The sequence below is a fragment of the Pleurodeles waltl genome, chromosome 3_1 (genome assembly GCF_031143425.1).
Source record: "Pleurodeles waltl isolate 20211129_DDA chromosome 3_1, aPleWal1.hap1.20221129, whole genome shotgun sequence".
In the NCBI taxonomy this organism is placed as follows: Eukaryota; Metazoa; Chordata; class Amphibia; order Caudata; family Salamandridae; genus Pleurodeles; species Pleurodeles waltl.
Genome location: NC_090440.1, coordinates 413,424,121 through 413,567,355, shown reverse-complemented (window position 1 = coordinate 413,567,355; position 143,235 = coordinate 413,424,121).

The window sequence follows — 143,235 nt, the reverse complement described above, 5'->3', positions numbered from 1 at the left end:
CAGTCCAGAGAGGACCTGGCCTGGCAGTTCGGGCTGGACTGTTCCTATGAGGAACAGGGTCAAGACTGATTTGCATATAGATGGGTCCAACCTGGGGTGGCATGGTGAGCAGAAGAATGATGGATTAAACCCAGATCTGTGACTGGGGGTGAGTGTTTGCATTGTCAGCACTCCGTCCATCATGCTTTTGTGTTGCTAAAATTGCCCTAAGTGGGAAGGGTATGCCCAGACGTGGGTCCCTTGCTCACTGAGCCGCTGGAATCAAGCTAGTCTGGCTGATGAGGGGTGAAACCCCGAAACCGGTCCCAGGATGCTTGTTTCCGGTCCGGAGAGGACCTGGCCTGGCAGTTCGGGCTGGACTGTTCCTATGAGGAGCAGGGTCAAGACTGATTTGCATATGGCTGGGTCCAAACTGGGGTGGCATGGTGAGCAGAAGAACAATGGATTAAACCCAGATCTGTGACTAGGGGTGAGTGTTTGCATTGCCAGCACTCCGTCCATCATCGTTTGGTGTTGCTAAAATTGCCCTAAGTGGGAAGGGTATGCCCAGACGTGGGTCCCTTGCTCACTATGCCACTGGATTCAAGCTAGTCTGGCTGCTGAGGGGTGAAACCCCGAAACCGGTCCCAGGATGCTTGTTTCCGGTCCAGAGAGGACCTGGTCTGGCAGTTCGGCCTGGACTGTTCCTGTGAGGAACAGGGTCAAGACTGATTTGCATATGGCTGGGTCCAAACTGGGGTGGCATGGTGAGCAGAAGAACAATGGATTTAACCCAGATATGTGACTGTGGGTGAGTGTTTGCATTGTCAGCACTCCGTCCATCATGCTTTTCTGTTGCTAAAATTACCCTAAGTGGGAAGGGTATGCCCAGATGTTGGTCCCTTGCTCACTGTGCCACTGGAATCAAGCTAGTCTGGCTGAAGAGGGGTGAAACCCCGAAACCGGTCCCAGGATGCTTGTTTCTGGTCCAGAGAGGACCTAGCCTGGCAGATCGGGCTGGACTGTTCCTATGAGGAACAGGGTCAAGACTGATTTGCATATGGCTGGGTCCAAACTGGGGTGGCATAATGAGCACAAGAACGATGGATTAAACCCAGATCTGTGACTGGAGTTGAGTGTTTGCATTGTCAGCACTCCTTCCATCATCCTTTTGTGCTGCTAAAATTGCCCTAACGGAGAAGGGTATGCCCAGACGTGGGTCCCTTGCTCAATGTGCCACTGGAATCAAGCTAGTCTGGCTGATGAGGGGTGAAACCCCAAAACCGGTCCCAGGATGCTTGTTTCCGGCCCAGAGAGGACCTGGCCTGGCAGTTCGGGCTGGACTGTCCCTATGAGGAACAGGGTCAAGACTGATTTGCATATGGCTGGGTCCAAACTGGGGTGGCATGGTGAGCAGAAGAACGATGGATTGAACTCAGATCTGTGACTGGGGGTGAGTGTTTGCATTGTCAACACTCCGTCCATCATCCTTTTGTGTTGCTAAAATTGCCCTAAGTGGGAAGGGTATGCCCAGACGTGGGTTCCTTGCTCACTGTGCCACTGGAATCAAGCTAGTCTGGCTGATGAGGGGTGAAACCCCGAAACCGGTCCCAGGATGCTTGTTTCCGGTCCAGAGAGGACCTGGCCTGGCAGTTTGGGCTGGACTGTTCCTATGAGGAACAGGGCCAAGACTGATTTGCATATGGCTGGGTCCAAACTGAGGTGGCATGGTAAGCAGAGGAACGATGGATTAAACCCAGATATGTGACTGGGGTTGAGTGTATGCATTGTCAGCACTCCGTCCATCATCCTTTTGTGTTGCAAAAATTGCCCTAAGTGGGAAGGGTATGCCCAGACGTGGGTCCCTTGCTCACTGTCCCACTGGAATCAAGCTAGTCTGGCTGATGAGGGGGGAAACCCCAAAACCGGTCCCAGGATGCTTGTTTCCAGTCCAGAGAGGACCTGGCCTGGCAGTTCGGGCTGGACTGTTCCTATGAGGAACAGGGTCAAGACTGATTTGCATATGGCTGGGTCCAAACTAGGGTGGCATGGTGAGCAGAAGAATGATGGATTAAACCCAGATCTGTGACTGGGGGTGAGTGTTTGCATTGTCAGCACTCCGTCCATCATGCTTTTGTGTTGCTAAAATTTCCCTAAGTGGGAAGGGTATGACCAGACGTGGGTCCCTTGCTCACTGAGCCGCTGGAATCAAGCTAGTCTGGCTGATGAGGGGTGAAACCCCGAAACCGGTCCCAGGATGCTTGTTTCCGGTCCAGAGAGGACCTGGCCTGGCAGTTCGGGCTGCACTGTTCCTATGAGGAACAGGGTCAAGACTGATTTGCATATGGCTGGGTCCAAACTGGGGTGGCATGGTGAGCAGAAGAACAATGGATTAAACCCAGATCTGTGACTAGGGGTGAGTGTTTGCATTGCCAGCACTCCGTCCATCATCGTTTTGTGTTGCTAAAATTGCCCTAAGTGGGAAGGGTATGCCCAGACGTGGGTCCCTTCCTCACTATGCCACTGGAATCAAGCTAGTCTGGCTGATGAGGGGTGAAACCCCGAAACTGCTCCCAGGATGCTTGTTTCCGGTCCAGAGAGGACCTGGCCTGGCAGTTCGGGCTGGACTGTTCCTGTGAGGAATAGGGTCAAGCCTGATTTGCATATGGCTGGGTCCAAACTGGGGTGGCATGGTGAGCACAAGAACAATGGATTAAACCCAGATCTGTGACTGGTGGTGAGTGTTTGCATTGTCAGCACTCCGTCCATCATGCTTTTGTGTTGCTAAAATTGCCCTAAGTGGGAAGGGTATGCCCAGACGTGGGTCCCTTGCTCACTGTGCCACTGGAATCAAGCTAGTCTGGCTGATGAGGGGTGAAATCCCGAAACCAGTCCCAGGATGCTTGTTTCCGGCCCAGAGAGGACCTGGCCTGGCAGTTCGGGCTGGACTGTTCCTATGAGGAACAGGGTCAAGACTGATTTGCATATGGCTGGGTCAAAACTGTGGTGGCATGGTGAGCAGAAGAACGATGGATTAAACTCACATCTGTGACTGGGGGTGAGTGTTTGCATTGTCAGCACTCCGTCCATCATCCTTTTGTGTTGCTAAAATTACCCTAAGTATGAAGGGTATGCCCAGACGTGGGTCCCTTGCTCACTGTGCCACTGGAATCAAGCTAGTCTGGCTGATGAGGGGTGAAACCCCGAAACCGGTCCTTGTTTCCGGTCCAGAGAGGACCTGGCCTGGCAGTTCGGGCTGGACTGTTCCTATGAGGAACAGGGTGAAGACTGATTTGCATATGGCTGGGTCCAAACTGGGGTGGCATGGTGAGCAGAAGAACGATGGATTAAACCCAGATCTGTGACTGGGGGTGAGTGTTTGCATTGTCAGCACTCCGTCCATCATGCTTTTGTGTTGCTAAAATTGCCCTAAGTGGGAAGGGTATGCCCAGACGTGGGTCCCTTGCTCACTGAGCCGCTGGAATCAAGCTAGTCTGGCTGATGAGGGGTGAAACCCCGAAACCGGTCCCAGGATGCTTGTTTCCGGTCCAGAGAGGACCTGGCCTGGCAGTTCGGGCTGGACTGATCCTATGAGGAACAGGGTCAAGACTGATTTGCATATGGCTGGGTCCAAACTGGGGTGGCATGGTGAGCAGAAGAACAATGGATTAAACCCAGATCTGTGACTAGGGGTGAGTGTTTGCATTGCGAGCACTCCGTCCATCATCGTTTTGTGTTGCCAAAATTGCCCTAAGTGGGAAGGGTATGCCCAGACGTGGGTCCCTTCCTCACTATGCCACTGGAATCAAGCTAGTCTGGCTGATGAGGGGTGAAACCCCGAAACCGGTCCCAGGATGCTTGTTTCCGGTCCAGAGAGGACCTGGCCTGGCAGTTCGGGCTGGACTGTTCCTGTGAGGAATAGGGTCAAGCCTGATTTGCATATGGCTGGGTCCAAACTGGGGTGGCATGGTGAGCACAAGAACAATGGATTAAACCCAGATCTGTGACTGGTGGTGAGTGTTTGCATTGTCAGCACTCCGTCCATCATGCTTTTGTGTTGCTAAAATTGCCCTAAGTGGGAAGGGTATGCCCAGACGTGGGTCCCTTGCTCACTGTGCCACTGGAATCAAGCTAGTCTGGCTGATGAGGGGTGAAACCCCGAAACCAGTCCCAGGATGCTTGTTTCCGGCCCAGAGAGGACCTGGCCTGGCAGTTCGGGCTGGACTGTTCCTATGAGGAACAGGGTCAAGACTGATTTGCATATGGCTGGGTCAAAACTGGGGTGGCATGGTGAGCAGAAGAACGATGGATTAAACTCACATCTGTGACTGGGGGTGAGTGTTTGCATTGTCAGCACTCCATCCATCATCCTTTTGTGTTGCTAAAATTGCCCTAAGTGGGAAGGGTATGCCCAGACGTGGGTCCCTTGCTCACTGTGCCACTGGAATCAAGCTAGTCTGGCTGATGAGGGGTGAAACCCCGAAACCGGTCCTTGTTTCCGGTCCAGAGAGGACCTGGCCTGGCAGTTCGGGCTGGACTGTTCCTATGAGGAACAGGGTCAAGACTGATTTGCATATGGCTGGGTCCAAACTGGGGTGGCATGGTGAGCAGAAGAACGATGGATTAAACCCAGATCTGTGACTGGGGGTGAGTGTTTGCATTGTCAGCACTCCGTCCATCATGCTTTTGTGTTGCTAAAATTGCCCTAAGTGGGAAGTGTATGCCCAGACGTGGGTCCCTTGCTCACTGAGCCGCTGGAATCAAGCTAGTCTGGCTGATGAGGGGTGAAACCCCGAAACCGGTCCCAGGATGCTTGTTTCCGGTCCAGAGAGGACCTGGCCTGGCAGTTCGGGCTGGACTGATCCTATGAGGAACAGGGTCAAGACTGATTTGCATATGGCTGGGTCCAAACTGGGGTGGCATGGTGAGCAGAAGAACAATGGATTAAACCCAGATCTGTGACTAGGGGTGAGTGTTTGCATTGCCAGCACTCCGTCCATCATCGTTTTGTGTTGCTAAAATTGCCCTAAGGGGAAGGGTATGCCCAGACGTGGGTCCCTTCCTCACTATGCCACTGGAATCAAGCTAGTCTGGCTGATGAGGGGTGAAACCCCGAAACCGGTCCCAGGATGCTTGTTTCCGGTCCAGAGAGGACCTGGCCTGGCAGTTCGGGCTGGACTGTTCCTGTGAGGAATAGGGTCAAGCCTGATTTGCATATGGCTGGGTCCAAACTGGGGTGGCATGGTGAACACAAGAACAATGGATTAAACGCAGATCTGTGACTGGTGGTGAGTGTCTGCATTGTCAGCACTCCGTCCATCATGCTTTTGTGTTGCTAAAATTGCCCTAAGTGGGAAGGGTATGCCCAGATGTGGGTCCCTTGCTCACTGTGCCACTGGAATCAAGCTAGTCTGGCTGATGAGGGGTGAAACCCCGAAACCAGTCCCAGGATGCTTGTTTCCGGCCCAGAGAGGACCTGGCCTGGCAGTTCGGGCTGGACTGTTCCTTTGAGGAATAGGGTCAAGCCTGATTTGCATATGGCTGGGTCAAAACTGGGGTGGCATGGTGAGCAGAAGAACGATGGATTAAACTCAGATCTGTGACTGGGGGTGAGTGTTTGCATTGTCAGCACTCCATCCACGTGGGTCCCTTGCTCTCTGTGCCACTGGAGTCAAGCTAGTCCGGCTGATGAGGTGTGAAACCCCGAAACCGGTCCCAGGATGCTTGTTTCCGGACTAGAGAGGACCTGGCCTGGCAGTTCGGGCTGGACTGTTCCTATGAGGAACAGGGTCAAGACTGATTTGCATATGGCTGGGTCCAACCTGGGGTGGCATGGTGAGCACAAGAACGATGGATTAAACCCAGATCTGTGACTGGAGGTGAATGTTTGCATTGTCAGCACTCCGTCCATCATCCTTTTTTGCTGCTAAATTGCCCTAAGGGAGAAGGGTATGCCCAGACGTGGGTCCCTTGCTCACTGTGCCACTGGAATCAAGCTAGTCTGGCTGATGAGGGGTGAAACCCCGAAACCGGTCCCAGGATGCTTCTTTCCGGTCCAGAGAGGACCTGGCCTGGCAGTTCGGGCTGGACTGTTCCTATGAGGAACAGGGTCAAGACTGATTTGCATATGGCTGGGTCCAAACTGGGGTGGCATTGTGAGCACAAGAACGATGGATTAAACCCAGATCTGTGATTGGGGGTGAGTGTTTGCATTATCAGCACTCCGTCCATCATTCTTTTGTGTTGCTAAAATTGCCCTAAGTGGGAAGGGTATGCCCAGATGTGGGTCCCTTGCTCATTGTGCCACTGGAATCAAGCTAGTCCGGTTGATGAGGGGTGAAACCCCGAAACCGGTCCCAGGATGCTTGTTTCCGGTCCAGAGAGGACCTGGCCTGGCAGTTCGGGCTGGACTGCTCCTATGAGGAACAGGGCCAAGACTGATTTGCATATGGCTGGGTCCAAACTGAGGTGGCATGGTGAGCAGAAGAACGATGGATTTAACCCAGATATGTGACTGTGGGTGAGTGTTTGCATTGTCAGCACTCCGTCCATCATTCTTTTGTGTTGCTAAAATTGCCCTAAGTGGGAAGGGTATGCCCAGACGTGGGTCCCTTGCTCATTGTGCCACTGGAATCAAGCTAGTCCGGCTGATGAGGGGTGAAACCCCGAAATCGGTCCCAGGATGCTTGTTTCCGGTCCAGAGAGGACCTGGCCTGGCAGTTCGGGCTGGACTGTCCCTATGAGGAACAGGGCCAAGACTGATTTGCATATGGCTGGGTCCAAACTGAGGTGGCATGGTGAGCAGAAGAACGATGGATTTAACCCAGATATTTGACTGTGGGTGAGTGTTTGCATTGTCAGCACTCCGTCCATCATGCTTTTGTGTTGCTAAAATTGCCCTAAGTGGGAAGGGTATGCCCAGATGTGGGTCCCTTGCTCATTGTGCCACTGGAATCAAGCTAGTCTGGCTGATGAGGGGTGAAACCCCGAAACTGGTCCCAGGATGCTTGTTTCCGGTCCAGAGAGCACATGGCCTGGCAGTTCGGGCTAGACTGTTCCTGTGAGGAACAGGGTCAAGACTGATTTGCATATGGCTGGGTCCAAACTGGGGTGGTTTGGTGAGCACAAGAACAATGGATTAAACCCAGATCTGTGACTGGGGGTGAGTGTTTGCATTGTCAACACTCTGTCCATCATGCTTTTGTGTTGCTAAAATTGCCCTAAGTGGGAAGGGTATGCCCAGACGTGGGTCCCTTGCTCACTGTGCCACTGGAGTCAAGCTAGTCTGGCTGATGAGGGGTGAAACCCCGAAACCGGTCCCAGGATGCTTTTTTCCGACCCAGAGAGGACCTGGCCTGGCAGTTCGGGCTGGACTGTTCTTATGAGGAACAGGGTCAAGACTGATTTGCATATGGCTGGGTCAAAACTGGGGTGGCATGGTGAGCAGAAGAACGATGGATTAAACTCAGATCTGTAACTGGGGGTGAGTGTTTGCATTGTCAGCACTCCGTCCATCATCCTTTTGTGTTGCTAAAACTGCCCTAAGTGGGAAGGGTATACTCAGACGTGGGTCCCTTGCTCACTGTGCCACTGGAATCAAGCTAGTCTGGCTGATGAGGGGTGAAACCCCGAAACCGGTCCCAGGATGCTTGTTTCCGGTCCAGAGAGGACCTGGCCTGGCAGTTCGGGCTGGACTGTTCCTATGAGGAACAGGGTCAAGACTGATTTGCATATGGCTGGGTCCAAACTGGGGTGGCATGGTGAGCAGAAGAACGATGGATTAAACCCAGATCTGTGACTGGGGGTGAGTGTTTGCATTGTCAGCACTCCATCCACGTGGGTCCCTTGCTCTCTGTGCCACTGGAATCAAGCTAGTCCTGCTGATGAGGGGTGAAACCCCGAAACCGGTCCCAGGATGCTTGTTTCCGGTCCAGAGAGGACCTGGCCTGGCCGTTCGGGCTGGACTGTTCCTATGAGGAACAGGGCCAAGACTGATTTGCATATGGCTGGGTCCAAACTGGGGTGGCATGGTGAGCAGAAGAACGATGGATTTAACCCAGATATGTGACTGTGGGTGAGTGTTTGCATTGTCAGCACTCCGTCCATCATGCTTTTGTGTTGCTAAAATTACCCTAAGTGGGAAGGGTATGCCCAGACGTTGGTCCGTTGCTCACTGTGCCCCTGGAATCAAGCCAGTCTGGCTGAAGAGGGGTGAAACCCCGAAACCGGTACCAGGATGCTTGTTTCCGGTCCAGAGAGGACCTAGCCTGGCAGATCGGGCTGGACTGTTCCAATGAGGAACAGGGTCAAGACTGATTTGCATATGGCTGGGTCCAAACTGGGGTGGCATGATGAGCACAAGAACGATGGATTAAACCCAGATCTGTGACTGGAGGTGAGTGTTTGCATTGTCAGCACTCCGTCCATCATGCTTTTGTGTTGCTAAAATTGCCCTAAGTGGGACGGGTATGCCCAGACGTGGGTCCCTTGCTCACTGTGCCACTGGAATCAAGCTAGTCTGGCTGATGAGGGGTGAAACCCCGAAACCGGTCCCAGGATGCTTGTTTCCAGTCCAGAGAGGACCTGGCCTGGCAGTTCGGGCTGGACTGTTCCTATGAGGAACAGGGTCAAGACTGATTTGCATATGGCTGGGTCCAAACTGAGGTGGCATGGTGAGCAGAAGAACGATGGATTTAACCCAGATATGTGACTGTGGGTGAGTGTTTGCATTGTCAGCACTCCGTCCATCATGCTTTTGTGTTGCTAAAATTGCCCTAAGTGGGAAGGGTATGCCCAGACGTGGGTCCCTTGCTCACTATGCGACTGGAATCAAGCTAGTCTGGCTGATGAGGGGTGAAACCCCGAAACCGGTCCCAGGATGCTTGTTTCCGGTCCAGAGAGGACCTGGCCTGGCAGTTCGGGCTGGACTGTTCCTGTGAGGAACAGGGTCAAGACTGATTTGCATATGGCTGGGTCCAAACTGGGGTGGCATGGTGAGCAGAAGAACGATGGATTAAACCCAGATTTGTGAGTGGGGGTGAGTGTTTGCATTGTCAGCACACCATCCACGTGGGTTCCTTGCTCTCTGTGCCACTGGAATCAAGCTAGTCCTGCTGATGAGGGGTGAAACCCCGAAACCGGTCCCAGGATGCTTCTTTCCGGTCCAGAGAGGACCTGGCCTGGCAGTTTGGGCTGGACTGTTCCTATGAGGAACAGGGCCAAGACTGATTTGCATATGGCTGGGTCCAAACTGAGGTGGCATGGTAAGCAGAAGAATGATGGATTAAACCCAGATATGTGACTGGGGTTGAGTGTTTGCATTGTCAGCACTCCGTCTATCATGCTTTTGTGTTGCTAAAATTGCCCTAAGTGGGAAGGGTATGCCCAGACGTGGGTCCCTTGCTCACTGTGCCACTGGAATCAAGCTAGTCTGGCTGATGAGGGGTGAAACCCCAAAACCAGTCCCAGGATGCTTGTTTCCAGTCCAGAGAGGACCTGGCCTGGCAGTTCGGGCTGGACTGTTCCTATGAGGAACAGGGTCAAGACTGATTTGCATATAGATGGGTCCAACCTGGGGTGGCATGGTGAGCAGAAGAATGATGGATTAAACCCAGATCTGTGACTGGGGGTGAGTGTTTGCATTGTCAGCACTCCGTCCATCATGCTTTTGTGTTGCTAAAATTGCCCTAAGTGGGAAGGGTATGCCCAGACGTGGGTCCCTTGCTCACTGAGCCGCTGGAATCAAGCTAGTCTGGCTGATGAGGGGTGAAACCCCGAAACCGGTCCCAGGATGCTTGTTTCCGGTCCGGAGAGGACCTGGCCTGGCAGTTCGGGCTGGACTGTTCCTATGAGGAGCAGGGTCAAGACTGATTTGCATATGGCTGGGTCCAAACTGGGGTGGCATGGTGAGCAGAAGAACAATGGATTAAACCCAGATCTGTGACTAGGGGTGAGTGTTTGCATTGCCAGCACTCCGTCCATCATCGTTTGGTGTTGCTAAAATTGCCCTAAGTGGGAAGGGTATGCCCAGACGTGGGTCCCTTGCTCACTATGCCACTGGATTCAAGCTAGTCTGGCTGCTGAGGGGTGAAACCCCGAAACCGGTCCCAGGATGCTTTTTTCCGGTCCAGATAGGACCTGGTCTGGCAGTTCGGCCTGGACTGTTCCTGTGAGGAACAGGGTCAAGACTGATTTGCATATGGCTGGGTCCAAACTGGGGTGGCATGGTGAGCAGAAGAACAATGGATTTAACCCAGATATGTGACTGTGGGTGAGTGTTTGCATTGTCAGCACTCCGTCCATCATGCTTTTCTGTTGCTAAAATTACCCTAAGTGGGAAGGGTATGCCCAGATGTTGGTCCCTTGCTCACTGTGCCACTGGAATCAAGCTAGTCTGGCTGAAGAGGGGTGAAACCCCGAAACCGGTCCCAGGATGCTTGTTTCTGGTCCAGAGAGGACCTAGCCTGGCAGATCGGGCTGGACTGTTCCTATGAGGAACAGGGTCAAGACTGATTTGCATATGGCTGGGTCCAAACTGGGGTGGCATAATGAGCACAAGAACGATGGATTAAACCCAGATCTGTGACTGGAGTTGAGTGTTTGCATTGTCAGCACTCCTTCCATCATCCTTTTGTGCTGCTAAAATTGCCCTAACGGAGAAGGGTATGCCCAGACGTGGGTCCCTTGCTCAATGTGCCACTGGAATCAAGCTAGTCTGGCTGATGAGGGGTGAAACCCCAAAACCGGTCCCAGGATGCTTGTTTCCGGCCCAGAGAGGACCTGGCCTGGCAGTTCGGGCTGGACTGTCCCTATGAGGAACAGGGTCAAGACTGATTTGCATATGGCTGGGTCCAAACTGGGGTGGCATGGTGAGCAGAAGAACGATGGATTGAACTCAGATCTGTGACTGGGGGTGAGTGTTTGCATTGTCAACACTCCGTCCATCATCCTTTTGTGTTGCTAAAATTGCCCTAAGTGGGAAGGGTATGCCCAGACGTGGGTTCCTTGCTCACTGTGCCACTGGAATCAAGCTAGTCTGGCTGATGAGGGGTGAAACCCCGAAACCGGTCCCAGGATGCTTGTTTCCGGTCCAGAGAGGACCTGGCCTGGCAGTTTGGGCTGGACTGTTCCTATGAGGAACAGGGCCAAGACTGATTTGCATATGGCTGGGTCCAAACTGAGGTGGCATGGTAAGCAGAGGAACGATGGATTAAACCCAGATATGTGACTGGGGTTGAGTGTATGCATTGTCAGCACTCCGTCCATCATCCTTTTGTGTTGCAAAAATTGCCCTAAGTGGGAAGGGTATGCCCAGACGTGGGTCCCTTGCTCACTGTCCCACTGGAATCAAGCTAGTCTGGCTGATGAGGGGGGAAACCCCAAAACCGGTCCCAGGATGCTTGTTTCCAGTCCAGAGAGGACCTGGCCTGGCAGTTCGGGCTGGACTGTTCCTATGAGGAACAGGGTCAAGACTGATTTGCATATGGCTGGGTCCAAACTAGGGTGGCATGGTGAGCAGAAGAATGATGGATTAAACCCAGATCTGTGACTGGGGGTGAGTGTTTGCATTGTCAGCACTCCGTCCATCATGCTTTTGTGTTGCTAAAATTTCCCTAAGTGGGAAGGGTATGACCAGACGTGGGTCCCTTGCTCACTGAGCCGCTGGAATCAAGCTAGTCTGGCTGATGAGGGGTGAAACCCCGAAACCGGTCCCAGGATGCTTGTTTCCGGTCCAGAGAGGACCTGGCCTGGCAGTTCGGGCTGCACTGTTCCTATGAGGAACAGGGTCAAGACTGATTTGCATATGGCTGGGTCCAAACTGGGGTGGCATGGTGAGCAGAAGAACAATGGATTAAACCCAGATCTGTGACTAGGGGTGAGTGTTTGCATTGCCAGCACTCCGTCCATCATCGTTTTGTGTTGCTAAAATTGCCCTAAGTGGGAAGGGTATGCCCAGACGTGGGTCCCTTCCTCACTATGCCACTGGAATCAAGCTAGTCTGGCTGATGAGGGGTGAAACCCCGAAACTGCTCCCAGGATGCTTGTTTCCGGTCCAGAGAGGACCTGGCCTGGCAGTTCGGGCTGGACTGTTCCTGTGAGGAATAGGGTCAAGCCTGATTTGCATATGGCTGGGTCCAAACTGGGGTGGCATGGTGAGCACAAGAACAATGGATTAAACCCAGATCTGTGACTGGTGGTGAGTGTTTGCATTGTCAGCACTCCGTCCATCATGCTTTTGTGTTGCTAAAATTGCCCTAAGTGGGAAGGGTATGCCCAGACGTGGGTCCCTTGCTCACTGTGCCACTGGAATCAAGCTAGTCTGGCTGATGAGGGGTGAAATCCCGAAACCAGTCCCAGGATGCTTGTTTCCGGCCCAGAGAGGACCTGGCCTGGCAGTTCGGGCTGGACTGTTCCTATGAGGAACAGGGTCAAGACTGATTTGCATATGGCTGGGTCAAAACTGTGGTGGCATGGTGAGCAGAAGAACGATGGATTAAACTCACATCTGTGACTGGGGGTGAGTGTTTGCATTGTCAGCACTCCGTCCATCATCCTTTTGTGTTGCTAAAATTACCCTAAGTATGAAGGGTATGCCCAGACGTGGGTCCCTTGCTCACTGTGCCACTGGAATCAAGCTAGTCTGGCTGATGAGGGGTGAAACCCCGAAACCGGTCCTTGTTTCCGGTCCAGAGAGGACCTGGCCTGGCAGTTCGGGCTGGACTGTTCCTATGAGGAACAGGGTGAAGACTGATTTGCATATGGCTGGGTCCAAACTGGGGTGGCATGGTGAGCAGAAGAACGATGGATTAAACCCAGATCTGTGACTGGGGGTGAGTGTTTGCATTGTCAGCACTCCGTCCATCATGCTTTTGTGTTGCTAAAATTGCCCTAAGTGGGAAGGGTATGCCCAGACGTGGGTCCCTTGCTCACTGAGCCGCTGGAATCAAGCTAGTCTGGCTGATGAGGGGTGAAACCCCGAAACCGGTCCCAGGATGCTTGTTTCCGGTCCAGAGAGGACCTGGCCTGGCAGTTCGGGCTGGACTGATCCTATGAGGAACAGGGTCAAGACTGATTTGCATATGGCTGGGTCCAAACTGGGGTGGCATGGTGAGCAGAAGAACAATGGATTAAACCCAGATCTGTGACTAGGGGTGAGTGTTTGCATTGCGAGCACTCCGTCCATCATCGTTTTGTGTTGCCAAAATTGCCCTAAGTGGGAAGGGTATGCCCAGACGTGGGTCCCTTCCTCACTATGCCACTGGAATCAAGCTAGTCTGGCTGATGAGGGGTGAAACCCCGAAACCGGTCCCAGGATGCTTGTTTCCGGTCCAGAGAGGACCTGGCCTGGCAGTTCGGGCTGGACTGTTCCTGTGAGGAATAGGGTCAAGCCTGATTTGCATATGGCTGGGTCCAAACTGGGGTGGCATGGTGAGCACAAGAACAATGGATTAAACCCAGATCTGTGACTGGTGGTGAGTGTTTGCATTGTCAGCACTCCGTCCATCATGCTTTTGTGTTGCTAAAATTGCCCTAAGTGGGAAGGGTATGCCCAGACGTGGGTCCCTTGCTCACTGTGCCACTGGAATCAAGCTAGTCTGGCTGATGAGGGGTGAAACCCCGAAACCAGTCCCAGGATGCTTGTTTCCGGCCCAGAGAGGACCTGGCCTGGCAGTTCGGGCTGGACTGTTCCTATGAGGAACAGGGTCAAGACTGATTTGCATATGGCTGGGTCAAAACTGGGGTGGCATGGTGAGCAGAAGAACGATGGATTAAACTCACATCTGTGACTGGGGGTGAGTGTTTGCATTGTCAGCACTCCATCCATCATCCTTTTGTGTTGCTAAAATTGCCCTAAGTGGGAAGGGTATGCCCAGACGTGGGTCCCTTGCTCACTGTGCCACTGGAATCAAGCTAGTCTGGCTGATGAGGGGTGAAACCCCGAAACCGGTCCTTGTTTCCGGTCCAGAGAGGACCTGGCCTGGCAGTTCGGGCTGGACTGTTCCTATGAGGAACAGGGTCAAGACTGATTTGCATATGGCTGGGTCCAAACTGGGGTGGCATGGTGAGCAGAAGAACGATGGATTAAACCCAGATCTGTGACTGGGGGTGAGTGTTTGCATTGTCAGCACTCCGTCCATCATGCTTTTGTGTTGCTAAAATTGCCCTAAGTGGGAAGTGTATGCCCAGACGTGGGTCCCTTGCTCACTGAGCCGCTGGAATCAAGCTAGTCTGGCTGATGAGGGGTGAAACCCCGAAACCGGTCCCAGGATGCTTGTTTCCGGTCCAGAGAGGACCTGGCCTGGCAGTTCGGGCTGGACTGATCCTATGAGGAACAGGGTCAAGACTGATTTGCATATGGCTGGGTCCAAACTGGGGTGGCATGGTGAGCAGAAGAACAATGGATTAAACCCAGATCTGTGACTAGGGGTGAGTGTTTGCATTGCCAGCACTCCGTCCATCATCGTTTTGTGTTGCTAAAATTGCCCTAAGGGGAAGGGTATGCCCAGACGTGGGTCCCTTCCTCACTATGCCACTGGAATCAAGCTAGTCTGGCTGATGAGGGGTGAAACCCCGAAACCGGTCCCAGGATGCTTGTTTCCGGTCCAGAGAGGACCTGGCCTGGCAGTTCGGGCTGGACTGTTCCTGTGAGGAATAGGGTCAAGCCTGATTTGCATATGGCTGGGTCCAAACTGGGGTGGCATGGTGAACACAAGAACAATGGATTAAACGCAGATCTGTGACTGGTGGTGAGTGTCTGCATTGTCAGCACTCCGTCCATCATGCTTTTGTGTTGCTAAAATTGCCCTAAGTGGGAAGGGTATGCCCAGATGTGGGTCCCTTGCTCACTGTGCCACTGGAATCAAGCTAGTCTGGCTGATGAGGGGTGAAACCCCGAAACCAGTCCCAGGATGCTTGTTTCCGGCCCAGAGAGGACCTGGCCTGGCAGTTCGGGCTGGACTGTTCCTTTGAGGAATAGGGTCAAGCCTGATTTGCATATGGCTGGGTCAAAACTGGGGTGGCATGGTGAGCAGAAGAACGATGGATTAAACTCAGATCTGTGACTGGGGGTGAGTGTTTGCATTGTCAGCACTCCATCCACGTGGGTCCCTTGCTCTCTGTGCCACTGGAGTCAAGCTAGTCCGGCTGATGAGGTGTGAAACCCCGAAACCGGTCCCAGGATGCTTGTTTCCGGACTAGAGAGGACCTGGCCTGGCAGTTCGGGCTGGACTGTTCCTATGAGGAACAGGGTCAAGACTGATTTGCATATGGCTGGGTCCAACCTGGGGTGGCATGGTGAGCACAAGAACGATGGATTAAACCCAGATCTGTGACTGGAGGTGAATGTTTGCATTGTCAGCACTCCGTCCATCATCCTTTTTTGCTGCTAAATTGCCCTAAGGGAGAAGGGTATGCCCAGACGTGGGTCCCTTGCTCACTGTGCCACTGGAATCAAGCTAGTCTGGCTGATGAGGGGTGAAACCCCGAAACCGGTCCCAGGATGCTTCTTTCCGGTCCAGAGAGGACCTGGCCTGGCAGTTCGGGCTGGACTGTTCCTATGAGGAACAGGGTCAAGACTGATTTGCATATGGCTGGGTCCAAACTGGGGTGGCATTGTGAGCACAAGAACGATGGATTAAACCCAGATCTGTGATTGGGGGTGAGTGTTTGCATTATCAGCACTCCGTCCATCATTCTTTTGTGTTGCTAAAATTGCCCTAAGTGGGAAGGGTATGCCCAGATGTGGGTCCCTTGCTCATTGTGCCACTGGAATCAAGCTAGTCCGGTTGATGAGGGGTGAAACCCCGAAACCGGTCCCAGGATGCTTGTTTCCGGTCCAGAGAGGACCTGGCCTGGCAGTTCGGGCTGGACTGCTCCTATGAGGAACAGGGCCAAGACTGATTTGCATATGGCTGGGTCCAAACTGAGGTGGCATGGTGAGCAGAAGAACGATGGATTTAACCCAGATATGTGACTGTGGGTGAGTGTTTGCATTGTCAGCACTCCGTCCATCATTCTTTTGTGTTGCTAAAATTGCCCTAAGTGGGAAGGGTATGCCCAGACGTGGGTCCCTTGCTCATTGTGCCACTGGAATCAAGCTAGTCCGGCTGATGAGGGGTGAAACCCCGAAATCGGTCCCAGGATGCTTGTTTCCGGTCCAGAGAGGACCTGGCCTGGCAGTTCGGGCTGGACTGTCCCTATGAGGAACAGGGCCAAGACTGATTTGCATATGGCTGGGTCCAAACTGAGGTGGCATGGTGAGCAGAAGAACGATGGATTTAACCCAGATATTTGACTGTGGGTGAGTGTTTGCATTGTCAGCACTCCGTCCATCATGCTTTTGTGTTGCTAAAATTGCCCTAAGTGGGAAGGGTATGCCCAGATGTGGGTCCCTTGCTCATTGTGCCACTGGAATCAAGCTAGTCTGGCTGATGAGGGGTGAAACCCCGAAACTGGTCCCAGGATGCTTGTTTCCGGTCCAGAGAGCACATGGCCTGGCAGTTCGGGCTAGACTGTTCCTGTGAGGAACAGGGTCAAGACTGATTTGCATATGGCTGGGTCCAAACTGGGGTGGTTTGGTGAGCACAAGAACAATGGATTAAACCCAGATCTGTGACTGGGGGTGAGTGTTTGCATTGTCAACACTCTGTCCATCATGCTTTTGTGTTGCTAAAATTGCCCTAAGTGGGAAGGGTATGCCCAGACGTGGGTCCCTTGCTCACTGTGCCACTGGAGTCAAGCTAGTCTGGCTGATGAGGGGTGAAACCCCGAAACCGGTCCCAGGATGCTTTTTTCCGACCCAGAGAGGACCTGGCCTGGCAGTTCGGGCTGGACTGTTCTTATGAGGAACAGGGTCAAGACTGATTTGCATATGGCTGGGTCAAAACTGGGGTGGCATGGTGAGCAGAAGAACGATGGATTAAACTCAGATCTGTAACTGGGGGTGAGTGTTTGCATTGTCAGCACTCCGTCCATCATCCTTTTGTGTTGCTAAAACTGCCCTAAGTGGGAAGGGTATACTCAGACGTGGGTCCCTTGCTCACTGTGCCACTGGAATCAAGCTAGTCTGGCTGATGAGGGGTGAAACCCCGAAACCGGTCCCAGGATGCTTGTTTCCGGTCCAGAGAGGACCTGGCCTGGCAGTTCGGGCTGGACTGTTCCTATGAGGAACAGGGTCAAGACTGATTTGCATATGGCTGGGTCCAAACTGGGGTGGCATGGTGAGCAGAAGAACGATGGATTAAACCCAGATCTGTGACTGGGGGTGAGTGTTTGCATTGTCAGCACTCCATCCACGTGGGTCCCTTGCTCTCTGTGCCACTGGAATCAAGCTAGTCCTGCTGATGAGGGGTGAAACCCCGAAACCGGTCCCAGGATGCTTGTTTCCGGTCCAGAGAGGACCTGGCCTGGCCGTTCGGGCTGGACTGTTCCTATGAGGAACAGGGCCAAGACTGATTTGCATATGGCTGGGTCCAAACTGGGGTGGCATGGTGAGCAGAAGAACGATGGATTTAACCCAGATATGTGACTGTGGGTGAGTGTTTGCATTGTCAGCACTCCGTCCATCATGCTTTTGTGTTGCTAAAATTACCCTAAGTGGGAAGGGTATGCCCAGACGTTGGTCCGTTGCTCACTGTGCCCCTGGAATCAAGCCAGTCTGGCTGAAGAGGGGTGAAACCCCGAAACCGGTACCAGGATGCTTGTTTCCGGTCCAGAGAGGACCTAGCCTGGCAGATCGGGCTGGACTGTTCCAATGAGGAACAGGGTCAAGACTGATTTGCATATGGCTGGGTCCAAACTGGGGTGGCATGATGAGCACAAGAACGATGGATTAAACCCAGATCTGTGACTGGAGGTGAGTGTTTGCATTGTCAGCACTCCGTCCATCATGCTTTTGTGTTGCTAAAATTGCCCTAAGTGGGACGGGTATGCCCAGACGTGGGTCCCTTGCTCACTGTGCCACTGGAATCAAGCTAGTCTGGCTGATGAGGGGTGAAACCCCGAAACCGGTCCCAGGATGCTTGTTTCCAGTCCAGAGAGGACCTGGCCTGGCAGTTCGGGCTGGACTGTTCCTATGAGGAACAGGGTCAAGACTGATTTGCATATGGCTGGGTCCAAACTGAGGTGGCATGGTGAGCAGAAGAACGATGGATTTAACCCAGATATGTGACTGTGGGTGAGTGTTTGCATTGTCAGCACTCCGTCCATCATGCTTTTGTGTTGCTAAAATTGCCCTAAGTGGGAAGGGTATGCCCAGACGTGGGTCCCTTGCTCACTATGCGACTGGAATCAAGCTAGTCTGGCTGATGAGGGGTGAAACCCCGAAACCGGTCCCAGGATGCTTGTTTCCGGTCCAGAGAGGACCTGGCCTGGCAGTTCGGGCTGGACTGTTCCTGTGAGGAACAGGGTCAAGACTGATTTGCATATGGCTGGGTCCAAACTGGGGTGGCATGGTGAGCACAAGAACAATGGATTAAACCCAGACCTGTGACTGGGGGTGAGTGTTTGCAATGTCAAAACTCTGTCCATCATGCTTTTGTGTTGCTAAAATTGCCCTAAGTGGGAAGGGTATGCCCAGACGTGGGTCCCTTGCTCACTGTGCCACTGGAGTCAAGCTAGTCTGGCTGATGAGGGGTGAAACCCCGAAACCGGTCCCAGGATGCTTGTTTCCGACCCAGAGAGGACCTGGCCCGGCAGTTCGGGCTGGACTGTTCCTATGAGGAACAGGGTCAAGACTGATTTGCATATGGCTGGGTCAAAACTGGGGTGGCATGGTGAGCAGAAGAACGATGGATTAAACTCAGATCTGTGACTGGGGGTGAGTGTTTGCATTGTCAGCACTCCGTCCATCATCCTTTTGTGTTGCTAAAATTGCCCTAAGTGGGAAGGGTATGCCCAGACGTGGGTCCCTTGCTCACTGTGCCACTGGAATCAAGCTAGTCTGGCTGATGAGGGGTGAAACCCTGAAACCGGTCCTTGTTTCCGGTCCAGAGAGGACCTGGCCTGGCAGTTCGGGCTGGACTATTCCTATGAGGAACAGGGTCAAGACTGATTTGCATATGGCTGGGTCCAAACTGGGGTGGCATGGTGAGCAGAAGAACGATGGATTAAACCCAGATCTGTGACTGGGGGTGAGTGTTTGCATTGTCAGCACTCCATCCACGTGGGTCCCTTGCTCTCTGTGCCACTGGAATCAAGCTAGTCCGGCTGATGAGGTGTGAAACCCCGAAACCGGTCCCAGGATGCTTGTCTCCGGACTAGAGAGGACCTGGCCTGGCCGTTCGGGCTGGACTGTTCCTATGAGGAACAGGGCCAAGACTGATTTGCATATGGCTGGGTCCAAACTGGGGTGGCATGGTGAGCAGAAGAACGATGGATTTAACCAGGATATGTGACTGTGGGTGAGTGTTTGCATTGTCAGCACTCCGTCCATTATGCTTTTGTGTTGCTAAAATTACCCTAAGTGGGAAGGGTATGCCCAGACGTGGGTCCCTTGCTCACTATGCCACTGGAATCAAGCTAGTCTGGCTGATGAGGGGTGAAACCCCGAAACCGGTCCCAGGATGCTTGTTTCCGGTCCAGAGAGGACCTGGCCTGGCAGTTCGGGCTGGACTGTTCCTGTGACGAACAGGGTCAAGACTGATTTGCATATGGCTGGGTCCAAACTGGGGTGTCATGGTGAGCACAAGAACAATGGATTAAACCCAGATCTGTGACTGGGGGTGAGTGTTTGCATTGTCAACACTCTGTCCATCATGCTTTTGTGTTGCTAAAATTGCCCTAAGTGGGAAGGGTATGCCCAGACGTGGGTCCCTTGCTCACTGTGCCACTGGAGTCAAGCTAGTCTGGCTGATGAGGGGTGAAACCCCGAAACCGGTCCCAGGATGCTTGTTTCCGACCCAGAGAGGACCTGGCCCGGCAGTTCAGGCTGGACTGTTCCTATGAGGAACAGGGTCAAGACTGATTTGCATATGGCTGGGTCAAAACTGGGGTGGCATGGTGAGCAGAAGAACGATGGATTAAGCTCAGATCTGTGACTGGGGGTGAGTGTTTGCATTGTCAGCACTCCGTCCATCATCCTTTGGTGTTGCTAAAATTGCCCTAAGTGGGAAGGGTATGCCCAGACGTGGGTCCCTTGCTCACTGTGCCACTGGAATCAAGCTAGTCTGGCTGATGAGGGGTGAAACCCTGAAACCGGTCCCAGGATGCTTGTTTCCGGTCCAGAGAGGACCTGGCCTGGCAGTTCGGGCTGGACTGTTCCTATGAGGAACAGGGTCAAGACTGATTTGCATATGGCTGGGTCCAAACTGGGGTGGCATGGTGAGCAGAAGAACGATGGATTAAACCCAGATTTGTGAGTGGGGGTGAGTGTTTGCATTGTCAGCACACCATCCACGTGGGTTCCTTGCTCTCTGTGCCACTGGAATCAAGCTAGTCCTGCTGATGAGGGGTGAAACCCCGAAACCGGTCCCAGGATGCTTCTTTCCGGTCCAGAGAGGACCTGGCCTGGCCGTTCGGGCTGGACTGTTCCTATGAGGAACAGGGCCAAGACTGATTTGCATATGGCTGGGTCCAAACTGGGGTGGCATGGTGAGCAGAAGAACGATGGATTAAACCCAGATTTGTGAGTGGGGGTGAGTGTTTGCATTGTCAGCTCTCCATCCACGTGGGTTCCTTGCTCTCTGTGCCACTGGAATCAAGCTAGTCTGGCTGATGAGTGGTGAAACCCCGAAACCGGTCCCAGGATGCTTCTTTCCGGTCCAGAGAGGACCTGGACTGGCAGTTCGGGCTGGACTGTTCCTATGAGGAACAGGGCCAAGACTGATTTGCATATGGCTGGGTCCAAACTGAGGGGCATGGTGAGCAGAAGAACGATGGATTTAACCCATATATGTGACTGTGGGTGAGTGTTTGCATTGTCAGCACTCCGTCCATCATGCTTTTGTGTTGCTAAAATTGCCCTAAGTGGGACGGGTATGCCCAGACTTGGGTCCCTTGCTCACTGTGCCACTGGAATCAAGCTAGTCTGGCTAATGAGGGGTGAAACCCCGAAACCGGTCCGAGGATGCTTGTTTCCAGTCCAGAGAGGACCTGGCCTGGCAGTTCGGGCTGGACTGTTCCTATGAGGAACAGGGTCAAGACTGATTTGCATATGGCTGGGTCCAAACTAGGGTGGCATGGTGAGCACAAGAACGATGGATTAAACCCAGATCTGTGACTGGAGGTGAGTGTTTGCATTGTCAGCACTCCGTCCATCATCCTTTTGTGTTGCTAAAATTGCCCTAAGTGGGAAGGGTATGCCCAGACGTGGGTCCCTTGCTCACTGTGCCACTGGAATCAAGCTAGTCTGGCTGATGAGGGGTGAAACCCCCAAAACCGGTCCCAGGATGCTTGTTTCCAGCCCAGAGAGGACCTGGCCTGGCAGCTCGGGCTGGATTGTCCCTATGAGGAACAGGGTCAAGACTAATTTGCATATGGCTGGGTCCAAACTGGGGTGGCATGGTGAACAGAAGAGCGATGGATTAAACTCAGATCTGTGACTGGGGGTGAGTGTTTGCATTGTCAGCACTCCGTCCATCATCCTATTGTGTTGCTAAAATTGCCCTAAGTGGGAAGGGTATGCCCAGACGTGGGTTCCTTGCTCACTGTGCCACTGGAATCAAGCTAGTCTGGCTGATGAGGGGTGAAACCCCGAAACCGGTTCCAGGATGCTTGTTTCCGGTCCAGAGAGGACCTGGCCTGGCAGTTCGGGCTGGACTGTTCCTATGAGGAACAGGGTCAAGACTGATTTGGATATGGCTGGGTCCAAACTCGGGTGGCATGGTGAACAGAAGAACAATGGATTAAACCCAGATCTGTGACTAGGGGTGAGTGTTTGCATTGCCAGCACTCCGTCCATCATCGTTTTGTGTTGCTAAAATTGCCCTAAGTGGGAAGGGTATGCCCAGACGTAGGTCCCTTCCTCACTATGCCACTGGAATCAAGCTAGTCTGGCTGATGAGGGGTGAAACCCCGAAACCGGTCCCAGGATGCTTGTTTCGTGTCCAGAGAGGACCTGGCCTGGCAGTTCGGGCTGGACTGTTCCTGTGAGGAATAGGGTCAAGCCTGATTTGCATATGGCTGGGTCCAAACTGGGGTGGCATGGTGAGCACAAGAAAAATGGATTAAACCCAGATCTGTGACTGGTGGTGAGTGTTTGCATTGTCAGCACTCCGTCCATCATGCTTTTGTGTTGCTAAAATTGCCCTAAGTGGGAAGGGTAGGCCCAGACGTGGGTCCCTTGCTCACTGTGCCACTGGAATCAAGCTAGTCTGGCTGATGAGGGATGAAACCCCGAAACCAGTCCCAGGATGCTTGTTTCCGGCCCAGAGAGGACCTGGCCTGGCAGTTCGGGCTGGACTCTTCCTATGAGGAACAGGGTCAAGACTGATTTGCATATGGCTGGGTCAAAACTGGGGTGGCATAGTGAGCAGAAGAACAATGGATTATACTCAGATATGTGACTGGGGGTGAGTGTTTGCATTGTCAGCACTCCGTCCATCATCCTTTTGTGTTGCTAAAATTGCCCTAAGTGGGAAGGGTATGCCCAGACGTGGGTCCCTTGCTCACTGTGCCACTGGAATCAAGCTAGTCTGGCTGATGAGGGGTGAAACCCCGAAACCGGTCCTTGTTTCCGGTCCAGAGAGGACCTGGCCTGGCAGTTCGGGCTGGACTGTTCCTATGAAGAACAGGGTCAAGACTGATTTGTATATGGCTGGGTCCAAACTGGGGTGGCATGGTGAGCAGAAGAACGATGGATTAAACGAAGATCTGTGACTGGGGGTGAGTGTTTGCATTGTCAGCACTCCATCCACGTGGGTCCCTTGCTCTCTGTGCCACTGTAATCAAGCTAGTCCGGCTAATGAGGGGTGAAACCCCGAAACTGGTCCCAGGATGCTTGTTTCCGGACTAGAGAGGACCTGGCCTGGACGATCGGGCTGGACTGTTCCTATGAGGAACAGGGTCAAGACTGATTTGCATATGGCTGGGTCCAAACTGGGGTGGCATGGTGAGCAGAAGAACGATGGATTTAACCCAGATATGTGACTGTGGGTGAGTGTTTGCATTGTCAGCACTCCGTCCATCATGCTTTTGTGTTGCTAAAATTACCCTAAGTGGGAAGGGTATGCCCAGACATTGGCCCCTTGCTCACTGTGCCACTGGATTCAAGCTAGTCTGGCTGATGAGGGGTGAAACTCCGAAACCGGTCCCAGGATGCTTCTTTCTGGTGCAGAGAGGACCTGGCCTGGCAGTTCGGGCTGGACTGTTCCTATGAGGAACAGGGTCAAGACTGATTTGCATATGGCTGGGTCCAAACTGGGGTGGCATTGTGAGCACAAGAACGATGGATTAAACCCAGATCTGTGATTGGGAGTGAGTGTTTGCATTATCAGCACTCCGTCCATCATTCTTTTGTGTTGCTAAAATTGCCCTAAGTGGGAAGGGTATGCCCAGACGTGGGTCCCTTGCTCATTGTGCCACTGGAATCAAGCTAGTCCGGCTGATGAGGGGTGAAACCCCGAAACTGGTCCCAGGATGCTTGTTTCCGGTCCAGAGAGGACCTGGCCTGGCAGTTCGGGCTGGACTGTTCCTATGAGTAACAGGGCCAAGACTGATTTGCATATGGCTGGGTCCAAACTGAGGTGGCATGGTGAGCAGAAGAACGATGGATTTAACCCAGATATGTGACTGTGGGTGAGTGTATGCATTGTCAGCACTCCGTCCATCATGCTTTTGTGTTGCTAAAATTGCCCTAAGTGGGAAGGGTATGCCCAGACATGGGTCCCTTGCTCACTATGCCACTGGAATCAAGCTAGTCTGGCTGATGAGGGGTGAAACCCCGAAACTGGTCCCAGGATGCTTGTTTCCGGTCCAGAGAGGACCTGGCCTGGCAGTTCGGGCTAGACTGTTCCTGTGAGGAACAGGGTCAAGACTGATTTGCATATGGCTGGGTCCAAACTGGGGTGGCTTGGTGAGCACAAGAACAATGGATTAAACCCAGATCTGTGACTGGGGATGAGTGTTGACATTGTCAACACTCTGTCCATCATGCTTTTGTGTTGCTAAAATTGCCCTAAGTGGGAAGGGTATGCCCAGACGTGGGTCCCTTGCTCACTGTGCCACAGGAGTCAAGCTAGTCTGGCTGATGAGGGGTGAAACCCCGAAACCGGTCCCAGGATGCTTGTTTCCGACCCAGAGAGGACCTGGCCTGGCAGTTCGGGCTGGACTGTTCCTATGAGGAACAGGGTCAAGACTGATTTGGATATGGCTGGGTCAAAACTGGGGTGGCATGGTGAGCAGAAGAACGATGGATTAAACTCAGATCTGTAACTGGGGGTGAGTGTTTGCATTGTCAGCACTCCGTCCATCATCCTTTTGTGTTGCTAAAATTGCCCTAAGTGGGAAGGGTATACCCAGACGTGGGTCCCTTGCTCACTGTGCCACTGGAATCAAGCTAGTCTGGCTGATGAGGGGTGAAACCCCGAAACCGGTCCCAGGATGCTTGTTTCCGGTCCAGAGAGGACCTGGCCTGGCAGTTCGGGCTGGACTGTTCCTATGAGGAACAGGGCCAAGACTGATTTGCATATGGCTGGGTCCAAACTGAGGGGCATGGTGAGCAGAAGAACGATGGATTTAACCCTATATGTGACTATGGGTGAGTGTTTGCATTGTCAGCACTCCGTCCATCATGCTTTTGTGTTGCTAAAATTGCCCTAAGTGGGACGGGTATGCCCAGACTTGGGTCCCTTGCTCACTGTGCCACTGGAATCAAGCTAGTCTGCCTAATGAGGGGTGAAACCCGAAACCGTTCTGAGGATGCTTGTTTCCAGTCCAGAGAGGACCTGGCCTGGCAGTTCGGGCTGGACTGTTCCTATGAGGAACAGGGTCAAGACTGATTTGCATATGGCTGGGTCCAAACTAGGGTGGCATGGTGAGCACAAGAACGATGGATTAAACCCAGATCTGTGACTGGAGGTGAGTGTTTGCATTGTCAGCACTCCGTCCATCATCCTTTTGTGTTGCTAAAATTGCCCTAAGTGGGAAGGGTATGCCCAGACGTGGGTCCCTTGCTCACTGTGCCACTGGAATCAAGCTAGTCTGGCTGATGAGGGGTGAAACCCCCAAAACCGGTCCCAGGATGCTTGTTTCCAGCCCAGAGAGGACCTGGCCTGGCAGCTCGGGCTGGATTGTCCCTATGAGGAACAGGGTCAAGACTAATTTGCATATGGCTGGGTCCAAACTGGGGTGGCATGGTGAACAGAAGAGCGATGGATTAAACTCAGATCTGTGACTGGGGGTGAGTGTTTGCATTGTCAGCACTCCGTCCATCATCCTATTGTGTTGCTAAAATTGCCCTAAGTGGGAAGGGTATGCCCAGACGTGGGTTCCTTGCTCACTGTGCCACTGGAATCAAGCTAGTCTGGCTGATGAGGGGTGAAATCCCGAAACCGGTTCCAGGATGCTTGTTTCCGGTCCAGAGAGGACCTGGCCTGGCAGTTCGGGCTGGACTGTTCCTATGAGGAACAGGGTCAAGACTGATTTGGATATTGTTGGGTCCAAACTCGGGTGGCATGGTGAGCAGAAGAACAATGGATTAAACCCAGATCTGTGACTAGGGGTGAGTGTTTGCATTGCCAGCACTCCGTCCATCATCGTTTTGTGTTGCTAAAATTGCCCTAAGTGGGAAAGGTATGCCCAGACGTAGGTCCCTTCCTCACTATGCCACTGGAATCAAGCTAGTCTGGCTGATGAGGGGTGAAACCCCGAAACCGGTCCCAGGATGCTTGTTTCGTGTCCAGAGAGGACCTGGCCTGGCAGTTCGGGCTGGACTGTTCCTGTGAGGAATAGGGTCAAGCCTGATTTGCATATGGCTGGGTCCAAACTGGGGTGGCATGGTGAGCACAAGAAAAATGGATTAAACCCAGATCTGTGACTGGTGGTGAGTGTTTGCATTGTCAGCACTCCGTCCATCATGCTTTTGTGTTGCTAAAATTGCCCTAAGTGGGAAGGGTAGGCCCAGACGTGGGTCCCTTGCTCACTGTGCCACTGGAATCAAGCTAGTCTGGCTGATGAGGGGTGAAACCCCCAAAACCGGTCCCAGGATGCTTGTTTCCAGCCCAGAGAGGACCTGGCCTGGCAGCTCGGGCTGGATTGTCCCTATGAGGAACAGGGTCAAGACTAATTTGCATATGGCTGGGTCCAAACTGGGGTGGCATGGTGAACAGAAGAGCGATGGATTAAACTCAGATCTGTGACTGGGGGTGAGTGTTTGCATTGTCAGCACTCCGTCCATCATCCTATTGTGTTGCTAAAATTGCCCTAAGTGGGAAGGGTATGCCCAGACGTGGGTTCCTTGCTCACTGTGCCACTGGAATCAAGCTAGTCTGGCTGATGAGGGGTGAAATCCCGAAACCGGTTCCAGGATGCTTGTTTCCGGTCCAGAGAGGACCTGGCCTGGCAGTTCGGGCTGGACTGTTCCTATGAGGAACAGGGTCAAGACTGATTTGGATATTGTTGGGTCCAAACTCGGGAGGCATGGTGAGCAGAAGAACAATGGATTAAACCCAGATCTGTGACTAGGGGTGAGTGTTTGCATTGCCAGCACTCCGTCCATCATCGTTTTGTGTTGCTAAAATTGCCCTAAGTGGGAAAGGTATGCCCAGACGTAGGTCCCTTCCTCACTATGCCACTGGAATCAAGCTAGTCTGGCTGTTGAGGGGTGAAACCCCGAAACCGGTCCCAGGATGCTTGTTTCGTGTCCAGAGAGGACCTGGCCTGGCAGTTCGGGCTGGACTGTTCCTGTGAGGAATAGGGTCAAGCCTGATTTGCATATGGCTGGGTCCAAACTGGGGTGGCATGGTGAGCACAAGAAAAATGGATTAAACCCAGATCTGTGACTGGTGGTGAGTGTTTGCATTGTCAGCACTCCGTCCATCATGCTTTTGTGTTGCTAAAATTGCCCTAAGTGGGAAGGGTAGGCCCAGACGTGGGTCCCTTGCTCACTGTGCCACTGGAATCAAGCTAGTCTGGCTGATGAGGGATGAAACCCCGAAACCAGTCCCAGGATGCTTGTTTCCGGCCCAGAGAGGACCTGGCCTGGCAGTTCGGGCTGGACTCTTCCTATGAGGGACAGCGTCAAGACTGATTTGCATATGGCTGGGTCAAAACTGGGGTGGCATAGTGAGCAGAAGAACGATGGATTAAACTCAGATATGTGACTGGGGGTGAGTGTTTGCATTGTCAGCACTCCGTCCATCATCCTTTTGTGTTGCTAAAATTGCCCTAAGTGGGAAGGGTATGCCCAGACGTGGGTCCCTTGCTCACTGTGCCACTGGAATCAAGCTAGTCTGGCTGATGAGGGGTGAAACCCCGAAACCGGTCCTTGTTTCCGGTCCAGAGAGGACCTGGCCTGGCAGTTCGGGCTGGACTGTTCCTATGAAGAACAGGGTCAAGACTGATTTGTATATGGCTGGGTCCAAACTGGGGTGGCATGGTGAGCAGAAGAACGATGGATTAAACGAAGATCTGTGACTGGGGGTGAGTGTTTGCATTGTCAGCACTCCATCCACGTGGGTCCCTTGCTCTCTGTGCCACTGTAATCAAGCTAGTCCGGCTGATGAGGGGTGAAACCCCGAAACTGGTCCCAGGATGCTTGTTTCCGGACTAGAGAGGACCTGGCCTGGACGATCGGGCTGGACTGTTCCTATGAGGAACAGGGTCAAGACTGATTTGCATATGGCTGGGTCCAAACTGGGGTGGCATGGTGAGCAGAAGAACGATGGATTTAACCCAGATATGTGACTGTGGGTGAGTGTTTGCATTGTCAGCACTCCGTCCATCATGCTTTTGTGTTGCTAAAATTACCCTAAGTGGGAAGGGTATGCCCAGACATTGGCCCCTTGCTCACTGTGCCACTGGAATCAAGCTAGTCTGGCTGATGAGGGGTGAAACCCCGAAACCGGTCCCAGGATGCTTCTTTCTGGTGCAGAGAGGACCTGGCCTGGCAGTTCGGGCTGGACTGTTCCTATGAGGAACAGGGTCAAGACTGATTTGCATATGGCTGGGTCCAAACTGGGGTGGCATTGTGAGCACAAGAACGATGGATTAAACCCAGATCTGTGATTGGGAGTGAGTGTTTGCATTATCAGCACTCCGTCCATCATTCTTTTGTGTTGCTAAAATTGCCCTAAGTGGGAAGGGTATGCCCAGACGTGGGTCCCTTGCTCATTGTGCCACTGGAATCAAGCTAGTCCGGCTGATGAGGGGTGAAACCCCGAAACCGGTCCCAGGATGCTTGTTTCCGGTCCAGAGAGGACCTGGCCTGGCAGTTCGGGCTGGACTGTTCCTATGAGTAACAGGGCCAAGACTGATTTGCATATGGCTGGGTCCAAACTGAGGTGGCATGGTGAGCAGAAGAACGATGGATTTAACCCAGATATGTGACTGTGGGTGAGTGTATGCATTGTCAGCACTCCGTCCATCATGCTTTTGTGTTGCTAAAATTGCCCTAAGTGGGAAGGGTATGCCCAGACATGGGTCCCTTGCTCACTATGCCACTGGAATCAAGCTAGTCTGGCTGATGAGGGGTGAAACCCCGAAACTGGTCCCAGGATGCTTGTTTCCGGTCCAGAGAGGACCTGGCCTGGCAGTTCGGGCTAGACTGTTCCTGTGAGGAACAGGGTCAAGACTGATTTGCATATGGCTGGGTCCAAACTGGGGTGGCTTGGTGAGCACAAGAACAATGGATTAAACCCAGATCTGTGACTGGGGATGAGTGTTTGCATTGTCAACACTCTGTCCATCATGCTTTTGTGTTGCTAAAATTGCCCTAAGTGGGAAGGGTATGCCCAGACGTGGGTCCCTTGCTCACTGTGCCACAGGAGTCAAGCTAGTCTGGCTGATGAGGGGTGAAACCCCGAAACCGGTCCCAGGATGCTTGTTTCCGACCCAGAGAGGACCTGGCCTGGCAGTTCGGGCTGGACTGTTCCTATGAGGAACAGGGTCAAGACTGATTTGGATATGGCTGGGTCAAAACTGGGGTGGCATGGTGAGCAGAAGAACGATGGATTAAACTCAGACCTGTAACTGGGGGTGAGTGTTTGCATTGTCAGCACTCCGTCCATCATCCTTTTGTGTTGCTAAAATTGCCCTAAGTGGGAAGGGTATACCCAGACGTGGGTCCCTTGCTCACTGTGCCACTGGAATCAAGCTAGTCTGGCTGATGAGGGGTGAAACCCCGAAACCGGTCCCAGGATGCTTGTTTCCGGTCCACAGAGGACCTGGCCTGGCAGTTCGGGCTGGACTGTTCCTATGAGGAACAGGGTCAAGACTGATTTGCATATGGCTGGGTCCAAACTGGGGTGGCATGGTGAGCAGAAGAAAGATGGATTAAACTCAGATCTGTGACTGGGGGTGAGTGTTTGCATTGTCAGCACTCCATCCACGTGGGTCCCTTGCTCTCTGTGCCACTGGAATCAAGCTAGTCCTGCTGATGAGGGGGGAAACCCCGAAACCGGTCCCAGGATGCTTGTTTCCGGTCCAGAGAGGACCTGGCCTGGCCGTTCGGGCTGGACTGTTCCTATGAGGAACAGGGCCAAGAATGATTTGCATATGGCTGGGTCCAAACTGGGGTGGCATGGTGAGCAGAAGAACGATGGATTTAACCCAGATATGTGACTGTGGGTGAGTGTTTGCATTGTCAGCACTCCGTCCATCATGCTTTTGTGTTGCTAAAATTACCCTAAGTGGGAAGGGTATGCCCAGACGTTGGTCCCTTGCTCACTGTGCCACTGGAATCAAGCTAGTCTGGCTGAAGAGGGGTGAAACCCCGAAACCGGTACCAGGATGCTTGTTTCCGGTCCAGAGAGGACCTAGCCTGGCAGATCGGGCTGGACTGTTCCAATGAGGAACAGGGTCAAGACTGATTTGCATATGGCTGGGTCTAAACTGGGGTGGCATGATGAGCACAAGAACGATGGATTAAACCCATATCTGTGACTGGAGGTGAGTGTTTGCATTGTCAGCACTCCGTCCATCATGCTTTTGTGTTGCTAAAATTGCCCTAAGTGGGACGGGTATGCCCAGACGTGGGTCCCTTGCTCACTGTGCCACTGGAATCAAGCTAGTCTGGCTGATGAGGGGTGAAACCCCGAAACCGGTCCCAGGATGCTTGTTTCCAGTCCAGAGAGGACCTGGCCTGGCAGTTCGGGCTGGACTGTTCCTATGAGGAACAGGGTCAAGACTGATTTGCATATGGCTGGGTCCAAACTGAGGTGGCATGGTGAGCAGAGGAACGATGGATTTAACCCAGATATGTGACTGTGGGTGAGTGTTTGCATTGTCAGCACTCCGTCCATCATGCTTTTGTGTTGCTAAAATTGCCCTAAGTGGGAAGGGTATGCCCAGACGTGGGTCCCTTGCTCACTATGCCACTGGAATCAAGCTAGTCTGGCTGATGAGGGGTGAAACCCCCAAAACCGGTCCCAGGATGCTTGTTTCCAGCCCAGAGAGGACCTGGCCTGGCAGTTCGGGCTGGACTGTTCCTGTGAGAAACAGGGTCAAGACTGATTTGCATATGGCTGGGTCCAAACTGGGGTGGCATGGTGAGTACAAGAACAATGGATTAAACCCAGACCTGTGACTGGGGGTGAGTGTTTGCATTGTCAACACTCTGTCCATCATGCTTTTGTGTTGCTAAAATTGCCCTAAGTGGGAAGGGTATGCCCAGACGTGGGTCCCTTGCTCACTGTGCCACTGGAGTCAAGCTAGTCTGGCTGATGAGGGGTGAAACCACGAAACCGGTCCCAGGATGCTTGTTTCCGACCCAGAGAGGACCTGGCCCGGCAGTTCGGGCTGGACTGTTCCTATGAGGAACAGGGTCAAGACTGATTTGCATATGGCTGGGTCAAAACTGGGGTGGCATGGTGAGCAGAAGAACGATGGATTAAACTCAGACCTGTGACTGGGGGTGAGTGTTTGCATTGTCAGCACTCCGTCCATCATCCTTTTGTGTTGCTAAAATTGCCCTAAGTGGGAAGGGTATGCCCAGACGTGGGTCCCTTGCTCACTGTGCCACTGGAATCAAGCTAGTCTGGCTGATGAGGGGTGAAACCCCGAAACCGGTCCCAGGATGCTTGTTTCCGGTCCACAGAGGACCTGGCCTGGCAGTTCGGGCTGGACTGTTCCTATGAGGAACAGGGTCAAGACTGATTTGCATATGGCTGGGTCCAAACTGGGGTGGCATGGTGAGCAGAAGAAAGATGGATTAAACTCAGATATGTGACTGGGGGTGAGTGTTTGCATTGTCAGCACTCCATCCACGTGGGTCCCTTGCTCTCTGTGCCACTGGAATCAAGCTAGTCCTGCTGATGAGGGGGGAAACCCCGAAACCGGTCCCAGGATGCTTGTTTCCGGTCCAGAGAGGACCTGGCCTGGCCGTTCGGGCTGGACTGTTCCTATGAGGAACAGGGCCAAGAATGATTTGCATATGGCTGGGTCCAAACTGGGGTGGCATGGTGAGCAGAAGAACGATGGATTTAACCCAGATATGTGACTGTGGGTGAGTGTTTGCATTGTCAGCACTCCGTCCATCATGCTTTTGTGTTGCTAAAATTACCCTAAGTGGGAAGGGTATGCCCAGACGTTGGTCCCTTGCTCACTGTGCCACTGGAATCAAGCTAGTCTGGCTGAAGAGGGGTGAAACCCCGAAACCGGTACCAGGATGCTTGTTTCCGGTCCAGAGAGGACCTAGCCTGGCAGATCGGGCTGGACTGTTCCAATGAGGAACAGGGTCAAGACTGATTTGCATATGGCTGGGTCTAAACTGGGGTGGCATGATGAGCACAAGAACGATGGATTAAACCCATATCTGTGACTGGAGGTGAGTGTTTGCATTGTCAGCACTCCGTCCATCATGCTTTTGTGTTGCTAAAATTGCCCTAAGTGGGACGGGTATGCCCAGACGTGGGTCCCTTGCTCACTGTGCCACTGGAATCAAGCTAGTCTGGCTGATGAGGGGTGAAACCCCGAAACCGGTCCCAGGATGCTTGTTTCCAGTCCAGAGAGGACCTGGCCTGGCAGTTCGGGCTGGACTGTTCCTATGAGGAACAGGGTCAAGACTGATTTGCATATGGCTGGGTCCAAACTGAGGTGGCATGGTGAGCAGAGGAACGATGGATTTAACCCAGATATGTGACTGTGGGTGAGTGTTTGCATTGTCAGCACTCCGTCCATCATGCTTTTGTGTTGCTAAAATTGCCCTAAGTGGGAAGGGTATGCCCAGACGTGGGTCCCTTGCTCACTATGCCACTGGAATCAAGCTAGTCTGGCTGATGAGGGGTGAAACCCCCAAAACCGGTCCCAGGATGCTTGTTTCCAGCCCAGAGAGGACCTGGCCTGGCAGTTCGGGCTGGACTGTTCCTGTGAGAAACAGGGTCAAGACTGATTTGCATATGGCTGGGTCCAAACTGGGGTGGCATGGTGAGTACAAGAACAATGGATTAAACCCAGACCTGTGACTGGGGGTGAGTGTTTGCATTGTCAACACTCTGTCCATCATGCTTTTGTGTTGCTAAAATTGCCCTAAGTGGGAAGGGTATGCCCAGACGTGGGTCCCTTGCTCACTGTGCCACTGGAGTCAAGCTAGTCTGGCTGATGAGGGGTGAAACCACGAAACCGGTCCCAGGATGCTTGTTTCCGACCCAGAGAGGACCTGGCCCGGCAGTTCGGGCTGGACTGTTCCTATGAGGAACAGGGTCAAGACTGATTTGCATATGGCTGGGTCAAAACTGGGGTGGCATGGTGAGCAGAAGAACGATGGATTAAACTCAGACCTGTGACTGGGGGTGAGTGTTTGCATTGTCAGCACTCCGTCCATCATCCTTTTGTGTTGCTAAAATTGCCCTAAGTGGGAAGGGTATGCCCAGACGTGGGTCCCTTGCTCACTGTGCCACTGGAATCAAGCTAGTCTGGCTGATGAGGGGTGAAACCCCGAAACCGGTCCCAGGATGCTTGTTTCCGGTCCACAGAGGACCTGGCCTGGCAGTTCGGGCTGGACTGTTCCTATGAGGAACAGGGTCAAGACTGATTTGCATATGGCTGGGTCCAAACTGGGGTGGCATGGTGAGCAGAAGAAAGATGGATTAAACTCAGATCTGTGACTGGGGGTGAGTGTTTGCATTGTCAGCACTCCATCCACGTGGGTCCCTTGCTCTCTGTGCCACTGGAATCAAGCTAGTCCTGCTGATGAGGGGGGAAACCCCGAAACCGGTCCCAGGATGCTTGTTTCCGGTCCAGAGAGGACCTGGCCTGGCCGTTCGGGCTGGACTGTTCCTATGAGGAACAGGGCCAAGAATGATTTGCATATGGCTGGGTCCAAACTGGGGTGGCATGGTGAGCAGAAGAACGATGGATTTAACCCAGATATGTGACTGTGGGTGAGTGTTTGCATTGTCAGCACTCCGTCCATCATGCTTTTGTGTTGCTAAAATTACCCTAAGTGGGAAGGGTATGCCCAGACGTTGGTCCCTTGCTCACTGTGCCACTGGAATCAAGCTAGTCTGGCTGAAGAGGGGTGAAACCCCGAAACCGGTACCAGGATGCTTGTTTCCGGTCCAGAGAGGACCTAGCCTGGCAGATCGGGCTGGACTGTTCCAATGAGGAACAGGGTCAAGACTGATTTGCATATGGCTGGGTCTAAACTGGGGTGGCATGATGAGCACAAGAACGATGGATTAAACCCATATCTGTGACTGGAGGTGAGTGTTTGCATTGTCAGCACTCCGTCCATCATGCTTTTGTGTTGCTAAAATTGCCCTAAGTGGGACGGGTATGCCCAGACGTGGGTCCCTTGCTCACTGTGCCACTGGAATCAAGCTAGTCTGGCTGATGAGGGGTGAAACCCCGAAACCGGTCCCAGGATGCTTGTTTCCAGTCCAGAGAGGACCTGGCCTGGCAGTTCGGGCTGGACTGTTCCTATGAGGAACAGGGTCAAGACTGATTTGCATATGGCTGGGTCCAAACTGAGGTGGCATGGTGAGCAGAGGAACGATGGATTTAACCCAGATATGTGACTGTGGGTGAGTGTTTGCATTGTCAGCACTCCGTCCATCATGCTTTTGTGTTGCTAAAATTGCCCTAAGTGGGAAGGGTATGCCCAGACGTGGGTCCCTTGCTCACTATGCCACTGGAATCAAGCTAGTCTGGCTGATGAGGGGTGAAACCCCCAAAACCGGTCCCAGGATGCTTGTTTCCAGCCCAGAGAGGACCTGGCCTGGCAGTTCGGGCTGGACTGTTCCTGTGAGAAACAGGGTCAAGACTGATTTGCATATGGCTGGGTCCAAACTGGGGTGGCATGGTGAGTACAAGAACAATGGATTAAACCCAGACCTGTGACTGGGGGTGAGTGTTTGCATTGTCAACACTCTGTCCATCATGCTTTTGTGTTGCTAAAATTGCCCTAAGTGGGAAGGGTATGCCCAGACGTGGGTCCCTTGCTCACTGTGCCACTGGAGTCAAGCTAGTCTGGCTGATGAGGGGTGAAACCACGAAACCGGTCCCAGGATGCTTGTTTCCGACCCAGAGAGGACCTGGCCCGGCAGTTCGGGCTGGACTGTTCCTATGAGGAACAGGGTCAAGACTGATTTGCATATGGCTGGGTCAAAACTGGGGTGGCATGGTGAGCAGAAGAACGATGGATTAAACTCAGACCTGTGACTGGGGGTGAGTGTTTGCATTGTCAGCACTCCGTCCATCATCCTTTTGTGTTGCTAAAATTGCCCTAAGTGGGAAGGGTATGCCCAGACGTGGGTCCCTTGCTCACTGTGCCACTGGAATCAAGCTAGTCTGGCTGATGAGGGGTGAAACCCCGAAACCGGTCCCAGGATGCTTGTTTACGGTCCAGAGAGGACCTGGCCTGGCAGTTCGGGCTGGACTGTTCCTATGAGGAACAGGGTCAAGACTGATTTGCATATGGCTGGGTCCAAACTGGGGTGGCATGGTGAGCAGAAGAACGATGGATTAAACCCAGATTTGTGAGTGGGGGTGAGTGTTTGCATTGTCAGCACTCCATCCACGTGGGTTCCTTGCTCTCTGTGCCACTGGAATCAAGCTAGTCTGGCTGATGAGGGGTGAAACCCCGAAACCGGTCCCAGGATGCTTCTTTCCAGTCCAGAGAGGACCTGGCCTGGCCGTTCGGCCTGGACTGTTCCTATGAGGAACAGGGCCAAGACTGATTTGCATATGGCTGGGTCCAAACTGGGGTGGCATGGTGAGCAGAAGAACGATGGATTTAACCCAGATATGTGACTGTGGGTGAGTGTTTGCATTGTCAGCACTCCGTCCATCATGCTTTTGTGTTGCTAAAATTACCCTAAGTGGGAAGGGTATGCCCAGACGTTGGTCCCTTGCTCACTGTGCCACTGGAATCAAGCTAGTCTGGCTGATGAGGGGTGAAACCCCGAAACCGGTCCCAGGATGCTTCTTTCCGGTCCAGAGAGGACCTGGACAGGCAGTGCGGGCTGGACTGTTCCTATGAGGAACAGGGCCAAGACTGATTTGCATATGGCTGGGTCCAAACTGAGGTGGCATGGTGAGCAGAAGAACGATGGATTTAACCCAGATATGTGACTGTGGGTGAGTGTTTGCATTGTCAGCACTCCGTCCATCATGCTTTTGTGTTGCTAAAATTGCCCTAAGTGGGACGGGTATGCCCAGACGTGGGTCCCTTGCTCACTGTGCCACTGGAATCAAGCTAGTCTGGCTGATGAGGGGTGAAACCCCGAAACCGGTCCGAGGATGCTTGTTTCCAGTCCAGAGAGGACCTGGCCTGGCAGTTCGGGCTGGACTGTTCCTATGAGGAACAGGGTCAAGACTGATTTGCATATGGCTGGGTCCAAACTAGGGTGGCATGGTGAGCACAAGAATGATGGATTAAACCCAGATCTGTGACTGGAGGTGAGTGTTTGCATTGTCAGCACTCCGTCCATCATCCTTTTGTGTTGCTAAAATTGCCCTAAGTGGGAAGGGTATGCCCAGACGTGGGTCCCTTGCTCACTGTGCCACTGGAATCAAGCTAGTCTGGCTGATGAGGGGTGAAACCCCCAAAACCGGTCCCAGGATGCTTGTTTCCAGCCCAGAGAGGACCTGGCCTGGCAGCTCGGGCTGGATTGTCCCTATGAGGAACAGGGTCAAGACTAATTTGCATATGGCTGGGTCCAAACTGGGGTGGCATGGTGAACAGAAGAGCGATGGATTAAACTCAGATCTGTGACTGGGGGTGAGTGTTTGCATTGTCAGCACTCCGTCCATCATCCTTTTGTGTTGCTAAAATTGCCCTAAGTGGGAAGGGTATGCCCAGACGTGGGTTCCTTGCTCACTGTGCCACTGGAATCAAGCTAGTCTGGCTGATGAGGGGTGAAACCACAAAACCAGTCCCAGGATGCTTGTTTCCAGTCCAGAGAGGACCTGGCCTGGCAGTTCGGGCTGGACTGTTCCTATGAGGAACAGGGTCAAGACTGATTTGCATATGGCTGTGTCCAAACTGGGGTGGCATGGTGAGCAGAAGAACGATGGATTAAACCCAGATCTGTGACTGGGGGTGAGTGTTTGCATTGTCAGCACTGCGTCCATCATCCTTTTGTGTTGCTAAAATTGCCCTAAGTGGGAAGGGTATGCCCAGACGTGGGTCCCTTGCTCACTGTGCCACTGGAATCAAGCTAGTCTGGCTGAAGAGGGGTGAAACCCCGAAACCGGTCCCAGGATGCTTGTTTCCGGTCCAGAGAGGACCTGGCCTGGCAGTTCGGGCTGGACTGTTCCTATGAGGAACAGAGTCAAGACTGATTTGCATATGGCTTGGTCCAACCTGGGGTGGCATGGTGAGCAGAAGAACAATGGATTAAACCCAGATCTGTGACTGGAGGTGAGTGTTTGCATTGTCAGCACTCCGTCCATCATCCTTTTGTGTTGCTAAAATTGCCCTAAGTGGGAAGGGTATGCCCAGACGTGGGTCCCTTGCTCACTGTGCCACTGGAATCAAGCTAGTCTGGCTGATGAGGGGTGAAACCCCGAAACCGGTCCCAGGATGCTTCTTTCCGGTCCAGAGAAGACCTGGACTGGCAGTTCGGGCTGGACTGTTCCTATGAGGAACAGGGCCAAGACTGATTTGCATATGGCTGGGTCCAAACTGAGGTGGCATGGTGAGCAGAAGAACGATGGATTTAACCCAGATATGTGACTGTGGGTGAGTGTTTGCATTTTCAGCACTCCGTCCATCATGCTTTTGTGTTGCTAAAATTGCCCTAAGTGGGACGGGTATGCCCAGACGTGGGTCCCTTGCTCACTGTGCCACTGGAATCAAGCTAGTCTGGCTGATGAGGGGTGAAACCCCGAAACCGGTCCGAGGATGCTTGTTTCCAGTCCAGAGAGGACCTGGCCTGGCAGTTCGGGCTGGACTGTTCCTATGAGGAACAGGGTCAAGACTGATTTGCATATGGCTGGGTCCAAACTAGGGTGGCATGGTGAGCACAAGAACGATGGATTAAACCCAGATCTGTGACTGGAGGTGAGTGTTTGCATTGTCAGCACTCTGTCCATCATCCTTTTGTGTTGCTAAAATTGACCTAAGTGGGAAGGGTATGCCCAGACGTGGGTCCCTTGCTCACTGTGCCACTGGAATCAAGCTAGGGCTGATGAGGGGTGAAACCCCCAAAACCGGTCCCAGGATGCTTGTTTCCAGCCCAGAGAGGACCTGGCCTGGCAGCTCGGGCTGGATTGTCCCTATGAGGAACAGGGTCAAGACTAATTTGCATATGGCTGGGTCCAAACTGGGGTGGCATGGTGATCAGAAGAGCGATGGATTAAACTCAGATCTGTGACTGGGGGTGAGTGTTTGCATTGTCAGCACTCCGTCCATCATCCTTTTGTGTTGCTAAAATTGCCCTAAGTGGGAAGGGTATGCCCAGACGTGGGTTCCTTGCTCACTGTGCGACTGGAATCAAGCTAGTCTGGCTGATGGGGGGTGAAACCCCGAAATCAGTCCCAGGATGCTTGTTTCCAGTCCAGAGAGGACCTGGCCTGGCAGTTCGGGCTGGACTGTTCCTATGAGGAACAGGGTCAAGACTGATTTGCATATGGCTGTGTCCAAACTGGGGTGGCATGGTGAGCAGAAGAACGATGGATTAAACCCAGATCTGTGACTGGGGGTGAGTGTTTGCATTGTCAGCACTGCGTCCATCATCCTTTTGTGTTGCTAAAATTGCCCTAAGTGGGAAGGGTATGCCCAGACGTGGGTCCCTTGCTCACTGTGCCACTGGAATCAAGCTAGTCTGGCTGATGAGGGGTGAAACCCCGAAACCAGTCCCAGGATGCTTGTTTCCGGTCCAGAGAGGACCTGGCCTGGCAGTTCGGGCTGGACTGTTCCTATGAGGAACAGAGTCAAGACTGATTTGCATATGGCTTGGTCCAACTTGGGGTGGCATGGTGAGCAGAAGAACGATGGATTAAACCCAGATCTGTGACTGGAGGTGAGTGTTTGCATTGTCAGCACTCCGTCCATCATCCTTTTGTGTTGCTAAAATTGCCCTAAGTGGGAAGGGTATGCCCAGACGTGGGTCCCTTGCTCACTGTGCCACTGGAATCAAGCTAGTCTGGCTGATGAGGGGTGAAACCCCAAAACCGGTCCCAGGATGCTTGTTTCCGGTCCAGAGAGGACCTGGCCTGGCAGTTCGGGCTGGACTGTTCCTATGAGGAACAGGGTCAAGACTGATTTGCGTATGGCTGGGTCCAAACTGGAGTGGCATGGAGAGCAGAAGAACGATGGATTATGCCCAGATCTGTGACTGGGGGTGAGTTTTTGCATTGTGAGCACTCCGTCCATCATCCTTTTGTGTTGCTAAAATTGCCCTATGTGGGAAGGGTATGCCCAGACGTAGGTCCCTTGCTCACTGTGCCACTGGAATCACGCTAGTCTGGCTGATGAGGGGTGAAACCCCAAAACCGGTCCCAGGATGCTTGTTTCCGGTCCAGAGAGGACCTGGCCTGGCAGTTCGGGCTGGACTGTTCCTATGAGGAACAGGGTCAAGACTGATGTGCGTATGGCTGGGTCCAAACTGGAGTGGCATGGTGAGCAGAAGAACGATGGATTATGCCCAGATCTGTGACTGGGGGTGAGTGTTTGCATTGTCAGCACTCCGTCCATCATCCTTTTGTGTTGCTAAAATTGCCCTAAGTGGGAAGGGTATGCCCAGACGTGGGTCCCTTGCTCACTGTGCCACTGGAATCAAGCTAGTCTGGCTGATGAGGGGTGAAACCCCAAAACCGGTCCCAGGATGCTTGTTTCCGGTCCAGAGAGGACCTGGCCTGGCAGTTCGGGCTGGACTGTTCCTATGAGGAACAGGGTCAAGACTGATTTGCGTATGGCTGGGTCCAAACTGGAGTGGCATGGAGAGCAGAAGAACGATGGATTATGCCCAGATCTGTGACTGGGGGTGAGTTTTTGCATTGTGAGCACTCCGTCCATCATCCTTTTGTGTTGCTAAAATTGCCCTATGTGGGAAGGGTATGCCCAGACGTAGGTCCCTTGCTCACTGTGCCACTGGAATCACGCTAGTCTGGCTGATGAGGGGTGAAACCCCAAAACCGGTCCCAGGATGCTTGTTTCCGGTCCAGAGAGGACCTGGCCTGGCAGTTCGGGCTGGACTGTTCCTATGAGGAACAGGGTCAAGACTGATGTGCGTATGGCTGGGTCCAAACTGGAGTGGCATGGTGAGCAGAAGAACGATGGATTATGCCCAGATCTGTGACTGGGGGTGAGTGTTTGCATTGTCAGCACTCCGTCCATCATCCTTTTGTGTTGCTAAAATTGCCCTATGTGGGAATAGTATGCCCAGACGTGGGTCCCTTGCTCACTGTGCCACTGGAATCAAGCTAGTCTGGTTGATGAGGGGTGAAACCCCGAAACCGGTCCCAGGATGCTTGTTTCCGGTCCAGAGAGGACCTGGCCTGGCAGTTCGGGCTGGACTGTTCCTATGAGGAACAGGGCCAAGACTGATTTGCATATGGCTGGGTCCAAACTGGGGTGGCATGGTGAGCAGAAGAACGATGGATTAAACCCAGATATGTGACTGGGATTGAGTGTTTGCATTGTCAGCACTCCGTCCATCATCCTTTTGTGTTGCTAAAATTGCCCTAAGTGGAAAGGGTATGCCCAGACGTGGGTCCCTTGCTCACTGTGCCACTGGAATCAAGCTAGTCTGGCTGATGAGGGGTGAAACCCCAAAACCGGTCCCAGGATGCTTGTTTCCGGTCCAGAGAGGACCTGGCCTGGCAGTTCGGGCTGGACTGTTCCTATGAGGAACAGGGTCAAGACTGATTTGCATATGGCTGGGTCCAAACTGGGGTGGCATGGTGAGCAGAAGAACGATGGATTAAACCCAGATCTGTGACTGGGGGTGAGTGTTTGCATTGTCAGCACTCCGTCCATCATGCTTTTGTGTTGCTAAAATTGCCCTAAGTGGGAAGGGTATGCCCAGACGTGGGTCCCTTGCTCACTGAGCCGCTGGAATCAAGCTAGTCTGGCTGATGAGGGGTGAAACCCCGAAACCGGTCCCAGGATGCTTGTTTCCAGTCCAGAGAGGACCTGGCCTGGCAGTTCGGGCTGGACTGTTCCTATGAGGAACAGGGTCAAGACTGATTTGGATATGGCTGGGTCCAAACTCGGGTGGCATGATGAGCAGAAGAACAATGGATTAAACTCAGATCTGTGACTAGGGGTGAGTGTTTGCATTGCCAGCACTCCGTCCATCATCGTTTTGTGTTGCTAAAATTGCCCTAAGTGGGAAGGGTATGCCCAGACGTGGGTCCCTTCCTCACTATGCCACTGGAATCAAGCTAGTCTGGCTGATGAGGGGTGAAACCCCGAAACCGGTCCCAGGATGCTTGTTTCCGGTCCAGAGGGGACCTGGCCTGGCAGTTCGGGCTGGACTGTTCCTGTGAGGAATAGGGTCAAGCCTGATTTGCATATGGCTGGGTCCAAACTGGGGTGGCATAGTGAGCACAAGAAAAATTGATTAAACCCAGATCTGTGACTGGTGGTGAGTGTTTGCATTGTCAGCACTCCGTCCATCATGCTTTTGTGTTGCTAAAATTGCCCTAAGTGGGAAGGGTAGGCCCAGACGTGGGTCCCTTGCTCACTGTGCCACCGGAATCAAGCTAGTCTGTCTGATGAGGGGTGAAACCCCGAAACCAGTCCCAGGATGCTTGTTTCCGGCCCAGAGAGGACCTGGCCTGGCAGTTCGGGCTGGACTGTTCCTATGAGGAACAGGGTCAAGACTGATTTGCATATGGCTGGGTCAAAACTGGGGTGGCATAGTGAGCAGAAGAACGATGGATTAAACTCAGATATGTGACTGGGGGTGAGTGTTTGCATTGTCAGCACTCCGTCCATCATCCTTTTGTGTTGCTAAAATTGCCCTAAGTGGGAAGGGTATGCCCAGACGTGGGTCCCTTGCTCACTGTGCCACTGGAATCAAACTAGTCTGGCTGATGAGGGGTGAAACCCCGAAACCGGTCCTTGTTTCCGGTCCAGAGAGGACCTGGCCTGGCAGTTCGGGCTGGACTATTCCTATGAGGAACAGGGTCAAGACTGATTTGCATATGGCTGGGTCCAAACTGGGGTGGCATGGTGAGCAGAAGAACGATGGATTATGCCCAGATCTGTGACTGGGGGTGAGTTTTTGCATTGTGAGCACTCCGTCCATCATCCTTTTGTGTTGCTAAAATTGCCCTATGTGGGAAGGGTATGCCCAGACGTAGGTCCCTTGCTCACTGTGCCACTGGAATCACGCTAGTCTGGCTGATGAGGGGTGAAACCCCAAAACCGGTCCCAGGATGCTTGTTTCCGGTCCAGAGAGGACCTGGCCTGGCAGTTCGGGCTGGACTGTTCCTATGAGGAACAGGGTCAAGACTGATGTGCGTATGGCTGGGTCCAAACTGGAGTGGCATGGTGAGCAGAAGAACGATGGATTATGCCCAGATCTGTGACTGGGGGTGAGTGTTTGCATTGTCAGCACTCCGTCCATCATCCTTTTGTGTTGCTAAAATTGCCCTATGTGGGAATAGTATGCCCAGACGTGGGTCCCTTGCTCACTGTGCCACTGGAATCAAGCTAGTCTGGTTGATGAGGGGTGAAACCCCGAAACCGGTCCCAGGATGCTTGTTTCCGGTCCAGAGAGGACCTGGCCTGGCAGTTCGGGCTGGACTGTTCCTATGAGGAACAGGGTCAAGACTGATTTGCATATGGCTGGGTCCAAACTGGGGTGGCATGGTGGGCAGAAGAACGATGGATTAAACCCAGATCTGTGACTGCGGGTGAGTGTTTGCATTGTCAGCACTCCGTCCATCATCCTTTTGTGTTGCTAAAATCGCCCTATGTGCGAAGGGTATGCCCAGACGTGGGTCCCTTGCTCACTGTGCCACTGGAATCAAGCTAGTCTGGTTGATGAGGGGTGAAACCCCGAAACCGGTCCCAGGATGCTTGTTTCCAGTCCAGAGAGGACCTTTCCTGGCAGTTCGGGCTGGACTGTTCCTATGAGGAACAGGGTCAAGACTGATTTGCATATGGCTGGGTCCAAACTGGGATGGCATGGTGAGCAGAAGAACGATGCATTAAACCCAGATCTGTGACTGGGGGTGAGTGTTTGCATTGTCAGCACTCCGTCCATCATCCTTTTGTGTTGCTAAAATTGCCCTATGTGGGAAGGGTATGCCCAGACGTGGGTCCCTTGCTCACTGTGCCACTGGAATCAAGCTAGTATGGCTGATGAGGGGTGAAACTCCGAAACCGGTCCCAGGATGCTTGTTTCCGGTCCAGAGAGGACATGGCCTGGCAGTTCGGGCTGGACTGTTCCTATGAGGAACAGGGCCAAGACTGATTTGCATATGGCTGGGTCCAAACTGAGGTGGCATGGTGAGCAGAAGAACGATGGATTTAACCCAGATATGCGACTGTGGGTGAGTGTTTGCATTGTCAGCACTCCGTCCATCATGCTTTTGTACTGCTAAAATTGCCCTAAGAGGGAAGGGTATGCCCAGACGTGGGTCCCTTGCTCACTGTGCCACTGGAATCAAGCTAGTCTGGCTGATGAGGGGTGAAACCCCGAAACCGGTCCCAGGATGCTTGTTTCCAGTCCAGAGTGGACCTTGCCTGGCAGTTCGGGCTGGACTGTTCCTATGAGGAACAGGGTCAAGACTGATTTGCATATGGCTGGGTCCAAACTGGGGTGGCATGGTGAGCACAAGAACGATGGATTAAACCCAGATCTGTGATTGGGGGTGAGTGTTTGCATTGTCAGCACTACGTCCATCATCCTTTTGTGTAGCTAAAATTGCCCTAAGTGGGAAGGGTATGCCCAGACGTGGGTCCCTTGCTCACTGTGCCACTGGAATCAAGCTAGTCTGGCAGATGAGGGAGTGAAACCCCGAAACCGGTCCCAGGGTGCTTGTTTCCAGCCCAGAGAGGACCTGGCCTGGCAGTTCGGGCTGGACTGTCTCTATGAGGAACAGGGTCAAGACTGATTTGCATATGGCTGGGTCCAAACTGGGGTGGCATGGTGAGCAGAAGAACGATGGATTGAACTCAGATCTGTGACTGGGGGTGAGTGTTTGCATTGTCAGCACTCCGTCCATCATCCTTTTGTGTTGCTAAAATTGCCCTAAGTGGGAAGGGTATGCCCAGACGTGGGTTCCTTGCTCACAGTGCCACTGGAATCAAGCTAGTCTGGCTGATTAGGGGTGAAACCCCAAAACCGGTCCCAGGATGCTTGTTTCTGGTCCAGAGAGGACCTGGCCTGGCAGTTCGGGCTGGACTGTTCCTATGAGGAACAGGGTCAAGACTGATTTGCGTATGGCTGGGTCCAAACTGGGGTGGCATGGTGAGCAGAAGAACGATGGATTAAACCCAGATCTGTGACTGGGGGTGAGTGTTTGCATTGTCAGCACTCCGTCCATCATCCTTTTGTGTTGCTAAAATTGCCCTATGTGGGAAGGGTATGCCCAAACGTGGGTCCCTTGCTCACTGTGCCACTGGAATCAAGCTAGTCTGGTTGATGAGGGGTGAAACCCGTCCCAGGATGCTTGTTTCCGGTCCAGAGAGGACCTGGCCTGGCAGTTTGGGCTGGACTGTTCGTATGAGGAACAGGGCCAAGACTGATTTGCATATGGCTGGGTCCAAACTGGGGTGGCATGGTGTGCAGAAGAACGATGGATTAAACCCAGATATGTGACTGGGGTTGAGTGTTTGCATTGTCAGCACTCCGTCCATCATTGTTTTGTGTTGCTAAAATTGCCCTAAGTGGGAAGGGTATGCCCAGACGTGGGTCCGTTGCTCACTGTGCCACTGGAATCAAGCTAGTCTGGCTGATGAGGGGTGAAACCCCAAAACCGGTCCCAGGATGCTTGTTTCCAGTCCAGAGTGGACCTTGCCTGGCAGTTCGGGCTGGACTGTTCCTATGAGGAACAGGGTCAAGACTGATTTGCATATGGCTGGGTCCAAACTGGGGTGGCATGGTGAGCACAAGAACGATGGATTAAACCCAGATCTGTGATTGGGGGTGAGTGTTTGCATTGTCAGCACTACGTCCATCATCCTTTTGTGTTGCTAAAATTGCCCTAAGTGGGAAGGGTATGCCCAGACGTGGGTCCCTTGCTCACTGTGCCACTGGAATCAAGCTAGTCTGGCAGATGAGGGAGTGAAACCCCGAAACCGGTCCCAGGGTGCTTGTTTCCAGCCCAGAGAGGACCTGGCCTGGCAGTTCGGGCTGGACTGTCTCTATGAGGAACAGGGTCAAGACTGATTTGCATATGGCTGGGTCCAAACTGGGGTGGCATGGTGAGCAGAAGAACGATGGATTGAACTCAGATCTGTGACTGGGGGTGAGTGTTTGCATTGTCAGCACTCCGTCCATCATCCTTTTGTGTTGCTAAAATTGCCCTAAGTGGGAAGGGTATGCCCAGACGTGGGTTCCTTGCTCACAGTGCCACTGGAATCAAGCTAGTCTGGCTGATTAGGGGTGAAACCCCAAAACCGGTCCCAGGATGCTTGTTTCTGGTCCAGAGAGGACCTGGCCTGGCAGTTCGGGCTGGACTGTTCCTATGAGGAACAGGGTCAAGACTGATTTGCGTATGGCTGGGTCCAAACTGGGGTGGCATGGTGAGCAGAAGAACGATGGATTAAACCCAGATCTGTGACTGGGGGTGAGTGTTTGCATTGTCAGCACTCCGTCCATCATCCTTTTGTGTTGCTAAAATTGCCCTATGTGGGAAGGGTATGCCCAGACGTGGGTCCCTTGCTCACTGTGCCACTGGAATCAAGCTAGTCTGGTTGATGAGGGGTGAAACCCGTCCCAGGATGCTTGTTTCCGGTCCAGAGAGGACCTGGCCTGGCAGTTTGGGCTGGACTGTTCGTATGAGGAACAGGGCCAAGACTGATTTGCATATGGCTGGGTCCAAACTGGGGTGGCATGGTGTGCAGAAGAACGATGGATTAAACCCAGATATGTGACTGGGGTTGAGTGTTTGCATTGTCAGCACTCCGTCCATCATTGTTTTGTGTTGCTAAAATTGCCCTAAGTGGGAAGGGTATGCCCAGACGTGGGTCCGTTGCTCACTGTGCCACTGGAATCAAGCTAGTCTGGCTGATGAGGGGTGAAACCCCAAAACCGGTCCCAGGATGCTTGTTTCCGGTCCAGAGAGGACCTGGCCTGGCAGTTCGGGCTGGACTGTTCCTATGAGGAACAGGGTCAAGACTGATTTGCATATGGCTGGGTCCAAACTGGGGTGGCATGGTGAGCACAAGAACGATGGATTAAACCCAGATCTGTGATTGGGGGTGAGTGTTTGCATTGTCAGCACTACGTCCATCATCCTTTTGTGTTGCTAAAATTGCCCTAAGTGGGAAGGGTATGCCCAGACGTGGGTCCCTTGCTCACTGTGCCACTGGAATCAAGCTAGTCTGGCAGATGAGGGAGTGAAACCCCGAAACCGGTCCCAGGGTGCTTGTTTCCGGCCCAGAGAGGACCTGGCCTGGCAGTTCGGGCTGGACTGTCTCTATGAGGAACAGGGTCAAGACTGATTTGCATATGGCTGGGTCCAAACTGGGGTGGCATGGTGAGCAGAAGAACGATGGATTGAACTCAGATCTGTGACTGGGGGTGAGTGTTTGCATTGTCAGCACTCCGTCCATCATCCTTTTGTGTTGCTAAAATTGCCCTAAGTGGGAAGGGTATGCCCAGACGTGGGTTCCTTGCTCACAGTGCCACTGGAATCAAGCTAGTCTGGCTGATTAGGGGTGAAACCCCAAAACCGGTCCCAGGATGCTTGTTTCTGGTCCAGAGAGGACCTGGCCTGGCAGTTCGGGCTGGACTGTTCCTATGAGGAACAGGGTCAAGACTGATTTGCGTATGGCTGGGTCTAAACTGGGGTGGCATGGTGAGCAGAAGAACGATGGATTAAACCCAGATCTGTGACTGGGGGTGAGTGTTTGCATTGTCAGCACTCCGTCCATCATCCTTTTGTGTTGCTAAAATTGCCCTATGTGGGAAGGGTATGCCCAGACGTGGGTCCCTTGCTCACTGTGCCACTGGAATCAAGCTAGTCTGGTTGATGAGGGGTGAAACCCCGAAATCTGTCCCAGGATGCTTGTTTCCGGTCCAGAGAGGACCTGGCCTGGCAGTTTGGGCTGGACTGTTCGTATGAGGAACAGGGCCAAGACTGATTTGCATATGGCTGGGTCCAAACTGGGGTGGCATGGTGAGCAGAAGAACAATGGATTAAACCCAGATATGTGACTGGGGTTGAGTGTTTGCATTGTCAGCACTCCGTCCATCATTGTTTTGTGTTGCTAAAATTGCCCTAAGTGGGAAGGGTATGCCCAGACGTGGGTCCCTTGCTCACTGTGCCACTGGAATCAAGCTAGTCTGGCTGATGAGGGGTGAAACCCCAAAACCGGTCCCAGGATGCTTGTTTCCGGTCCAGAGAGGACCTGGCCTGGCAGTTCGGGCTGGACTGTTCCTATGAGGAACAGGGTCAAGACTGATTTGCATATGGCTGGGTCCAAACTGGGGTGGCATGGTGAGCAGAAGAACGATGGATTAAACCCAGATCTGTGACTGGGGGTGAGTGTTTGCATTGTCATCACTCCGTCCATCATGCTTTTGTGTTGCTAAAATTGCCCTAAGTGGGAAGGGTATGCCCAGACGTGGGTCCCTTGCTCACTGAGCCGCTGGAATCAAGCTAGTCTGGCTGATGAGGGGTGAAACCCCGAAACCGGTCCCAGGATGCTTGTTTCCGGTCCAGAGAGGACCTGGCCTGGCAGTTCGGGCTGGACTGTTCCTATGAGTAACAGGGTCAAGACTGATTTGCATATGGCTTGGTCCAAACTGGGGTGGCATGGTGAGCAGAAGAACAATCGATTAAACCCAGATCTGTGACTAGGGGTGAGTGTTTGCATTGCCAGCACTCCGTCCATCATCGTTTTGTGTTGCTAAAATTGCCCTAAGTGGGAAGGGTATGCCCAGACGTGGGTCCCTTCCTCACTATGCCACTGGAATCAAGCTAGTCTGGCTGATGAGGGGTGAAACCCCGAAACCGGTCCCAGGATGCTTGTTTCCGGTCCAGAGAGGACCTGGCCTGGCAGTTCGGGCTGGACTGTTCCTGTGAGGAATAGGGTCAAGCCTGATTTGCATATGGCTGCGTCCAAACTGGGGTGGCATGGTGAGCACAAGAACAATGGATTAAACCCAGATCTGTGACTGGTGGTGAGTGTTTGCATTGTCAGCACTCCGTCCATCATGCTTTTGTGTTGCTAAAATTGCCCTAAGTGGGAAGGGTATGCCCAGACGTGGGTCCCTTGCTCACTGTGCCACTGGAATCAAGCTAGTCTGGCTGATGAGGGGTGAAACCCCGAAACCGGTCCCAGGATGCTTGTTTCCGGCCAGAGAGGACCTGGCCTGGCAGTTCGGGCTGGACTGTTCCTATGAGGAACAGGGTCAAGACTGATTTGCATATGGCTGGGTCAAAACTGGGGTGGCATGGTGAGCAGAAGAACGATGGATTAAACTCAGATCTGTGACTGGGGGTGAGTGTTTGAATTGTCAGCACTCCGTCCATCATCCTTTTGTGTTGCTAAAATTGCCCTAATTGGGAAGGGTATGCCCAGACGTGGGTCCCTTGCTCACTGTGCCACTGAATCAAGCTAGTCTGGCTGATGAGGGGTGAAACCCCGAAGCCGGTCCTTGTTTCCGGTACAGAGAGGACCTGGTCTGGCAGTTCGGGCTGGACTGTTCCTATGAGGAACAGGGTCAAGACTGATTTGCATATGGCTGGGTCCAAACTGGGGTGGCATGGTGAGCAGAAGAACGATGGATTAAACCCAGATCTCTGACTGGGGGTGAGTGTTTGCATTGTCAGCACTCCATCCACGTGGGTCCCTTGCTCTCTGTGCCACTGGAATCAAGCTAGTCCGGCTGATAAGGGGTGAAACCCCGAAACCGGTCCCAGGATGCTTGTTTCCGGACTAGAGAGGACCTGGCCTGGCCATTCGGGTGTGACTGTTCCTATGAGGAACAGGGCCAAGACTGATTTGCATATGGCTGGGTCCAAACTAGGGTGGCATGGTGAGCAGAAGAACGATGGATTTATCCCAGATATGTGACTGTGGGTGAGTGTTTGCATTGTCAGCACTCCGTCCATCATGCTTTTGTGTTGCTAAAATTACCCTAAGTGGGAAGGGTATGCCCAGACGTTGGTCCCTTGCTCAGTGTGCCACTGGAATCAAGCTAGTCTGGCTGATGAGGGGTGAAACCCCAAAACTGGTCCCAGAATGCTTGTTTCCGGTCCAGAGAGGACCTGGCCTGGCAGTTCGGGCTGGACTGTTCCTATGAGGAACAGGGTCAAGACGGATTTGCATATCGCTGGGTCCAACCTGGGGTGGCATGGTGAGCACAAGAACGATGGATTAAACCCAGATCTGTGACTGGAGGTGAATGTTTGCATTGTCAGCACTCCGTCTATCATCCTTTTGTGCTGCTAAATTGCCCTAAGGGAGAAGGGTATGCCCAGACGTGGGTCCCTTGCTCACTGTGCCACTGGAATCAAGCTAGTCTGGCTGATGAGGGGTGAAACCCCGAAACCGGTCCCAGGATGCTTCTTTCAGGTCCAGAGAGGACCTGGCCTGGCAGTTCGGGCTGGACTGTTCCTATGAGGAACAGGGTCAAGACGGATGTGCATATGGCTGGGTCCAAACTGGGGTGGCATTGTGAGCACAAGAACGATGGATTAAACCCAGATCTGTGATTGGGGGTGAGTGTTTGCATTATCAGCACTCCGTCCATCATTCTTTTGTGTTGCTAAAATTGCCCTAAGTGGGAAGGGTATGCCCAGACGTGGGTCCCTTGCTCACTGTGCCACTGGAATCAAGCTAGTCTGGCTGATGAGGGGTGAAACCCCGAAACCGGTCCCAGGATGCTTGTTTCCAGTCCAGAGAGGACCTTTCCTGGCAGTTCGGGCTGGACTGTTCCTATGAGGAACAGGGTCAAAACTGATTTGCATATGGCTGGGTCCAAACTGGGGTGGCATGGTGAGCAGAAGAACGATGGATTTAACCCAGATATGTGACTGTGGGTGAGTGTTTGCATTGTCAGCACTCCGTCCATCATGCTTTTGTGTTGCTAAAATTGCCCTAAGTGGGAAGGGTATGCCCAGACGTGGGTTTCTTGCTCACTATGCCACTGGAATCAAGCTAGTCTGGCTGATGAGGGGTGAAACCCCAAAACCGGTCCCAGGATGCTTGTTTCCGGTCCAGAGAGTACCTGGCCTGGCAGTTCGGGCTGGACTGTTCCTGTGAGGAACAGGGTCAAGACTGATTTGCATATGGCTGGGTCCAAACTGGGGTGGCATGATGAGCACAAGAACGATGGATTAAACCCAGATCTGTGACTGGAGGTGAGTGTTTGCATTGTCAGCACTCCGTCCATCATCCTTTTGTGCTGCTAAAATTGCCCAAAGGGAGAAGGGTATGCCCAGACGTGGGTCCCTTGCTCACTGTGCCACTGAAATCAAGCTAGTCTGGCTGATGAGGGGTGAAACCCCGAAACCGGTCCCAGGATGCTTGTTTCCGGTCCAGAGAGGACCTGGCCTGGCAGTTCGGGCTGGACTGTTCCTGTGAGGAACAGGGTCAAGACTGATTTGCATATGGCTGGGTCCAAACTGGGGTGGCATGGTGAGCACAAGAACAATGGATTAAACCCAGATCTGTGACTGGGGGTGAGTGTTTGCATTGTCAACACTCCGTCCATCATGCTTTTGTGTTGCTAAAATTGCCCTAAGTGGGAAGGGTATGCCCAGACGTGGGTCCCTTGCTCACTGTGCCACTGGAGTCAAGCTAGTCTGGCTGATGAGGGGTGAAACCCCGAAACCGGTCCCAGGATGCTTGTTTCCAACCCAGAGAGGACCTGGCCTGGCAGTTCGGGCTGGACTGTTCCTATGAGGAACAGGGTCAAGACTGATTTGCATATGGCTGGGTCAAAACTGGGGTGGCATGTTGAGCAGTAGAACGATGGATTAAACTCAGATCTGTGACTGGAGGTGAGTGTTTGCATTGTCAGCACTCCGTCCATCATCCTTTTGTGTTGCTAAAATTGCCCTAAGTGGGAAGGGTATGCCCAGACGTGGGTCCCTTGCTCACTGTGCCACTGGAATCAAGCTAGTCTGGCTGATGAGGGGTGAAACCCCGAAACCGGTCCCAGGATGCTTGTTTCCGGTCCAGAGAGGACCTGGCCTGGCAGTTCGGGCTGGACTGTTCCTATGAGGAACAGGGTCAAGACTGATTTGCATATGGCTGGGTCCAAACTGGGGTGGCATGTTGAGCAGAAGAACGATGGATTAAACCCAGATCTGTGACTGGGGGTGAGTGTTTGCATTGTCAGCACTCCATCCACGTGGGTCCCTTGCTCTCCTTGCCACTGGAATCAAGCTAGTCCTGTTGATGAGGGGTGAAACCCCGAAACCGGTCCCAGTATGCTTGTTTCCGGTCCAGAGAGGACCTGGCCTGGCCGTTCGGGCTGGACTGTTCCTATGAGGAACAGGGCCAAGACTGATTTGCATATGGCTGGGTCCAAACTGGGGTGGCATGGTGAGCAGAAGAACAATAGATTTAACCCAGATATCTGACTGTGGGTGAGTGTTTGCATTGTCAGCACTCCGTCCATCATGCTTTTGTGTTGCTAAAATTACCCTAAGTGGGAAGGGTATGCCCAGATGTTGGTCCCTTGCTCACTGTGCCACTGGAATCAAGCTAGTCTGGCTGAAGAGGGGTGAAACCCCGAAACCGGTCCCAGGATGCTTGTTTCTGGTCCAGAGAGGACCTAGCCTGGCAGATCGGGCTGGACTGTTCCTATGAGGAACAGGGTCAAGACTGATTTGCATATGGCTGGGTCCAAACTGGGGTGGCATGATGAGCACAAGAACGATGGATTAAACCCAGATCTGTGACTGGAGTTGAGTGTTTGCATTGTCAGCACTCCTTCCATCATCCTTTTGTGCTGCTAAAATTGCCCTAACGGAGAAGGGTATGCCCAGACGTGGGTCCCTTGCTCAATGTGCCACTGGAATCAAGCTAGTCTGGCTGATGAGGGGTGAAACCCCAAAACCGGTCCCAGGATGCTTGTTTCCGGCCCAGAGAGTACCTGGCCTGGCAGTTCGGGCTGGACTGTCCCTATGAGGAACAGGGTCAAGACTGATTTGCATATGGCTGGGTCCAAACTGGCGTGGCATGGTGAGGAGAAGAACGATGGATTGAACTCAGATCTGTGACTGGGGGGGAGTGTTTGCATTGTCAACACTCCGTCCATCATCCTTTTGTGTTGCTAAAATTGCCCTAAGTGGGAAGGGTATGCCCAGACGTGGGTTCCTTGCTCACTGTGCCACTGGAATCAAGCTAGTCTGGCTGATGAGGAGTGAAACCCCGAAACCGGTCCCAGGATGCTTGTTTCCGGTCCAGAGAGGACCTGGCCTGGCAGTTTGGGCTGGACTGTTCCTATGAGGAACAGGGCCAAGACTGATTTGCATATGGCTGGGTCCAAACTGAGGTGGCATGGTAAGCAGAAGAACGATGGATTAAACCCAGATATGTGACTGGGGTTGAGTTTTTGCATTGTCAGCACTCCGTCCATCATCCTTTTGTGTTGCAAAAATTGCCCTAAGTGGGAAGGGTATGCCCAGACGTGGTCCCTTGCTCACTGTGCCACTGGAATCAAGCTAGTCTTGCTGATGAGGGGTGAAACCCCAAAACCAGTCCCAGGATGCTTGTTTCCAGTCCAGAGAGGACCTGGCCTGGCAGTTCGGGCTGGACTGTTCCTATGAGGAACAGGGTCAAGACTGATTTGCATATAGCTGGGTCCAAACTGGGGTGGCATGGTGAGCAGAAGAATGATGGATTAAACCCAGATCTGTGACTGGGTGTGAGTGTTTGCATTGTCAGCACTCCGTCCATCATGCTTTTGTGTTGCTAAAATTGCCCTAAGTTGGGAAGGGTATGCCCAGACGTGGGTCCCTTGCTCACTGAGCTGCTGGAATCAAGCTATTCTGGCTGATGAGGGGTGAAACCCCGAAACCGGTCCCAGGATGCTTGTTTCCGGTCCGGAGAGGACCTGGCCTGGCAGTTCGGGCTGGACTGTTCCTATGAGGAGCAGGGTCAAGACTGATTTGCATATGGCTGGGTCCAAACTGGGGTGGCATGGTGAGCAGAAGAACAATGGATTAAACCCAGATCTGTGACTAGGGGTGAGTGTTTGCATTGCCAGCACTCCGTCCATCATCGTTTGGTGTTGCTAAAATTGCCCTAAGTGGGAAGGGTATGCCCAGACGTGGGTCCCTTGCTCACTATGCCACTGGATTCAAGCTAGTCTGGCTGCTGAGGGGTGAAACCCCGAAACCGGTCCCAGGATGCTTGTTTCCGGTCCAGAGAGGACCTGGTCTGGCAGTTCGGCCTGGACTGTTCCTGTGAGGAACAGGGTCAAGACTGATTTGCATATGGCTGGGTCCAAACTGGGGTGGCATGGTGAGCAGAAGAACAATGGATTTAACCCAGATATGTGACTGTGGGTGAGTGTTTGCATTGTCAGCACTCCGTCCATCATGCTTTTCTGTTGCTAAAATTACCCTAAGTGGGAAGGGTATGCCCAGATGTTGGTCCCTTGCTCACTGTGCCACTGGAATCAAGCTAGTCTGGCTGAAGAGGGGTGAAACCCCGAAACCGGTCCCAGGATGCTTGTTTCTGGTCCAGAGAGGACCTAGCCTGGCAGATCGGACTGGACTGTTCCTATGAGGAACAGGGTCAAGACTGATTTGCATATGGCTGGGTTCAAACTGGGGTGGCATGATGAGCACAAGAACGATGGATTAAACCCAGATCTGTGACTGGAGTTGAGTGTTTGCATTGTCAGCACTCCTTCCATCATCCTTTTGTGCTGCTAAAATTGCCCTAACGGAGAAGGGTATGCACAGACGTGGGTCCCTTGCTCAATGTGCCACTGGAATCAAGCTAGTCTGGCTGATGAGGGGTGAAACCCCAAAACCGGTCCCAGGATGCTTGTTTCCGTCCCAGAGAGGACCTGGCCTGGCAGTTCGGGCTGGACTGTCCCTATGAGGAACAGGGTCAAGACTGATTTGCATATGGCTGGGTCCAAACTGGGGTGGCATGGTGAGCAGAAGAACGATGGATTGAACTCAGATCTGTGACTGGGGGTGAGTGTTTGCATTGTCAACACTCCGTCCATCATCCTTTTGTGTTGCTAAAATTGCCCTAAGTGGGAAGGGTATGCCCAGACGTGGGTTCCTTGCTCACTGTGCCACTGGAATCAAGCTAGTCTGGCTGATGAGGGGTGAAACCCCGAAACCGGTCCCAGGATGCTTGTTTCCGGTCCAGAGAGGACCTGGCCTGGCAGTTTGGGCTGGACTGTTCCTGTGAGGAACAGGGCCAAGACTGATTTGCATATGGCTGGGTCCAAACTGAGGTGGCATGGTAAGCAGAAGAATGATGGATTAAACCCAGATATGTGACTGGGGTTGAGTGTTTGCATTGTCAGAACTCCGTCTATCATGCTTTTGTGTTGCTAAAATTGCCCTAAGTGGGAAGGGTATGCCCAGACGTGGGTCCCTTGCTCACTGTGCCACTGGAATCAAGCTAGTCTGGCTGATGAGGGGTGAAACCCCAAAACCAGTCCCAGGATGCTTGTTTCCAGTCCAGAGAGGACCTGGCCTGGCAGTTCGGGCTGGACTGTTCCTATGAGGAACAGGGTCAAGACTGATTTGCATATAGATGGGTCCAAACTGGGGTGGCATGGTGAGCAGAAGAATGATGGATTAAACCCAGATCTGTGACTGGGGGTGAGTGTTTGCATTGTCAGCACTCCGTCCATCATGCTTTTGTGTTGCTAAAATTGCCCTAAGTGGGAAGGGTATGCCCAGACGTGGGTCCCTTGCTCACTGAGCCGCTGGAATCAAGCTAGTCTGGCTGATGAGGGGTGAAACCCCGAAACCGGTCCCAGGATGCTTGTTTCCGGTCCGGAGAGGACCTGGCCTGGCAGTTCGGGCTGGACTGTTCCTATGAGGAGCAGGGTCAAGACTGATTTGCATATGGCTGGGTCCAAACTGGGGTGGCATGGTGAGCAGAAGAACAATGGATTAAACCCAGATCTGTGACTAGGGGTGAGTGTTTGCATTGCCAGCACTCCGTCCATCATCGTTTGGTGTTGCTAAAATTGCCCTAAGTGGGAAGGGTATGCCCAGACGTGGGTCCCTTGCTCACTATGCCACTGGATTCAAGCTAGTCTGGCTGCTGAGGGGTGAAACCCCGAAACCGGTCCCAGGATGCTTGTTTCCGGTCCAGAGAGGACCTGGTCTGGCAGTTCGGCCTGGACTGTTCCTGTGAGGAACAGGGTCAAGACTGATTTGCATATGGCTGGGTCCAAACTGGGGTGGCATGGTGAGCAGAAGAACAATGGATTTAACCCAGATATGTGACTGTGGGTGAGTGTTTGCATTGTCAGCACTCCGTCCATCATGCTTTTCTGTTGCTAAAATTACCCTAAGTGGGAAGGGTATGCCCAGATGTTGGTCCCTTGCTCACTGTGCCACTGGAATCAAGCTAGTCTGGCTGAAGAGGGGTGAAACCCCGAAACCGGTCCCAGGATGCTTGTTTCTGGTCCAGAGAGGACCTAGCCTGGCAGATCGGGCTGGACTGTTCCTATGAGGAACAGGGTCAAGACTGATTTGCATATGGCTGGGTCCAAACTGGGGTGGCATAATGAGCACAAGAACGATGGATTAAACCCAGATCTGTGACTGGAGTTGAGTGTTTGCATTGTCAGCACTCCTTCCATCATCCTTTTGTGCTGCTAAAATTGCCCTAACGGAGAAGGGTATGCCCAGACGTGGGTCCCTTGCTCAATGTGCCACTGGAATCAAGCTAGTCTGGCTGATGAGGGGTGAAACCCCAAAACCGGTCCCAGGATGCTTGTTTCCGGCCCAGAGAGGACCTGGCCTGGCAGTTCGGGCTGGACTGTCCCTATGAGGAACAGGGTCAAGACTGATTTGCATATGGCTGGGTCCAAACTGGGGTGGCATGGTGAGCAGAAGAACGATGGATTGAACTCAGATCTGTGACTGGGGGTGAGTGTTTGCATTGTCAACACTCCGTCCATCATCCTTTTGTGTTGCTAAAATTGCCCTAAGTGGGAAGGGTATGCCCAGACGTGGGTTCCTTGCTCACTGTGCCACTGGAATCAAGCTAGTCTGGCTGATGAGGGGTGAAACCCCAAAACCGGTCCCAGGATGCTTGTTTCCGGTCCAGAGAGGACCTGGCCTGGCAGTTTGGGCTGGACTGTTCCTATGAGGAACAGGGCCAAGACTGATTTGCATATGGCTGGGTCCAAACTGAGGTGGCATGGTAAGCAGAGGAACGATGGATTAAACCCAGATATGTGACTGGGGTTGAGTGTATGCATTGTCAGCACTCCGTCCATCATCCTTTTGTGTTGCAAAAATTGCCCTAAGTGGGAAGGGTATGCCCAGACGTGGGTCCCTTGCTCACTGTCCCACTGGAATCAAGCTAGTCTGGCTGATGAGGGGGGAAACCCCAAAACCGGTCCCAGGATGCTTGTTTCCAGTCCAGAGAGGACCTGGCCTGGCAGTTCGGGCTGGACTGTTCCTATGAGGAACAGGGTCAAGACTGATTTGCATATGGCTGGGTCCAAACTAGGGTGGCATGGTGAGCAGAAGAATGATGGATTAAACCCAGATCTGTGACTGGGGGTGAGTGTTTGCATTGTCAGCACTCCGTCCATCATGCTTTTGTGTTGCTAAAATTTCCCTAAGTGGGAAGGGTATGACCAGACGTGGGTCCCTTGCTCACTGAGCCGCTGGAATCAAGCTAGTCTGGCTGATGAGGGGTGAAACCCCGAAACCGGTCCCAGGATGCTTGTTTCCGGTCCAGAGAGGACCTGGCCTGGCAGTTCGGGCTGCACTGTTCCTATGAGGAACAGGGTCAAGACTGATTTGCATATGGCTGGGTCCAAACTGGGGTGGCATGGTGAGCAGAAGAACAATGGATTAAACCCAGATCTGTGACTAGGGGTGAGTGTTTGCATTGCCAGCACTCCGTCCATCATCGTTTTGTGTTGCTAAAATTGCCCTAAGTGGGAAGGGTATGCCCAGACGTGGGTCCCTTCCTCACTATGCCACTGGAATCAAGCTAGTCTGGCTGATGAGGGGTGAAACCCCGAAACTGCTCCCAGGATGCTTGTTTCCGGTCCAGAGAGGACCTGGCCTGGCAGTTCGGGCTGGACTGTTCCTGTGAGGAATAGGGTCAAGCCTGATTTGCATATGGCTGGGTCCAAACTGGGGTGGCATGGTGAGCACAAGAACAATGGATTAAACCCAGATCTGTGACTGGTGGTGAGTGTTTGCATTGTCAGCACTCCGTCCATCATGCTTTTGTGTTGCTAAAATTGCCCTAAGTGGGAAGGGTATGCCCAGACGTGGGTCCCTTGCTCACTGTGCCACTGGAATCAAGCTAGTCTGGCTGATGAGGGGTGAAATCCCGAAACCAGTCCCAGGATGCTTGTTTCCGGCCCAGAGAGGACCTGGCCTGGCAGTTCGGGCTGGACTGTTCCTATGAGGAACAGGGTCAAGACTGATTTGCATATGGCTGGGTCAAAACTGGGGTGGCATGGTGAGCAGACGAACGATGGATTAAACTCACATCTGTGACTGGGGGTGAGTGTTTGCATTGTCAGCACTCCGTCCATCATCCTTTTGTGTTGCTAAAATTACCCTAAGTATGAAGGGTATGCCCAGACGTGGGTCCCTTGCTCACTGTGCCACTGGAATCAAGCTAGTCTGGCTGATGAGGGGTGAAACCCCGAAACCGGTCCTTGTTTCCGGTCCAGAGAGGACCTGGCCTGGCAGTTCGGGCTGGACTGTTCCTATGAGGAACAGGGTGAAGACTGATTTGCATATGGCTGGGTCCAAACTGGGGTGGCATGGTGAGCAGAAGAACGATGGATTAAACCCAGATCTGTGACTGGGGGTGAGTGTTTGCATTGTCAGCACTCCGTCCATCATGCTTTTGTGTTGCTAAAATTGCCCTAAGTGGGAAGGGTATGCCCAGACGTGGGTCCCTTGCTCACTGAGCCGCTGGAATCAAGCTAGTCTGGCTGATGAGGGGTGAAACCCCGAAACCGGTCCCAGGATGCTTGTTTCCGGTCCAGAGAGGACCTGGCCTGGCAGTTCGGGCTGGACTGATCCTATGAGGAACAGGGTCAAGACTGATTTGCATATGGCTGGGTCCAAACTGGGGTGGCATGGTGAGCAGAAGAACAATGGATTAAACCCAGATCTGTGACTAGGGGTGAGTGTTTGCATTGCGAGCACTTCGTCCATCATCGTTTTGTGTTGCCAAAATTGCCCTAAGTGGGAAGGGTATGCCCAGACGTGGGTCCCTTCCTCACTATGCCACTGGAATCAAGCTAGTCTGGCTGATGAGGGGTGAAACCCCGAAACCGGTCCCAGGATGCTTGTTTCCGGTCCAGAGAGGACCTGGCCTGGCAGTTCGGGCTGGACTGTTCCTGTGAGGAATAGGGTCAAGCCTGATTTGCATATGGCTGGGTCCAAACTGGGGTGGCATGGTGAGCACAAGAACAATGGATTAAACCCAGATCTGTGACTGGTGGTGAGTGTTTGCATTGTCAGCACTCCGTCCATCATGCTTTTGTGTTGCTAAAATTGCCCTAAGTGGGAAGGGTATGCCCAGACGTGGGTCCCTTGCTCACTGTGCCACTGGAATCAAGCTAGTCTGGCTGATGAGGGGTGAAACCCCGAAACCAGTCCCAGGATGCTTGTTTCCGGCCCAGAGAGGACCTGGCCTGGCAGTTCGGGCTGGACTGTTCCTATGAGGAACAGGGTCAAGACTGATTTGCATATGGCTGGGTCAAAACTGGGGTGGCATGGTGAGCAGAAGAACTATGGATTAAACTCACATCTGTGACTGGGGGTGAGTGTTTGCATTGTCAGCACTCCATCCATCATCCTTTTGTGTTGCTAAAATTGCCCTAAGTGGGAAGGGTATGCCCAGACGTGGGTCCCTTGCTCACTGTGCCACTGGAATCAAGCTAGTCTGGCTGATGAGGGGTGAAACCCCGAAACCGGTCCTTGTTTCCGGTCCAGAGAGGACCTGGCCTGGCAGTTCGGGCTGGACTGTTCCTATGAGGAACAGGGTCAAGACTGATTTGCATATGGCTGGGTCCAAACTGGGGTGGCATGGTGAGCAGAAGAACGATGGATTAAACCCAGATCTGTGACTGGGGGTGAGTGTTTGCATTGTCAGCACTCCGTCCATCATGCTTTTGTGTTGCTAAAATTGCCCTAAGTGGGAAGTGTATGCCCAGACGTGGGTCCCTTGCTCACTGAGCCGCTGGAATCAAGCTAGTCTGGCTGATGAGGGGTGAAACCCCGAAACCGGTCCCAGGATGCTTGTTTCCGGTCCAGAGAGGACCTGGCCTGGCAGTTCGGGCTGGACTGATCCTATGAGGAACAGGGTCAAGACTGATTTGCATATGGCTGGGTCCAAACTGGGGTGGCATGGTGAGCAGAAGAACAATGGATTAAACCCAGATCTGTGACTAGGGGTGAGTGTTTGCATTGCCAGCACTCCGTCTATCATCGTTTTGTGTTGCTAAAATTGCCCTAAGGGGAAGGGTATGCCCAGACGTGGGTCCCTTCCTCACTATGCCACTGGAATCAAGCTAGTCTGGCTGATGAGGGGTGAAACCCCGAAACCGGTCCCAGGATGCTTGTTTCCGGTCCAGAGAGGACCTGGCCTGGCAGTTCGGGCTGGACTGTTCCTGTGAGGAATAGGGTCAAGCCTGATTTGCATATGGCTGGGTCCAAACTGGGGTGGCATGGTGAACACAAGAACAATGGATTAAACGCAGATCTGTGACTGGTGGTGAGTGTTTGCATTGTCAGCACTCCGTCCATCATGCTTTTGTGTTGCTAAAATTGCCCTAAGTGGGAAGGGTATGCCCAGATGTGGGTCCCTTGCTCACTGTGCCACTGGAATCAAGCTAGTCTGGCTGATGAGGGGTGAAACCCCGAAACCAGTCCCAGGATGCTTGTTTCCGGCCCAGAGAGGACCTGGCCTGGCAGTTCGGGCTGGACTGTTCCTTTGAGGAATAGGGTCAAGCCTGATTTGCATATGGCTGGGTCAAAACTGGGGTGGCATGGTGAGCAGAAGAACGATGGATTAAACTCAGATCTGTGACTGGGGGTGAGTGTTTGCATTGTCAGCACTCCATCCACGTGGGTCCCTTGCTCTCTGTGCCACTGGAGTCAAGCTAGTCCGGCTGATGAGGTGTGAAACCCCGAAACCGGTCCCAGGATGCTTGTTTCCGGACTAGAGAGGACCTGGCCTGGCAGTTCGGGCTGGACTGTTCCTATGAGGAACAGGGTCAAGACTGATTTGCATATGGCTGGGTCCAACCTGGGGTGGCATGGTGAGCACAAGAACGATGGATTAAACCCAGATCTGTGACTGGAGGTGAATGTTTGCATTGTCAGCACTCCGTCCATCATCCTTTTTTGCTGCTAAATTGCCCTAAGGGAGAAGGGTATGCCCAGACGTGGGTCCCTTGCTCACTGTGCCACTGGAATCAAGCTGTCTGGCTGATGAGGGGTGAAACCCCGAAACCGGTCCCAGGATGCTTCTTTCCGGTCCAGAGAGGACCTGGCCTGGCAGTTCGGGCTGGACTGTTCCTATGAGGAACAGGGTCAAGACTGATTTGCATATGGCTGGGTCCAAACTGGGGTGGCATTGTGAGCACAAGAACGATGGATTAAACCCAGATCTGTGATTGGGGGTGAGTGTTTGCATTATCAGCACTCCGTCCATCATTCTTTTGTGTTGCTAAAATTGCCCTAAGTGGGAAGGGTATGCCCAGATGTGGGTCCCTTGCTCATTGTGCCACTGGAATCAAGCTAGTCCGGTTGATGAGGGGTGAAACCCCGAAACCGGTCCCAGGATGCTTGTTTCCGGTCCAGAGAGGACCTGGCCTGGCAGTTCGGGCTGGACTGTTCCTATGAGGAACAGGGCCAAGACTGATTTGCATATGGCTGGGTCCAAACTGAGGTGGCATGGTGAGCAGAAGAACGATGGATTTAACCCAGATATGTGACTGTGGGTGAGTGTTTGCATTGTCAGCACTCCGTCCATCATTCTTTTGTGTTGCTAAAATTGCCCTAAGTGGGAAGGGTATGCCCAGACGTGGGTCCCTTGCTCATTGTGCCACTGGAATCAAGCTAGTCCGGCTGATGAGGGGTGAAACCCCGAAATCGGTCCCAGGATGCTTGTTTCCGGTCCAGAGAGGACCTGGCCTGGCAGTTCGGGCTGGACTGTCCCTATGAGGAACAGGGCCAAGACTGATTTGCATATGGCTGGGTCCAAACTGAGGTGGCATGGTGAGCAGAAGAACGATGGATTTAACCCAGATATTTGACTGTGGGTGAGTGTTTGCATTGTCAGCACTCCGTCCATCATGCTTTTGTGTTGCTAAAATTGCCCTAAGTGGGAAGGGTATGCCCAGACATGGGTCCCTTGCTCACTATGCCACTGGAATCAAGCTAGTCTGGCTGATGAGGGGTGAAACCCCGAAACTGGTCCCAGGATGCTTGTTTCCGTTCCAGAGAGGACATGGCCTGGCAGTTCGGGCTAGACTGTTCCTGTGAGGAACAGGGTCAAGACTGATTTGCATATGGCTGGGTCCAAACTGGGGTGGTTTGGTGAGCACAAGAACAATGGATTAAACCCAGATCTGTGACTGGGGGTGAGTGTTTGCATTGTCAACACTCTGTCCATCATGCTTTTGTGTTGCTAAAATTGCCCTAAGTGGGAAGGGTATGCCCAGACGTGGGTCCCTTGCTCACTGTGCCACTGGAGTCAAGCTAGTCTGGCTGATGAGGGGTGAAACCCCGAAACCGGTCCCAGGATGCTTTTTTCCGACCCAGAGAGGACCTGGCCTGGCAGTTCGGGCTGGACTGTTCTTATGAGGAACAGGGTCAAGACTGATTTGCATATGGCTGGGTCAAAACTGGGGTGGCATGGTGAGCAGAAGAACGATGGATTAAACTCAGATCTGTAACTGGGGGTGAGTGTTTGCATTGTCAGCACTCCGTCCATCATCCTTTTGTGTTGCTAAAACTGCCCTAAGTGGGAAGGGTATACTCAGACGTGGGTCCCTTGCTCACTGTGCCACTGGAATCAAGCTAGTCTGGCTGATGAGGGGTGAAACCCCGAAACCGGTCCCAGGATGCTTGTTTCCGGTCCAGAGAGGACCTGGCCTGGCAGTTCGGGCTGGACTGTTCCTATGAGGAACAGGGTCAAGACTGATTTGCATATGGCTGGGTCCAAACTGGGGTGGCATGGTGAGCAGAAGAACGATGGATTAAACCCAGATCTGTGACTGGGGGTGAGTGTTTGCATTGTCAGCACTCCATCCACGTGGGTCCCTTGCTCTCTGTGCCACTGGAATCAAGCTAGTCCTGCTGATGAGGGGTGAAACCCCGAAACCGGTCCCAGGATGCTTGTTTCCGGTCCAGAGAGGACCTGGCCTGGCCGTTCGGGCTGGACTGTTCCTATGAGGAACAGGGCCAAGACTGATTTGCATATGGCTGGGTCCAAACTGGGGTGGCATGGTGAGCAGAAGAACGATGGATTTAACCCAGATATGTGACTGTGGGTGAGTGTTTGCATTGTCAGCACTCCGTCCATCATGCTTTTGTGTTGCTAAAATTACCCTAAGTGGGAAGGGTATGCCCAGACGTTGGTCCGTTGCTCACTGTGCCCCTGGAATCAAGCCAGTCTGGCTGAAGAGGGGTGAAACCCCGAAACCGGTACCAGGATGCTTGTTTCCGGTCCAGAGAGGACCTAGCCTGGCAGATCGGGCTGGACTGTTCCAATGAGGAACAGGGTCAAGACTGATTTGCATATGGCTGGGTCCAAACTGGGGTGGCATGATGAGCACAAGAACGATGGATTAAACCCAGATCTGTGACTGGAGGTGAGTGTTTGCATTGTCAGCACTCCGTCCATCATGCTTTTGTGTTGCTAAAATTGCCCTAAGTGGGACGGGTATGCCCAGACGTGGGTCCCTTGCTCACTGTGCCACTGGAATCAAGCTAGTCTGGCTGATGAGGGGTGAAACCCCGAAACCGGTCCCAGGATGCTTGTTTCCAGTCCAGAGAGGACCTGGCCTGGCAGTTCGGGCTGGACTGTTCCTATGAGGAACAGGGTCAAGACTGATTTGCATATGGCTGGGTCCAAACTGAGGTGGCATGGTGAGCAGAAGAACGATGGATTTAACCCAGATATGTGACTGTGGGTGAGTGTTTGCATTGTCAGCACTCCGTCCATCATGCTTTTGTGTTGCTAAAATTGCCCTAAGTGGGAAGGGTATGCCCAGACGTGGGTCCCTTGCTCACTATGCGACTGGAATCAAGCTAGTCTGGCTGATGAGGGGTGAAACCCCGAAACCGGTCCCAGGATGCTTGTTTCCGGTCCAGAGAGGACCTGGCCTGGCAGTTCGGGCTGGACTGTTCCTGTGAGGAACAGGGTCAAGACTGATTTGCATATGGCTGGGTCCAAACTGGGGTGGCATGGTGAGCACAAGAACAATGGATTAAACCCAGACCTGTGACTGGGGGTGAGTGTTTGCATTGTCAACACTCTGTCCATCATGCTTTTGTGTTGCTAAAATTGCCCTAAGTGGGAAGGGTATGCCCAGACGTGGGTCCCTTGCTCACTGTGCCACTGGAGTCAAGCTAGTCTGGCTGATGAGGGGTGAAACCCCGAAACCGGTCCCAGGATGCTTGTTTCCGACCCAGAGAGGACCTGGCCCGGCAGTTCGGGCTGGACTGTTCCTATGAGGAACAGGGTCAAGACTGATTTGCATATGGCTGGGTCAAAACTGGGGTGGCATGGTGAGCAGAAGAACGATGGATTAAACTCAGATCTGTGACTGGGGGTGAGTGTTTGCATTGTCAGCACTCCGTCCATCATCCTTTTGTGTTGCTAAAATTGCCCTAAGTGGGAAAGGTATGCCCAGACGTGGGTCCCTTGCTCGCTGAGCCGCTGGAATCAAGCTAGTCTGGCTGATGAGGGGTGAAACCCCGAAACCGGTCCCAGGATGCTTGTTTCCGGTCCAGAGAGGACCTGGCCTGGCAGTTCGGGCTGGACTGTTCCTATGAGGAACAGGGTCAAGACTGATTTGGATATGGCTGGGTCCAAACGCGGGTGGCATGGTGAGCAGAAGAACAATGGATTAAACCCAGATCTGTGACTAGTGGTGAGTGTTTGCATTGCCAGCACTCCGTCCATCATCGTTTTGTGTTGCTAAAATTGCCCTAAGTGGGAAGGGTATGCCCAGACGTGGGTCCCTTCCTCACTATGCCACTGGAATCAAGCTAGTCTGGCTGATGAGGGGTGAAACCCCGAAACCGGTCCCAGGATGCTTGTTTCCTGTCCAGAGAGGACCTGGCCTGGCAGTTCGGGCTGGACTGTTCCTGTGAGGAATAGGGTCAAGCCTGATTTGCATATGGCTGGGTCCAAACTGGGGTGGCATGGTGAGCACCAGAAAAATGGATTAAACCCAGATCTGTGACTGGTGGTGAGTGTTTGCATTGTCAGCACTCCGTCCATCATGCTTTTGTGTTGCTAAAATTGCCCTAAGTGGGAAGGGTAGGCCCAGACGTGGGTCCCTTGCTCACTGTGCCACCGGAATCAAGCTAGTCTGGCTGATGAGGGGTGAAACCCCGAAACCAGTCCCAGGATGCTTGTTTCCGGCCCAGAGAGGACCTGGCCTGGCAGTTCGGGCTGGACTGTATCTATGAGGAACAGGGTCAAGACTGATTTGCATATGGCTGGGTCAAAACTGGGGTGGCATAGTGAGCAGAAGAACGATGGATTAAACTCAGATATGTGACTGGGGGTGAGTGTTTGCATTGTCAGCACTCCGTCCATCATCCTTTTGTGTTGCTAAAATTGCCCTAAGTGGGAAGGGTATGCCCAGACGTCGGTCCCTTGCTCACTGTGCCACTGGAATCAAGCTAGTCTGGCTGATGAGGGGTGAAACCCTGAAACCGGTCCTTGTTTCCGGTCCAGAGAGGACCTGGCCTGGCAGTTCGGGCTGGACTATTCCTATGAGGAACAGGGTCAAGACTGATTTGCATATGGCTGGGTCCAAACTGGGGTGGCATGGTGAGCAGAAGAACGATGGATTAAACCCAGATCTGTGACTGGGGGTGAGTGTTTGCATTGTCAGCACTCCATCCACGTGGGTCCCTTGCTCTCTGTGCCACTGGAATCAAGCTAGTCCGGCTGATGAGGTGTGAAACCCCGAAACCGGTCCCAGGATGCTTGTCTCCGGACTAGAGAGGACCTGGCCTGGCCGTTCGGGCTGGACTGTTCCTATGAGGAACAGGGCCAAGACTGATTTGCATATGGCTGGGTCCAAACTGGGGTGGCATGGTGAGCAGAAGAACGATGGATTTAACCAGGATATGTGACTGTGGGTGAGTGTTTGCATTGTCAGCACTCCGTCCATTATGCTTTTGTGTTGCTAAAATTACCCTAAGTGGGAAGGGTATGCCCAGACGTGGGTCCCTTGCTCACTATGCCACTGGAATCAAGCTAGTCTGGCTGATGAGGGGTGAAACCCCGAAACCGGTCCCAGGATGCTTGTTTCCGGTCCAGAGAGGACCTGGCCTGGCAGTTCGGGCTGGACTGTTCCTGTGACGAACAGGGTCAAGACTGATTTGCATATGGCTGGGTCCAAACTGGGGTGGCATGGTGAGCACAAGAACAATGGATTAAATCCAGATCTGTGACTGGGGGTGAGTGTTTGCATTGTCAACACTCTGTCCATCATGCTTTTGTGTTGCTAAAATTGCCCTAAGTGGGAAGGGTATGCCCAGACGTGGGTCCCTTGCTCACTGTGCCACTGGAGTCAAGCTAGTCTGGCTGATGAGGGGTGAAACCCCGAAACCGGTCCCAGGATGCTTGTTTCCGACCCAGAGAGGACCTGGCCCGGCAGTTCAGGCTGGACTGTTCCTATGAGGAACAGGGTCAAGACTGATTTGCATATGGCTGGGTCAAAACTGGGGTGGCATGGTGAGCAGAAGAACGATGGATTAAGCTCAGATCTGTGACTGGGGGTGAGTGTTTGCATTGTCAGCACTCCGTCCATCATCCTTTGGTGTTGCTAAAATTGCCCTAAGTGGGAAGGGTATGCCCAGACGTGGGTCCCTTGCTCACTGTGCCACTGGAATCAAGCTAGTCTGGCTGATGAGGGGTGAAACCCTGAAACCGGTCCCAGGATGCTTGTTTCCGGTCCAGAGAGGACCTGGCCTGGCAGTTCGGGCTGGACTGTTCCTATGAGGAACAGGGTCAAGACTGATTTGCATATGGCTGGGTCCAAACTGGGGTGGCATGGTGAGCAGAAGAACGATGGATTAAACCCAGATTTGTGAGTGGGGGTGAGTGTTTGCATTGTCAGCACTCCATCCACGTGGGTTCCTTGCTCTCTGTGCCACTGGAATCAAGCTAGTCCTGCTGATGAGGGGTGAAACCCCGAAACCGGTCCCAGGATGCTTCTTTCCGGTCCAGAGAGGACCTGGCCTGGCCGTTCGGGCTGGACTGTTCCTATGAGGAACAGGGCCAAGACTGATTTGCATATGGCTGGGTCCAAACTGGGGTGGCATGGTGAGCAGAAGAACGATGGATTAAACCCAGATTTGTGAGTGGGGGTGAGTGTTTGCATTGTCAGCACTCCATCCACGTGGGTTCCTTGCTCTCTGTGCCACTGGAATCAAGCTAGTCTGGCTGATGAGTGGTAAAACCCCGAAACCGGTCCCAGGATGCTTCTTTCCGGTCCAGAGAGGACCTGGACTGGCAGTTCGGGCTGGACTGTTCCTATGAGGAACAGGGCCAAGACTGATTTGCATATGGCTGGGTCCAAACTGAGGGGCATGGTGAGCAGAAGAACAATGGATTTAACCCATATATGTGACTGTGGGTGAGTGTTTGCATTGTCAGCACTCCGTCCATCATGCTTTTGTGTTGCTAAAATTGCCCTAAGTGGGACGGGTATGCCCAGACTTGGGTCCCTTGCTCACTGTGCCACTGGAATCAAGCTAGTCTGGCTAATGAGGGGTGAAACCCCGAAACCGGTCCGAGGATGCTTGTTTCCAGTCCAGAGAGGACCTGGCCTGGCAGTTCGGGCTGGACTGTTCCTATGAGGAACAGGGTCAAGACTGATTTGCATATGGCTGGGTCCAAACTAGGGTGGCATGGTGAGCACAAGAACGATGGATTAAACCCAGATCTGTGACTGGAGGTGAGTGTTTGCATTGTCAGCACTCCGTCCATCATCCTTTTGTGTTGCTAAAATTGCCCTAAGTGGGAAGGGTATGCCCAGACGTGGGTCCCTTGCTCACTGTGCCACTGGAATCAAGCTAGTCTGGCTGATGAGGGGTGAAACCCCCAAAACCGGTCCCAGGATGCTTGTTTCCAGCCCAGAGAGGACCTGGCCTGGCAGCTCGGGCTGGATTGTCCCTATGAGGAACAGGGTCAAGACTAATTTGCATATGGCTGGGTCCAAACTGGGGTGGCATGGTGAACAGAAGAGCGATGGATTAAACTCAGATCTGTGACTGGGGGTGAGTGTTTGCATTGTCAGCACTCCGTCCATCATCCTATTGTGTTGCTAAAATTGCCCTAAGTGGGAAGGGTATGCCCAGACGTGGGTTCCTTGCTCACTGTGCCACTGGAATCAAGCTAGTCTGGCTGATGAGGGGTGAAACCCCGAAACCGGTTCCAGGATGCTTGTTTCCGGTCCAGAGAGGACCTGGCCTGGCAGTTCGGGCTGGACTGTTCCTATGAGGAACAGGGTCAAGACTGATTTGGATATGGCTGGGTCCAAACTCGGGTGGCATGGTGAACAGAAGAACAATGGATTAAACCCAGATCTGTGACTAGGGGTGAGTGTTTGCATTGCCAGCACTCCGTCCATCATCGTTTTGTGTTGCTAAAATTGCCCTAAGTGGGAAGGGTATGCCCAGACGTAGGTCCCTTCCTCACTATGCCACTGGAATCAAGCTAGTCTGGCTGATGAGGGGTGAAACCCCGAAACGGGTCCCAGGATGCTTGTTTCGTGTCCAGAGAGGACCTGGCCTGGCAGTTCGGGCTGGACTGTTCCTGTGAGGAATAGGGTCAAGCCTGATTTGCATATGGCTGGGTCCAAACTGGGGTGGCATGGTGAGCACAAGAAAAATGGATTAAACCCAGATCTGTGACTGGTGGTGAGTGTTTGCATTGTCAGCACTCCGTCCATCATGCTTTTGTGTTGCTAAAATTGCCCTAAGTGGGAAGGGTAGGCCCAGACGTGGGTCCCTTGCTCACTGTGCCACTGGAATCAAGCTAGTCTGGCTGATGAGGGATGAAACCCCGAAACCAGTCCCAGGATGCTTGTTTCCGGCCCAGAGAGGACCTGGCCTGGCAGTTCGGGCTGGACTCTTCCTATGAGGAACAGGGTCAAGACTGATTTGCATATGGCTGGGTCAAAACTGGGGTGGCATAGTGAGCAGAAGAACGATGGATTATACTCAGATATGTGACTGGGGGTGAGTGTTTGCATTGTCAGCACTCCGTCCATCATCCTTTTGTGTTGCTAAAATTGCCCTAAGTGGGAAGGGTATGCCCAGACGTGGGTCCCTTGCTCACTGTGCCACTGGAATCAAGCTAGTCTGGCTGATGAGGGGTGAAACCCCGAAACCGGTCCTTGTTTCCGGTCCAGAGAGGACCTGGCCTGGCAGTTCGGGCTGGACTGTTCCTATGAAGAACAGGGTCAAGACTGATTTGTATATGGCTGGGTCCAAACTGGGGTGGCATGGTGAGCAGAAGAACGATGGATTAAACGAAGATCTGTGACTGGGGGTGAGTGTTTGCATTGTCAGCACTCCATCCACGTGGGTCCCTTGCTCTCTGTGCCACTGTAATCAAGCTAGTCCGGCTGATGAGGGGTGAAACCCCGAAACTGGTCCCAGGATGCTTGTTTCCGGACTAGAGAGGACCTGGCCTGGACGATCGGGCTGGACTGTTCCTATGAGGAACAGGGTCAAGACTGATTTGCATATGGCTGGGTCCAAACTGGGGTGGCATGGTGAGCAGAAGAACGATGGATTTAACCCAGATATGTGACTGTGGGTGAGTGTTTGCATTGTCAGCACTCCGTCCATCATGCTTTTGTGTTGCTAAAATTACCCTAAGTGGGAAGGGTATGCCCAGACATTGGCCCCTTGCTCACTGTGCCACTGGATTCAAGCTAGTCTGGCTGATGAGGGGTGAAACTCCGAAACCGGTCCCAGAATGCTTCTTTCTGGTGCAGAGAGGACCTGGCCTGGCAGTTCGGGCTGGACTGTTCCTATGAGGAACAGGGTCAAGACTGATTTGCATATGGCTGGGTCCAAACTGGGGTGGCATTGTGAGCACAAGAACGATGGATTAAACCCAGATCTGTGATTGGGAGTGAGTGTTTGCATTATCAGCACTCCGTCCATCATTCTTTTGTGTTGCTAAAATTGCCCTAAGTGGGAAGGGTATGCCCAGACGTGGGTCCCTTGCTCATTGTGCCACTGGAATCAAGCTAGTCCGGCTGATGAGGGGTGAAACCCCGAAACTGGTCCCAGGATGCTTGTTTCCGGTCCAGAGAGGACCTGGCCTGGCAGTTCGGGCTGGACTGTTCCTATGAGTAACAGGGCCAAGACTGATTTGCATATGGCTGGGTCCAAACTGAGGTGGCATGGTGAGCAGAAGAACGATGGATTTAACCCAGATATGTGACTGTGGGTGAGTGTATGCATTGTCAGCACTCCGTCCATCATGCTTTTGTGTTGCTAAAATTGCCCTAAGTGGGAAGGGTATGCCCAGACATGGGTCCCTTGCTCACTATGCCACTGGAATCAAGCTAGTCTGGCTGATGAGGGGTGAAACCCCGAAACTGGTCCCAGGATGCTTGTTTCCGGTCCAGAGAGGACCTGGCCTGGCAGTTCGGGCTAGACTGTTCCTGTGAGGAACAGGGTCAAGACTGATTTGCATATGGCTGGGTCCAAACTGGGGTGGCTTGGTGAGCACAAGAACAATGGATTAAACCCAGATCTGTGACTGGGGATGAGTGTTGACATTGTCAACACTCTGTCCATCATGCTTTTGTGTTGCTAAAATTGCCCTAAGTGGGAAGGGTATGCCCAGACGTGGGTCCCTTGCTCACTGTGCCACAGGAGTCAAGCTAGTCTGGCTGATGAGGGGTGAAACCCCGAAACCGGTCCCAGGATGCTTGTTTCCGACCCAGAGAGGACCTGGCCTGGCAGTTCGGGCTGGACTGTTCCTATGAGGAACAGGGTCAAGACTGATTTGGATATGGCTGGGTCAAAACTGGGGTGGCATGGTGAGCAGAAGAACGATGGATTAAACTCAGATCTGTAACTGGGGGTGAGTGTTTGCATTGTCAGCACTCCGTCCATCATCCTTTTGTGTTGCTAAAATTGCCCTAAGTGGGAAGGGTATACCCAGACGTGGGTCCCTTGCTCACTGTGCCACTGGAATCAAGCTAGTCTGGCTGATGAGGGGTGAAACCCCGAAACCGGTCCCAGGATGCTTGTTTCCGGTCCAGAGAGGACCTGGCCTGGCAGTTCGGGCTGGACTGTTCCTATGAGGAACAGGGTCAAGACTGATTTGCATATGGCTGGGTCCAAACTGGGGTGGCATGGTGAGCAGAAGAACGATGGATTAAACACAGATCTGTGACTGGGGGTGAGTGTTTGCATTGTCAGCACTCCATCCACGTGGGTCCCTTGCTCTCTGTGCCACTGGAATCAAGCTAGTCCTGCTGATGAGGGGGGAAACCCCGAAACCGGTCCCAGGATGCTTGTTTCCGGTCCAGAGAGGACCTGGCCTGGCCGTTCGGGCTGGACTGTTCCTATGAGGAACAGGGCCAAGAATGATTTGCATATGGCTGGGTCCAAACTGGGGTGGCATGGTGAGCAGAAGAACGATGGATTTAACCCAGATATGTGACTGTGGGTGAGTGTTTGCATTGTCAGCACTCCGTCCATCATGCTTTTGTGTTGCTAAAATTACCCTAAGTGGGAAGGGTATGCCCAGACGTTGGTCCCTTGCTCACTGTGCCACTGGAATCAAGCTAGTCTGGCTGAAGAGGGGTGAAACCCCGAAACCGGTCCCAGGATGCTTCTTTCCGGTCCAGAGAGGACCTGGACTGGCAGTTCGGGCTGGACTGTTCCTATGAGGAACAGGGCCAAGACTGATTTGCATATGGCTGGGTCCAAACTGAGGGGCATGGTGAGCAGAAGAACGATGGATTTAACCCTATATGTGACTATGGGTGAGTGTTTGCATTGTCAGCACTCCGTCCATCATGCTTTTGTGTTGCTAAAATTGCCCTAAGTGGGACGGGTATGCCCAGACTTGGGTCCCTTGCTCACAGTGCCACTGGAATCAAGCTAGTCTGGCTAATGAGGGGTGAAACCCGAAACCGGTCCGAGGATGCTTGTTTCCAGTCCAGAGAGGACCTGGCCTGGCAGTTCGGGCTGGACTGTTCCTATGAGGAACAGGGTCAAGACTGATTTGCATATGGCTGGGTCCAAACTAGGGTGGCATGGTGAGCACAAGAACGATGGATTAAACCCAGATCTGTGACTGGAGGTGAGTGTTTGCATTGTCAGCACTCCGTCCATCATCCTTTTGTGTTGCTAAAATTGCCCTAAGTGGGAAGGGTATGCCCAGACGTGGGTCCCTTGCTCACTGTGCCACTGGAATCAAGCTAGTCTGGCTGATGAGGGGTGAAACCCCCAAAACCGGTCCCAGGATGCTTGTTTCCAGCCCAGAGAGGACCTGGCCTGGCAGCTCGGGCTGGATTGTCCCTATGAGGAACAGGGTCAAGACTAATTTGCATATGGCTGGGTCCAAACTGGGGTGGCATGGTGAACAGAAGAGCGATGGATTAAACTCAGATCTGTGACTGGGGGTGAGTGTTTGCATTGTCAGCACTCCGTCCATCATCCTATTGTGTTGCTAAAATTGCCCTAAGTGGGAAGGGTATGCCCAGACGTGGGTTCCTTGCTCACTGTGCCACTGGAATCAAGCTAGTCTGGCTGATGAGGGGTGAAATCCCGAAACCGGTTCCAGGATGCTTGTTTCCGGTCCAGAGAGGACCTGGCCTGGCAGTTCGGGCTGGACTGTTCCTATGAGGAACAGGGTCAAGACTGATTTGGATATTGTTGGGTCCAAACTCGGGTGGCATGGTGAGCAGAAGAACAATGGATTAAACCCAGATCTGTGACTAGGGGTGAGTGTTTGCATTGCCAGCACTCCGTCCATCATCGTTTTGTGTTGCTAAAATTGCCCTAAGTGGGAAAGGTATGCCCAGACGTAGGTCCCTTCCTCACTATGCCACTGGAATCAAGCTAGTCTGGCTGATGAGGGGTGAAACCCCGAAACCGGTCCCAGGATGCTTGTTTCGTGTCCAGAGAGGACCTGGCCTGGCAGTTCGGGCTGGACTGTTCCTGTGAGGAATAGGGTCAAGCCTGATTTGCATATGGCTGGGTCCAAACTGGGGTGGCATGGTGAGCACAAGAAAAATGGATTAAACCCAGATCTGTGACTGGTGGTGAGTGTTTGCATTGTCAGCACTCCGTCCATCATGCTTTTGTGTTGCTAAAATTGCCCTAAGTGGGAAGGGTAGGCCCAGACGTGGGTCCCTTGCTCACTGTGCCACTGGAATCAAGCTAGTCTGGCTGATGAGGGATGAAACCCCGAAACCAGTCCCAGGATGCTTGTTTCCGGCCCAGAGAGGACCTGGCCTGGCAGTTCGGGCTGGACTCTTCCTATGAGGAACAGGGTCAAGACTGATTTGCATATGGCTGGGTCAAAACTGGGGTGGCATAGTGAGCAGAAGAACGATGGATTAAACTCAGATATGTGACTGGGGGTGAGTGTTTGCATTGTCAGCACTCCGTCCATCATCCTTTTGTGTTGCTAAAATTGCCCTAAGTGGGAAGGGTATGCCCAGACGTGGGTCCCTTGCTCACTGTGCCACTGGAATCAAGCTAGTCTGGCTGATGAGGGGTGAAACCCCGAAACCGGTCCTTGTTTCCGGTCCAGAGAGGACCTGGCCTGGCAGTTCGGGCTGGACTGTTCCTATGAAGAACAGGGTCAAGACTGATTTGTATATGGCTGGGTCCAAACTGGGGTGGCATGGTGAGCAGAAGAATGATGGATTAAACGAAGATCTGTGACTGGGGGTGAGTGTTTGCATTGTCAGCACTCCATCCACGTGGGTCCCTTGCTCTCTGTGCCACTGTAATCAAGCTAGTCCGGCTGATGAGGGGTGAAACCCCGAAACTGGTCCCAGGATGCTTGTTTCCGGACTAGAGAGGACCTGGCCTGGACGATCGGGCTGGACTGTTCCTATGAGGAACAGGGTCAAGACTGATTTGCATATGGCTGGGTCCAAACTGGGGTGGCATGGTGAGCAGAAGAACGATGGATTTAACCCAGATATGTGACTGTGGGTGAGTGTTTGCATTGTCAGCACTCCGTCCATCATGCTTTTGTGTTGCTAAAATTACCCTAAGTGGGAAGGGTATGCCCAGACATTGGCCCCTTGCTCACTGTGCCACTGGAATCAAGCTAGTCTGGCTGATGAGGGGTGAAACCCCGAAACCGGTCCCAGGATGCTTCTTTCTGGTGCAGAGAGGACCTGGCCTGGCAGTTCGGGCTGGACTGTTCCTATGAGGAACAGGGTCAAGACTGATTTGCATATGGCTGGGTCCAAACTGGGGTGGCATTGTGAGCACAAGAACGATGGATTAAACCCAGATCTGTGATTGGGAGTGAGTGTTTGCATTATCAGCACTCCGTCCATCATTCTTTTGTGTTGCTAAAATTGCCCTAAGTGGGAAGGGTATGCCCAGACGTGGGTCCCTTGCTCATTGTGCCACTGGAATCAAGCTAGTCCGGCTGATGAGGGGTGAAACCCCGAAACCGGTCCCAGGATGCTTGTTTCCGGTCCAGAGAGGACCTGGCCTGGCAGTTCGGGCTGGACTGTTCCTATGAGTAACAGGGCCAAGACTGATTTGCATATGGCTGGGTCCAAACTGAGGTGGCATGGTGAGCAGAAGAACGATGGATTTAACCCAGATATGTGACTGTGGGTGAGTGTATGCATTGTCAGCACTCCGTCCATCATGCTTTTGTGTTGCTAAAATTGCCCTAAGTGGGAAGGGTATGCCCAGACATGGGTCCCTTGCTCACTATGCCACTGGAATCAAGCTAGTCTGGCTGATGAGGGGTGAAACCCCGAAACTGGTCCCAGGATGCTTGTTTCCGGTCCAGAGAGGACCTGGCCTGGCAGTTCGGGCTAGACTGTTCCTGTGAGGAACAGGGTCAAGACTGATTTGCATATGGCTGGGTCCAAACTGGGGTGGCTTGGTGAGCACAAGAACAATGGATTAAACCCAGATCTGTGACTGGGGATGAGTGTTTGCATTGTCAACACTCTGTCCATCATGCTTTTGTGTTGCTAAAATTGCCCTAAGTGGGAAGGGTATGCCCAGACGTGGGTCCCTTGCTCACTGTGCCACAGGAGTCAAGCTAGTCTGGCTGATGAGGGGTGAAACCCCGAAACCGGTCCCAGGATGCTTGTTTCCGACCCAGAGAGGACCTGGCCTGGCAGTTCGGGCTGGACTGTTCCTATGAGGAACAGGGTCAAGACTGATTTGGATATGGCTGGGTCAAAACTGGGGTGGCATGGTGAGCAGAAGAACGATGGATTAAACTCAGACCTGTAACTGGGGGTGAGTGTTTGCATTGTCAGCACTCCGTCCATCATCCTTTTGTGTTGCTAAAATTGCCCTAAGTGGGAAGGGTATACCCAGACGTGGGTCCCTTGCTCACTGTGCCACTGGAATCAAGCTAGTCTGGCTGATGAGGGGTGAAACCCCGAAACCGGTCCCAGGATGCTTGTTTCCGGTCCACAGAGGACCTGGCCTGGCAGTTCGGGCTGGACTGTTCCTATGAGGAACAGGGTCAAGACTGATTTGCATATGGCTGGGTCCAAACTGGGGTGGCATGGTGAGCAGAAGAAAGATGGATTAAACTCAGATCTGTGACTGGGGGTGAGTGTTTGCATTGTCAGCACTCCATCCACGTGGGTCCCTTGCTCTCTGTGCCACTGGAATCAAGCTAGTCCTGCTGATGAGGGGGGAAACCCCGAAACCGGTCCCAGGATGCTTGTTTCCGGTCCAGAGAGGACCTGGCCTGGCCGTTCAGGCTGGACTGTTCCTATGAGGAACAGGGCCAAGAATGATTTGCATATGGCTGGGTCCAAACTGGGGTGGCATGGTGAGCAGAAGAACGATGGATTTAACCCAGATATGTGACTGTGGGTGAGTGTTTGCATTGTCAGCACTCCGTCCATCATGCTTTTGTGTTGCTAAAATTACCCTAAGTGGGAAGGGTATGCCCAGACGTTGGTCCCTTGCTCACTGTGCCACTGGAATCAAGCTAGTCTGGCTGAAGAGGGGTGAAACCCCGAAACCGGTACCAGGATGCTTGTTTCCGGTCCAGAGAGGACCTAGCCTGGCAGATCGGGCTGGACTGTTCCAATGAGGAACAGGGTCAAGACTGATTTGCATATGGCTGGGTCTAAACTGGGGTGGCATGATGAGCACAAGAACGATGGATTAAACCCATATCTGTGACTGGAGGTGAGTGTTTGCATTGTCAGCACTCCGTCCATCATGCTTTTGTGTTGCTAAAATTGCCCTAAGTGGGACGGGTATGCCCAGACGTGGGTCCCTTGCTCACTGTGCCACTGGAATCAAGCTAGTCTGGCTGATGAGGGGTGAAACCCCGAAACCGGTCCCAGGATGCTTGTTTCCAGTCCAGAGAGGACCTGGCCTGGCAGTTCGGGCTGGACTGTTCCTATGAGGAACAGGGTCAAGACTGATTTGCATATGGCTGGGTCCAAACTGAGGTGGCATGGTGAGCAGAGGAACGATGGATTTAACCCAGATATGTGACTGTGGGTGAGTGTTTGCATTGTCAGAACTCCGTCCATCATGCTTTTGTGTTGCTAAAATTGCCCTAAGTGGGAAGGGTATGCCCAGACGTGGGTCCCTTGCTCACTATGCCACTGGAATCAAGCTAGTCTGGCTGATGAGGGGTGAAACCCCCAAAACCGGTCCCAGGATGCTTGTTTCCAGCCCAGAGAGGACCTGGCCCGGCAGTTCGGGCTGGACTGTTCCTATGAGGAACAGGGTCAAGACTGATTTGCATATGGCTGGGTCAAAACTGGGGTGGCATGGTGAGCAGAAGAACGATGGATTAAACTCAGACCTGTGACTGGGGGTGAGTGTTTGCATTGTCAGCACTCCGTCCATCATCCTTTTGTGTTGCTAAAATTGCCCTAAGTGGGAAGGGTATGCCCAGACGTGGGTCCCTTGCTCACTGTGCCACTGGAATCAAGCTAGTCTGGCTGATGAGGGGTGAAACCCCGAAACCGGTCCCAGGATGCTTGTTTACGGTCCAGAGAGGACCTGGCCTGGCAGTTCGGGCTGGACTGTTCCTATGAGGAACAGGGTCAAGACTGATTTGCATATGGCTGGGTCCAAACTGGGGTGGCATGGTGAGCAGAAGAACGATGGATTAATCCCAGATTTGTGAGTGGGGGTGAGTGTTTGCATTGTCAGCACTCCATCCACGTGGGTTCCTTGCTCTCTGTGCCACTGGAATCAAGCTAGTCTGGCTGATGAGGGGTGAAACCCCGAAACCGGTCCCAGGATGCTTCTTTCCAGTCCAGAGAGGACCTGGCCTGGCCGTTCGGCCTGGACTGTTCCTATGAGGAACAGGGCCAAGACTGATTTGCATATGGCTGGGTCCAAACTGGGGTGGCATGGTGAGCAGAAGAACGATGGATTTAACCCAGATATGTGACTGTGGGTGAGTGTTTGCATTGTCAGCACTCCGTCCATCATGCTTTTGTGTTGCTAAAATTACCCTAAGTGGGAAGGGTATGCCCAGACGTTGGTCCCTTGCTCACTGTGCCACTGGAATCAAGCTAGTCTGGCTGATGAGGGGTGAAACCCCGAAACCGGTCCCAGGATGCTTCTTTCCGGTCCAGAGAGGACCTGGACAGGCAGTTCGGGCTGGACTGTTCCTATGAGGAACAGGGCCAAGACTGATTTGCATATGGCTGGGTCCAAACTGAGGTGGCATGGTGAGCAGAAGAACGATGGATTTAACCCAGATATGTGACTGTGGGTGAGTGTTTGCATTGTCAGCACTCCGTCCATCATGCTTTTGTGTTGCTAAAATTGCCCTAAGTGGGACGGGTATGCCCAGACGTGGGTCCCTTGCTCACTGTGCCACTGGAATCAAGCTAGTCTGGCTGATGAGGGGTGAAACCCCGAAACCGGTCCGAGGATGCTTGTTTCCAGTCCAGAGAGGACCTGGCCTGGCAGTTCGGGCTGGACTGTTCCTATGAGGAACAGGGTCAAGACTGATTTGCATATGGCTGGGTCCAAACTAGGGTGGCATGGTGAGCACAAGAATGATGGATTAAACCCAGATCTGTGACTGGAGGTGAGTGTTTGCATTGTCAGCACTCCGTCCATCATCCTTTTGTGTTGCTAAAATTGCCCTAAGTGGGAAGGGTATGCCCAGACGTGGGTCCCTTGCTCACTGTGCCACTGGAATCAAGCTAGTCTGGCTGATGAGGGGTGAAACCCCCAAAAACGGTCCCAGGATGCTTGTTTCCAGCCCAGAGAGGACCTGGCCTGGCAGCTCGGGCTGGATTGTCCCTATGAGGAACAGGGTCAAGACTAATTTGCATATGGCTGGGTCCAAACTGGGGTGGCATGGTGAACAGAAGAGCGATGGATTAAACTCAGATCTGTGACTGGGGGTGAGTGTTTGCATTGTCAGCACTCCGTCCATCATCCTTTTGTGTTGCTAAAATTGCCCTAAGTGGGAAGGGTATGCCCAGACGTGGGTTCCTTGCTCACTGTGCCACTGGAATCAAGCTAGTCTGGCTGATGAGGGGTGAAACCACAAAACCAGTCGCAGGATGCTTGTTTCCAGTCCAGAGAGGACCTGGCCTGGCAGTTCGGGCTGGACTGTTCCTATGAGGAACAGGGTCAAGACTGATTTGCATATGGCTGTGTCCAAACTGGGGTGGCATGGTGAGCAGAAGAACGATGGATTAAACCCAGATCTGTGACTGGGGGTGAGTGTTTGCATTGTCAGCACTGCGTCCATCATCCTTTTGTGTTGCTAAAATTGCCCTAAGTGGGAAGGGTATGCCCAGACGTGGGTCCCTTGCTCACTGTGCCACTGGAATCAAGCTAGTCTGGCTGAAGAGGGGTGAAACCCCGAAACCGGTCCCAGGATGCTTGTTTCCGGTCCAGAGAGGACCTGGCCTGGCAGTTCGGGCTGGACTGTTCCTATGAGGAACAGAGTCAAGACTGATTTGCATATGGCTTGGTCCAACCTGGGGTGGCATGGTGAGCAGAAGAACAATGGATTAAACCCAGATCTGTGACTGGAGGTGAGTGATTGCATTGTCAGCACTCCGTCCATCATCCTTTTGTGTTGCTAAAATTGCCCTAAGTGGGAAGGGTATGCCCAGACGTGGGTCCCTTGCTCACTGTGCCACTGGAATCAAGCTAGTCTGGCTGATGAGGGGTGAAACCCCGAAACCGGTCCCAGGATGCTTCTTTCCGGTCCAGAGAAGACCTGGACTGGCAGTTCGGGCTGGACTGTTCCTATGAGGAACAGGGCCAAGACTGATTTGCATATGGCTGGGTCCAAACTGAGGTGGCATGGTGAGCAGAAGAACGATGGATTTAACCCAGATATGTGACTGTGGGTGAGTGTTTGCATTGTCAGCACTCCGTCCATCATGCTTTTGTGTTGCTAAAATTGCCCTAAGTGGGACGGGTATGCCCAGACGTGGGTCCCTTGCTCACTGTGCCACTGGAATCAAGCTAGTCTGGCTGATGAGGGGTGAAACCCCGAAACCGGTCCGAGGATGCTTGTTTCCAGTCCAGAGAGGACCTGGCCTGGCAGTTCGGGCTGGACTGTTCCTATGAGGAACAGGGTCAAGACTGATTTGCATATGGCTGGGTCCAAACTAGGGTGGCATGGTGAGCACAAGAACGATGGATTAAACCCAGATCTGTGACTGGAGGTGAGTGTTTGCATTGTCAGCACTCTGTCCATCATCCTTTTGTGTTGCTAAAATTGACCTAAGTGGGAAGGGTATGCCCAGACGTGGGTCCCTTGCTCACTGTGCCACTGGAATCAAGCTAGGGCTGATGAGGGGTGAAACCCCCAAAACCGGTCCCAGGATGCTTGTTTCCAGCCCAGAGAGGACCTGGCCTGGCAGCTCGGGCTGGATTGTCCCTATGAGGAACAGGGTCAAGACTAATTTGCATATGGCTGGGTCCAAACTGGGGTGGCATGGTGAACAGAAGAGCGATGGATTAAACTCAGATCTGTGACTGGGGGTGAGTGTTTGCATTGTCAGCACTCCGTCCATCATCCTTTTGTGTTGCTAAAATTGCCCTAAGTGGGAAGGGTATGCCCAGACGTGGGTTCCTTGCTCACTGTGCGACTGGAATCAAGCTAGTCTGGCTGATGGGGGGTGAAACCCCGAAATCAGTCCCAGGATGCTTGTTTCCAGTCCAGAGAGGACCTGGCCTGGCAGTTCGGGCTGGACTGTTCCTATGAGGAACAGGGTCAAGACTGATTTGCATATGGCTGTGTCCAAACTGGGGTGGCATGGTGAGCAGAAGAACGATGGATTAAACCCAGATCTGTGACTGGGGGTGAGTGTTTGCATTGTCAGCACTGCGTCCATCATCCTTTTGTGTTGCTAAAATTGCCCTAAGTGGGAAGGGTATGCCCAGACGTGGGTCCCTTGCTCACTGTGCCACTGGAATCAAGCTAGTCTGGCTGATGAGGGGTGAAACCCCGAAACCAGTCCCAGGATGCTTGTTTCCGGTCCAGAGAGGACCTGGCCTGGCAGTTCGGGCTGGACTGTTCCTATGAGGAACAGAGTCAAGACTGATTTGCATATGGCTTGGTCCAACTTGGGGTGGCATGGTGAGCAGAAGAACGATGGATTAAACCCAGATCTGTGACTGGAGGTGAGTGTTTGCATTGTCAGCACTCCGTCCATCATCCTTTTGTGTTGCTAAAATTGCCCTAAGTGGGAAGGGTATGCCCAGACGTGGGTCCCTTGCTCACTGTGCCACTGGAATCAAGCTAGTCTGGCTGATGAGGGGTGAAACCCCAAAACCGGTCCCAGGATGCTTGTTTCCGGTCCAGAGAGGACCTGGCCTGGCAGTTCGGGCTGGACTGTTCCTATGAGGAACAGGGTCAAGACTGATTTGCGTATGGCTGGGTCCAAACTGGAGTGGCATGGAGAGCAGAAGAACGATGGATTATGCCCAGATCTGTGACTGGGGGTGAGTTTTTGCATTGTGAGCACTCCGTCCATCATCCTTTTGTGTTGCTAAAATTGCCCTATGTGGGAAGGGTATGCCCAGACGTAGGTCCCTTGCTCACTGTGCCACTGGAATCACGCTAGTCTGGCTGATGAGGGGTGAAACCCCAAAACCGGTCCCAGGATGCTTGTTTCCGGTCCAGAGAGGACCTGGCCTGGCAGTTCGGGCTGGACTGTTCCTATGAGGAACAGGGTCAAGACTGATGTGCGTATGGCTGGGTCCAAACTGGAGTGGCATGGTGAGCAGAAGAACGATGGATTATGCCCAGATCTGTGACTGGGGGTGAGTGTTTGCATTGTCAGCACTCCGTCCATCATCCTTTTGTGTTGCTAAAATTGCCCTATGTGGGAATAGTATGCCCAGACGTGGGTCCCTTGCTCACTGTGCCACTGGAATCAAGCTAGTCTGGTTGATGAGGGGTGAAACCCCGAAACCGGTCCCAGGATGCTTGTTTCCGGTCCAGAGAGGACCTGGCCTGGCAGTTCGGGCTGGACTGTTCCTATGAGGAACAGGGCCAAGACTGATTTGCATATGGCTGGGTCCAAACTGGGGTGGCATGGTGAGCAGAAGAACGATGGATTAAACCCAGATATGTGACTGGGATTGAGTGTTTGCATTGTCAGCACTCCGTCCATCATCCTTTTGTGTTGCTAAAATTGCCCTAAGTGGAAAGGGTATGCCCAGACGTGGGTCCCTTGCTCACTGTGCCACTGGAATCAAGCTAGTCTGGCTGATGAGGGGTGAAACCCCAAAACCGGTCCCAGGATGCTTGTTTCCGGTCCAGAGAGGACCTGGCCTGGCAGTTCGGGCTGGACTGTTCCTATGAGGAACAGGGTCAAGACTGATTTGCATATGGCTGGGTCCAAACTGGGGTGGCATGGTGAGCAGAAGAACGATGGATTAAACCCAGATCTGTGACTGGGGGTGAGTGTTTGCATTGTCAGCACTCCGTCCATCATGCTTTTGTGTTGCTAAAATTGCCCTAAGTGGGAAGGGTATGCCCAGACGTGGGTCCCTTGCTCACTGAGCCGCTGGAATCAAGCTAGTCTGGCTGATGAGGGGTGAAACCCCGAAACCGGTCCCAGGATGCTTGTTTCCAGTCCAGAGAGGACCTGGCCTGGCAGTTCGGGCTGGACTGTTCCTATGAGGAACAGGGTCAAGACTGATTTGGATATGGCTGGGTCCAAACTCGGGTGGCATGATGAGCAGAAGAACAATGGATTAAACCCAGATCTGTGACTAGGGGTGAGTGTTTGCATTGCCAGCACTCCGTCCATCATCGTTTTGTGTTGCTAAAATTGCCCTAAGTGGGAAGGGTATGCCCAGACGTGGGTCCCTTCCTCACTATGCCACTGGAATCAAGCTAGTCTGGCTGATGAGGGGTGAAACCCCGAAACCGGTCCCAGGATGCTTGTTTCCGGTCCAGAGGGGACCTGGCCTGGCAGTTCGGGCTGGACTGTTCCTGTGAGGAATAGGGTCAAGCCTGATTTGCATATGGCTGGGTCCAAACTGGGGTGGCATAGTGAGCACAAGAAAAATTGATTAAACCCAGATCTGTGACTGGTGGTGAGTGTTTGCATTGTCAGCACTCCGTCCATCATGCTTTTGTGTTGCTAAAATTGCCCTAAGTGGGAAGGGTAGGCCCAGACGTGGGTCCCTTGCTCACTGTGCCACCGGAATCAAGCTAGTCTGTCTGATGAGGGGTGAAACCCCGAAACCAGTCCCAGGATGCTTGTTTCCGGCCCAGAGAGGACCTGGCCTGGCAGTTCGGGCTGGACTGTTCCTATGAGGAACAGGGTCAAGACTGATTTGCATATGGCTGGGTCAAAACTGGGGTGGCATAGTGAGCAGAAGAACGATGGATTAAACTCAGATATGTGACTGGGGGTGAGTGTTTGCATTGTCAGCACTCCGTCCATCATCCTTTTGTGTTGCTAAAATTGCCCTAAGTGGGAAGGGTATGCCCAGACGTGGGTCCCTTGCTCACTGTGCCACTGGAATCAAACTAGTCTGGCTGATGAGGGGTGAAACCCCGAAACCGGTCCTTGTTTCCGGTCCAGAGAGGACCTGGCCTGGCAGTTCGGGCTGGACTATTCCTATGAGGAACAGGGTCAAGACTGATTTGCATATGGCTGGGTCCAAACTGGGGTGGCATGGTGAGCAGAAGAACGATGGATTATGCCCAGATCTGTGACTGGGGGTGAGTTTTTGCATTGTGAGCACTCCGTCCATCATCCTTTTGTGTTGCTAAAATTGCCCTATGTGGGAAGGGTATGCCCAGACGTAGGTCCCTTGCTCACTGTGCCACTGGAATCACGCTAGTCTGGCTGATGAGGGGTGAAACCCCAAAACCGGTCCCAGGATGCTTGTTTCCGGTCCAGAGAGGACCTGGCCTGGCAGTTCGGGCTGGACTGTTCCTATGAGGAACAGGGTCAAGACTGATGTGCGTATGGCTGGGTCCAAACTGGAGTGGCATGGTGAGCAGAAGAACGATGGATTATGCCCAGATCTGTGACTGGGGGTGAGTGTTTGCATTGTCAGCACTCCGTCCATCATCCTTTTGTGTTGCTAAAATTGCCCTATGTGGGAATAGTATGCCCAGACGTGGGTCCCTTGCTCACTGTGCCACTGGAATCAAGCTAGTCTGGTTGATGAGGGGTGAAACCCCGAAACCGGTCCCAGGATGCTTGTTTCCGGTCCAGAGAGGACCTGGCCTGGCAGTTCGGGCTGGACTGTTCCTATGAGGAACAGGGCCAAGACTGATTTGCATATGGCTGGGTCCAAACTGGGGTGGCATGGTGAGCAGAAGAACGATGGATTAAACCCAGATATGTGACTGGGATTGAGTGTTTGCATTGTCAGCACTCCGTCCATCATCCTTTTGTGTTGCTAAAATTGCCCTAAGTGGGAAGGGTATGCCCAGACGTGGGTCCCTTGCTCACTGTGCCACTGGAATCAAGCTAGTCTGGCTGATGAGGGGTGAAACCCCAAAACCGGTCCCAGGATGCTTGTTTCCGGTCCAGAGAGGACCTGGCCTGGCAGTTCGGGCTGGACTGTTCCTATGAGGAACAGCGTCAAGACTGATTTGCATATGGCTGGGTCCAAACTGGGGTGGCATGGTGAGCAGAAGAACGATGGATTAAACCCAGATCTGTGACTGGGGGTGAGTGTTTGCATTGTCAGCACTCCGTCCATCATGCTTTTGTGTTGCTAAAATTGCCCTAAGTGGGAAGGGTATGCCCAGACGTGGGTCCCTTGCTCACTGAGCCGCTGGAATCAAGCTAGTCTGGCTGATGAGGGGTGAAACCCCGAAACCGGTCCCAGGATGCTTGTTTCCGGTCCAGAGAGGACCTGGCCTGGCAGTTCGGGCTGGACTGTTCCTATGAGGAACAGGGTCAAGACTGATTTGGATATGGCTGGGTCCAAACTCGGGTGGCATGATGAGCAGAAGAACAATGGATTAAACCCAGATCTGTGACTAGGGGTGAGTGTTTGCATTGCCAGCACTCCGTCCATCATCGTTTTGTGTTGCTAAAATTGCCCTAAGTGGGAAGGGTATGCCCAGACGTGGGTCCCTTCCTCACTATGCCACTGGAATCAAGCTAGTCTGGCTGATGAGGGGTGAAACCCCGAAACCGGTCCCAGGATGCTTGTTTCCGGTCCAGAGGGGACCTGGCCTGGCAGTTCGGGCTGGACTGTTCCTGTGAGGAATAGGGTCAAGCCTGATTTGCATATGGCTGGGTCCAAACTGGGGTGGCATAGTGAGCACAAGAAAAATTGATTAAACCCAGATCTGTGACTGGTGGTGAGTGTTTGCATTGTCAGCACTCCGTCCATCATGCTTTTGTGTTGCTAAAATTGCCCTAAGTGGGAAGGGTAGGCCCAGACGTGGGTCCCTTGCTCACTGTGCCACCGGAATCAAGCTAGTCTGGCTGATGAGGGGTGAAACCCCGAAACCAGTCCCAGGATGCTTGTTTCCGGCCCAGAGAGGACCTGGCCTGGCAGTTCGGGCTGGACTGTTCCTATGAGGAACAGGGTCAAGACTGATTTGCATATGGCTGGGTCAAAACTGGGGTGGCATAGTGAGCAGAAGAACGATGGATTAAACTCAGATATGTGACTGGGGGTGAGTGTTTGCATTGTCAGCACTCCGTCCATCATCCTTTTGTGTTGCTAAAATTGCCCTAAGTGGGAAGGGTATGCCCAGACGTCGGTCCCTTGCTCACTGTGCCACTGGAATCAAGCTAGTCTGGCTGATGAGGGGTGAAACCCCGAAACCGGTCCTTGTTTCCGGTCCAGAGAGGACCTGGCCTGGCAGTTCGGGCTGGACTATTCCTATGAGGAACAGGGTCAAGACTGATTTGCATATGGCTGGGTCCAAACTGGGGTGGCATGGTGAGCAGAAGAACGATGGATTAAACCCAGATCTGTGACTGGGGGTGAGTGTTTGCATTGTCAGCACTCCATCCACGTGGGTCCCTTGCTCTCTGTGCCACTGGAATCAAGCTAGTCCGGCTGATGAGGTGTGAAACCCCGAAACCGGTCCCAGGATGCTTGTTTCCGGACTAGAGAGGACCTGGCCTGGCCGTTCGGGCTGGACTGTTCCTATGAGGAACAGGGCCAAGACTGATTTGCATATGGCTGGGTCCAAACTGGGGTGGCATGGTGAGCAGAAGAACGATGGATTTAACCCAGATATGTGACTGTGGGTGAGTGTTTGCATTGTCAGCACTCCGTCCATCATGCTTTTGTGTTGCTAAAATTACCCTAAGTGGGAAGGGTATGCCCAGACGTTGGTCCCTTGCTCACTGTGCCACTGGAATCAAGCTAGTCTGGCTGATGAGGGGTGAAACCCCGAAACCGGTCCCAGGATGCTTCTTTCCGGTCCAGAGAGGACCTGGACTGGCAGTTCGGGCTGGACTGTTCCTATGAGGAACAGGGCCATGACTGATTTGCATATGGCTGGGTCCAAACTGAGGTGGCATGGTGAGCAGAAGAACGATGGATTTAACCCAGATATGTGACTGTGGGTGAGTGTTTGCATTGTCAGGACTCCGTCCATCATGCTTTTGTGTTGCTAAAATTGCCCTAAGTGGGACGGGTATTCCCAGACGTGGGTCCCTTGCTCACTGTGCCACTGGAATCAAGCTAGTCTGGCTGATGAGGGGTGAAACCCCGAAACCGGTCCGAGGATGCTTGTTTCCAGTCCAGAGAGGACCTGGCCTGGCAGTTCGGGCTGGACTGTTCCTATGAGGAAGAGGGTCAAGACTGATTTGCATATGGCTGGGTCCAAACTAGGGTGGCATGGTGAGCACAAGAACGATGGATTAAACCCAGATCTGTGACTGGAGGTGAGTGTTTGCATTGTCAGCACTCTGTCCATCATCCTTTTGTGTTGCTAAAATTGCCCTAAGTGGGAAGGGTATGGCCAGACGTGGGTCCCTTGCTCACTGTGCCACTGGAATCAAGCTAGTCTGACTGATGAGGGGTGAAACCCCCAAAACCGGTCCCAGGATGCTTGTTTCCAGCCCAGAGAGGACCTGGCCTGGCAGCTCGGGCTGGATTGTCCCTATGAGGAACAGGGTCAAGACTAATTTGCATATGGCTGGGTCCAAACTGGGGTGGCATGGTGAACAGAAGAGCGATGGATTAAACTCAGATCTGTGACTGGGGGTGAGTGTTTGCATTGTCAGCACTCCGTCCATCATCCTTTTGTGTTGCTAAAATTGCCCTAAGTGGGAAGGGTATGCCCAGACGTGGGTTCCTTGCTCACTGTGCCACTGGAATCAAGCTAGTCTGGCTGATGGGGGGTGAAACCCCGAAACCAGTCCCAGGATGCTTGTTTCCAGTCCAGAGAGGACCTGGCCTGGCAGTTCAGGCTGGACTGTTCCTATGAGGAACAGGGTCAAAACTGATTTGCATATGGCTGTGTCCAAACTGGGGTGGCATGGTGAGCAGAAGAACGATGGATTAAACCCAGATCTGTGACGGGGGTGAGTGCTTGCATTGTCAGCACTGCGTCCATCATCCTTTTGTGTTGCTAAAATTGCCCTAAGTGGGAAGGGTATGCCCAGACGTGGGTCCCTTGCTCACTGTGCCACTGGAATCAAGCTAGTCTGGCTGATGAGGGGTGAAACCCCGAAACCAGTCCCAGGATGCTTGTTTCCGGTCCAGAGAGGACCTGGCCTGGCAGTTCGGGCTGGACTGTTCCTATGAGGAACAGAGTCAAGACTGATTTGCATATGGCTTGGTCCAACCTGGGGTGGCATGGTGAGCAGAAGAACGATGGATTAAACCCAGATCTGTGACTGGAGGTGAGTGTTTGCATTGTCAGCACTCCGTCCATCATCCTTTTGTGTTGCTAAAATTGCCCTAAGTGGGAAGGGTATGCCCAGACGTGGGTCCCTTGCTCACTGTGCCACTGGAATCAAGCTAGTCTGGCTGATGAGGGGTGAAACCCCAAAACCGGTCCCAGGATGCTTGTTTCCGGTCCAGAGAGGACCTGGCCTGGCAGTTCGGGCTGGACTGTTCCTATGAGGATCAGGGTCAAGACTGATTTGCGTATGGCTGGGTCCAAACTGGAGTGGCATGGAGAGCAGAAGAACGATGGATTATGCCCAGATCTGTGACTGGGGGTGAGTGTTTGCATTGTGAGCACTCCGTCCATCATCCTTTTGTGTTGCTAAAATTGCCCTATGTGGGAAGGGTATGCCCAGACGTAGGTCCCTTGCTCACTGTGCCACTGGAATCACGCTAGTCTGGCTGATGAGGGGTGAAACCCCAAAACCGGTCCCAGGATGCTTGTTTCCGGTCCAGAGAGGACCTGGCCTGGCAGTTCGGGCTGGACTGTTCCTATGAGGAACAGGGTCAAGACTGATGTGCGTATGGCTGGGTCCAAACTGGAGTGGCATGGTGAGCAGAAGAACGATGGATTATGCCCAGATCTGTGACTGGGGGTGAGTGTTTGCATTGTCAGCACTCCGTCCATCATCCTTTTGTGTTGCTAAAATTGCCCTATGTGGGAAGGGTATGCCCAGACGTGGGTCCCTTGCTCACTGTGCCACTGGAATCAAGCTAGTCTGGTTGATGAGGGGTGAAACCCCGAAACCGGTCCCAGGATGCTTGTTTCCGGTCCAGAGAGGACCTGGCCTGGCAGTTCGGGCTGGACTGTTCCTATGAGGAACAGGGCCAAGACTGATTTGCATATGGCTGGGTCCAAACTGGGGTGGCATGGTGAGCAGAAGAACGATGGATTAAACCCAGATATGTGACTGGGATTGAGTGTTTGCATTGTCAGCACTCCGTCCATCATCCTTTTGTGTTGCTAAAATTGCCCTAAGTGGGAAGGGTATGCCCAGACGTGGGTCCCTTGCTCACTGTGCCACTGGAATCAAGCTAGTCTGGCTGATGAGGGGTGAAACCCCAAAACCGGTCCCAGGATGCTTGTTTCCGGTCCAGAGAGGACCTGGCCTGGCAGTTCGGGCTGGACTGTTCCTATGAGGAACAGGGTCAAGACTGATTTGCATATGGCTGGGTCCAAACTGGGGTGGCATGGTGAGCAGAAGAACAATGGATTAAACCCAGATCTGTGACTGGGGGTGAGTGTTTGCATTGTCAGCACTCCGTCCATCATGCTTTTGTGTTGCTAAAATTGCCCTAAGTGGGAAGGGTATGCCCAGACGTGGGTCCCTTGCTCACTGAGCCGCTGGAATCAAGCTAGTCTGGCTGATGAGGGGTGAAACCCCGAAACCGGTCCCAGGATGCTTGTTTCCGGTCCAGAGAGGACCTGGCCTGGCAGTTCGGGCTGGACTGTTCCTATGAGGAACAGGGTCAAGACTGATTTGGATATGACTGGGTCCAAACTCGGGTGGCATGATGAGCAGAAGAACAATGGATTAAACCCAGATCTGTGACTAGGGGTGAGTGTTTGCATTGCCAGCACTCCGTCCATCATCGTTTTGTGTTGCTAAAATTGCCCTAAGTGGGAAGGGTATGCCCAGACGTGGGTCCGTTCCTCACTATGCCACTGGAATCAAGCTAGTCTGGCTGATGAGGGGTGAAACCCCGAAACCGGTCCCAGGATGCTTGTTTCCGGTCCAGAGAGGACCTGGCCTGGCAGTTCGGGCTGGACTGTTCCTGTGAGGAATAGGGTCAAGCCTGATTTGCATATGGCTGGGTCCAAACTGGGGTGGCATAGTGAGCACAAGAAAAATGGATTAAACCCAGATCTGTGACTGGTGGTGAGTGTTTGCATTGTCAGCACTCCGTCCATCATGCTTTTGTGTTGCTAAAATTGCCCTAAGTGGGAAGGGTAGGCCCAGAGGTGGGTCCCTTGCTCACTGTGCCACCGGAATCAAGCTAGTCTGGCTGATGAGGGGTGAAACCCCGAAACCAGTCCCAGGATGCTTGTTTCCGGCCCAGAGAGGACCTGGCCTGGCAGTTCGGGCTGGACTGTTCCTATGAGGAACAGGGTCAAGACTGATTTGCATATGGCTGGGTCAAAACTGGGGTGGCATAGTGAGCAGAAGAACGATGGATGAAACTCAGATATGTGATTGGGGGTGAGTGTTTGCATTGTCAGCACTCCGTCCATCATCCTTTTGTGTTGATAAAATTGCCCTAAGTGGGAAGGGTATGCCCAGATGTGGGTCCCTTGCTCACTGTGCCACTGGAATCAAGCTAGTCTGGCTGATGAGGGGTGAAACCCCGAAACCGGTCCTTGTTTCCGGTCCAGAGAGGACCTGGCCTGGCAGTTCGGGCTGGACTATTCCTATGAGGAACAGGGTCAAGACTGATTTGCATATGGCTGGGTCCAAACTGGGGTGGCATGGTGAGCAGAAGAACAATGGATTAAACCCAGATCTGTGACTGGGGGTGAGTGTTTGCATTGTCAGCACTCCATCCACGTGGGTCCCTTGCTCTCTGTGCCACTGGAATCAAGCTAGTCCGGCTGATGAGGTGTGAAACCCCGAAACCGGTCCCAGGATGCTTGTTTCCGGACTAGAGAGGACCTGGCCCGGCCGTTCGGGCTGGACTGTTCCTATGAGGAACAGGGCCAAGACTGATTTGCATATGGCTGGGTCCAAACTGGGGTGGCATGGTGAGCAGAAGAACGATGGATTTAACCCAGATATGTGACTGTGGGTGAGTGTTTGCATTGTCAGCACTCCATCCATCATGCTTTTGTGTTGCTAAAATTACCCTAAGTGGGAAGGGTATGCCCAGACGTTGGTCCCTTGCTCACTGTGCCACTGGAATCAAGCTAGTCTGGCTGATGAGGGGTGAAACCCCGAAACCGGTCCCAGGATGCTTCTTTCCGGTCCAGAGAGGACCTGGACTGGCAGTTCGGGCTGGACTGTTCCTATGAGGAACATGGCCATGACTGATTTGCATATGGCTGGGTCCAAACTGAGGTGGCATGGTGAGCAGAAGAACGATGGATTTAACCCAGATATGTGACTGTGGGTGAGTGTTTGCATTGTCAGGACTCCGTCCATCATGCTTTTGTGTTGCTAAAATTGCCCTAAGTGGGACGGGTATGCCCAGACGTGGGTCCCTTGCTCACTGTGCCACTGGAATCAAGCTAGTCTGGCTGATGAGGGGTGAAACCCCGAAACCGGTCCGAGGATGCTTGTTTCCAGTCCAGAGAGGACCTGGCCTGGCAGTTCGGGCTGGACTGTTCCTATGAGGAACAGGGTCAAGACTGATTTGCATATGGCTGGGTCCAAACTAGGGTGGCATGGTGAGCACAAGAACGATGGATTAAACCCAGATCTGTGACTGGAGGTGAGTGTTTGCATTGTCAGCACTCTGTCCATCATCCTTTTGTGTTGCTAAAATTGCCCTAAGTGGGAAGGGTATGCCCAGACGTGGGTCCCTTGCTCACTGTGCCACTGGAATCAAGCTAGTCTGGCTGATGAGGGGTGAAACCCCCAAAACCGGTCCCAGGATGCTTGTTTCCAGCCCAGAGAGGACCTAGCCTGGCAGCTCGGGCTGGATTGTCCCTATGAGGAACAGGGTCAAGACTAATTTGCATATGGCTGGGTCCAAACTGGGGTGGCATGGTGAACAGAAGAACGATGGATTAAACCCAGATCTGTGACTGGGGGTGAGTGTTTGCATTGTCAGCACTGCGTCCATCATCCTTTTGTGTTGCTAAAATTGCCCTAAGTGGGAAGGGTATGCCCAGACGTGGGTCCCTTGCTCACTGTGCCACTGGAATCAAGCTAGTCTGGCTGATGAGGGGTGAAACCCCGAAACCAGTCCCAGGATGCTTGTTTCCGGTCCAGAGAGGACCAGGCCTGGCAGTTCGGGCTGGACTGTTCCTATGAGGAACAGAGTCAAGACTGATTTGCATATGGCTTGGTCCAACCTGGGGTGGCATGGTGAGCAGAAGAACGATGGATTAAACCCAGATCTGTGACTGGAGGTGAGTGTTTGCATTGTCAGCACTCCGTCCATCATCCTTTTGTGTTGCTAAAATTGCCCTAAGTGGGGAGGGTATGCCCAGACGTGGGTCCCTTGCTCACTGTGCCACTGCAATCAAGCTAGTCTGGCTGATGAGGGGTGAAACCCCAAAACCGGTCCCAGGATGCTTGTTTCCGGTCCAGAGAGGACCTGGCCTGGCAGTTCGAGCTGGACTGTTCCTATGAGGAACAGGGTCAAGACTGATTTGCGTATGGCTGGGTCCAAACTGGAGTGGCATGGAGAGCAGAAGAACGATGGATTATGCCCAGATCTGTGACTGGGGGTGAGTGTTTGCATTGTGAGCACTCCGTCCATCATCCTTTTGTGTTGCTAAAATTGCCCTATGTGGGAAGGGTATGCCCAGACGTAGGTCCCTTGCTCACTGTGCCACTGGAATCAAGCTAGTCTGGCTGATGAGGGGTGAAACCCCAAAACCGGTCCCAGGATGCTTGTTTCCGGTCCAGAGAGGACCTGGCCTGGCAGTTCGGGCTGGACTGTTCCTATGAGGAACAGGGTCAAGACTGATGTGCGTATGGCTGGGTCCAAACTGGAGTGGCATGGTGAGCAGAAGAACGATGGATTATGCCCAGATCTGTGACTGGGGGTGAGTGTTTGCATTGTCAGCACTCCGTCCATCATCCTTTTGTGTTGCTAAAATTGCCCTATGTGGGAAGGGTATGCCCAGACGTGGGTCCCTTGCTCACTGTGCCACTGGAATCAAGCTAGTCTGGTTGATGAGGGGTGAAACCCCGAAACCGGTCCCAGGATGCTTGTTTCCGGTCCAGAGAGGACCTGGCCTGGCAGTTCGGGCTGGACTGTTCCTATGAGGAACAGGTCCAAGACTGATTTGCATATGGCTGGGTCCAAACTGGGGTGGCATGGTGAGCAGAAGAACGATGGATTAAACCCAGATATGTGACTGGGATTGAGTGTTTGCATTGTCAGCACTCCGTCCATCATCCTTTTGTGTTGCTAAAATTGCCCTAAGTGGGAAGGGTATGCCCAGACGTGGGTCCCTTGCTCACTGTGCCACTGGAATCAAGCTAGTCTGGCTGATGAGGGGTGAAACCCCGAAACCGGTCCCAGGATGCTTGTTTCCGGTCCAGAGAGGACCTGGCCTGGCTGTTCGGGCTGGACTGTTCCTATGAGGAACAGGGTCAAGACTGATTTGCATATGGCTGGGTCCAAACTCGGGTGGCATGATGAGCAGAAGAACAATGGATTAAACCCAGATCTGTGACTAGGGGTGAGTGTTTGCATTGCCAGCACTCCGTCCATCATCGTTTTGTGTTGCTAAAATTGCCCTAAGTGGGAAGGGTATGCCCAGACGTGGGTCCCTTCCTCACTATGCCACTGGAATCAAGCTAGTCTGGCTGATGAGGGGTGAAACCCCGAAACCGGTCCCAGGATGCTTGTTTCCGGTCCAGAGAGGACCTGGCCTGGCAGTTCGGGCTGGACTGTTCCTGTGAGGAATAGGGTAAAGCCTGATTTGCATATGGCTGGGTCCAAACTGGGGTGGCATAGTGAGCACAAGAAAAATGGATTAAACCCAGATCTGTGACTGGTGGTGAGTGTTTGCATTGTCAGCACTCCGTCCATCATGCTTTTGTGTTGCTAAAATTGCCCTAAGTGGGAAGGGTAGGCCCAGACTTGGGTCCCTTGCTCACTGTGGCACCGGAATCAAGCTAGTCTGGCTGATGAGGGGTGAAACCCCGAAACCAGTCCCAGGATGCTTGTTTCCGGCCCAGAGAGGACCTGGCCTGGCAGTTCGGGCTGGACTGTTCCTATGAGGAACAGGGTCAAGACTGATTTGCATATGGCTGGGTCAAAACTGGGGTGGCATAGTGAGCAGAAGAACGATGGATTAAACTCAGATATGTGACTGGGGGTGAGTGTTTGCATTGTCAGCACTCCGTCCATCATCCTTTTGTGTTGCTAAAATTGCCCTAAGTGGGAAGGGTATGCCCAGACGTGGGTCCCTTGCTCACTGTGCCACTGGAATCAAGCTAGTCTGGCTGATGAGGGGTGAAACCCCGAAACCGGTCCTTGTTTCCGGTCCAGAGAGGACCTGGCCTGGCAGTTCGGGCTGGACTATTCCTATGAGGAACAGGGTCAAGACTGATTTGCATATGGCTGGGTCGAAACTGGGGTGGCATGGTGAGCAGAAGAACGATGGATTAAACCCAGATCTGTGACTGGGGGTGAGTGTTTGCATTGTCAGCACTCCATCCACGTGGGTCCCTTGCTCTCTGTGCCACTGGAATCAAGCTAGTCCGGCTGATGAGGTGTGAAACCCCGAAACCGGTCCCAGGATGCTTGTTTCCGGACTAGAGAGGACCTGGCCTGGCAGTTCGGGCTGGACTGTTCCTATGAGGAACAGGGTCAAGACTGATTTGCATATGGCTGGGTCCAAACTAGGGTGGCATGGTGAGCACAAGAACGATGGATTAAACCCAGATATGTGACTGGAGGTGAGTGTTTGCATTGTCAGCACTCTGTCCATCATCCTTTTGTGTTGCTAAAATTGCCCTAAGTGGGTAGGGTATGCCCAGACGTGGGTCCCTTGCTCACTGTGCCACTGGAATCAAGCTAGTCTGGCTGATGAGGGGTGAAACCACCAAAACCGGTCCCAGGATGCTTGTTTCCAGCCCAGAGAAGACCTGGCCTGGCAGCTCGGGCTGGATTGTCCCTATGAGGAACAGGGTCAAGACTGATTTGCATATGGCTTGGTCCAACCTGGGGTGGCATGGTGAGCAGAAGAACGATGGATTAAACCCAGATCTGTGACTGGAGGTGAGTGTTTGCATTGTCAGCACTCCGTCCATCATCCTTTTGTGTTGCTAAAATTGCCCTAAGTGGGAAGGGTATGCCCAGACGTGGGTCCCTTGCTCACTGTGCCACTGGAATCAAGCTAGTCTGGCTGATGAGGGGTGAAACCCCAAAACCGGTCCCAGGATGCTTGTTTCCAGTCCAGAGAGGACCTGGCCTGGCAGTTCGGGCTGGACTGTTCCTATGAGGAACAGGGTCAAGACTGATTTGCATATGGCTGTGTCCAAACTGGGGTGGCATGGTGAGCAGAAGAACGATGGATTAAACCCAGATCTGTGACTGGGGGTGAGTGTTTGCATTGTCAGCACTGCGTCCATCATCCTTTTGTGTTGCTAAAATTGCCCTAAGTGGGAAGGGTATGCCCAGACGTGGGTCCCTTGCTCACTATGCCACTGGAATCAAGCTAGTCTGGCTGATGAGGGGTGAAACCCCGAAACCAGTCCCAGGATGCTTGTTTCCGGTCCAGAGAGGACCTGGCCTGGCAGTTCGGGCTGGACTGTTCCTATGAGGAACAGAGTCAAGACTGATTTGCATATGGCTTGGTCCAACCTGGGGTGGCATGGTGAGCAGAAGAACGATGGATTAAACCCAGATCTGTGACTGGAGGTGAGTGTTTGCATTGTCAGCACTCCGTCCATCATCCTTTTGTGTTGCTAAAATTGCCCTAAGTGGGAAGGGTATGCCCAGACGTGGGTCCCTTGCTCACTGTGCCACTGGAATCAAGCTAGTCTGGCTGATGAGGGGTGAAACCCAAAAACCGGTCCCAGGATGCTTGTTTCCGGTCCAGAGAGGACCTGGCCTGGCAGTTCGGGCTGGACTGTTCCTATGAGGAACAGGGTCAAGACTGATTTGCGTATGGCTGGGTCCAAACTGGAGTGGCATGGAGAGCAGAAGAACGATGGATTATGCCCAGATCTGTGACTGGGGGTGAGTGTTTGCATTGTGAGCACTCCGTCCATCATCCTTTTGTGTTGCTAAAATTGCCCTATGTGGGAAGGGTATGCCCAGACGTAGGTCCCTTGCTCACTGTGCCACTGGAATCACGCTAGTCTGGCTCATGAGGGGTGAAACCCCAAAACCGGTCCCAGGATGCTTGTTTCCGGTCCAGAGAGGACCTGGCCTGGCAGTTCGGGCTGGACTGTTCCTATGAGGAACAGGGTCAAGACTGATGTGCGTATGGCTGGGTCCAAACTGGAGTGGCATGGTGAGCAGAAGAACGATGGATTATGCCCAGATCTGTGACTGGGGGTGAGTGTTTGCATTGTCAGCACTCCGTCCATCATCCTTTTGTGTTGCTAAAATTGCCCTATGTGGGAATAGTATGCCCAGACGTGGGTCCCTTGCTCACTGTGCCACTGGAATCAAGCTAGTCTGGTTGATGAGGGGTGAAACCCCGAAACCGGTCCCAGGATGCTTGTTTCCGGTCCAGAGAGGACCTGGCCTGGCAGTTCGGGCTGGACTGTTCCTATGAGGAACAGGGCCAAGACTGATTTGCATATGGCTGGGTCCAAACTGGGGTGGCATGGTGAGCAGAAGAACGATGGATTAAACCCAGATATGTGACTGGGATTGAGTGTTTGCATTGTCAGCACTCCGTCCATCATCCTTTTGTGTTGCTAAAATTGCCCTAAGTGGGAAGGGTATGCCCAGACGTGGGTCCCTTGCTCACTGTGCCACTGGAATCAAGCTAGTCTGGCTGATGAGGGGTGAAACCCCAAAACCGGTCCCAGGATGCTTGTTTCCGGTCCAGAGAGGACCTGGCCTGGCAGTTCGGGCTGGACTGTTCCTATGAGGAACAGGGTCAAGACTGATTTGCATATGGCTGGGTCAAAACTGGGGTGGCATAGTGAGCAGAAGAACGATGGATTAAACTCAGATATGTGACTGGGGGTGAGTGTTTGCATTGTCAGCACTCCGTCCATCATCCTTTTGTGTTGCTAAAATTGCCCTAAGTGGGAAGGGTATGCCCAGACGTGGGTCCCTTGCTCACTGTGCCACTGGAATCAAGCTAGTCTGGCTGATGAGGGGTGAAACCCCGAAACCGGTCCTTGTTTCCGGTCCAGAGAGGACCTGGCCTGGCAGTTCGGGCTGGACTATTCCTATGAGGAACAGGGTCAAGACTGATTTGCATATGGCTGGGTCCAAACTGGGGTGGCATGGTGAGCAGAAGAACGATGGATTAAACCCAGATCTGTGACTGGGGGTGAGTGTTTGCATTGTCAGCACTCCATCCACGTGGGTCCCTTGCTCTCTGTGCCACTGTAATCAAGCTAGTCCGGCTGATGAGGGGTGAAACCCCGAAACTGGTCCCAGGATGCTTGTTTCCGGACTAGAGAGGACCTGGCCTGGCCGTTCGGGCTGGACTGTTCCTATGAGGAACAGGGCCAAGACTGATTTGCATATGGCTGGGTCCAGACTGGGGTGGCATGGTGAGCAGAAGAACGATGGATTTAACCCAGATATGTGACTGTGGGTGAGTGTTTGCATTGTCAGCACTCCGTCCATCATGCTTTTGTGTTGCTAAAATTACCCTAAGTGGGAAGGGTATGCCCAGACGTTGGTCCCTTGCTCACTGTGCCACTGGAATCAAGCTAGTCTGGCTGATGAGGGGTGAAACCCCGAAACCGGTCCCAGGATGCTTCTTTCCGGTCCAGAGAGGACCTGGACTGGCAGTTCGGGCTGGACTGTTCCTATGAGGAACAGGGCCATGACTGATTTGCATATGGCTGGGTCCAAACTGAGATGGCATGGTGAGCAGAAGAACGATGGATTTAACCCAGATATGTGACTGTGGGTGAGTGTTTGCATTGTCAGGACTCCGTCCATCATGCTTTTGTGTTGCTAAAATTGCCCTAAGTGGGACAGGTATGCCCAGACGTGGGTCCCTTGCTCACTGTGCCACTGGAATCAAGCTAGTCTGGCTGATGAGGGGTGAAACCCCGAAACCGGTCCGAGGATGCTTGTTTCCAGTCCAGAGAGGACCTGGCCTGGCAGTTCGGGCTGGACTGTTCCTATGAGGAAGAGGATCAAGACTGATTTGCATATGGCTGGGTCCAAACTAGGGTGGCATGGTGAGCACAAGAACGATGGATTAAACCCAGATCTGTGACTGGAGGTGAGTGTTTGCATTGTCAGCACTCTGTCCATCATCCTTTTGTGTTGCTAAAATTGCCCTAAGTGGGAAGGGTATGCCCAGACGTGGGTCCCTTTCTCACTGTGCCACTGGAATCAAGCTAGTCTGGTTGATGAGGGGTGAAACCCCCAAAACCGGTCCCAGGATGCTTGTTTCCAGCCCAGAGAGGACCTGGCCTGGCAGCTCGGGCTGGATTGTCCCTATGAGGAACAGGGTCAAGACTAATTTGCATATGGCTGGGTCCAAACTGGGGTGGCATGGTGAACAGAAGAGCGATGGATTAAACTCAGATCTGTGACTGGGGGTGAGTGTTTGCATTGTCAGCACTCCGTCCATCATCCTTTTGTGTTGCTAAAATTGCCGTAAGTGGGAAGGGTATGCCCAGACGTGGGTTCCTTGCTCACTGTGCCACTGGAATCAAGCTAGTCTGGCTGATGGGGGGTGAAACCCCGAAACCAGTCCCAGGATGCTTGTTTCCAGTCCAGAGAGGACCTGGCCTGGCAGTTCGGGCTGGACTGTTCCTATGAGGAACAGGGTCAAGACTGATTTGCATATGGCTGTGTCCAAACTGGGGTGGCATGGTGAGCAGAAGAACGATGGATTAAACCCAGATCTGTGACGGGGGTGAGTGTTTGCATTGTCAGCACTGCGTCCATCATCCTTTTGTGTTGCTAAAATTGCCCTAAGTGGGAAGGGTATGCCCAGACGTGGGTCCCTTGCTCACTGTGCCACTGGAATCAAGCTAGTCTGGCTGATGAGGGGTGAAACCCCGAAACCAGTCCCAGGATGCTTGTTTCCGGTCCAGAGAGGACCTGGCCTGGCAGTTCGGGCTGGACTGTTCCTATGAGGAACAGAGTCAAGACTGATTTGCATATGGCTTGGTCCAACCTGGGGTGGCATGGTGAGCAGAAGAACGATGGAATAAACCCAGATCTGTGACTGGAGGTGAGTGTTTGCATTGTCAGCACTCCGTCCATCATCCTTTTGTGTTGCTAAAATTGCCCTAAGTGGGAAGGGTATGCCCAGACGTGGGTCCCTTGCTCACTGTGCCACTGGAATCAAGCTAGTCTGGCTGACGAGGGGTGAAACCCCAAAACCGGTCCCAGGATGCTTGTTTCCGGTCCAGAGAGGACCTGGCCTGGCAGTTCGGGCTGGACTGTTCCTATGAGGAACAGGGTCAAGACTGATTTGCGTATGGCTGGGTCCAAACTGGAGTGGCATGGAGAGCAGAAGAACGATGGATTATGCCCAGATCTGTGACTGGGGGTGAGTGTTTGCATTGTGAGCACTCCGTCCATCATCCTTTTGTGTTGCTAAAATTGCCCTATGTGGGAAGGGTATGCCCAGACGTAGGTCCCTTGCTCACTGTGCCACTGGAATCACGCTAGTCTGGCTGATGAGGGGTGAAACCCCAAAACCGGTCCCAGGATGCTTGTTTCCGGTCCAGAGAGGACCTGGCCTGGCAGTTCGGGCTGGACTGTTCCTATGAGGAACAGGGTCAAGACTGATGTGCGTATGGCTGGGTCCAAACTGGAGTGGCATGGTGAGCAGAAGAACGATGGATTATGCCCAGATCTGTGACTGGGGGTGAGTGTTTGCATTGTCAGCACTCCGTCCATCATCCTTTTGTGTTGCTAAAATTGCCCTATGTGGGAAGGGTATGCCCAGACGTGGGTCCCTTGCTCACTGTGCCACTGGAATCAAGCTAGTCTGGTTGATGAGGGGTGAAACCCCGAAACCGGTCCCAGGATGCTTGTTTCCGGTCCAGAGAGGACCTGGCCTGGCAGTTCGGGCTGGACTGTTCCTATGAGGAACAGGGCCAAGACTGATTTGCATATGGCTGGGTCCAAACTGGGGTGGCATGGTGAGCAGAAGAACGATGGATTAAACCCAGATATGTGACTGGGATTGAGTGTTTGCATTGTCAGCACTCCGTCCATCATCCTTTTGTGTTGCTAAAATTGCCCTAAGTGGGAAGGGTATGCCCAGACGTGGGTCCCTTGCTCACTGTGCCACTGGAATCAAGCTAGTCTGGCTGATGAGGGGTGAAACCCCCAAAACCGGTCCCAGGATGCTTGTTTCCGGTCCAGAGAGGACCTGGCCTGGCAGTTCGGGCTGGACTGTTCCTATGAGGAACAGGGTCAAGACTGATTTGCATATGGCTGGGTCCAAACTGGGGTGGCATGGTGAGCAGAAGAATGATGGATTAAACCCAGATCTGTGACTGGGGGTGAGTGATTGCATTGTCAGCACTCCGTCCATCATGCTTTTGTGTTGCTAAAATTGCCCTAAGTGGGAAGGGTATGCCCAGACGTGGGTCCCTTGCTCACTGAGCCGCTGGAATCAAGCTAGTCTGGCTGATGAGGGGTGAAACCCCGAAACCGGTCCCAGGATGCTTGTTTCCGGTCCAGAGAGGACCTGGCCTGGCAGTTCGGGCTGGACTGTTCCTATGAGGAACAGGGTCAAGACTGATTTGGATATGGCTGGGTCCAAACTCGGGTGGCATGATGAGCAGAAGAACAATGGATTAAACCCAGATCTGTGACTAGGGGTGAGTGTTTGCATTGCCAGCACTCCGTCCATCATCGTTTTGTGTTGCTAAAATTGCCCTAAGTGGGAAGGGTATGCCCAGACGTGGGTCCCTTCCTCACTATGCCACTGGAATCAAGCTAGTCTGGCTGATGAGGGGTGAAACCCCGAAACCGGTCCCAGGATGCTTGTTTCCGGTCCAGAGAGGACCTGGCCTGGCAGTTCGGGCTGGACTGTTCCTGTGAGGAATAGGGTCAAGCCTGATTTGCATATGGCTGGGTCCAAACTGGGGTGGCATAGTGAGCACAAGAAAAATGGATTAAACCCAGATCTGTGACTGGTGGTGAGTGTTTGCATTGTCAGCACTCCGTCCATCATGCTTTTGTGTTGCTAAAATTGCCCTAAGTGGGAAGGGTAGGCCCAGACGTGGGTCCCTTGCTCACTGTGCCACCGGAATCAAGCTAGTCTGGCTGATGAGGGGTGAAACCCCGAAACCAGTCCCAGGATGCTTGTTTCCGGCCCAGAGAGGACCTGGCCTGGCAGTTCGGGCTGGACTGTTCCTATGAGGAACAGGGTCAAGACTGATTTGCATATGGCTGGGTCAAAACTGGGGTGGCATAGTGAGCAGAAGAACGATGGATGAAACTCAGATATGTGATTGGGGGTGAGTGTTTGCATTGTCAGCACTCCGTCCATCATCCTTTTGTGTTGCTAAAATTGCCCTAAGTGGGAAGGGTATGCCCAGATGTGGGTCCCTTGCTCACTGTGCCACTGGAATCAAGCTAGTCTGGCTGATGAGGGGTGAAACCCCGAAACCAGTCCTTGTTTCCGGTCCAGAGAGGACCTGGCCTGGCAGTTCGGGCTGGACTATTCCTATGAGGAACAGGGTCAAGACTGATTTGCATATGGCTGGGTCCAAACTGGGGTGGCATGGTGAGCAGAAGAACGATGGATTAAACCCAGATCTGTGACTGGGGGTGAGTGTTTGCATTGTCAGCACTCCATCCACGTGGGTCCCTTGCTCTCTGTGCCACTGGAATCAAGCTAGTCCGGCTGATGAGGTGTGAAACCCCGAAACCGGTCCCAGGATGCTTGTTTCCGGACTAGAGAGGACCTGGCCTGGCCGTTCGGGCTGGACTGTTCCTATGAGGAACAGGGCCAAGACTGATTTGCATATGGCTGGGTCCAAACTGGGGTGGCATGGTGAGCAGAAGAACGATGGATTTAACCCAGATATGTGACTGTGGGTGAGTGTTTGCATTGTCAGCACTCCGTCCATCATGCTTTTGTGTTGCTAAAATTACCCTAAGTGGGAAGGGTATGCCCAGACGTTGGTCCCTTGCTCACTGTGCCACTGGAATCAAGCTAGTCTGGCTGATGAGGGGTGAAACCCCGAAACCGGTCCCAGGATGCTTCTTTCCGGTCCAGAGAGGACCTGGACTGGCAGTTCGGGCTGGACTGTTCCTATGAGGAACAGGGCCATGACTGATTTGCATATGGCTGGGTCCAAACTGAGGTGGCATGGTGAGCAGAAGAACGATGGATTTAACCCAGATATGTGACTGTGGGTGAGTGTTTGCATTGTCAGGACTCCGTCCATCATGCTTTTGTGTTGCTAAAATTGCCCTAAGTGGGACGGGTATGCCCAGACGTGGGTCCCTTGCTCACTGTGCCACTGGAATCAAGCTAGTCTGGCTGATGAGGGGTGAAACCCCGAAACCGGTCCGAGGATGCTTGTTTCCAGTCCAGAGAGGACCTGGCCTGGCAGTTCGGGCTGGACTGTTCCTATGAGGAACAGGGTCAAGACTGATTTGCATATGGCTGGGTCCAAACTAGGGTGGCATGGTGAGCACAAGAACGATGGATTAAACCCAGATCTGTGACTGGAGGTGAGTGTTTGCATTGTCAGCACTCTGTCCATCATCCTTTTGTGTTGCTAAAATTGCCCTAAGTGGGAAGGGTATGCCCAGACGTGGGTCCCTTGCTCACTGTGCCACTGGAATCAAGCTAGTCTGGCTGATGAGGGGTGAAACCCCGAAACCGGTCCTTGTTTCCGGTCCAGAGAGGACCTGGCCTGGCAGTTCGGGCTGGACTATTCCTATGAGGAACAGGGTCAAGACTGATTTGCATATGGCTGGGTCCAAACTGGGGTGGCATGGTGAGCAGAAGAACGATGGATTAAACCCAGATCTGTGACTGGGGGTGAGTGTTTGCATTGTCAGCACTCCATCCACGTGGGTCCCTTGCTCTCTGTGCCACTGGAATCAAGCTAGTCCGGCTGATGAGGTGTGAAACCCCGAAACCGGTCCCAGGATGCTTGTTTCCGGACTAGAGAGGACCTGGCCTGGCCGTTCGGGCTGGACTGTTCCTATGAGGAACAGGGCCAAGACTGATTTGCATATGGCTGGGTCCAAACTGGGGTGGCATGGTGAGCAGAAGAACGATGGATTTAACCCAGATATGTGACTGTGGGTGAGTGTTTGCATTGTCAGCACTCCGTCCATCATGCTTTTGTGTTGCTAAAATTACCCTAAGTGGGAAGGGTATGCCCAGACGTTGGTCCCTTGCTCACTGTGCCACTGGAATCAAGCTAGTCTGGCTGATGAGGGGTGAAACCCCGAAACCGGTCCCAGGATGCTTCTTTCCGGTCCAGAGAGGACCTGGACTGGCAGTTCGGGCTGGACTGTTCCTATGAGGAACAGGGCCATGACTGATTTGCATATGGCTGGGTCCAAACTGAGGTGGCATGGTGAGCAGAAGAACGATGGATTTAACCCAGATATGTGACTGTGGGTGAGTGTTTGCATTGTCAGGACTCCGTCCATCATGCTTTTGTGTTGCTAAAATTGCCCTAAGTGGGACGGGTATGCCCAGACGTGGGTCCCTTGCTCACTGTGCCACTGGAATCAAGCTAGTCTGGCTGATGAGGGGTGAAACCCCGAAACCGGTCCGAGGATGCTTGTTTCCAGTCCAGAGAGGACCTGGCCTGGCAGTTCGGGCTGGACTGTTCCTATGAGGAACAGGGTCAAGACTGATTTGCATATGGCTGGGTCCAAACTAGGGTGGCATGGTGAGCACAAGAACGATGGATTAAACCCAGATCTGTGACTGGAGGTGAGTGTTTGCATTGTCAGCACTCTGGCCATCATCCTTTTGTGTTGCTAAAATTGCCCTAAGTGGGAAGGGTATGCCCAGACGTGGGTCCCTTGCTCACTGTGCCACTGGAATCAAGCTAGTCTGGCTGATGAGGGGTGAAACCCCCAAAACCGGTCCCAGGATGCTTGTTTCCAGCCCAGAGAGGACCTGGCCTGGCAGCTCGGGCTGGATTGTCCCTATGAGGAACAGGGTCAAGACTAATTTGCATATGGCTGGGTCCAAACTGGGGTGGCATGGTGAACAGAAGAGCGATGGATTAAACTCAGATCTGTGACTGGGGGTGAGTGTTTGCATTGTCAGCACTCCGTCCATCATCCTTTTGTGTTGCTAAAATTGCACTAAGTGGGAAGGGTATGCCCAGACGTGGGTTCCTTGCTCACTGTGCCACTGGAATCAAGCTAGTCTGGCTGATGGGGGGTGAAACCTCGAAACCAGTCCCAGGATGCTTGTTTCCAGTCCAGAGAGGACCTGGCCTTGCAGTTCGGGCTGGACTGTTCCTATGAGGAACAGGGTCAAGACTGATTTGCATATGGCTGTGTCCAAACTGGGGTGGCATGGTGAGCAGAAGAACAATGGATTAAACCCAGATCTGTGACTGGGGGTGAGTGTTTGCATTGTCAGCACTGCGTCCATCATCCTTTTGTGTTGCTAAAATTGCCCTAAGTGGGAAGGGTATGCCCAGACGTGGGTCCCTTGCTCACTGTGCCACTGGAATCAAGCTAGTCTGGCTGATGAGGGGTGAAACCCCGAAACCAGTCCCAGGATGCTTGTTTCCGGTCCAGAGAGGACCTGGCCTGGCAGTTCGGGCTGGACTGTTCCTATGAGGAACAGAGTCAAGACTGATTTGCATTTGGCTTGGTCCAACCTGGGGTGGCATGGTGAGCAGAAGAACGATGGATTAAACCCAGATCTGTGACTGGAGGTGAGTGTTTGCATTGTCAGCACTCCGTCCATCATCCTTTTGTGTTGCTAAAATTGCCCTAAGTGGGGAGGGTATGCCCAGACGTGGGTCCCTTGCTCACTGTGCCACTGCAATCAAGCTAGTCTGGCTGATGAGGGGTGAAACCCCAAAACCGGTCCCAGGATGCTTGTTTCCGGTCCAGAGAGGACCTGGCCTGGCAGTTCGGGCTGGACTGTTCCTATGAGGAACAGGGTCAAGACTGATTTGCGTATGGCTGGGTCCAAACTGGAGTGGCATGGAGAGCAGAAGAACGATGGATTATGCCCAGATCTGTGACTGGGGGTGAGTGTTTGCATTGTGAGCACTCCGTCCATCATCCTTTTGTGTTGCTAAAATTGCCCTATGTGGGAAGGGTATGCCCAGACGTAGGTCCCTTGCTCACTGTGCCACTGGAATCAAGCTAGTCTGACTGATGAGGGGTGAAACCCCAAAACCGGTCCCAGGATGCTTGTTTCCGGTCCAGAGAGGACCTGGCCTGGCAGTTCGGGCTGGACTGTTCCTATGAGGAACAAGGTCAAGACTGATGTGCGTATGGCTGGGTCCAAACTGGAGTGGCATGGTGAGCAGAAGAACGATGGATTATGCCCAGATCTGTGACTGGGGGTGAGTGTTTGCATTGTCAGCACTCCGTCCATCATCCTTTTGTGTTGCTAAAATTGCCCTATGTGGGAAGGGTATGCCCAGTCGTGGGTCCCTTGCTCACTGTGCCACTGGAATCAAGCTAGTCTGGTTGATGAGGGGTGAAACCCCGAAACCGGTCCCAGGATGCTTGTTTCCGGTCCAGAGAGGACCTGGCCTGGCAGTTCGGGCTGGACTGTTCCTATGAGGAACAGGTCCAAGACTGATTTGCATATGGCTGGGTCCAAACTGGGGTGGCATGGTGAGCAGAAGAACGATGGATTAAACCCAGATATGTGACTGGGATTGAGTGTTTGCATTGTCAGCACTCCGTCCATCATCCTTTTGTGTTGCTAAAATTGCCCTAAGTGGGAAGGGTATGCCCAGACGTGGGTCCCTTGCTCACTGTGCCACTGGAATCAAGCTAGTCTGGCTGATGAGGGGTGAAACCCCGAAACCGGTCCCAGGATGCTTGTTTCCGGTCCAGAGAGGACCTGGCCTGGCAGTTCGGGCTGGACTGTTCCTATGAGGAACAGGGTCAAGACTGATTTGCATATGGCTGGGTCCAAACTCGGGTGGCATGATGAGCAGAAGAACAATGGATTAAACCCAGATCTGTGACTAGGGGTGAGTGTTTGCATTGCCAGCACTCCGTCCATCATCGTTTTGTGTTGCTAAAATTGCCCTAAGTGGGAAGGGTATGCCCAGACGTGGGTCCCTTCCTCACTATGCCACTGGAATCAAGCTAGTCTGGCTGATGAGGGGTGAAATCCCGAAACCGGTCCCAGGATGCTTGTTTCCGGTCCAGAGAGGACCTGGCCTGGCAGTTCGGGCTGGACTGTTCCTGTGAGGAATAGGGTCAAGCCTGATTTGCATATGGCTGGGTCCAAACTGGGGTGGCATAGTGAGCACAAGAAAAATGGATTAAACCCAGATCTGTGACTGGTGGTGAGTGTTTGCATTGTCAGCACTCCGTCCATCATGCTTTTGTGTTGCTAAAATTGCCCTAAGTGGGAAGGGTAGGCCCAGACGTGGGTCCCTTGCTCACTGTGCCACCGGAATCAAGCTAGTCTGGCTGATGAGGGGTGAAACCCCGAAACCAGTCCAGGATGCTTGTTTCCGGCCCAGAGAGGACCTGGCCTGGCAGTTCGGGCTGGACTGTTCCTATGAGGAACAGGGTCAAGACTGATTTGCATATGGCTGGGTCAAAACTGGGGTGGCATAGTGAGCAGAAGAACGATGGATTAAACTCAGATATGTGACTGGGGGTGAGTGTTTGCATTGTCAGCACTCCGTCCATCATCCTTTTGTGTTGCTAAAATTGCCCTAAGTGGGAAGGGTATGCCCAGACGTGGGTCCCTTGCTCACTGTGCCACTGGAATCAAGCTAGTCTGGCTGATGAGGGGTGAAACCCCGAAACCGGTCCTTGTTTCCGGTCCAGAGAGGACCTGGCCTGGCAGTTCGGGCTGGACTATTCCTATGAGGAACAGGGTCAAGACTGATTTGCATATGGCTGGGTCGAAACTGGGGTGGCATGGTGAGCAGAAGAACGATGGATTAAACCCAGATCTGTGACTGGGGGTGAGTGTTTGCATTGTCAGCACTCCATCCACGTGGGTCCCTTGCTCTCTGTGCCACTGGAATCAAGCTAGTCCGGCTGATGAGGTGTGAAACCCCGAAACCGGTCCCAGGATGCTTGTTTCCGGACTAGAGAGGACCTGGCCTGGCAGTTCGGGCTGGACTGTTCCTATGAGGAACAGGGTCAAGACTGATTTGCATATGGCTGGGTCCAAACTAGGGTGGCATGGTGAGCACAAGAACGATGGATTAAACCCAGATCTGTGACTGGAGGTGAGTGTTTGCATTGTCAGCACTCTGTCCATCATCCTTTTGTGTTGCTAAAATTGCCCTAAGTGGGAAGGGTATGCCCAGACGTGGGTCCCTTGCTCACTGTGCCACTGGAATCAAGCTAGTCTGGCTGATGAGGGCTGAAACCACCAAAACCGGTCCCAGGATGCTTGTTTCCAGCCCAGAGAGGACCTGGCCTGGCAGCTCGGGCTGGATTGTCCCTATGAGGAACAGGGTCAAGACTGATTTGCATATGGCTTGGTCCAACCTGGGGTGGCATGGTGAGCAGAAGAACGATGGATTAAACCCAGATCTGTGACTGGAGGTGAGTGTTTGCATTGTCAGCACTCCGTCCATCATCCTTTTGTGTTGCTAAAATTGCCCTAAGTGGGAAGGGTATGCCCAGACGTGGGTCCCTTGCTCACTGTGCCACTGGAATCAAGCTAGTCTGGCTGATGAGGGGTGAAACCCCAAAACCGGTCGCAGGATGCTTGTTTCCGGTCCAGAGAGGACCTGGCCTGGCAGTTCGGGCTGGACTGTTCCTATGAGGAACAGGGTCAAGACTGATTTGCATATGGCTGGGTCCAAACTAGGGTGGCATGGTGAGCACAAGAACGATGGATTAAACCCAGATCTGTGACTGGAGGTGAGTGTTTGCATTGTCAGCACTCTGTCCATCATCTTTTTGTGTTGCTAAAATTGCCCTAAGTGGGAAGGGTATGCCCAGACGTGGGTCCCTTGCTCACTGTGCCACTGGAATCAAGCTAGTCTGGCTGATGAGGGGTGAAACCCCCAAAACCGGTCCCAGGATGCTTGTTTCAAGCCCAGAGAGGACCTGGCCTGGCAGCTCGGGCTGGATTGTCCCTATGAGGAACAGGGTCAAGACTAATTTGCATATGGCTGGGTCCAAACTGGGGTGGCATGGTGAACAGAAGAGCGATGGATTAAACTCAGATCTGTGACTGGGGGTGAATGTTTGCATTGTCAACACTCCGTCCATCATCCTTTTGTGTTGCTAAAATTGCCCTAAGTGGGAAGGGTATGCCCAGACGTGGGTTCCTTGCTCACTGTGCCACTGGAATCAAGCTAGTCTGGCTGATGGGGGGTGAAACCCCGAAACCAGTCCCAGGATGCTTGTTTCCAGTCCAGAGAGGACCTGGCCTTGCAGTTCGGGCTGGACTGTTCCTATGAGGAACAGGGTCAAGACTGATTTGCATATGGCTGTGTCCAAACTGGGGTGGCATGGTGAGCAGAAGAACGATGGATTAAACCCAGATCTGTGACTGGGGGTGAGTGTTTGCATTGTCAGCACTGCGTCCATCATCCTTTTGTGTTGCTAAAATTGCCCTAAGTGGGAAGGGTATGCCCAGACGTGGGTCCCGTGCTCACTGTGCCACTGGAATCAAGCTAGTCTGGCTGATGAGGGGTGAAACCCCGAAACCAGTCCCAGGATGCTTGTTTCCGGTCCAGAGAGGACCTGGCCTGGCAGTTCGGGCTGGACTGTTCCTATGAGGAACAGAGTCAAGACTGATTTGCATATGGCTTGGTCCAACCTGGGGTGGCATGGTGAGCAGAAGAACGATGGATTAAACCCAGATCTGTGACTGGAGGTGAGTGTTTGCATTGTCAGCACTCCGTCCATCATCCTTTTGTGTTGCTAAAATTGCCCTAAGTGGGAAGGGTATGCCCAGACGTGGGTCTCTTGCTCACTGTGCCACTGGAATCAAGCTAGTCTGGCTGATGAGGGGTGAAACCCCAAAACCGGTCCCAGGATGCTTGTTTCCGGTCCAGAGAGGACCTGGCCTGGCAGTTCGGGCTGGACTGTTCCTATGAGGAACAGGGTCAAGACTGATTTGCGTATGGCTGGGTCCAAACTGGAGTGGCATGGAGAGCAGAAGAACGATGGATTATGCCCAGATCTGTGACTGGGGGTGAGTGTTTGCATTGTGAGCACTCCGTCCATCATCCTTTTGTGTTGCTAAAATTGCCCTATGTGGGAAGGGTATGCCCAGACGTAGGTCCCTTGCTCACTGTGCCACTGGAATCAAGCTAGTCTGGCTGATGAGGGGTGAAACCCCAAAACCGGTCCCAGGATGCTTGTTTCCGGTCCAGAGAGGACCTGGCCTGGCAGTTCGGGCTGGACTGTTCCTATGAGGAACAGGGTCAAGACTGATGTGCGTATGGCTGGGTCCAAACTGGAGTGGCATGGTGAGCAGAAGAACGATGGATTATGCCCAGATCTGTGACTGGGGGTGAGTGTTTGCATTGTCAGCACTCCGTCCATCATCCTTTTGTGTTGCTAAAATTGCCCTATGTGGGAAGGGTATGCCCAGACGTGGGTCCCTTGCTCACTGTGCCACTGGAATCAAGCTAGTCTGGTTGATGAGGGGTGAAACCCCGAAACCGGTCCCAGGATGCTTGTTTCCGGTCCAGAGAGGACCTGGCCTGGCAGTTCGGGCTGGACTGTTCCTATGAGGAACAGGGTCAAGACTGATTTGCATATGGCTGGGTCCAAACTGGGGTGGCATGGTGAGCAGAAGAACGATGGATTAAACCCAGATCTGTGACTGGGGGTGAGTGTTTGCATTGTCAGCACACCGTCCATCATGCTTTTGTGTTGCTAAAATTGTCCTAAGTGGGAAGGGTATGCCCAGACGTGGGTCCCTTGCTCACTGAGCCGCTGGAATCAAGCTAGTCTGGCTGATGAGGGGTGAAACCCCGAAACCGGTCCCAGGATGCTTGTTTCCGGTCCAGAGAGGACCTGGCCTGGCAGTTCGGGCTGGACTGTTCCTATGAGGAACAGGGTCAAGACTGATTTGGATATGGCTGGGTCCAAACTCGGGTGGCATGGTGAGCAGAAGAACGATGGATTAAACCCAGATCTGTGACTGGGGGTGAGTGTTTGCATTGTCGGCACTCCGTCCATCATGCTTTTGTGTTGCTAAAATTGCCCTAAGTGGGAATGGTATGCCCAGACGTGGGTCCCTTGCTCACTGAGCCGCTGGAATCAAGCTAGTCTGGCTGATGAGGGGTGAAACCCCAAAACCGGTCCCAGGATGCTTGTTTCCGGTCCAGAGAGGACCTGGCCTGGCAGTTCGGGCTGGACTGTTCCTATGAGGAACAGGGTCAAGACTGATTTGGATATGGCTGGGTCCAAACTCGAGTGGCATGGTGAGCAGAAGAACAATGGATTAAACCCAGATCTGTGACTAGGGGTGAGTGTTTGCATTGCCAGCACTCCGTCCATCATCGTTTTGTGTTGCTAAAATTGCCCTAAGTGGGAAGGGTATGCCCAGACGTGGGTCCCTTCCTCACTATGCCACTGGAATCAAGCTAGTCTGGCTGATGAGGGGTGAAACCCCGAAACCGGTCCCAGGATGCTTGTTTCCGGTCCAGAGAGGACCTGGCCTGGCAGTTCGGGCTGGACTGTTCCTGTGAGGAATAGGGTCAAGCCTGATTTGCATATGGCTGGGTCCAAACTGGGGTGGCATAGTGAGCACAAGAAAAATGGATTAAACCCAGATCTGTGACTGGTGGTGAGTGTTTGCATTGTCAGCACTCCGTCCATCATGCTTTTGTGTTGCTAAAATTGCCCTAAGTGGGAAGGGTAGGCCCAGACGTGGGTCCCTTGCTCACTGTGCCACCGGAATCAAGCTAGTCTGGCTGATGAGGGGTGAAACCCCGAAACCAGTCCCAGGATGCTTGTTTCCGGCCCAGAGAGGACCTGGCCTGGCAGTTCGGGCTGGACTGTTCCTATGAGGAACAGGGTCAAGACTGATTTGCATATGGCTGGGTCAAAACTGGGGTGGCATAGTGAGCAGAAGAACGATGGATTAAACTCAGATATGTGACTGGGGGTGAGTGTTTGCATTGTCAGCACTCCGTCCATCATCCTTTTGTGTTGCTAAAATTGCCCTAAGTGGGAAGGGTATGCCCAGACGTGGGTCCCTTGCTCACTGTGCCACTGGAATCAAGCCAGTCTGGCTGATGAGGGGTGAAACCCCGAAACCAGTCCTTGTTTCCGGTCCAGAGAGGACCTGGCCTGGCAGTTCGGGCTGGACTATTCCTATGAGAAACAGGGTCAAGACTGATTTGCATATGGCTGGGTCCAAACTGGGGTGGCATGGTGAGCAGAAGAACGATGGATTAAACCCAGATCTGTGACTGGGGGTGAGTGTTTGCATTGTCAGCACTCCATCCACGTGGGTCCCTTGCTCTCTGTGCCACTGGAATCAAGCTAGTCCGGCTGATGAGGTGTGAAACCCCGAAACCGGTCCCAGGATGCTTGTTTCCGGACTAGAGAGGACCTGGCCTGGCAGTTCGGGCTGGACTGTTCCTATGAGGAACAGGGTCAAGACTGATTTGCATATGGCTGGGTCCAAACTGGGGTGGCATTGTGAGCACAAGAACGATGGATGAAACCCAGAACTGTGATTGGGGGTGAGTGTTTGCATTATCAGCACTCCGTCCATCATTCTTTTGTGTTGCTAAAATTGCCCTAAGTGGGAAGGGTATGCCCAGACGTGGGTCCCTTGCTCATTGTGCCACTGGAATCAAGCTAGTCCAGCTGATGAGGGGTGAAACCCCGAAACCGGTCCCAGGATGCTTGTTTCAGGTCCAGAGAGGACCTGGCCTGGCAGTTCGGGCTGGACTGTTCCTATGAGGAACAGGGCCAAGACTGATTTGCATATGGCTGGGTCCAAACTGAGGTGGCATGGTGAGCAGAAGAACGATGGATTTAACCCAGATATGTGACTGTGGGTGAGTGTTTGCATTATCAGCACTCCGTCCATCATGCTTTTGTGTTGCTAAAATTGCCCTAAGTGGGAAGGGTATGCCCAGACGTGGGTCCCTTGCTCACTATGCCACTGGAATCAAGCTAGTCTGGCTGATGAGGGGTGAAACCCCGAAACCGGTCCCAGGATGCTTGTTTCCGGTCCAGAGAGGACCTGGCCTGGCAGTTCGGGCTGGACTGTTCCTGTGAGGAACAGGGTCAAGACTGATTTGCATATGGCTGGGTCCAAACTGGGGTGGCATGGTGAGCACAAGAACAATGGATTAAACCCAGATCTGTGACTGGGGTTGAGTGTTTGCATTGTCAACACTCTGTCCATCATGCTTTTGTGTTGCTAAAATTGCCCTAAGTGGGAAGGGTATGCCCAGACGTGGGTCCCTTGCTCACTGTGCCACTGGAATCAAGCTAGTCTGGCTGATGAGGGGTGAAACCCCGAAACCGGTCCCAGGATGCTTGTTTCCGGTCCAGATAGGACCTGGCCTGGCAGTTCGGGCTGGACTGTTCCTATGAGGAACAGGGTCAAGACTGATTTGCATATGGCTGGGTCCAAACTGAGGTGGCATGGTGAGCAGAAGAACGATGGATTTAACCCAGATATGTGACTGTGGGTGAGTGTTTGCATTATCAGCACTCCGTCCATCATGCTTTTGTGTTGCTAAAATTGCCCTAAGTGGGAAGGGTATGCCAAGACATGGGTCCCTTGCTCACTATGCCACTGGAATCAAGCTAGTCTGGCTGATGAGGGGTGAAACCCCGAAACCGGTCCCAGGATGCTTGTTTCCGGTCCAGAGAGGACCTGGCCTGGCAGTGCGGGCTAGACTATTCCTGTGAGGAACAGGGTCAAGACTGATTTGCATATGGCTGGGTCCAAACTGGGGTGGCTTGGTGAGCACAAGAACAATGGATTAAACCCAGATCTGTGACTGTGGGTGAGTGTTTGCATTGTCAACACTCTGTCCATCATGCTTTTGTGTTGCTAAAATTGCCCTAAGTGGGAAGGGTATGCCCAGACGTGGGTCCTTTGCTCACTGTGCCACTGGAATCAAGCTAGTCTGTCTGATGAGGGGTGAAACCCCGAAACCGGTCCTTGTTTCCGGTCCAGAGAGGACCTGGCCTGGCAGTTCGGGCTGGACTGTTCCTATGACGAACAGGGTCAAGACTGATTTGCATATGGCTGGGTCCAAACTGGGGTGTCATGGTGAGCAGAAGAACGATGGATTAAACCCAGATCTGTGACTGGGGGTGAGTGTTTGCATTGTCAGCACTCCCTCCACGTGGGTCCCTTGCTCTCTGTGCCACTGGAATCAAGCTAGTCCGGCTGATGAGGGGTGAAACCCCGAAACCGGTCCCAGGATGCTTGTTTCCGGACTAGAGAGGACCTGGCCTGGCTGTTCGGGCTGGACTGTTCCTATGAGGAACAGGGCCAAGACTGATTTGCATATGGCTGGGTCCAAACTGGGGTGGCATGGTGAGCAGAAGAACGATGGATTTAACCCAGATATGTGACTGTGGGTGAGTGTTTGCATTGTCAGCACTCCGTCCATCATGCTTTTGTGTTGCTAAAATTACCCTAAGTGGGAAGGGTATGCCCAGACGTTGGTCCCTTGCTCACTGTGCCTCTGGAATCAAGCTAGTCTGGCTGATGAGGGGTGAAACCCCGAAACCGGTCCCAGGATGCTTGTTTCTGGTCGAGAGGGGACCTGCCCTGGCAGTTCGGGCTGGACTGTTCCTATGAGGAACAGGGTCAAGACTGATTTGCATATGGCTGGGTCCAACCTGGGGTGGCATGGTGAGCACAAGAACGATGCATTAAACCCAGATCTGTGACTGGAGGTGAATGTTTGCATTGTCAGCACTCCGTCCATCATCCTTTTGTGCTGCTAAATTGCCCTAAGGGAGAAGGGTATGCCCAGACGTGGGTCTTTTGCTCACTGTGCCACTGGAATCAAGCTAGTCTGGCTGATGAGGGGTGAAACCCTGAAACCGGTCCCAGGATGTTTCTTTCCGGTCCAGAGAGGACCTGGCCTGGCAGTTCGGGCTGGACTGTTCCTATGAGGAACAGGGTCAAGACTGATTTGTATATGGCTGGGTCCAAACTGGGGTGGCATTGTGAGCACAAGAACGATGGATTAAACCCAGATCTGTGATTGGGGGTGAGTGTTTGCATTATCAGCACTCCGTCCATCATTCTTTTGTGTTGCTAAAATTGCCCTAAGTGGCAAGGGTATGCCCAGACGTGGGTCCCTTGCTCATTGTGCCACTGGAATCAAGCTAGTCCGGCTGATGAGGGGTGAAACCCCGAAACCGGTCTCAGGATGCTTGTTTCCGGTCCAGAGAGGACCTGGCCTGGCAGTTCGTGCTGGACTGTTCCTATGAGGAACAGGGCCAAGACTGATTTGCATATGGCTGGGTCCAAACTGAGGTGGCATGGTGAGCAGAAGAACGATGGATTTAACCCAGATATGTGACTGTGGGTGAGTGTTTGCATTGTCAGCAATCCGTCCATCATGCTTTTGTGTTGCTTAAATTGCCCTAAGTGGGAAGGGTATGCCCAGACGTGGGTCCCTTGCTCACTATGCCACTGGAATCAAGCTAGTCTGGCTGATGAGGGGTGAAACCCCGAAACCGGTCCCAGGATGCTTGTTTCTGGTCCAGAGAGGACCTGGCCTGGCAGTTCGGGCTGGACTGTTCCTGTGAGGAACAGGGTCAAGACTGATTTGCATATGGCTGGGTCCAAACTGAGTTGGCATGGTGAGCACAAGAACAATGGATTAAACCCAGATCTGTGACTGGGGGTGAGTGTTTGCATTGTCAACACTCTGTCCATCATGCTTTTGTGTTGCTAAAATTGCCCTAAGTGGGAAGGGTATGCCCAGACGTGGGTCCCTTGCTCACTGTGCCACTGGAGTCAAGCTAGTCTGGCTGATGAGGGGTGAAACCCCGATACCGGTCCCAGGATGCTTGTTTCCGACCCAGAGAGGACCTGGCCTGGCAGTTCGGGCTGGACTGTTTCTATGAGGAACAGGGTCAAGACTGATTTGCATATGGCTGGGTCAAAACTGGGGTGGCATAGTGAGCAGAAGAACGATGGATTAAACTCAGATATGTGACTGGGGGTGAGTGTTTGCATTGTCAGCACTCCGTCCATCATCCTTTTGTGTTGCTAAAATTGCCCTAAGTGGGAAGGGTATGCCCAGACGTGGGTCCCTTGCTCACTGTGCCACTGGAATCAAGCCAGTCTGGCTGATGAGGGGTGAAACCCCAAAACCAGTCCTTGTTTCCGGTCCAGAGAGGACCTGGCCTGGCAGTTCGGGCTGGACTATTCCTATGAGAAACAGGGTCAAGACTGATTTGCATATGGCTGGGTCCAAACTGGGGTGGCATGGTGAGCAGAAGAACGATGGATTAAACCCAGATCTGTGACTGGGGGTGAGTGTTTGCATTGTCAGCACTCCATCCACGTGGGTCCCTTGCTCTCTGTGCCACTGGAATCAAGCTAGTCCGGCTGATGAGGTGTGAAACCCCGAAACCGGTCCCAGGATGCTTGTTTCCGGACTAGAGAGGACCTGGCCTGGCAGTTCGGGCTGGACTGTTCCTATGAGGAACAGGGTCAAGACTGATTTGCATATGGCTGGGTCCAAACTGGGGTGGCATTGTGAGCACAAGAACGATGGATGAAACCCAGAACTGTGATTGGGGGTGAGTGTTTGCATTATCAGCACTCCGTCCATCATTCTTTTGTGTTGCTAAAAATTGCCCTAAGTGGGAAGGGTATGCCCAGACGTGGGTCCCTTGCTCATTGTGTCACTGGAATCAAGCAAGTCCAGCTGATGAGGGGTGAAACCCCGAAACCGGTCCCAGGATGCTTGTTTCAGGTCCAGAGAGGACCTGGCCTGGCAGTTCGGGCTGGACTGTTCCTATGAGGAACAGGGCCAAGACTGATTTGCATATGGCTGGGTCCAAACTGAGGTGGCATGGTGAGCAGAAGAACGATGGATTTAACTCAGATATGTGACTGTGGGTGAGTGTTTGCATTATCAGCACTCCGTCCATCATGCTTTTGTGTTGCTAAAATTGCCCTAAGTGGGAAGGGTATGCCCAGACGTGGGTCCCTTGCTCACTATGCCACTGGAATCAAGCTAGTCTGGCTGATGAGGGGTGAAACCCCGAAACCGGTCCCAGGATGCTTGTTTCCGGTCCAGAGAGGACCTGGCCTGGCAGTTCGGGCTGGACTGTTCCTGTGAGGAACAGGGTCAAGACTGATTTGCATATGGCTGGGTCCAAACTGGGGTGGCATGGTGAGCACAAGAACAATGGATTAAACCCAGATCTGTGACTGGGGGTGAGTGTTTGCATTGTCAACACTCTGTCCATCATGCTTTTGTGTTGCTAAAATTGCCCTAAGTGGGAAGGGTATGCCCAGACGTGGGACCCTTGCTCACTGTGCCACTGGAGTCAAGCTAGTCTGGCTGATGAGGGGTGAAACCCTGAAACCGGTCCCAGGATGCTTGTTTCCGACCCAGAGAGGACCTGGCCCGGCAGTTTAGGCTGGACTGTTCCTATGAGGAACAGGGTCAAGACTGATTTGCATATGGCTGGGTCAAAACTGGGGTGGCATGGTGAGCAGAAGAACGATGGATTAAACTCAGATCTGTGACTGGGGGTGAGTGTTTGCATTGTCAGCACTCCGTCCATCATCCTTTTGTGTTGCTAAAATTGCCCTAAGTGGGAAGGGTATGCCTAGACGTGGGTCCCTTGCTCACTGTGCCACTGGAATCAAGCTAGTCTGGCTGATGAGGGGTGAAACCCCGAAACCGGTCCCAGGATGCTTGTTTCCGGTCCAGATAGGACCTGGCCTGGCAGTTCGGGCTGGACTGTTCCTATGAGGAACAGGGTCAAGACTGATTTGCATATGGCTGGGTCCAAACTGAGGTGGCATGGTGAGCAGAAGAACGATGGATTTAACCCAGATATGTGACTGTGGGTGAGTGTTTGCATTATCAGCACTCCGTCCATCATGCTTTTGTGTTGCTAAAATTGCCCTAAGTGGGAAGGGTATGCCAAGACATGGGTCCCTTGCTCACTATGCCACTGGAATCAAGCTAGTCTGGCTGATGAGGGGTGAAACCCCGAAACCGGTCCCAGGATGCTTGTTTCCGGTCCAGAGAGGACCTGGCCTGGCAGTGCGGGCTAGACTATTCCTGTGAGGAACAGGGTCAAGACTGATTTGCATATGGCTGGGTCCAAACTGGGGTGGCTTGGTGAGCACAAGAACAATGGATTAAACCCAGATCTGTGACTGTGGGTGAGTGTTTGCATTGTCAACACTCTGTCCATCATGCTTTTGTGTTGCTAAAATTGCCCTAAGTGGGAAGGGTATGCCCAGACGTGGGTCCTTTGCTCACTGTGCCACTGGAATCAAGCTAGTCTGTCTGATGAGGGGTGAAACCCCGAAACAGGTCCTTGTTTCCGGTCCAGAGAGGACCTGGCCTGGCAGTTCGGGCTGGACTGTTCCTATGACGAACAGGGTCAAGACTGATTTGCATATGGCTGGGTCCAAACTGGGGTGTCATGGTGAGCAGAAGAACGATGGATTAAACCCAGATCTGTGACTGGGGGTGAGTGTTTGCATTGTCAGCACTCCCTCCACGTGGGTCCCTTGCTCTCTGTGCCACTGGAATCAAGCTAGTCCGGCTGATGAGGGGTGAAACCCCGAAACCGGTCCCAGGATGCTTGTTTCCGGACTAGAGAGGACCTGGCCTGGCTGTTCGGGCTGGACTGTTCCTATGAGGAACAGGGCCAAGACTGATTTGCATATGGCTGGGTCCAAACTGGGGTGGCATGGTGAGCAGAAGAACGATGGATTTAACCCAGATATGTGACTGTGGGTGAGTGTTTGCATTGTCAGCACTCCGTCCATCATGCTTTTGTGTTGCTAAAATTACCCTAAGTGGGAAGGGTATGCCCAGACGTTGGTCCCTTGCTCACTGTGCCTCTGGAATCAAGCTAGTCTGGCTGATGAGGGGTGAAACCCCGAAACCGGTCCCAGGATGCTTGTTTCTGGTCGAGAGGGGACCTGCCCTGGCAGTTCGGGCTGGACTGTTCCTATGAGGAACAGGGTCAAGACTGATTTGCATATGGCTGGGTCCAACCTGGGGTGGCATGGTGAGCACAAGAACGATGCATTAAACCCAGATCTGTGACTGGAGGTGAATGTTTGCATTGTCAGCACTCCGTCCATCATCCTTTTGTGCTGCTAAATTGCCCTAAGGGAGAAGGGTATGCCCAGACGTGGGTCTTTTGCTCACTGTGCCACTGGAATCAAGCTAGTCTGGCTGATGAGGGGTGAAACCCCGAAACCGGTCCCAGGATGTTTCTTTCCGGTCCAGAGAGGACCTGGCCTGGCAGTTCGGGCTGGACTGTTCCTATGAGGAACAGGGTCAAGACTGATTTGTATATGGCTGGGTCCAAACTGGGGTGGCATTGTGAGCACAAGAACGATGGATTAAACCCAGATCTGTGATTGGGGGTGAGTGTTTGCATTATCAGCACTCCGTCCATCATTCTTTTGTGTTGCTAAAATTGCCCTAAGTGGCAAGGGTATGCCCAGACGTGGGTCCCTTGCTCATTGTGCCACTGGAATCAAGCTAGTCCGGCTGATGAGGGGTGAAACCCCGAAACCGGTCCCAGGATGCTTGTTTCCGGTCCAGAGAGGACCTGGCCTGGCAGTTCGTGCTGGACTGTTCCTATGAGGAACAGGGCCAAGACTGATTTGCATATGGCTGGGTCCAAACTGAGGTGGCATGGTGAGCAGAAGAACGATGGATTTAACCCAGATATGTGACTGTGGGTGAGTGTTTGCATTGTCAGCAATCCGTCCATCATGCTTTTGTGTTGCTTAAATTGCCCTAAGTGGGAAGGGTATGCCCAGACGTGGGTCCCTTGCTCACTATGCCACTGGAATCAAGCTAGTCTGGCTGATGAGGGGTGAAACCCCGAAACCGGTCCCAGGATGCTTGTTTCCGGTCCAGAGAGGACCTGGCCTGGCAGTTCGGGCTGGACTGTTCCTGTGAGGAACAGGGTCAAGACTGATTTGCATATGGCTGGGTCCAAACTGAGTTGGCATGGTGAGCACAAGAACAATGGATTAAACCCAGATCTGTGACTGGGGGTGAGTGTTTGCATTGTCAACACTCTGTCCATCATGCTTTTGTGTTGCTAAAATTGCCCTAAGTGGGAAGGGTATGCCCAGACGTGGGTCCCTTGCTCACTGTGCCACTGGAGTCAAGCTAGTCTGGCTGATGAGGGGTGAAACCCCTATACCGGTCCCAGGATGCTTGTTTCCGACCCAGAGAGGACCTGGCCTGGCAGTTCGGGCTGGACTGTTCCTATGAGGAACAGGGTCAAGACTGATTTGCATATGACTGGGTCAAAACTGGGGTGTCATGGTGAGCAGAAGAACGATGGATTTAACCAAGATATGTGACTGTGGGTGAGTGTTTGCATTGTCAGCACTCCGTCCATCATGCTTTTGTGTTGCTAAAATTGCCCTAAGTGGGAAGGGTATGCCCAGACATGGGTCCCTTGCTCACTATGCCACTGGAATCAAGCTAGTCTGGCTGATGAGGGGTGAAACCCCGAAACCGGTCCCAGGATGCTTGTTTCCGGTCCAGAGAGGACCTGGCCTGGCAGTGCGGGCTAGACTATTCCTGTGAGGAACAGGGTCAAGACTGATTTGCATATGGCTGGGTCCAAACTGGGGTGGCTTGGTGAGCACAAGAACAATGGATTAAACCCAGATCTGTGACTGTGGGTGAGTGTTTGCATTGTCAACACTCTGTCCATCATGCTTCTGTGTTGCTAAAATTGCCCTAAGTGGGAAGGGTATGCCCAGACGTGGGTCCTTTGCTCACTGTGCCACTGGAATCAAGCTAGTCTGTCTGATGAGGGGTGAAACCCCGAAACCGGTCCTTGTTTCCGGTCCAGAGAGGACCTGGCCTGGCAGTTCGGGCTGGACTGTTCCTATGAGGAACAGGGTCAAGACTGATTTGCATATGGCTGGGTCCAAACTGGGGTGTCATGGTGAGCAGAAGAACGATGGATAAACCCAGATCTGTGACTGGGGGTGAGTGTTTGCATTGTCAGCACTCCATCCACGTGGGTCCCTTGCTCTCTGTGCCACTGGAATCAAGCTAGTCCGGCTGATGAGGGGTGAAACCCCGAAACCGGTCCCAGGATGCTTGTTTCCGGACTAGAGAGGACCTGGCCTGGCTGTTCGGGCTGGACTGTTCCTATGAGGAACAGGGCCAAGACTGATTTGCATATGGCTGGGTCCAAACTGGGGTGGCATGGTGAGCAGAAGAACGATGGATTTAACCCAGATATGTGACTGTGGGTGAGTGTTTGCATTGTCAGCACTCCGTCCATCATGCTTTTGTGTTGCTAAAATTACCCTAAGTGGGAAGGGTATGCCCAGACGTTGGTCCCTTGCTCACTGTGCCACTGGAATCAAGCTAGTCTGGCTGATGAGGGGTGAAACCCCGAAACCGGTCCCAGGATGCTTGTTTCTGGTCGAGAGGGGACCTGCCCTGGCAGTTCGGGCTGGACTGTTCCTATGAGGAACAGGGTCAAGACTGATTTGCATATGGCTGGGTCCAACCTGGGGTGGCATGGTGAGCACAAGAACGATGCATTAAACCCAGATCTGTGACTGGAGGTGAATGTTTGCATTGTCAGCACTCCGTCCATCATCCTTTTGTGCTGCTAAATTGCCCTAAGGGAGAAGGGTATGCCCAGACGTGGGTCTTTTGCTCACTGTGCCACTGGAATCAAGCTAGTCTGGCTGATGAGGGGTGAAACCCCGAAACCGGTCCCAGGATGCTTCTTTCCGGTCCAGAGAGGACCTGGCCTGGCAGTTCGGGCTGGACTGTTCCTATGAGGAACAGGGTCAAGACTGATTTGTATATGGCTGGGTCCAAACTGGGGTGGCATTGTGAGCACAAGAACGATGGATTAAACCCAGATCTGTGATTGGGGGTGAGTGTTTGCATTATCAGCACTCCGTCCATCATTCTTTTGTGTTGCTAAAATTGCCCTAAGTGGGAAGGGTATGCCCAGACGTGGGTCCCTTGCTCACTATGCCACTGGAATCAAGCTAGTCTGGCTGATGAGGGGTGAAACCCCGAAACCGGTCCCAGGATGCTTGTTTCCGGTCCAGAGAGGACCTGGCCTGGCAGTTCGGGCTGGACTGTTCCTGTGAGGAACAGGGTCAAGACTGATTTGCATATGGCTGGGTCCAAACTGAGTTGGCATGGTGAGCACAAGAACAATGGATTAAACCCAGATCTGTGACTGGGGGTGAGTGTTTGCATTGTCAACACTCTGTCCATCATGCTTTTGTGTTGCTAAAATTGCCCTAAGTGGGAAGGGTATGCCCAGACGTGGGTCCCTTGCTCACTGTGCCACTGGAGTCAAGCTAGTCTGGCTGATGAGGGGTGAAACCCCTATACCGGTCCCAGGATGCTTGTTTCCGACCCAGAGAGGACCTGGCCTGGCAGTTCGGGCTGGACTGTTCCTATGAGGAACAGGGTCAAGACTGATTTGCATATGACTGGGTCAAAACTGGGGTGTCATGGTGAGCAGAAGAACGATGGATTTAACCAAGATATGTGACTGTGGGTGAGTGTTTGCATTGTCAGCACTCCGTCCATCATGCTTTTGTGTTGCTAAAATTGCCCTAAGTGGGAAGGGTATGCCCAGACATGGGTCCCTTGCTCACTATGCCACTGGAATCAAGCTAGTCTGGCTGATGAGGGGTGAAACCCCGAAACCGGTCCCAGGATGCTTGTTTCCGGTCCAGAGAGGACCTGGCCTGGCAGTGCGGGCTAGACTATTCCTGTGAGGAACAGGGTCAAGACTGATTTGCATATGGCTGGGTCCAAACTGGGGTGGCTTGGTGAGCACAAGAACAATGGATTAAACCCAGATCTGTGACTGTGGGTGAGTGTTTGCATTGTCAACACTCTGTCCATCATGCTTCTGTGTTGCTAAAATTGCCCTAAGTGGGAAGGGTATGCCCAGACGTGGGTCCTTTGCTCACTGTGCCACTGGAATCAAGCTAGTCTGTCTGATGAGGGGTGAAACCCCGAAACCGGTCCTTGTTTCCGGTCCAGAGAGGACCTGGCCTGGCAGTTCGGGCTGGACTGTTCCTATGAGGAACAGGGTCAAGACTGATTTGCATATGGCTGGGTCCAAACTGGGGTGTCATGGTGAGCAGAAGAACGATGGATAAACCCAGATCTGTGACTGGGGGTGAGTGTTTGCATTGTCAGCACTCCATCCACGTGGGTCCCTTGCTCTCTGTGCCACTGGAATCAAGCTAGTCCGGCTGATGAGGGGTGAAACCCCGAAACCGGTCCCAGGATGCTTGTTTCCGGACTAGAGAGGACCTGGCCTGGCTGTTCGGGCTGGACTGTTCCTATGAGGAACAGGGCCAAGACTGATTTGCATATGGCTGGGTCCAAACTGGGGTGGCATGGTGAGCAGAAGAACGATGGATTTAACCCAGATATGTGACTGTGGGTGAGTGTTTGCATTGTCAGCACTCCGTCCATCATGCTTTTGTGTTGCTAAAATTACCCTAAGTGGGAAGGGTATGCCCAGACGTTGGTCCCTTGCTCACTGTGCCACTGGAATCAAGCTAGTCTGGCTGATGAGGGGTGAAACCCCGAAACCGGTCCCAGGATGCTTGTTTCTGGTCGAGAGGGGACCTGCCCTGGCAGTTCGGGCTGGACTGTTCCTATGAGGAACAGGGTCAAGACTGATTTGCATATGGCTGGGTCCAACCTGGGGTGGCATGGTGAGCACAAGAACGATGCATTAAACCCAGATCTGTGACTGGAGGTGAATGTTTGCATTGTCAGCACTCCGTCCATCATCCTTTTGTGCTGCTAAATTGCCCTAAGGGAGAAGGGTATGCCCAGACGTGGGTCTTTTGCTCACTGTGCCACTGGAATCAAGCTAGTCTGGCTGATGAGGGGTGAAACCCCGAAACCGGTCCCAGGATGCTTCTTTCCGGTCCAGAGAGGACCTGGCCTGGCAGTTCGGGCTGGACTGTTCCTATGAGGAACAGGGTCAAGACTGATTTGTATATGGCTGGGTCCAAACTGGGGTGGCATTGTGAGCACAAGAACGATGGATTAAACCCAGATCTGTGATTGGGGGTGAGTGTTTGCATTATCAGCACTCCGTCCATCATTCTTTTGTGTTGCTAAAATTGCCCTAAGTTGCAAGGGTATGCCCAGACGTGGGTCCCTTGCTCATTGTGCCACTGGAATCAAGCTAGTCCGGCTGATGAGGGGTGAAACCCCGAAACCGGTCCCAGGATGCTTGTTTCCGGTCCAGAGAGGACCTGGCCTGGCAGTTCGTGCTGGACTGTTCCTATGAGGAACAGGGCCAAGACTGATTTGCATATGGCTGGGTCCAAACTGAGGTGGCATGGTGAGCAGAAGAACGATGGATTTAACCCAGATATGTCACTGTGGGTGAGTGTTTGCATTGTCAGCAATCCGTCCATCATGCTTTTGTGTTGCTTAAATTGCCCTAAGTGGGAAGGGTATGCCCAGACGTGGGTCCCTTGCTCACTATGCCACTGGAATCAAGCTAGTCTGGCTGATGAGGGGTGAAACCCCGAAACCGGTCCCAGGATGCTTGTTTCCGGTCCAGAGAGGACCTGGCCTGGCAGTTCGGGCTGGACTGTTCCTGTGAGGAACAGGGTCAAGACTGATTTGCATATGGCTGGGTCCAAACTGAGTTGGCATGGTGAGCACAAGAACAATGGATTAAACCCAGATCTGTGACTGGGGGTGAGTGTTTGCATTGTCAACACTCTGTCCATCATGCTTTTGTGTTGCTAAAATTGCCCTAAGTGGGAAGGGTATGCCCAGACGTGGGTCCCTTGCTCACTGTGCCACTGGAGTCAAGCTAGTCTGGCTGATGAGGGGTGAAACCCCGATACCGGTCCCAGGATGCTTGTTTCCGGTCCAGAGAGGACCTGGCCTGGCAGTTCGGGCTGGACTGTTCCTATGAGGAACAGGGTCAAGACTGATTTGCATATGGCTGGGTCAAAACTGGGGTGGCATGGTGAGCAGAAGAACGATGGATTAAACTCAGATCTGTGACTGGGGGTGAGCATTGTCAGCACTCCGTCGATCATCCTTTTGTGTTGCTAAAATTGCCCTAAGTGGGAAGGGTATGCCCAGACGTGGGTCCCTTGCTCACTGTGCCACTGGAATCAAGCTAGTCTGGCTGATGAGGGGTGAAACCCCGAAACCGGTCCCAGGATGCTTGTTTCCGGTCCAGAGAGGACCTGGCCTGGCAGTTCGGGCTGGACTGTTCCTATGAGGAACAGGGTCAAGACTGATTTGCATATGGCTGGGTCCAAACTGGGGTGGCATGGTGAGCAGAAGAACGATGGATTAAACCCAGATCTGTGACTGGGGGTGAGTATTTGCATTGTCAGCACTCCATCCACGTGGGTCCTTTGCTCTCGGTGCCACTGGAATCAAGCTAGTCCTGCTGATGAGGGGTGAAACCCCGAAACCGGTCCCAGGATGCTTGTTTCCGGTCCAGAGAGGACCTGGCTTGGCCGTTCGGGCTGAACTCTTCCTATGAGGAACAGGGCCAAGACTGATTTGCATATGGCTGGGTCTAAACTGGGGTGGCATGGTGAGCAGAAGAACGATGTATTTAACCCAGATATGTGACTGTGGGTGAGTGTTTGCATTGTCAGCACTCCGTCCATCATGCTTTTGTGTTGCTAAAATTACCCTAAGTGGGAAGGGTATGCCCAGACGTTGGTCCCTTGCTCACTGTGCCACTGGAATCAAGCTAGTCTGGCTGAAGATGGGTGAAACCCCGAACCGGTCCCAGGATGCTTGTTTCCGGTCCAGAGAGGACCTAGCCTGGCAGATCGGGCTGGACTGTTCCTATGAGGAACAGGGTCAAGACTGATTTGCATATGGCTGGGTCCAAACTGGGGTGGCATGATGAGCACAAGAACGATGGATTAAACCCAGATCTGTGACTGGAGGTGAGTGTTTGCATTATCAGCACTCGGTCCATCATCCTTTTGTGTTGCTAAAATTGCCCTAAGGGAGAAGGGTATGCCCAGACGTGGGTCCCTTGCTCACTGTGCCACTGGAATCAAGCTAGTCTGGCTGATGAGGGGTGAAACCCCGAAACCGGTCCCAGGATGCTTCTTTCCGGTCCAGAGAGGACCTGGCCTGGCAGTTCGGGCTGGACTGTTCCTATGAGGAACAGGGTCAAGACTGATTTGTATATGGCTGGGTCCAAACTGGGGTGGCATTGTGAGCACAAGAACGATGGATTAAACCCAGATCTGTGATTGGGGGTGAGTGTTTGCATTATCAGCACTCCGTCCATCATTCTTTTGTGTTGCTAAAATTGCCCTAAGTGGCAAGGGTATGCCCAGACGTGGGTCCCTTGCTCATTGTGCCACTGGAATCAAGCTAGTCCGGCTGATGAGGGGTGAAACCCCGAAACCGGTCCCAGGATGCTTGTTTCCGGTCCAGAGAGGACCTGGCCTGGCAGTTCGTGCTGGACTGTTCCTATGAGGAACAGGGCCAAGACTGATTTGCATATGGCTGGGTCCAAACTGAGGTGGCATGGTGAGCAGAAGAACGATGGATTTAACCCAGATATGTCACTGTGGGTGAGTGTTTGCATTGTCAGCAATCCGTCCATCATGCTTTTGTGTTGCTTAAATTGCCCTAAGTGGGAAGGGTATGCCCAGACGTGGGTCCCTTGCTCACTATGCCACTGGAATCAAGCTAGTCTGGCTGATGAGGGGTGAAACCCCGAAACCGGTCCCAGGATGCTTGTTTCCGGTCCAGAGAGGACCTGGCCTGGCAGTTCGGGCTGGACTGTTATTGTGAGGAACAGGGTCAAGACTGATTTGCATATGGCTGGGTCCAAACTGAGTTGGCATGGTGAGCACAAGAACAATGGATTAAACCCAGATCTGTGACTGGGGGTGAGTGTTTGCATTGTCAACACTCTGTCCATCATGCTTTTGTGTTGCTAAAATTGCTCTAAGTGGGAAGGGTATGCCCAGACGTGGGTCCCTTGCTCACTGTGCCACTGGAGTCAAGCTAGTCTGGCTGATGAGGGGTGAAACCCCGATACCGGTCCCAGGATGCTTGTTTCCGGTCCAGAGAGGACCTGGCCTGGCAGTTCGGGCTGGACTGTTCCTATGAGGAACAGGGTCAAGACTGATTTGCATATGGCTGGGTCAAAACTGGGGTGGCATGGTGAGCAGAAGAACGATGGATTAAACTCAGATCTGTGACTGGGGGTGAGCATTGTCAGCACTCCGTCGATCATCCTTTTGTGTTGCTAAAATTGCCCTAAGTGGGAAGGGTATGCCCAGACGTGGGTCCCTTGCTCACTGTGCCACTGGAATCAAGCTAGTCTGGCTGATGAGGGGTGAAACCCCGAAACCGGTCCCAGGATGCTTGTTTCCGGTCCAGAGAGGACCTGGCCTGGCAGTTCGGGCTGGACTGTTCCTATGAGGAACAGGGTCAAGACTGATTTGCATATGGCTGGGTCCAAACTGGGATGGCATGGTGAGCAGAAGAACGATGGATTAAACCCAGATCTGTGACTGGGGGTGAGTATTTGCATTGTCAGCACTCCATCCACGTGGGTCCTTTGCTCTCGGTGCCACTGGAATCAAGCTAGTCCTGCTGATGAGGGGTGAAACCCCGAAACCGGTCCCAGGATGCTTGTTTCCGGTCCAGAGAGGACCTGGCTTGGCCGTTCGGGCTGAACTCTTCCTATGAGGAACAGGGCCAAGACTGATTTGCATATGGCTGGGTCTAAACTGGGGTGGCATGGTGAGCAGAAGAACGATGTATTTAACCCAGATATGTGACTGTGGGTGAGTGTTTGCATTGTCAGCACTCCGTCCATCATGCTTTTGTGTTGCTAAAATTACCCTAAGTGGGAAGGGTATGCCCAGACGTTGGTCCCTTGCTCACTGTGCCACTGGAATCAAGCTAGTCTGGCTGAAGATGGGTGAAACCCCGAACCGGTCCCAGGATGCTTGTTTCCGGTCCAGAGAGAACCTAGCCTGGCAGATCGGGCTGGACTGTTCCTATGAGGAACAGGGTCAAGACTGATTTGCATATGGCTGGGTCCAAACTGGGGTGGCATGATGAGCACAAGAACGATGGATTAAACCCAGATCTGTGACTGGAGGTGAGTGTTTGCATTATCAGCACTCGGTCCATCATCCTTTTGTGTTGCTAAAATTGCCCTAAGGGAGAAGGGTATGCCCAGACGTGGGTCCCTTGCTCACTGTGCCACTGGAATCAAGCTAGTCTGGCTGATGAGGGGTGAAACCCCGAAACCGGTCCCAGGATGCTTCTTTCCGGTCCAGAGAGGACCTGGACTGGCAGTTCGGGCTGGACTGTTCCTATGAGGAACAGGGCCAAGACTGATTTGCATATGGCTGGGTCCAAACTGAGGTGGCATGGTGAGCAGAAGAACGATGGATTTAACCCAGATATGTGACTGTGGGTGAGTGTTTGCATTGTCAGCACTCCGTCCATCATGCTTTTGTGTTGCTAAAATTGCCCTAAGTGGGACGGGTATGCCCAGACGTGGGTCCCTTGCTCACTGTGCCACTGGAATCAAGCTAGTCTGGCTGATGAGGGGTGAAACCCCGAAACCGGTCCCAGGATGCTTGTTTCCAGTCCAGAGAGGACCTGGCCTGGCAGTTCGGGCTGGACTGTTCCTATGAGGAACAGGGTCAAGACTGATTTCCATATGGCTGGGTCCAAACTAGGGTGGCATGGTGAGCACAAGAACGATGGATTAAACCCAGATCTGTGACTGGAGGTGAGTGTTTGCATTGTCAGCACTCCGTCCATCATCATTTTGTGCTGCTAAAATTGCCCTAAGGGGGAAGGGTATGCCCAGACGTGGGTCCCTTGCTCACTGTGCCACTGGAATCAAGCTAGTCTGGCTGATGAGGAGTGAAACCCCGAAACCGGTCCCAGGATGCTTGTTTCCAGCCCAGAGAGGACCTGGCCTGGCAGCTCGGGCTGGACTGTTCCTATGAGGAACAGGGTCAAGACTGATTTCCATATGGCTGGGTCCAAACTAGGGTGGCATGGTGAGCACAAGAACAATGGATTAAACCCAGATCTGTGATTCGGAGTGAGTGTTTGCATTGTCAGCACTCCGTCCATCATACTTTTGTTTTGCTAAAATTGCCCTAAGTGGGAAGAGTATGCCCAGACGTGGGTCCCTTGCTCACTGTGCCACTGGAATCAAGCTAGTCTGGCTGATGAGGAGTGAAACCCCGAAACCGGTCCCAGGATGCTTGTTTCCAGCCCAGAGAGGACCTGGCCTGGCAGCTCGGGCTGGACTGTTCCTATGAGGAACAGGGTCAAGACTGATTTCCATATGGCTGGGTCCAAACTAGGGTGGCATGGTGAGCACAAGAACGATGGATTAAACCCAGATCTGTGACTGGAGGTGAGTGTTTGCATTGTCAGCACTCCGTCCATCATCATTTTGTGCTGCTAAAATTGCCCTAAGGGGGAAGGGTATGCCCAGACGTGGGTCCCTTGCTCACTGTGCCACTGGAATCAAGCTAGTCTGGCTGATGAGGAGTGAAACCCCGAAACCGGTCCCAGGATGCTTGTTTCCAGCCCAGAGAGGACCTGGCCTGGCAGCTCGGGCTGGACTGTTCCTATGAGGAACAGGGTCAAGACTGATTTCCATATGGCTGGGTCCAAACTAGGGTGGCATGGTGAGCACAAGAACAATGGATTAAACCCAGATCTGTGACTGGAGGTGAGTGTTTGCATTATCAGCACTCGGTCCATCATCCTTTTGTGTTGCTAAAATTGCCCTAAGGGAGAAGGGTATGCCCAGACGTGGGTCCCTTGCTCACTGTGCCACTGGAATCAAGCTAGTCTGGCTGATGAGGGGTGAAACCCCGAAACCGGTCCCAGGATGCTTCTTTCCGGTCCAGAGAGGACCTGGACTGGCAGTTCGGGCTGGACTGTTCCTATGAGGAACAGGGCCAAGACTGATTTGCATATGGCTGGGTCCAAACTGAGGTGGCATGGTGAGCAGAAGAACGATGGATTTAACCCAGATATGTGACTGTGGGTGAGTGTTTGCATTGTCAGCACTCCGTCCATCATGCTTTTGTGTTGCTAAAATTGCCCTAAGTGGGACGGGTATGCCCAGACGTGGGTCCCTTGCTCACTGTGCCACTGGAATCAAGCTAGTCTGGCTGATGAGGGGTGAAACCCCGAAACCGGTCCCAGGATGCTTGTTTCCAGTCCAGAGAGGACCTGGCCTGGCAGTTCGGGCTGGACTGTTCCTATGAGGAACAGGGTCAAGACTGATTTCCATATGGCTGGGTCCAAACTAGGGTGGCATGGTGAGCACAAGAACGATGGATTAAACCCAGATCTGTGACTGGAGGTGAGTGTTTGCATTGTCAGCACTCCGTCCATCATCATTTTGTGCTGCTAAAATTGCCCTAAGGGGGAAGGGTATGCCCAGACGTGGGTCCCTTGCTCACTGTGCCACTGGAATCAAGCTAGTCTGGCTGATGAGGAGTGAAACCCCGAAACCGGTCCCAGGATGCTTGTTTCCAGCCCAGAGAGGACCTGGCCTGGCAGCTCGGGCTGGACTGTTCCTATGAGGAACAGGGTCAAGACTGATTTCCATATGGCTGGGTCCAAACTAGGGTGGCATGGTGAGCACAAGAACAATGGATTAAACCCAGATCTGTGATTCGGAGTGAGTGTTTGCATTGTCAGCACTCCGTCCATCATACTTTTGTTTTGCTAAAATTGCCCTAAGTGGGAAGAGTATGCCCAGACGTGGGTCCCTTGCTCACTGTGCCACTGGAATCAAGCTAGTCTGGCTGATGAGGAGTGAAACCCCGAAACCGGTCCCAGGATGCTTGTTTCCAGCCCAGAGAGGACCTGGCCTGGCAGCTCGGGCTGGACTGTCCCTATGAGGAACAAGGTCAAGACTAATTTGCATATGGCTGGGTCCAAACTGGGGTGGCATGGTGAACACAAGAGCGATGGATTAAACTCAGATCTGTGACTAGGGGTGAGTGTTTGCATTGTCAGCACTCTGTCCATCATCCTTTTGTGTTGCTAAAATTGCCCTAAGTGGGAAGAGTATGCCCAGACGTGGGTTCCTTCCTCACTGTGCCACTGGAATCAAGCTAGTCTGGCTGATGAGGGGTGAAACCCCGAAACCAGTCCCAGGATGCTTGTTTCCAGTCCAGAGAGGACCTGGCATGGCAGTTCGGGCTGGACTGTTCCTATGAGGAACAGGGTCAAGACTGATTTGCATATGGCTGTGTCCAAACTGGGGTGGCATGGTGAGCAGAAGAACGATGGATTAAACCCAGATCTGTGACTGGGGGTGAGTGTTTGCATTGTCAGCACTGCGTCCATCATCCTTTTGTGTTGCTAAAATTGCCCTAAGTGGGAAGGGTATGCCCAGACGTGGGTCCCTTGCTCACTGTGCCACTGGAATCAAGCTAGTCTGGTTGATGAGGGGTGAAACCCCGAAACCGGTCCCAGGATGCTTGTTTCCGGTCCAGAGAGTACCTAGCCTGGCAGATCGGGCTGGACTGTTCCTATGAGGAACAGGGTCAAGACTGATTTGCATATGGCTGGGTCCAAACTGGGGTGGCATGATGAGCACAAGAACAATGGATTAAACCCAGATCTGTGACTGGAGGTGAGTGTTTGCATTGTCAGCACTCGGTCCATCATCCTTTTGTGCAGCTAAAATTGCCTAAAGGAGAAGGGTATGCCCAGACGTGGGTCCCTTCCTCACTGTGCCACTGGAATCAAGCTAGATTGGCTGATGAGGGGTGAAACCCCGAAACCGGTCCCAGGATGCTTCTTTCCGGTACAGAGAGGACCTGGACTGGCAGTTCGGGCTGGACTGTTCCTATGAGGAACAGGGCCAAGACTGATTTGCATATGGTTGGGTCCAAACTGAGGTGGCATGGTGAGCAGAAGAACGATGGATTTAACCCAGATATGTGGCTGTGGGTGAGTGTTTGCATTGTCAGCACTCCGTCCATCAAGCTTTTGTGTTGCTAAAATTGACCTAAGTATGACGGGTATGCCCAGACGTGGGTCCCTTGCTCACTGTGCCACTGGAATCAAGCTAGTCTGGCTGATGAGGGGGTGAAACGCTGAAACCGGTCCCAGGATGCTTGTTTCCAGTCCAGAGAGGACCTGGCCTGGCAGTTCGGGCTGGACTGTTCCTATGAGGAACAGGGTCAAGACTGATTTGCATATGGCTGGGTCCAAACTAGGGTGGCATGGTGAGCACAAGAACGATGGATTAAACCCAGATCTGTGACTGGAGGTGAGTGTTTGCATTGTCAGCACTCCGTCCATCATCCTTTTGTGTTGCTAAAATTGCCCTAAGTGGGAAGGGTATGCCCAGATGTGGGTCCCTTGCTCACTGTGCCACTGGAATCAAGCTAGTCTGGCTGATGAGGGGTGAAACCCCCAAAACCGGTCCCAGGATGCTTGTTTCCAGCCCAGAGAGGACCTGGCCTGGCAGCTCGGGCTGGACTGTCCCTATGAGGAACAGGGTCAAGACTAATTTGCATATGGCTGGGTCCAAACTGGGGTGGCATGGTGAACAGAAGAGCGATGGATTAAACTCAGATATGTGACTGGGGGTGAGTGTTTGCATTGTCAGCACTCCGTCCATCATCCTTTTGTGTTGCTAAAATTGCCCTGAGTGGGAAGGGTATGCCCATACGTGGGTTCCTTGCTCACTGTGCCACTGGAATCAAGCTAGTCTGGCTGATGAGGGGTGAAACCCCGAAACCAGTCCCAGGATGCTTGTTTCCAGTCCAGAGAGGACCTGGCCTGGCAGTTTGGGCTGGACTGTTCCTATGAGGAACAGGGTCAAGACTGATTTGCATATGGCTGTGTCCAAACTGGGGTGGCATGGTGAGCAGAAGAACGATGGATTAAACCCAGATCTGTGACTGGGGGTGAGTGTTTGCATTGCCAGCACTGCATCCATCATCCTTTTGTGTTGCTAAAATTGCCCTAAGAGGGAACGGTATGCCCAGACGTGGGTCCCTTGCTCACTGTGCCACTGGAATCAAGCTAGTCTGGCTGATGAGGGGTGAAACCCCGAAACCGGTCCCAGGATGCTTGTTTCCGGTCCAGAGAGGACCTGGCTTGGCAGTTCGGGCTGGACTGTTCCTATGAAGAACAGGGTCAAGACTGATTTGCATATGGCTTGGTCCAACCTGGGGTGGCATGGTGAGCAGAAGAACGATGGATTAAGCCCAGATCTGTGAATGGGGGTGAGTGTTTGCATTGTCAGCACTGCGTCCATCATCCTTTTGTGTTGCTAAAATTGCCCTAAGTGGGAAGGGTATGCCCAGACGTGGGTCCCTTGCTCACTGTGCCACTGGAATCAAGCTAGTCTGGCTGATGAGGGGTGAAACCCCGAAACCAGTCCCAGGATGCTTGTTTCCGGCCCAGAGAGGACCTGGCCTGGCAGTTCGGGCTGGACTGTTCCTATGAGGAACAGGGTCAAGACTGATTTGCATATGGCTGGGTCAAAACTGGGGTGGCATGGTGAGCAGAAGAACGATGGATTAAACCCAGATCTGTGACTGGGGGTGAGTGTTTGCATTGTCAGCACTTCGTCCATCATCCTTTTGTGTTGCTAAAATTGCCCTAAGTGGGAAGGGTATGCCCAGACGTGGGTCCCTTGCTCACTGTGCCACTGGAATCAAGCTAGTCTGTCTGATGAGGGGTGAAACCCTGAAACCGGTCCTTGTTTCCGGTCCAGAGAGGACCTGGCCTGGCAGTTCGGGCTGGACTGTTCCTATGAGGAACAGGGTCAAGACTGATTTGCATATGGCTGGGTCCAAACTGGGGTGGCATGGTGAGCAGAAGAACGATGGATTAAACCCAGATCTGCGACTGGGGGTGAGTGTTTGCATTGTCAGCACTCCATCCATGTGGGTCCCTTGCTCTCTGTGCCACTGGAATCAAGCTAGTCCGGCTGATGAGGGGTGAAACCCCGAAACCGGTCCCAGGATGCTTGTTTCCGGACTAGAGAGGACCTGGCCTGGCCGTTCGGGCTGGACTGTTCCTATGAGGAACAGGGCCAAGACTGATTTGCATATGGCTGGGTCCAAACTGGGGTGGCATGGTGAGCAGAAGAACGATGGATTTAACCCAGATATGTGACTGTGGGTGAGTGTTTGCATTGTCAGCACTCCGTCCATCATGCTTTTGTGTTGCTAAAATTACCCTAATTGGGAAGGGTATGCCCAGACGTTGGTCCCTTGCTCACTGTGCCACTGGAATCAAGCTAGTCTGGCTGATGAGGGGTGAAACCCCGAAACCGGTCCCAGGATGCTTGTTTCCGGTCGAGAGGGGACCTGGCCTGGCAGTTCGGGCTGGACTGTTCCTATGAGGACCAGGGTCAAGACTGATTTGCATATGGCTGGGTCCAACCTGGGGTGGCATGGTGAGCACAAGAACGATGCATTAAACCCAGATCTGTGACTGGAGGTGAATGTTTGCATTGTCAGCACTCCGTCCATCATCCTTTTGTGCTGCTAAATTGCCCTAAGGGAGAAGGGTATGCCCAGACGTGGGTCTCTTGCTCACTGTGCCACTGGAATCAAGCTAGTCTGGCTGATGAGGGGTGAAACCCCGAAACCGGTCCCAGGATGCTTCTTTCCGGTCCAGAGAGGACCTGGCCTGGCAGTTCGGGTTGGACTGTTCCTATGAGGAACAGGGTCAAGACTGATTTGTATATGGCTGGGTCCAAACTGGGGTGGCATTGTGAGCACAAGAACTATGGATTAAACCCATATCTGTGATTGGGGGTGAGTGTTTGCATTATCAGCACTCCGTCCATTATTCTTTTGTGTTGCTAAAATTGCCCTAAGTGGCAAGGGTATGCCCAGACGTGGGTCCCTTGCTCATTGTGCCACTGGAATCAAGCTAGTCCGGCTGATGAGGGGTGAAACCCCGAAACCGGTCCCAGGATGCTTGTTTCCGGTCCAGAGAGGACCTGGCCTGGCAGTTCGTGCTGGACTGTTCCTATGAGGAACAGGGCCAAGACTGATTTGCATATGGCTGGGTCCAAACTGAGGTGGCATGGTGAGCAGAAGAACGATGGATTTAACCCAGATATGTGACTGTGGGTGAGTGTTTGCATTGTCAGCACTCCGTCCATCATGCTTTTGTGTTGCTTGAATTGCCCTAAGTGGGAGGGGTATGCCCAGACGTGGGTCCCTTGCTCACTATGCCACTGGAATCAAGCTAGTCTGGCTGATGAGGGGTGAAACCCCGAAACCGGTCCCCGGATGCTTGTTTCCGGTCCAGAGAGGACCTGGCTTGGCCGTTCGGGCTGGACTGTTCCTATGAGGAACAGGGCCAAGACAGATTTGCATATGGCTGGGTCCAAACTGGGGTGGCATGGTGAGCAGAAGAACGATGTATTTAACCCAGATATGTGACTGTGGGTGAGTGTTTGCATTGTCAGCACTCCGTCCATCATGCTTTTGTGTTGCTAAAATTACCCTAAGTGGGAAGGGTATGCCCAGACGTTGGTCCCTTGCTCACTGTGCCACTGGAATCAAGCTAGGCTGGCTGAAAAGGGGTGAAACCCCGAAACCGGTCCCAGGATGCCTGTTTCCGGTCCAAAGAGGACCTAGCCTGGCAGATCGGGCTGGACTGTTCCTATGAGGAACAGGGTCAAAACTGATTTGCATATGGCTGGGTCCAAACTGGGGTGGCATGATGAGCACAAGAACAATGGATTAAACCCAGATCTGTGACTGGAGGTGAGTGTTTGCATTGTCAGCACTCGGTCCATCATCCTTTTGTGCTGCTAAAATTGCCCTAAGGGAGAAGGGTATGCCCAGACGTGGGTCCCTTGCTCACTGTGCCACTGGAATCAAGCTAGTCTGGCTGATGAGGGGTGAAACCCCGAAACCGGTCCCAGGATGCTTCTTTCCGGTCCAGAGAGGACCTGGACTGGCAGTTCGGGCTGGACTGTTCCTATGAGGAACAGGGCCAAGACTGATTTGCATATGGCTGGGTCCAAACTGAGGTGGCATGGTGAGCAGAAGAACAATGGATTTAACCCAGATATGTGACTGTGGGTGAGTGTTTGCATTGTCAGCACTAAGTCCATCATGCTTTTGTGTTGCTAAAATTGCCCTAAGTGGGAAGGGTATGCCCAGACGTGGGTCCCTTGCTCACTGTGCCACTGGAATCAAGCTAGTCTGGCTGATGAGGGGTGAAACCCCGAAACCGGTCCCAGGATGCTTGTTTCCAGTCCAGAGAGGACCTGGCCTGGCAGTTCGGGCTGGACTGTTCCTATGAGGAACAGGGTCAAGACTGATTTCCATATGGCTGGGTCCAAACTAGGGTGGCATGGTGAGCACAAAAACGATGGATTAAACCCAGATCTGTGACTGGAGGTGAGTGTTTGCATTGTCAGCACTCCGTCCATCATCATTTTGTGCTGCTAAAATTGCCCTAAGGGGGAAGGGTATGCCCAGACGTGGGTCCCTTGCTCACTGTGCCACTGGAATCAAGCTAGTCTGGCTGATGAGTGGTGAAACCCCGAAACCGGTCCCAGGATGCTTGTTTCCACTCCAGAGTGGACCTGGCCTGGCAGTTCGGGCTGGACTGTTCCTATGAGGAACAGGGTCAAGACTGATTTGCATATGGCTGGGTCCAAACTGGGGTGGCATGGTGAGCACAAGAACGATGGATTAAACCCAGATCTGTGATTGGGAGTGAGTGTTTGCATTGTCAGCACTCCGTCCATCATCCTTTTGTGTTGCTAAAATTGCCCTAAGTGGGAAGGGTATGCCCAGACGTGGGTCCCTTGCTCACTGTGCCACTGGAATCAAGCTAGTCTGGCTGATGAGGGGTGAAACCCCGAAACCGGTCCCAGGATGCTTGTTTCCAGCCCAGAGAGGACCTGGCCTGGCAGCTCGTGCTGGACTGTCCCTATGAGGAACAAGGTCAAGACTAATTTGCATATGGCTGGGTCCAAACTGGGGTGGCATGGTGAACACAAGAGCGATGGATTAAACTCAGATCTGTGACTAGGGGAGAGTGTTTGCATTGTCAGGACTCCGTCCATCATCCTTTTGTGTTGCTAAAATTGCCCTAAGTGGGAAGGGTATGCCCAGACGTGGGTTCCTTGCTCACTGTGCCACTGGAATCAAGCTAGTCTGGCTGATGAGGGGTGAAACCCCGAAACCAGTCCCAGAATGCTTGTTTCCAGTCCAGAGAGGACCTGGCATGGCAGTTCGGGCTGGACTGTTCCTATGAGGAACAGGGTCAAGACTGATTTGCATATGGCTGTGTCCAAACTGGGGTGGCATGGTGAGCAGAAGAACGATGGATTAAACCCAGATCTGTGACTTGGGGGTGAGTGATTGCATTGTCAGCACTCCGTCCATCATCATTTTATGCTGCTAAAATTGCCCTAAGGGGGAAGGGTATGCCCAGACGTGGGTCCCTTGCTCACTGTGCCACTGGAATCAAGCTAGTCTGGCTGATGAGTGGTGAAACCCCGAAACCGGTCCCAGGATGCTTGTTTCCACTCCAGAGTGGACCTGGCCTGGCAGTTCGGGCTGGACTGTTCCTATGAGGAACAGGGTCAAGACTGATTTGCATATGGCTGGGTCCAAACTGGGGTGGCATGGTGAGCACAAGAACGATGGATTAAACCCAGATCTGTGATTGGGAGTGAGTGTTTGCATTGTCAGCACTCCGTCCATCATCCTTTTGTGTTGCTAAAATTGCCCTAAGTGGGAAGGGTATGCCCAGACGTGGGTCCCTTGCTCACTGTGCCACTGGAATCAAGCTAGTCTGGCTGATGAGGGGTGAAACCCCGAAACCGGTCCCAGGATGCTTGTTTCTAGCCCAGAGAGGACCTGGCCTGGCAGCTCGGGCTGGACTGTCCCTATGAGGAACAAGGTCAAGACTAATTTGCATATGGCTGGGTCCAAACTGGGGTGGCATGGTGAACACAAGAGCAATGGATTAAACTCAGATCTGTGACTGGGGGTGAGTGTTTGCATTGTCAGCACTCCGTCCATCATCCTTTTGTGTTGCTAAAATTGCCCTAAGTGGGAAGGGTATGCCCAGACGTGGGTTCCTTGCTCACTGTGCCACTGGAATCAAGCTAGTCTGGCTGATGAGGGGTGAAACCCCGAAACCAGTCCCAGAATGCTTGTTTCCAGTCCAGAGAGGACCTGGCATGGCAGTTCGGGCTGGACTGTTCCTATGAGGAACAGTGTCAAGACTGATTTGCATATGGCTGTGTCCAAACTGGGGTGGCATGGTGAGCAGAAGAACGATGGATTAAACCCAGATCTGTGACTGGGGTGAGTGTTTGCATTGTCAGCACTGCGTCCATCCTCCTTTTGTGTTGCTAAAATTGCCCTAAGTGGGAAGGGTATGCCCAGACGTGGGTCCCTTGCTCACTGTACCCCTGGAATCAAGCTAGTCTGGCTGATGAGGGGTGAAACCCCGAAACCGGTCCCAGGATGCTTGTTTCCGGTCCAGAGAGAACTTGGCCTGGCAGTTTGGGCTGGACTGTTCCTATGAGGAACAGGGTCAAGACTGATTTCCATATGGCTGGGTCCAAACTAGGGTGGCATGGTGAGCACAAAAACGATGGATTAAACCCAGATCTGTGACTGGAGGTGAGTGTTTGCATTGTCAGCACTCCGTCCATCATCATTTTGTGCTGCTAAAATTGCCCTAAGGGGGAAGGGTATGCCCAGACGTGGGTCCCTTGCTCACTGTGCCACTGGAATCAAGCTAGTCTGGCTGATGAGGGGTGAAACCCCGAAACCGGTCCCAGGATGCTTGTTTCCAGTCCAGAGAGGACCTGGCCTGGCAGTTCGGGCTGGACTGTTCCTATGAGGAACAGGGTCAAGACTGATTTCCATATGGCTGGGTCCAAACTAGGGTGGCATGGTGAGCACAAAAACGATGGATTAAACCCAGATCTGTGACTGGAGGTGAGTGTTTGCATTGTCAGCACTCCGTCCATCATCATTTTGTGCTGCTAAAATTGCCCTAAGGGGGAAGGGTATGCCCAGACGTGGGTCCCTTGCTCACTGTGCCACTGGAATCAAGCTAGTCTGGCTGATGAGTGGTGAAACCCCGAAACCGGTCCCAGGATGCTTGTTTCCACTCCAGAGTGGACCTGGCCTGGCAGTTCGGGCTGGACTGTTCCTATGAGGAACAGGGTCAAGACTGATTTGCATATGGCTGGGTCCAAACTGGGGTGGCATGGTGAGCACAAGAACGATGGATTAAACCCAGATCTGTGATTGGGAGTGAGTGTTTGCATTGTCAGCACTCCGTCCATCATCCTTTTGTGTTGCTAAAATTGCCCTAAGTGGGAAGGGTATGCCCAGACGTGGGTCCCTTGCTCACTGTGCCACTGGAATCAAGCTAGTCTGGCTGATGAGGGGTGAAACCCCGAAACCGGTCCCAGGATGCTTGTTTCCAGCCCAGAGAGGACCTGGCCTGGCAGCCCGTGCTGGACTGTCCCTATGAGGAACAAGGTCAAGACTAATTTGCATATGGCTGGGTCCAAACTGGGGTGGCATGGTGAACACAAGAGCGATGGATTAAACTCAGATCTGTGACTAGGGGAGAGTGTTTGCATTGTCAGCACTCCGTCCATCATCCTTTTGTGTTGCTAAAATTGCCCTAAGTGGGAAGGGTATGCCCAGACGTGGGTTCCTTGCTCACTGTGCCACTGGAATCAAGCTAGTCTGGCTGATGAGGGGTGAAACCCCGAAACCAGTCCCAGAATGCTTGTTTCCAGTCCAGAGAGGACCTGGCATGGCAGTTCGGGCTGGACTGTTCCTATGAGGAACAGGGTCAAGACTGATTTGCATATGGCTGTGTCCAAACTGGGGTGGCATGGTGAGCAGAAGAACGATGGATTAAACCCAGATCTGTGACTTGGGGGTGAGTGTTTGCATTGTCAGCACTCCGTCCATCATCATTTTATGCTGCTAAAATTGCCCTAAGGGGGAAGGGTATGCCCAGACGTGGGTCCCTTGCTCACTGTGCCACTGGAATCAAGCTAGTCTGGCTGATGAGTGGTGAAACCCCGAAACCGGTCCCAGGATGCTTGTTTCCACTCCAGAGTGGACCTGGCCTGGCAGTTCGGGCTGGACTGTTCCTATGAGGAACAGGGTCAAGACTGATTTGCATATGGCTGGGTCCAAACTGGGGTGGCATGGTGAGCACAAGAACGATGGATTAAACCCAGATCTGTGATTGGGAGTGAGTGTTTGCATTGTCAGCACTCCGTCCATCATCCTTTTGTGTTGCTAAAATTGCCCTCAGTGGGAAGGGTATGCCCAGACGTGGGTTCCTTGCTCACTGTGCCACTGGAATCAAGCTAGTCTGGCTGATGAGGGGTGAAACCCCGAAACCAGTCCCAGAATGCTTGTTTCCAGTCCAGAGAGGACCTGGCATGGCAGTTCGGGCTGGACTGTTCCTATGAGGAACAGGGTCAAGACTGATTTGCATATGGCTGTGTCCAAACTGGGGTGGCATGGTGAGCAGAAGAACGATGGATTAAACCCAGATCTGTGACTTGGGGGTGAGTGTTTGCATTGTCAGCACTCCGTCCATCATCATTTTATGCTGCTAAAATTGCCCTAAGGGGGAAGGGTATGCCCAGACGTGGGTCCCTTGCTCACTGTGCCACTGGAATCAAGCTAGTCTGGCTGATGAGTGGTGAAACCCCGAAACCGGTCCCAGGATGCTTGTTTCCACTCCAGAGTGGACCTGGCCTGGCAGTTCGGGCTGGACTGTTCCTATGAGGAACAGGGTCAAGACTGATTTGCACATGGCTGGGTCCAAACTGGGGTGGCATGGTGAGCACAAGAACGATGGATTAAACCCAGATCTGTGATTGGGAGTGAGTGTTTGCATTGTCAGCACTCCGTCCATCATCCTTTTGTGTTGCTAAAATTGCCCTAAGTGGGAAGGGTATGCCCAGACGTGGGTCCCTTGCTCACTGTGCCACTGGAATCAAGCTAGTCTGGCTGATGAGGGGTGAAACCCCGAAACCGGTCCCAGGATGCTTGTTTCTAGCCCAGAGAGGACCTGGCCTGGCAGCTCGGGCTGGACTGTCCCTATGAGGAACAAGGTCAAGACTAATTTGCATATGGCTGGGTCCAAACTGGGGTGGCATGGTGAACACAAGAGCGATGGATTAAACTCAGATCTGTGACTGGGGGTGAGTGTTTGCATTGTCAGCACTCCGTCCATCATCCTTTTGTGTTGCTAAAATTGCCCTAAGTGGGAAGGGTATGCCCAGACGTGGGTTCCTTGCTCACTGTGCCACTGGAATCAAGCTAGTCTGGCTGATGAGGGGTGAAACCCCGAAACCAGTCCCAGAATGCTTGTTTCCAGTCCAGAGAGGACCTGGCATGGCAGTTCGGGCTGGACTGTTCCTATGAGGAACAGTGTCAAGACTGATTTGCATATGGCTGTGTCCAAACTGGGGTGGCATGGTGAGCAGAAGAACGATGGATTAAACCCAGATCTGTGACTGGGGGTGAGTGTTTGCATTGTCAGCACTGCGTCCATCCTCCTTTTGTGTTGCTAAAATTGCCCTAAGTGGGAAGGGTATGCCCAGACGTGGGTCCCTTGCTCACTGTACCCCTGGAATCAAGCTAGTCTGGCTGATGAGGGGTGAAACCCCGAAACCGGTCCCAGGATGCTTGTTTCCGGTCCAGAGAGAACTTGGCCTGGCAGTTTGGGCTGGACTGTTCCTATGAGGAACAGGGTCAAGACTAATTTGCCTATGGCTGGGTCCAAACTCGGGTGGCATGGTGAGCAGAAGAACAATGGATTAAACCCAGATCTGTGACTAGGGGTGAGTGTTTGCATTGCCAGCACTCCGTCCATCATTGTTTTGTGTTGCTAAATTGCCCTAAGTGGGAAGGGTATGCCCAGACGTGGGTCCCTTCCTCACTATGCAACTGGAATCAAGCTAGTCTGGCTGATGAGGGGTGGAACCCCGAAACCGGTCCCAGGATGCTTGTTTCCGGTCCAGAGAGGACCTGGCCTGGCAGTTCGGGCTGGACTGTTCCTGTGAGGAATAGGGTCAAGCCTGATTTGCATATGGCTGGGTCCAAACTGGGGTGGCATGGTGAGCACAAGAACAATGGATTAAACCCAGATCTGTGACTGGTGGTGAGTGTTTGCATTGTCAGCACTCCGTCCATCATGCTTTTGTGTTGCTAAAATTGCCCTAAGTGGGAAGGGTATGCCCAGACGTAGGTCCCTTGCTCACTGTGCCACTGGAATCAAGCTAGTCTGGCTGATGAGGGGTGAAACCCCGAAACCACTCCCAGGATGCTTGTTTCCGGCCCAGAGAGGACCTGGCCTGGCAGTTCGGGCTGGACTGTTCCTATGAGGAACAGGGTCAAGACTGATTTGCATATGGCTGGGTCAAAACTGGGGTGGCATGGTGAGCAGAAGAACGATGGATTAAACTCAGATCTGTGACTGGGGGTGAGTGTTTGCATTGTCAGCACTCCGTCCATAATCCTTTTGTGTTGCTAAAATTGCCCAAAGTGGGAAGGGTATGCCCAGACGTGGGTCCCTTGCTCACTGTGCCACTGGAATCAAGCTAGTCTGGCTGATGAGGGGTGAAACCCCGAAACCGGTCCTTGTTTCCGGTCCAGAGAGGACCTGGCCTGGCAGTTCGGGCTGGACTGTTCCTATGAGGAACAGGGTCAAGACTGATTTGCATATGGCAGGGTCCAAACTGGGGTGGCATGGTGAGCAGAAGAACGATGGATTAAACTCAGATCTGTGACTGGGGGTGAGTGTTTGCATTGTCAGCACTCGGTCCATCATCCTTTTGTGTTGCTAAAATTGCCCTAAGTGGGAAGGGTATGCCCAGACGTGGGTCCCTTACTCACTGTGCCGCTGGAATCAAGCTAGTCTGGCTGATGAGGGGTGAAACCCCGAAACCGGTCCCAGGATGCTTGTTTCCGGTCCTGAGAGGACCTGGCCTGGCAGTTCGGGCTGGACTGTTCCTATGACGAACAGGGTCAAGACTGATTTGCATATGGCTGGGTCCAAACTGGGGTGGCATGGTGAGCAGAAGAACGATGGATTAAACCCAGATCTGTGCCTGGGGGTGAGTGTTTGCATTGTCAGCACTCCATCCACGTGGGTCCCTTGCTCTCTGTGCCACTGGAATCAAGCTAGTCCTGCTGATGAGGGGTGAAACCCCGAAGCCGGTCACAGGATGCTTGTTTCCGGTCCAGAGAGGAGCTGGCCTGGCCGTTCGGGCTGGACTGTTCCTATGAGGAACAGGGCCAAGACTGATTTGCATATGGCTGGGTCCAAACGGGTGGCATGGTGAGCAGAAGAACAATGGATTTAACCCAGATATGTGACTTTGGGTGAGTGTTTGCATTGTCAGCACTCCGTCCATCATGCTTTTGTGTTGCTAAAATTACCCTAAGTGGGAAGGGTATGCCCAGACGTTGGTCCCTTGCCCACTGTGCCACTGGAATCAAGCTAGTCTGGCTGAAGAGGGGTGAAACCCCGAAACCGGTCCCAGGATGCTTGTTTCCGGTCCAGAGAGGACCTAGCCTGCAGATCAGGCTGGACTGTTCCTATGAGGAACAGGGTCAAGACTGATTTGCATATGGCTGGGTCCAAACTGGGGTGGCATGATGAGCACAAGAACGATGGATTAAACCCAGATCTGTGACTGTGGGTGAGTGTTTGCATTGTCAGCACTCGGTCCATCATCCTTTTGTGCTGCTAAAATTGCCCTAAGGGAGAAGGGTATGCCCAGACGTGGGTCCCTTGCTCACTGTGCCACTGGAATCAAGCTAGTATGGCTGATGAGGGGTGAAACCCCGAAACCGGTCCCAGGATGCTTCTTTCCGGTCCAGAGAGGACCTGGACTGGCAGTTCGGGCTGGACTGTTCCTATGAGGAACAGGGCCAAGACTGATTTGCATATGGCTGGGTTCAAACTGAGGTGGCATGGTGAGCAGAAGAACGATGGATTTAACCGAGATATGTGACTCTGGGTGAGTGTTTGCATTGTCAGCACTCCGTCCATCATGCTTTTGTGTTGCTAAAATTGCCCTAAGTGGGACGGGTATGCCCAGACGTGGGTCCCTTGCTCACTGTGCCACTGGAATCAAGCTAGTCTGGCTGATGAGGGGTGAAACCCCGAAACCGGTCCCAGGATGCTTGTTTCCACTCCAGAGTGGACCTGGCCTAGCAGTTCGGGCTGGACTGTTCCTATGAGGAACAGGGTCAAGACTGATTTCCATATGGCTTGGTCCAAACTAGGTTGGCATGGTGAGCACAAGAACGATGGATTAAACCCCTATCTGTGACTGGAGGTGAGTGTTTGCATTGTCAGCACTCCGTCCATCATCATTTTGTGCTGCTAAAATTGCCCTAAGGGGGAATGGTATGACCAGACGTGGGTCCCTTGCTCACTGTGCCACTGGAATCAAGCTAGTCTGGCTGATGAGGGGTGAAACCCCGAAACCGGTCCCAGGATGCTTGTTTCCACTCCAGAGTGGACCTGGCCTAGCAGTTCGGGCTGGACTGTTCCTATGAGGAACAGGGTCAAGACTGATTTCCATATGGCTGGGTCCAAACTGGGGTGGCATGGTGAGCACAAGAACGATGGATTAAACCCAGATCTGTGATTGGGGGTGAGTGTTTGCATTGTCAGCACTCCGTCCATCATCCTTTTGTGTTGCTAAAATTGCCCTAAGTGGGAAGGGTATGCCCAGACGTGGGTCCCTTGCTCACTGTGTGTAGGAGGCTGGACTGGCTTGTAGTGAGTACCAAGGGGTACTTGCACCTTGCACCAGGCCCAGTTATCCCTTATTAGTGTATAGGGTGTCTAGCAGCTTAGGCTGATAGATAATGGTAGCTTAGCAAAGCAGCTCAGGCTGAACTAGGAGACGTGTGAAGCTACTACAGTACCACTTAGTGTCATATGCACAATATCATAAGAAAACACAATACACAGTTATACTAAAAATAAAGGTACTTTATTTTTATGACAATATGCCAAAGTATCTTAGAGTGTACCCTCAGTAAGAGGATAGGAAATATACACAAGATATATATACACAATAGCAAAAATATGCAGTATAGTCTTAGAAAACAGTGCAAACAATGTATAATTACAATAGGATGCAATGGGGAAACATAGGGATAGGGGCAACACAAACCATATACTCCAAAAGTGGAATGTGAACCACGAATGGACCCCAAACCTATGTGACCTTGTAGAGGGTCGCTGGGACTATTAGAAAATAGTGAGAGTTAGAAAAATAACCCTCCCCAAGACCCTGAAAAGTGAGTGCAAAGTGCACCAAAGTTCCCCTAAGGACAAAATAGTCGTGTTAGAGGGAGAATGCAAGGAAAACACAAATCAGCAATGCAACAACGATGGATTCCTGTCTGAAGGTACCTGTGGAACAAGGGGACCA